The sequence below is a fragment of the Heterodontus francisci genome, chromosome 9, assembly GCF_036365525.1.
Source record: "Heterodontus francisci isolate sHetFra1 chromosome 9, sHetFra1.hap1, whole genome shotgun sequence".
NCBI lineage: Eukaryota > Metazoa > Chordata > Chondrichthyes > Heterodontiformes > Heterodontidae > Heterodontus > Heterodontus francisci.
Window position 1 is genome coordinate 75815992 of NC_090379.1, and position 121896 is coordinate 75937887.

The window sequence follows — 121896 nt, forward strand, 5'->3', positions numbered from 1 at the left end:
CTATATAAATATAAGTTGTTATTATTATTACAGTTTATTGTTTACTGCACCAAGATCCACGGAACGGTCTTTTGTTTGAACAACTGAATTGATCCCGAAGTCTTTTGAAAAAGAACCATTTTTTAAAGGAAGTCTTATTCTGAACTGTATCAAAATGTGTTGAACACTGGTCCTTTCCCAATCCAACAAGGCCAGCAGCAGGAATGCAAGCTGCCATGGAGAGCATTAAAATAAAATAAAATTGAAAAAGTGCACTTAACTTCACTAATGGAAAGATAAAAGCTGATCTCAGAGAACACAGCAGTGAAAGTTCTGTAAATGAAGCAGATGCACAACAAATCAGAGCATGCTCAGAAAGCTAATACAGAAGCTGAGAAAGCCAAATGAAAAACAAAGACTAACTCATAAAACTGGTGTGAAGATCAACATAGCATTTAAAATACCAGTGAGCCATCAGGGATACTTCAGTTGTTCCTAAATGGCCTCTGAATTTCAAGCTTGAATTACATCCAGATACTGGTTATTTTATGCAATGCTATATATTGTACATGATACAGCAAAAAGAGAAATATTATATTTGTGTTAATTTGTTTAGCCTTTAACAAGCATCTGTATGATTAAAGCAGCATGACACAGGAGCTAGCGTATCACTGTTTTAATACAAGTATTCAGTGATACACAAAGAGCAGCTTAAGATCTAAATACTTCTTTTTAACTAAACCTCTCATGGTTAAAACAGGCTTTGATAAAAAAGCTTTTGAGAGTGCTCAAACATCATGATCTGACCACAATCTTTCCTCTGTATTTCATCTTTGCTTTGTCTATACATGTGCAGTTTTAAAATCACTATGACTATTGTGGATTCGATAAAGTGTTTTTTCTTTTGTTTATTGATCTGATTAATTTATACATTTCATTTTCTGCCATACAGTTGATCTCTTTGCTTGCTTTTTATCTCAGATGTCTAGTTGATTCTCTTATATTTTATTCTCTTGCTGTTTTTCTCCGCTTTCAGTTTCGCACTCTGGCTCTCCCCCCTCCAATTTCTCTCTCCTCTTAAAATGTAAGCGTAGCCCAAACCACTAATTTTGTAAGTATAACATTTTTCAGTACAAAAATTCACATTGCATAAGAAATAAATGAAGTACGATGAAGCACAAATTCAAGCATACAATGTAGTAGACCTGTCTATAAGCTGAGCATGATTGGGAGCAGAATATCCCAGGCTACAGGATCTTTAGAAAGGGCAGGGAAATTGAGTGAGATGAGCAAGTAGCAATAAGAGATACCATTACAGCAGCAAAAAGAAGGAATTTCATTAAAGATGAAGTGGAAATTAAGGCAATGGAAACATGGGGCCGGATTTTCAAAGCACTTTGGGGTGAGCATGGGTACAGGTGCGGATGGAAGACTGCATTCCCAAAAGGCGTCTCTGGATCACAACGCCTCCAGGACGTACACCAATTTTCAAAGTGAGAGCGCGGGGGGGAAGGAGTCAACAACGTGGTCATCTCAATTTAATGGCCTGTTAAGCTCCTTGAGGAGCTTGTTCACGGGCCGGGGAGGGTGAGAATGCAATTTATGATCGGCAAATCAGCGAACCCGAACAGTCTGGTGCATATTCATGCATAGCTGTCAGATTCAATGTGGGGAAAAGTTAAAGTCTTTTTTTTAATAAGGTGAAGACTCCCAAAACCTGGAAGATCTTGCAGCAGATCTTGCAGAGAGGTGCATTACCTCTCATTTGGCCACTTTCCTGTGCGGTGAGGCTGTGCAGGCAGCTCCCACCTCCTGGTAATGTTCAGCACCACTCATTGGGTACCAAGCTTGCCTCCAACCCAATTAGAGTATTAATATTTAAAGATAGTGTCGTTGGAGTGACACAGATCCAGCGTTGGGACCAGCACATTTTTCAGGTGTCGGGCTCCCGATCCTGAATTGAAAATCGAGCCCTTGGTGTGTACATAATTGAGGTACAGTAAAGGGTGAAAGACTCTCGCAGGAGTTGACTACAGATTTCTTGATCGTAGTGATGCAGTGGGCAATGTATCAATATGGAGATTAGGAAAATACGTAGCAAAAACAATACGGTTAAATGAGAGATTTTAATTTTCAGATAGACTCAAGAAACAGAGCACCTCAAGTAGTAAAGGCAGTGAATTTCGACAATGCAATCAGGAAGAGTTGTTCTCGAGCAATATGTTTTAGAACAAACAAGAGAACAGGCCATACTAGATTTAGTGATGAGTAACGAATAATTTGGTTAAGACACATTTCAAATAATGGCCATAACATGACTATTTGATATCGGGTTTGAGGAGAAGGGATAGTCACAAACTAAAGCTTTAAGTTTAAGTATGGCAAATCAGAGGGAGAAGAAATGAGTGAAACAGAGAAAATTGGGCTGAGCTGTTTGAGTAAACCTACAGACAAATCAGTGGGAAGTATTCAAAGATGTTTTTGGGATGGTACAAAATTGGTACAGACCTCTAGTTGTGTAGTTATGCAACAGTGGTCAACAAATTATGGAAGAAAGTATCAAGCTAAAGAAAAGACAAGACAAGGCCAGTAATAAAGATGGCGCTGCTCATATATACACAAAAAAGTGAATACATGCAAACCCATTCCCCCCTCAATGCTCGCTTCTCTTCCCCACTCCCTCCCGCAATCACCACCATCCTCACAGGCAGCGGGTTCAAGGTCATTACCACTGACTGCATTAAAAAGTTTGTCCTCACATCCCCCTGCATCTCCTACCCAAAACCTTAAATCTCTGTCCCCTAGTCCTTGTACCATCAGCTAATGGGAACAGCTTTTCTTTGTTTACCTTATCTAAACATTTCAGAATCTGGTACACTTCTATCAAATCTCTCCTCAATCCCCTTTGCTCAACTTTGCAAAGGCAGTGGGAGCAAATAGCCATCGCTGTCAATGTCAACAGTGTAGTCTTGGGTAATAAAAACAAGAAATGCTGGAATCACTCAGCAGGTCTGGCAGCATCTGTGGAAAGAGAAGCAGAGTTAACGTTTCGGGTCAGTGACCCTTCATCGGAACTGACAAATATTAGAAAAGTCACAGGTTATAAGCAAGTGAGGTGGGGGTGGGGCAAGAGATAACAAAGGAGGTCTAGATTGGACCAGGCCACATAGCTGACCAAAAGGACACAGAGCAAAGGCAAACAATATGTTTTTTTAACATTCTTTTTTACAATCTTTTTTTTGCATTTATTTCATTTCATCTTTGTTTGTTCAGTTTGCTTACCCACTGTTGTTTTCAGGTTTGCACTTGCTGCTGTTCAATATTCAGTGTATCCACGCTCAGTGTAGTCTTGGGAACTGGATGCATGCAGTGATGGAAGAGGTTCAATGACCTCACGAGTAGTTAACGTTCGTGAATTCATCTTCAAATGCCAAATCCTTACAACTGAACCATTAGCTTCACACACAGCTCACTTCACCACATCCGCATCACTCACCAACCAACAATCTCAACAAGCCATGACTCATGCCTCACATTCATAGCTTCGCCTCACCCTCATACACTTAGCACTCCTGCAAGCCTTACCTCCATATCTCACCGCTTGTACACACTGCTAGCTATTCAACCAAGACAAGCACATCACCCAAACACATTGCACCACACTTACTGACACACTTCCTCTCTCTTGCAGGACAAGATGGCACACAAGCTCAGGAAACAGGAGCTAACCAGTGGGGGACAGGCACCTCATCCTGATGGAGGAGACAGTGCTCGCCATCATTGGAATGGCCATAACTGGGGCCATGGCCCAGCAGTGCTGAAACAATCGAAGAAGATGGGATGCTCGTACCCAATCTGCCTTCGCAGCTCCCATTTCCCCTCGTCCCACAATCTCTGCTGATTTACAAGCTGCAGATATTTGAAAGATGCACCTCTTGCTTCCCCATTCCCTCCCTCCCTCCCTCCCCTCACAACAAACCTATCCTTGTGCCTTTCTTCTTTCAGATACCCAAGAACTGAAATCTGGCCAGGCAGTGGTGCAGGAGCAAGAAGTGGAAGAGGAAGAAGGCATGACAATGAAGAAACACTGTCACTCAATCTCACACGCTCAGCCATCAGCTCAAATATTGGCGTTGCACATACTTTAGAGGATAGTTTAGAGGTGGGATCTGCATACGGTGAGACACCAGGCACAAGTGGCCTGCTTCCATGCATAAGCAGAAGCCATGCAACCTCTGAGTGCTGCAGTGGAAGCTTAGACCGAAGTCATGCAAGCTCAAATTGCTGGCACGCAAGCTCAGTCTGTTGCCATCATGGCTGTAGATATCAGTACACAAAGGGGTATTCAGGTCTCACAGCACTCCAGCAATCTGTGCTCGAGCAGATTACTAGGATTGCTGAGGTGCTACCTGGGGTAATGGTAGTGGCCCTGTGAAGGACAAACCTGCTGTCTTCTGTCAGGATGGCACCATTCGTCCTCTCACTACTGCCACTCTGCCAATGCCCTTGCTGTTGCCTGTCAGCCAGCCAGCCCAGACTGTGGCCACCCATGCCATGGTCATACAGTCAGAAGCTGGGCCCTCTAGGGCCAGAATCACGCTGGGTTTTCCTGCAAGACCTTCTTCAGTCTCCCCTGTTGAAAGTTAGCAGCATTCCAGCCACTAGGCCAGGCAAAAAGGCACTAAGGGACTGCACAAGGGTGATTAGTTAACATCTGTTTGATTTTTAGATGATTTAGATTTTAGATTTAGAGATACAGCACTGAAACAGGCCCTTCGGCCCACCGAGTCTGTGCCGACCATCAACCACCCATTTATACTAATACTACACTAATCCCATATTCCTACCACATCCTCACCTGTCCCTATATTCCCCTACCACCTACCTATACTAGGGGCAATTTATAATGGCCAATTTACCTATCAACCTGCAAGTCTTTTGGCTGTGGGAGGAAACCGGAGCACCCGAAGAAAACCCACACAGACACAGGGAGAACTTGCAAACTCCACACAGGCAGAAGATTGTGGGTTCAAGTCCCACACCAGGACTTGAGCACAAAATCAAAGCTGATGCTCCAGTGCAGCACTGAGGGAGTGCTGCACTATAGGAGATGCTATTGTTTGGATGAGTTGTTAAACTGAGTCCCCATCTGCCTGCTCGGTTGGATGTAAAAGATCCCATTGCACTATTTTGATGAAGAGCAGGAGAATTATCCCTGGTATCCTGGTCAATATTTATCCCTCAAACAACATCACAAAAACAGGTTATCTGGCCATTATCACATTGCTGTTTGTGAAAATTGGCTTCTGCATTTCCTACATTATAACAGTGACTACACTTCGAAGTACTTCATTAGCTGTAAAGTACTTTGGTACTTCCAGTGGTCGTGAAAGAGGCTATATAAATGCAAGACTTTCTTTTTCTTTTCAAACATGCTAATAAATACTGTATTATCACAGAATTGTTACAGCACAGAAGGAGGCCATTCGGCCAACCGTGTCTGCACTGGCTCTCCGAATGAGCAATCACCGTGTGCCACTCCCCATCCTGGAATGTTTCTTTCTTTTGGGCCTCCTTATCTCGAGAGACAATGGATACGCGCCTGGAGGTGGTCAGTGGTTTGTGAAGCAGCGCCTGGAGTGGCTATAAAGGCCAATTCTAGAGTGACAGGCTTTTCCACAGGTGCTGCAGAGAAATTTGTTTGTCGGGGCTGTTGCAAAGTTGGCTCTCCCCTTGCGCCTCTGTCTTTTTTCCTGCCAACTGCCAAGTCTCTTCGACTCACCACACTTTAGCCCCGTCTTTATGGCTGCCCGCCAGCTCTGGCGAACGCTGGCAACTGATTCCCACGACTTGTGATCAATGTCACAGGATTTCATGTCGCGTTTGCAGACGTCTTTATAGCGGAGACATGGACGGCCGGTGGGTCTGATACCAGTGGCGAGCTCGCTGTACAATGTGTCTTTGGGGATCCTGCCATCTTCCATGCGGCTCACATGGCCAAGCCATCTCAAGCTTCGCTGACACAGTAGTGTGTACAAGCTGGGGATGTTGGCCGCCTCGAGGACTTCTGTGTTGGAGATACGGTCCTGCCACCTGATGCCAAGTATTCTCCGGAGGCAGCGAAGATGGAATGAATTGAGACGTCGCTCTTGGCTGACATACGTTGTCCAGGCCTCGCTGCCGTCGAGCAAGGTACTGAGGACACAGGCCTGATACACTCGGACTTTTGTGTTCCGTGTCAGTGCGCCATTTTCCCACACTCTCTTGGCCAGTCTGGACATAGCAGTGGAAGCCTTTCCCATGCGCTTGTTGATTTCTGCATCGAGAGACAGGTTACTGGTGATAGTTGAGCTTAGGTAGGTGAACTCTTGAACCACTTCCAGAGCGTGGTCGCCAATATTGATGGATGGAGCATTTCTGACATCCTGCCCCATGATGTTTGTTTTCTTGAGGCTGATGTTTAGGCCAAATTCATTGCAGGCAGCCGCAAACCTGTCGATGAGACTCTGCAGGCACTCTTCAGTGTGAGATGTTAAAGCAGCATCGTCAGCAAAGAGGAGTTCCCTGTTTCGAATGCTACGTGCATTCAGATACAAAACCTTTTGTACTCTCTATCCCTTCCTGTCATAGTCTGTTTATCATTTCCCATATTAATACCTTTCTCTCTTGCCTTGTCTCTACTCTTTGATTTAACACTTCTTCCCAAATTTGATCCCTTGCCGCCACTATTTAGTTTAAAACCCTCTCTACTTCTCCAGTTCTGCTGCTTGCTAGAACACCAGCCTCAGCACGGTTCAGATGTAGACCATCCAAATGTTACAGCCCCCACTTCCCCAGTACTGGTGCCAGTGTCCATGAACTGGAACTCACTTCTACCACACCAATCTTTGAGCCAGGCATTCAATTCTCTAATCTTATTTACGCTATGCCAATTTGCACTTGGCTCAGGTAATAATCCAGAGAGGAACCTTTGAGGTTCTGCTTCTTAATTTGGTTCCTAGCTCCTCATACTGACTGTGCAGAACCTCCTTCCTCATCCTGCCTATGTCATTGGTACCTACATGGACCACGACGACTTGATCCTCCCCCTCCCACTGTAATTCCTCTCCAGTCCTGAGCAGATGTCCCAAATCCTGGCACCGGCAGGCAATACAGCCTTCTGGACTCTCGCTCTTTGCTGTAGAGAACAGTGTCAATCTCCCTCACTTTCCTATCCCCTACTACCACTACATTCCTTTTTGCTCCCCCCACTTGAATGGCTTCCTGTACCACAGTACCATGGTCAATTATCTCATCCACTCTGCAGCCTCCACTTTCATCCAAACAAGCTGAAAGAACCTCAAACCTTTTGGACAATCACAAAGGCTGAGGCTCCTGCACTCCTGCCCTCTGGGTCCCCTTACTTGCCTTAGCTGCAGCCACTCTCTCCTGTCCCTTACTGCTGATGAAATCAGAAGACCCTATCCTAAGGGGTGTGACTGCCTCCTGGTACAAAGTGTCCCAGTAACTTTCCCCTTCCCTGATGTGTCGCAGTGTCTGCAGCTCGGCCTCCAACTCAATGACTCTGAGCCGAAGCTCCTCGAGCCACAAATACTTACTGCAGATGTGTTTGCCCTGGATCACACTGGCATCCAGGAGCTCCCACATGCTGCAGCCGTGACAAATCACCTGTCCTGTCATCCTTAATGTGTTTAATTAACTATATAATTATTTTATTCAATTATTTATTTTCCTTTTCTATATATTTTATTAACCTCACCACCACTTCCTGTACTATTTTAAACCTTAGGAATAGAATAGACAATAACCACTTATCAGATACCAAACAGCTAGCTTCTTCCCTGAACTCCCAGCGCTCTGTTCAAGTTGCACTCTAAATCCTGTCCTCTCCTGCTGCTTCTCTCTGAATCTCCGAGCTTTGGCGCACTTTTTGAATCCTCTCATTTTCCCGCTGATTCTCTCTGAGTCGCCAGGTTTTGGTGCACTTTTTAAATCCTCTCCACTCCTGTGCTGGCTCTCCTTCATTGGCCCATGCTTGCCCAAGCAGCTGTAAATTTTCTCCCAGACTATTTATTCTAAAAGTTTCCCCACCACTCACACTAAACTGATTGGGCTTGTAATTACCAGATTTATTTCAATAAGGGTGTAACATTTGCAAACCACCAGTCCTTTGGTACCACGCCTGCATTTAAGGAGGACTGGAAGATCATGGGCCGCACCTCTGCAATTTCTACCCTTACTACCCTCAGCAAACTAGGATGCAGCCCACCAAGACCAGGTGACTTATCCATTTTAAGTCCTGCCAGCCTTTCCACTGCTTCCTTTCTATTTACTTTTATCTCATCCAGTATCGCAACAACCTCCTTGTTTACCATAGCTTTGGCAAAGTCCTGTCCTGTCCTTGGCAAACACCACTGCAAAGTACTCACTTAGTACCTCCCATGCTGTCTGCCTCCACCAATAGATCTCCATTTTGGTTCCCACTTGGCCCCACTGCTCCCCTATCAACCGTTTTACTTTCAACATGCCTGTAGAAGACCTTTGGATTCACTTTTTTGTTGGCCGACAATCTATTCTCGTACTATCTCTTTGCCCCTCTTATTTGCGTTTTTACTTGTCCTCTGTACTTTTTATGTTCAGCCTGATTCTCCCTCATATTATCAAGCTTTTTTCACTTCATCCTACTCTCGAACTCCTTTGTCTTCCAGGTAGCTCTGGCTTTGATTACTCTCCCTTTCTCTCTTGTGGGAATACACCTAGACTGTACCTGAACCACCTCCTCTTTAAAGACAGCTCATTGTTCCAATAAGAACAGCAACTTGCATTTATATAGTGTCTTTAATGTAGTAAAACATCCCAAGGTGCTTCACAGGAGCGTTATAAAGCAAAATTTGACACCGAGCCGCGTAAGGAAATATTAAGGCAGATGATCAAAAGCTTGATCAGAGGTAGGTTTGAAGAAGACTTAAAAGGAGAAAGAGGTAGAGCGGTGAAGAGGGTTAGGGAGATAATTCCAGAGCTTAGGGCCTTGGCAGCTGAAAGCACAGCCACCAATGGTGGAGTGATTGAAATCAGGGCCCCAAGGCAGGAGGGAACAGTGTATTGCAACGGGTGGCAGGGGGCCGGCGGGGCGGAGGGCCCATGGCCCAGTGATTTTTCCGTGGGACAGAATAGGCCGATGATGGCCTTCCTGCCCAGAGGCCAATTGAGGCCCTTAAGTGGCCAATTAAGGGCTTTCTTCCCGCCATTGCTGGGATCTTACCAGCAGCCGGTGGTGGTGGGGGGGTGGGGGGACGGGGGGGCCTCTGCCGTGCGGGGCGGATGCCTTGTAAAACGAGGCACTCTCCCTGCGGCTTGTGGGGTGGTCCCTCCTCCGTGGGCAATTTGTGGCCCATGGAGGACCCCCACCGAGAACAATACCCCTCCAGGACCACCCTCCCCTGTACTGAACGACCACCACCCCCACTTCCCTGGCCGAGGCCTTCCTGACTGACCCCGGTGGTCCCTGCCTCACCTCTTCTCTGGGGTTCCACTGCTGGGCCTGGGTCCAAGGCCTCTGCAGTACCAGCAATGGCAACTACTGCTGATGGCGCTGCTGATACTGGTGAGCTGCCAGCCCTCTGATTGGCGAGCAGCTCTTGGAGGCGGGATCCCTATCCCTTTAAAGACTTTACGGGGGCGGGAATCCCGCCTCCTAAAACTTTGAATCAAAAAGACCAGAGGATCGCTCTGAGGGGGCATAAAAAGGCAGAGGCAGGCACCCCCCCACCTTTTCAGCCCAGCACCGAGAGACCCACCTCCAGCACAAAATCCAGCCCCAGGTATGTGCAAGAAGCCAGAATTGGAGGAGTGCAGATATCTTGGAGGCTTCTGTGGCTGGAGCGTCCATGCAGAGATTTGAAAAAAAGGATGAAAAGTTTAAAATTGAGGTTGTGCTTAACCAGGAGCCAATGTAGGTCAGCAAGCACAGGGGTAATGGATGAATAGGACGGTGTGAGTTAGGACACAGGCAGCAGAGTTATGATGAGCTCAAGTGTACAGAAGGTGGAAGGTTGCAGGCCAGCCAGGAGTGCATTGGAATAGTCAAGTCCAGAGGTAACAAAGGGTGAGAGTTGCAGCAGATTAAACGTGGGGGGGGCCCGTGTTGGGAGGGGGAATGACGCGATGTTACAAAAGTGGAAATAGGTCGTTTTAGTGATGCCATGGATATGTGGTCAGAAGTTAATCTCAGAGGTCAAATATGATACCAAGGTTATGAACGGTCTAGTTCAGCCTCTGCCCCAGGGAGAGGTATAGAGTCAGCTAGGGAACAGAGTTTATGGTGGGGACTAAAGACAATAGCTTGGGCCTTCCCAATATTTAATTAGAGGAAATTTCTGCTCATCCAGTACTGACTGTCGTATAAGCAGTTTGATAACTTAGAGACAGTGGAGGGGGTCGAGAGATGTGGTTGTGAGGTAAAGCTGGATGATGCCAGCATACATGTAGAAACTGATGCTGTGTTTTCTGATGATGTCACTGAGGGGCAGCATGTGGATGGAAAATTGGAGGGGGCCAAGGATAGACAAGAATGGAACCAGGTGAGTACAGACCCACTTAGCTGGAGGATGGTGGAGGGGCATTGGAGGAGAACAGTGTACTCAACCATGTCAAAGGCTGCAGACAGGTCGAGAAGGACAAGGAGAGATAGTTTGTCACAGACACCTAGGATGTCATTTGTGACTTTGGTAAGAGCCATTTCGGTACTGGAGCAGTGCCAATCTTGGACTCCAGTTTACCTGGGCCAGATGCCTCCTCAATTCACTGAAATTCCCCTCCTCCAGTTAAATATTTTTATTCTAGATTGCTCCTTGTCCTTCTCCATAGCTAATCTAAGCCTCATACTATGATCATTGTTCCCGAGATGCAGTGACATTCTCCACTGGAGCCATTTCATTCACCATGGCTAGATCCAGCAATACCTCCTTCCTCATTGAACAGGAAACATACCTATCAAGAAAATTCTTCTGAACACAGTTCAGAAATTCCTCCCGTTTCTCTGCCTTGAACACCATCACTGTTCTATTTGATAGCAGGGCAGTTAAAGTCTCTCATTTATTACTACTCTATCATTCTTGCTCCTTCACTAATTTGTTTACAATTCTTCTTCTCTATCTCCTTCCACTATTTGGTGGCCTATGAAATAGACCAAGTAGCATAATAACTCCTTTATTGTTTCTTAACTCCAACCAAATACATTCTGTCTTTGACATCAAGGACATTCTCTGTTTTGAACACTGCAATATTTTCCTTAATCAAAAACTGCTACCCATCCCCGCCTTTCTTTCCCTTCCCTATCTGACCTGAATACCTTGTGCCCAAGAATATTAAGTATCAACCCTCCCCCTTTTTAAGCCAGGTCTCCGTTATCACCACTACATCATATCTCCATGTGACTATTTGTGCCTGCAGCTCACTAACCTTATAAACCATACTTTGTGCACTTACACACGTGCACTCCAAATCTAACTTAGACCTCTTTGTATCTTCTGTGATCCCATTTAATTCTGTATTGTTTCTGTCTCTCCCAGTTCTCTGCACACCTTGTTTCTACCTTTTATTACTATATCTTGTTTCCTAACTCCTGCCTATTTACTTTACACCCTCCCTCACATCACTAGTTAACCTGCCCATAAGGATATTGATCCCAGCTCTTTTCAAATGCAAACTGCCCAACTTGCTCAAGACCTTCTTGCCACAGAACGGTCTCAATGCCCCCGGACTCTGAAGTCTTCCCTCCTGCATCAGGTCTCAACCTCGCTTTAACCTCCCATTGCTTCTATTTCTAATCTCATTAGCACATGGCAGTGGGACTAATCCAGAAATTATTACCTTCGAGGTTCTGCTTTTTAATTTCTTCCCTCGCTCGTTAAACTCTGAATTCAGGACCTGAATCCTTTTCCTTCCTACGTTGCTGGTTCAGGCATGGACCACAGCTTCTGGTGCTTCCCCGTCCCCTCACAGAATGCTCTGCACCTTCTCTGTGATGTCCCTTACCCTGGTACCAGGGAGGCAACATACCATGTGGATCTCACGCCAGTGGTAGCAGAACTACTAGTCTGTGCCTGACTATCAAATCCCCAATTACTGCTGGTCAGATGATTTACGTCATGAAAGCCATGTCCTCCAGACAGTGATGGCTACATTGCTCTTGGGTATCTCTTCCCAAGCTTTTCTGCCCAGAGCTTCATTCATGTTTCTCCAAAAAGGGAAACAGAACTAACTTACTCACTTTCAACTTGTTGAAACAGAAACTCCATGCACACATTATTAAAGGAGGAGATCCAAATAACTGAGTACAATTTTGAGGTGATTCTGGACAGCTTTTTAAAATAAACAGGCACAGAGGAACAGAACTCACCAAAGACATTAAATTGGAACACCTCTTCCAAATTCCCAACAATGCACTGCAGCAAGCTGATTCATAGAAGGCCTAACATTCTCTTCTAGTTTCCTGGGTGTTTCAATCCAGTGCTAAATTGGATAAATCTTAAGCATGCCTCAGACTTTCCTCACACAAATGAGGACAAGAAAATTTGGCAATATCAGATGTTTCCAGGTGGAGAATACTTTTGTTTTGCTTCCCTTATTTAGCCTCCACTCCACTGCTCCCCAGAAAAATTTATCCTCGTGCTATCTGAGAGAGTTTGTGATGGACTACATTTTATTTTGTATCATTTAGTCTGAGTGCTTAAAAAAAAACTATGGCTGGAGTAGCTGTCAGTGCTTCTTTTCAGAGGCACATAGTACTATTTCATTCTGATAAAGTAAATAAACTCCAATTTGCATGTTTTTATGTTGTGCCTTCACACTGGTCCAGACTGGCCAAGAGAGTGTGGGAAAATGGCGCACTGACACGGAACACAAAAGTCCGAGTGTATCAGGCCTGTGTCCTCAGTACCTTGCTCTACGGCAGCGAGGCCTGGACAACGTATGCCAGCCAAGAGCGACGTCTCAATTCATTCCATCTTCGCTGCCTTCGGAGAATACTTGGCATCAGGTGGCAGGACTATATCTCCAACACAGAAGTCCTTGAAGCGGCCAACACCCCCAGCTTATACACACTACTGAGTCAGCGGCGCTTGAGATGGCTTGGCCATGTGAGCCGCATGGAAGATGGCAGGATCCCCAAAGACACATTGTACAGCGAGCTCGCCACTGGTATCAGACCCACCGGCCGTCCATGTCTCCGTTATAAAGACGTCTGCAAACGCGACATGAAATCGTGTGACATTGATCACAAGTCGTGGGAGTCAGTTGCCAGCATTCGCCAGAGCTGGTGGGCAGCCATAAAGACAGGGCTAAATTGTGGCGAGTCGAAGAGACTTAGTAGTTGGCAGGAAAAAAGACAGAGGCGCAAGGGGAGAGCCAACTGTGCAACAGCCCCAACAAACAAATTTCTCTGCAGCACCTGTGGAAGAGCCTGTCACTCCAGAATTGGCCTCTATAGCCACTCCAGGCGCTGCTTCACAAACCACTGACCACCTCCAGGCGCGTATCCATTGTCTCTCGAGATAAGGAGGCCCAAAAGAAGAAGAATCACACTGGTGTGCCCGAGGCTCGTCAAGGAGGAATTGACCGTACAGAGCACAGTTAAATTGCTGAGACAATTTCTTCCAGAATCAAATTGGAGCTAATTATATCCCAAATAAGCACAGTAGTTGCCACAAGCTCACGCAGCATCAACTCTGAATGATGGGAACAACCTCAAGGCTATTGGTACCAACCTCATTGGGAAAACTAAGGATCTTGTGAATCTGCCACAATATTAAAGTTGTCCAATGGATCAACACATTGTGAGTTGTGTTTGATTGATAGCTAACAGCCTTTTTTTAGATGGAAACATTACAATATCTGGGTGGAATTAGTCAGAGAATCACACTTAGAAATGGGAAATTATTGCAATTGGCAAAAGGTATTTTTCATTACTTAAAAAAACTATAGATTGCTTTGTTGAAAGCTTATACTTTCTTGTGTATATTATGTTTATTCTGATCAATGTATGAAGAAATAATTCTGTTCAGGAAAAGAAGTCCAATTAATTTTTCAACTTTAAGTAAAAAGATTACTGTAACCCCTATTTTTTTCAACATCACTTACATGGAAAGGGTCAAAATTCTAGGTATTAAAATTGAATACAAAAGATAACACTGCATCCTCTGTTTAGGTTTCTTGGATGTGTGGCCTTTGTTTTGAGGTTTATAAATTCCCAGTGATTTTTATTATGGATTAAAATAAAGTACAGTGTAGGAAATAGTAACTAGAACAGAAAGAAACTAAGGGAGATGGGAATTGCAGAACGACCAAAATAATTAAACAAATAACCTGCTGAAAAACTTTTAAGTACACATCTTAATGCACAAGATGTGGCTTTTTGAATTTATACTTTTCTTCACCATCACGCGCCATTCTCTGTGCAATAACATATGCAAGCGGTCTATTGCCAAGCCTCTTCAGCAGAGCTTGAGGTATTCCGTTTTGTTCCATTTCCTCTATCTCCAAACAGTTACATATCCTTGCAATGACAACACATGTGCAATTAGGAATCTGTTACAATTGGGGTAAACAAAGGAAAAGGCCTGAACTAGTAATTAACACCATTATTTTTTGGTGACATTTCAAAGGTTACTTAATTCACTGTAAAATGCTTTGGGATATTCTGAGGTCATGAGAAGTGCTCTCTAATTATGTATGCTATACAGTTTTCTAGAACAACATGTCAAGCAACCAACTAGATTTTAGATTTTGTATTATGTAATGCGACGGGCTAATTAGTAATCTTATAGTAACGGATTCTCTGGGGAAGAGTGATCATAATATGATGAATTTCATACTAGATTTGAGAGCAATGTGGTTAAGTCTAAAACTTAAGGGTCTTAATTTTAAACAAAACCATCCACAAAGGTACGAGGGCAGATACAGAATGTCTCCTGACAATGCAGCCAAGCTTCTCTTCCCCGCTTCCTCCCCCCCCCCCCCCCCGATTCTCTCCTGGGCCCACCTGCTTGCTGCTCCGTTTCGCCGCCCCTGACCGGTCGCTGCTTCATTCTGCCTCACTGCTAGCACCCCACTCACTCCCCCTTCCCACCCCTAACCTACCACTTCTCCAGGCAACAAGGCAGGGAGCGAGCAGCGGGAGGGAATGGCAACCAGTCGGGCACTGGAGACAATGGTACGATAGAGCGGCCAGCAGTTGGGAGCAGCAGGATGGAGTGGCGAGAAAGCGGGCGCTGGAAGGAACGGGAAACTGAATGTGGAAATTGAGGTACGATCACAGAAGGGAGTGAGGAACAGAAGCGGCGATCACAAGAGGGTAGTGTTGGGGTGGTGGTGGGTGCAGGTGGTGATCACGGCCATTGAGGGGTGAGGGGATTTGGGTTAAAATTTTCTTTGTGTTAAATTGAGCAGCACCATCTTTATTACTGGCAATTGCCTGAAACGTCGCAGACAGTGACGTTTCAGGCTGCATTTGCGCATGTACCTGTATTGTGCCACCTAGTGGTTGAATTGTCAGAAAACATAGCATTCTTGATATCACAGGAGTGAATCTGTGATGCTGGGGAACTCAGGAGGAGATCGAGATGAATCACCCACTCTGCACTTTTGGCTGAAGATAGTTGCAAATGTAACTTGTCTTTTGTATGCATGTGCCAGGCTCCCTGACCATTGAAGATGGGGACGTTCATGGAGCCTCCTCCTCCCTTTAGTTGTTTAATTGTACACCACCATTCACGACTGAATGTGACAGGACTGCAGAGCTTTGATCCAATCCATTGGCTGTGGGATCGCTTAGCTCTCCGTCAATAGCACGCTACTTCCATTTTTAGCAGGTTTGTCGTCCTGTGTTGTAGCTTCATCAGGTTGGCACCTCATTTTTAGGTATAATCAATGCTATTCCTTGTCCTTTTAGATCAGGGATCAGCAAACTTAATAACAAGAACTATTTTGTAAAATTTAATCAAAAACGCTGTATCTTAGGTACCACAATGCTGCTACTAAAATGTCACGAATAATGAAAAACAAGAGAGATGCATCTCAACAACATTTTAAAGGTTATGCAAAAAAGTTGTTAATTGAATGATACTTTCTCATAACTACAATGTTAATAAATATGTTTTTAACAAGCTAGTTAATTACCATCAAAATAGGTCTGATCGATCAAGGTTGAGAGCTACACGAGTCCTTAATGAGCCGCATGCAGCTCCAGAACTGCAGGTTGCCGATCTCTGTTCTAGATGGTGGAGTCTGCAGGTCTGGGAGTTGCTGGTGAAGCAGCCTTGGCGACTCGCTGCAGATCGTCCAGGAGATAATACATGGGTGGTGGAGGGGGCTAATCCAGTGGACTGCTTTGTCCTGGGTGGAGTTGAGCTTCTTTACATCAATGCATGTTCGATCACCAATTCACTTAGGTACCATGCCACCTGACCATATTAGTAGTGCAGTGTTAAAAACTATTCAGATTTTTTCGAGCTGTAAAGAACAGGTTTCATTTTGTACTAATCCAAAAACAAAATACTGCAGATGCTGGAAATCGGAAATAAAAATAGAAAATGCTGGAAATACTCAACCGATCTGGCAGCATCTGTGGAGGGAGAAATAGAATTAACGTTTCAGGTCAGAACTGAGAAAATTTGAAAATATAATAGGTTTTAAGTAGGTCAAATGCGGGAGGGTGGAAAAAGAACAAAAGAGAATGTCTGTGATAGGATGGAAAAGAGGACACATTAAATAAAAAAAGAGCTGGTGGAGTAGAGTCAAAGGGAGCAATAATGGAACAAATAAAATGGACAAAAGATGTGTCTGAAAGAGGTGTGAGTGACAGAATAATGAACAGCTGCCATTGGAAAGCAAAACAAATGAAAACAAGATTAAGACTGAAATATGCAAAGAAAAGGAAACAAAATGGGGGCAGATATTACGGTCTAAAATTGTTGAACTCAGTGTTAAGTCCAGAAGTCTGTAAAGTGTCTAGTCATAAGATGAGGTGCTGTTACTCGAACTTGCATTGAGCTTCATTGGAATACTGCAGTAGGCTGAGGACAGAAATGGCAGCGGGAGAGCAAGGTGGCGAATTAAAAATGGCAGACCACCAGCAACCTGGGGCTATTCTTGTGGAACAAACAGAGGTGTTCTGCAAAGCGGCCACACAATCTGCATTAGGTCTCCCCAATGAAGAGCAGACTGCATTGTGAGCATCAAATACAGTATATAAATTGAGAAGGACACGAAAATGGCCGTTTCCCTTTGAAGGAGTGTTTGCAGGCCTTGATGCGGAGAGGATGTTTGCCCTCATGGGGAATCCAGAGCTAGGGGGCACAGTAAAAATAAGGAGTCTCCCATTTAAGACGGTGATGAGGAGGAATTGTTTCTCTCAAAGGGTCGCTATTGTTTGGAATTCACTACCCCAGAGAGAAGTGAAGTGGAAGCTGGGTCATTGAATATATTCAAGGCTAAGTTAGACAGATGATTGATCTACAAAGGAGCCAAGGGTTATGGGGACAGGCAGGAAAGTGGAGTTAAGGCCACAATCAGATCAGCCATTATCTTATTGAATGGCAGAGGAGGCTTGAGGGGCCGAATGGCTGACTCCTGCTCTGATTACTTATGATCTTGGATGGTGAGGAGAGAGGAGGTAAAAGGGCAGGAGTTGCATCTTCTGCTCTTGCATGGAATGGTGCCGTGGGAAGGGGACGGGGTGTTGGGGTGATCGAGGAGTGGACCAAGGTGTCATGGAGGAAATGGTCCCTTTAGAATGCTGAAAGGGGAAGGGAGGGGAGGGGGAAGGTGTGTTTGGTGGTAGCAACATACTGGAGGTGGTAGAAATAGTGGAGGATGATCTGTTGAATATATGGAAACTGGTTGGGACCTCCATTCAAGGAAGAAGCAGAGAGCCCTCAGACTGCCCTGGTGAGGGATGGAGGTGTAGAGAGATTGGACGTCCTTGGTCCAGAGGCAACAGTTAGGGCCAGGAAATTGGACACTGTTAAAATGGCGGAGGGCATCAGAAGAATCACAGATACAGATGGGGAGAGACTGGACAAGGGGAGAAAAAAATAGAACCAAGATAGAAAGAAATCAATTCTGTGGGGCAAGAACAGGCTGAAACATGGCCTACCTGGGCAGTACTGTTTGTGGATCTTGGAAAGGAGGTAGAAGCAGGGTGCTCAGGGTTGGGGGACTATGAGGTTGGAAGCCTTGGAGGGAAGATCTCCCGAGGAGTTGATGTCAGTGACAGTCCTGGAAACGATGGCTTGATGTTCTTGTGGGGGGGGGGGGGGGGGGCGTCATGATCCAGGGGGAAGTAGGAGTAAGTATCCAAGAGTTGGCATTTGGCTTCTGCTCAGTAGGGGCCAGTTTGCCACACAACAGCACCACCCTTGTCAGCAGGTTTGATAACAATGTTAGAGTTGGGCTTGAAAGAACAGAGTGCAGCAAGTTCAGAGGGGGACAGGTGAGCATGAGTCAGGGGGCAGAGAAATTGGATTGGTCGACGTCATACTGGCAACTTTCAATGAAATCAAGTCATCTGGTTCACTAATGTCCTTCAGGGAAGGAAATCTGCCATCCTTACATGTAACTCCAGACCCACAGCAATGTGGTTGACTCTTAAATGCCCTCTGAAATGGCCTAGCAAGCCACTCAGTTGTATCAAATAGCTACAAAGTCTAAGAGGATTGAAAACGGACAAACCACCCGGCATCGACCAAAGCACTGGAAACTACAATGGCAAACCCAACCCTGTCGACCCTGCAAAGTCCTCCTTACTAACATCTGGGGGCTTGTGCCAAAATTGGAAGAGCTGTCCCACAGACATGTCAAGCAACAGCCTAACGTAGTCATACTCATGGAATCATATCTTGCAGACAATGTCCCAGACACCACCATCACCATCCCTGAGTATGTCCTGTCCCACTGGCAGGACAGACCCAGCAGTATAATGGTACACAGGCGGGAAAGTGTTGCCCTGGGAGTTCTCAACATTGACTCTGGAACCCATGAAGTCTCATGGCTTCAGGTCAAACATGGGCAAGAAAACCTCCTGCTGATTACCACTTACCGCCCACCCTTGACTGATGAATCAGTACTCCTCCATGTTGAACAGCAATTGGAAGAAGCACTGAGGATAGCAAGAGCACAAAATGTACTCTGGGTGGGGGACTTCAATGTCCATCACCAAGATTGACTCGGTAGCATCACTACTGACCAAGCTGGCTGACTACTAAAGGACATAGCTGCTAGTCTGGTTATGTGGCAGGTGGTGAGGGAACCAACAAGAGGGAAAAACCTACTTGACCTCGTCCTCACCAATCTACCTGTCATAGATGCATCTGTCCATGAAAGTATTGGTAGGAGTGACCACCGCACCGTCCTTGTGGAGATGAAGTCCCGTCTTCCCACTGAGGATACCCACCGTGCTGTGTGGCACTACCACTGTGCTAAATGGGATAGATTTTGAACAGATCTAGCAACTCAAACCTGGGCATCCAAGAGGGCCATCAGCAGCAGAACTGTATTCAACCACAATCTGTAACCTCATGGCTCGGCATATCCCCTACCATTACCATCAAGCTGGGGAATCAACACAGTTTCAATGAAGAGTGCAGGAGGGCATGCCAGGAGCAGCATCAGGCATAACTAAAACTGAAGTGTCAGCCTGGTGAAGCTACAATATAGGACTACATGCATGCCAAACAGCAGAAGCAGCATGTAATAGACAAGGCGAAGCAACCCCACAACCGACAGATCAGATCTAAGCTCTGCAGTCCTGCCATATCCAGTCATGAATGGTGGTGGACAATTAAACAACTGACAGGAGGAGGAGGCTCCACAAATATCCCCATCCTCAATGATGGGGGAGCCCAGCACTTAAGTGCAAAGGGCAAGGCTGAAGCATTTGCATCCATCTTCAGCCAGAAGTGCCGAGTGGATGATCCATCTCGGCCTCTTCCTGAGGTGCCCATCATCACAGATGCCAGTCTTCAGCCAATCCAATTCACTCCATATGATATCAAGAAACGGCTGAAGGCAATGGATACAGCAAAGGCTGTGGATCCTGACAACATTCCGGCAATAGTGCTGAAGACTTATGCTCCAGAACTAGCCGCGCCCCTAGCCAAGCTTTTCCAGTACAGCTACAATACTGGCATCTAACGCAAACGTTACACCCTTGTTCAAAAAGGGTGTAAAGTTAAGCCCAGCAATTATAGGCCAGTCAGTTTAACTTCGGCAATGGGAAAACGTCCAGAAAAAATAATTTGGAACAAAATCAGTCGTCACATGGACAAATGCAAGTTAATTAAGGAAAGCCAGCATGGATTCCTTAAGGGAAAATCATGTTTAGTTAACTTGCTGAGTTTTTTGAGGAGGTAACAGAGAGGGTTGATGAGGGCAATGCTGTTGATGTGGTGGACATGGACTTTCAAAAGGCATTTGATACAATGCCACTCTCTGGTACAACAGACTTGTGAGCAAACTTGTAGCTCATGGAATAAAAGGGACAGTAGCAACATGGATATGAAATCAGCTGAGTGACAGGAAACAAAGAGTAGTGGTTAATGGATATTTTTCGGGCTGGAAGAAGGCTTGTAGTAGAATTCCCCAGGGGTCAGTGTTGGGACCTTGCTTTTCCTGATATATATTAATGACCTAGACCTTGCTGTACAGGGCACAATTTCAAAGTTTGCAGATGATAGGAGACTTGGAAGCATTGTGAACTGTGAGGAAGATAGTGTGAAGCTTCAAAAGGACATTGACAAGTTGATGGAATAGGCAGACAGGTGGCAGATGAAGTCAATGCAGAGAAATGTGAAGTGATTCATTTTAGTCAGAAAAACATGGAGACACAATATAAAATAAAAGGCTACAATTCTAAAGGGGTGCCGGAGCTGGGACCTGGGTGCATATGTGCATAAGTCATTGAAGGTGGCAGGACAGGTTGAGAGAGTGGTCAATAAAACATACAGTATCCTGGGCTTTATTAATAGGGGCATACAGTACAAGAGCAAAGAAGTTATGTTGAACTTATATAAGACACTAGTTCGGCCTCAGCTGGAGTATTGCGTCCAATTCTGGACGCTGCACTTGAGGAAAGACGTGAGGGCATTGGAGAGAGTACAGAAAAGATTCACGAGAATGGTTCCAGGGATGAGGAATTTCAGTTGTGAAGATAGATTGGAGAAATTAGGACTGTTTTCCTTGGAGAAGAGAAGGCTGAGAGGTGATTTGATAGAAGTATTCAAAATCATGAGGGGTCTGGACAGAGTAGATAGAGAGAAACTGTTCCCACTCGTGAAAGGATCGAGAATGAGAGGGCACAGATTTAAAGTATTTGGTAAGGGAAGCAAAAGTGACATGAGGAAAAACTTTTTTATGCAGCGAGTGGTTAAGGTCTGGAATGCACTGCCTGAGAGTGTGGTGGAGACAGGTTCAATTGAAGCATTCAAAAGGGAATTAGACATTTATATGAAAAGGAAGAACGTAGAAAGTTATGGGGAGAAGGCAGGGGAATGGAACTGAGGGAATTGCTCTTTCGGAGAGCCAGTGCGGACATAATGGGCTGAATAGCCTCCTTCTGCATTGTAACGATTCTGTGATCTACCCAGCAATGTGGAAAATTGCCTAGGTATGCCCTGGACTCAAAAAGCAGGACAAATCCAAACCGGCCAATTACCACCCTATCAGTCTACTCTCGATCATCAGTAAAGTGATGGAAGGTGTCATCAACAGTGCTATCAAGCAGCACTTGCTCAGCAATAACCTGCTCACTGACGCTCAGTTTGAGTTCCGCCAGAGCCACTCAGCTCCTGACCTCATTACAGCCTTGGTCCAAACATGGACTAAAGAGGTGCGGTGAGAGTGACTGCCCTTGACAACAAGGCAGCATTTGACCAAGAATGGCATTAAGGAGCCCTAGCAAAACTGGAGTCAATGGGAATCAGGGGGAAAACTCTCCATTGGTTGGAGTCATACCTAGCACAAAGGAAGATAGCTGTGGTTGTTGGAGGTCAATCATCTCAGTCTCAGGACATCACTGCAGGAGTTCCTCTCGGTAGTGTCCTAGGCCCAACCATCTTCAGCTGCTTCATCAATGACCTTCCCTCCATCATAAGGTCAGAAGTGCAGATGTTCACTGATAATTACACAACATTCAGCACCATTCGCGACTCCTCAGATACTGAAGCAGCCCATATGCATATGCAGCAAGACCTGGAAAGCAGCCAGGCTTGGACTGATAAGTGGCAAGTAACATTCGTGCCACACAAGTGCCAGGCAATGACCATCTCAAAGAAGAGAGAATCCCCTAGACGTTCAATGAATGGGATTCAATCACTGAATCCCCCACTATCAACTTCCTGGAGGGGGTTACCATTGACTAGAAACTGAACAGGACCAGCCACATAAATGCTGTGGCTACAAGAGCAGGTCAGATGCTAGGAGTCCTGCGGTGAGTAACTCACCTCCTGACTCCCTAAAGCCTGTCCACCATCTACAAAGCACAAGACAGGAGTGTGATGGAATACTCTTCACTTGTCTGGATGGGTGCAGCTACAACAACACTCAAGAAGCTTGACACCATCCAGCACAAAGCAGCCCACTTGATTGGCAACCCATCCACCACATTCAACATTCACTCCCTCCACCACCACCGCACAGTGGCAGCAATGTGTACCATCTACAAGATGCACTGCAACAACTCACCAAGGCTCCTTCAACAGCACCCTCCAAACACACATCCTCTACCACCTAGAAGGACAAGGGCAGCAGATGCATGGGAACACCACCACCTGCAAGTTCCCCTTCAAGCCACACACCATCCTGACTTGGAACTATATCGCCATTCTTTCACTGTCGCTGGGTCAAAATCATGGAACTCCCTTCCTAACAGCTCTGTGGGTATACCTATCCCCACCCAAGGTCTGCAGCGGTTCAAGAAGGCTGCTCACCACCACCTTCTCAAGGGCAATTAGGGATGGGCAGCAACGCCCACATCCCCCAAATGAATAAAAACAAAAGGTCAGAGGGAGGACTTCAGGTGGGAGGGAGAATACTGGAGACGGGTAAAAGGGTCCACTGTGTGGGGGAGGACTCCTGGCCAAAGAAATGAGCACGGAGGCGAAGGAAGAGCTCAAAGCTGTGCTGAGCTCAAAATTCATTGAGGTGGGGGCATACAGGGACAAAGCTGAGTCCTTTACTAAGAAGATCGTTCAGGGTCAGAGGGGAAGATCGGAGGGTATTGTGAATACATGGCAAATGGTGAGATTAGAAGAAGGGATGGGGTCAGAGGGAAGTCAAGGGAAAGAAAGATCTGGAGGGGCATTGATACCCATGAGTTATTAGAGCTTTTGATCATCAACAAAAAACTTCTTATCTTCCTTTCAGTTGTTGAAGTGTCAGGTTAGATGAATGGTGTAATGAAACTGTGGAGCAGGACAGCTTTGAGATAGGGAGAGTTGATGCTGCTGAAGAGAGAAATCGAATGAGTGTGTGTAGTGACACATGGCACTAAGTGTGAATCTGATTTTGAGGAACATTGAACGTATCAGAGATACCTGTAAACGTGGGTCGATCCGAAACATGAAGGATGGAATTTTAGTTGGAATCCATGTGGAATAAGTTGGAGCTGGAGGCAGCTGCGGAGGAAGGAGATGTGGCTGTGAAAGAGAGTTTTGATAGATATCTGCTCAAACATGAGAAGGGAGGTAGAAAGCAAACCGAAATGATAACTCTGATCATTTTGTCATTTAATATCTCCCGTCTTCTGCCCTATCTCAGACCTTCCCATTTGTTCTTTTTCCACCCTTCCCCATTTGACCTACTTAAAGCCTATTACATTTCTAACTTTTCCCAGCTCTGAAGGGTCATCAACCTAAAATGTTAACTCTGATTCTCTCTCCATTGATGTTGCCAGACATGCTGAGTACTTCCAGCATTTTCTGTTTTTATTTCATTTTCTGCTGTTAAGTATATATTCCGGACCCTCTGACGTTTGTTTTAAATACATGGCTGGCTCGAAAATTTAAGAGGTATAGGCATGGAATTTTATATAGCCATGTAAATGATGTCTAGCATGAATATTTTATAAAAAGTAGTCCATATCCTGTGGTATTACCAATGGCAAGTTGGATAGCTTGTTAGGAAAGTACAGGATGATCATGCAGCATAACAGAATGGATTATTCTAATGGAATATTTCACATATAACAGAAATGAAGTGAATGGTAGATTTAAATAAAAATGAATGGTAGAGAGAAATGTTAGAGATTTAAATTAATTTAGTTATTTGAAAATTAATGAGATGACATTTTTATATAATCAGGCACTTTGGAATAAAGGAAATGTGAGCTACAATAAATTCATGTGTAATATATATCCAGGAAACACTATATTTACTTGCGTGGTTGGGCTCGTATGTTCTTTTTATTAGTTGACTGTCAATCTCTCAACAGTAATCAGGTTGGTGCACAACATTAAGTGGGAGGCTTGCTATTTTGAAAGAGGCAGGGGTTATGCTGGATTCTTCTACCCGTGTTTGACACTGGGGAGCTGTAACACATGAGAAAAGGAGAATAAGGAAAGCATGGGGTCACAGCGAGCTTAGTGAGGGTGAGTGGGAAATTGGTTGTTGGGATCAGCTGTGAGCAGGAAACAGGGAGTCATGATATTGCTGAAGGTTGGAATGATGGTATAGGGGAAGGAAAAAAAATCTATTTTAAAAATATCATAACTGGAGGGATGGCTGCAGATAAAATTAAATGGAAAAGAACATTCAACAAGGTTTATTCTGTAATACAGGAATTGCCAGACAGATTCTTTACCCATCTGGTGCAAGACTTGTACAAATGTAAACGATATTGATGAGAAAAATTTAGTCTGTAAACAAGCACCTAGATCCAGAAAGTAATGGGAATAGGCTGCAATTCCCACACAATGAAGTGTAGAGCAGGGGTCTGGCATTTTCCCAGAGGAAGAAAAATCAGATGTAAATCTCCTTGGCTGATCATACGTACATCTTAACGAAGGAACAAGATAAGCAACATCTGGAAGCAGGTCACACCCAGCTTTTCTGCCAGAGTAATAGGTGAAAAAAAAATGGATTTTCAGGGCTTCTGTGATTAATTTAACTGACTGAACTAATCAGTAGCCAAGCCACATATGTCAGGACGGTCCAGGTTGGGAGAAGAAAATCAGCTAAGGCTTCTGTTTCCAATTGTTATTGAATGACCTCTGCTAAGCAATGTCCCCTTGGTAAGTAAGCTGCCTTTGCTGGCCTTTAGAATCAGCCATGAATATTGGCCACTTGATTGAAGACTGGAGGGCATGAGGCAACTGTGGAAATGTACCCCAAAGAGTGAACAGTTTAGAGGAGGAAAGAAGAAAAACAGCAGGAAAAAAGTAAAAAAATTAGTTTGTTTAAAGCACATCATAGGAAAGGTGATGTAAGATTATACAAGATCAAACTGAATTGGATAACCCAATTGTAACAAAGGAAGAGAGAAGACAACAGGAAACAGGAAGGCTCCCATCTTCACCCTCTCGAGTCCAAGGGTATAAACTTGAGCACACCTGGCAAACAATTCACTGTCACCAGATCTGGTGTCATTACAGTATTATACTTTCCTGGGCATCTCTTTCCTCATCCAAAATCATCCATGACTCTCATACCAATTATGAGCAGAAGTAGGCCATTCGGCCCCTCTAGCCTGCTCGGACATTCATAAGATCAAGGTTGATCTGTTTGTGTCTCAAATTCCACACTCCCATCTACCCCTGATAACCTTTGATTCCCTTGTCTAACAAGAATCTATCTACTTCCGTCTTAAGAATATTCAATGACCCCGCCTCCACCACCTTCTGAGGCAGAGAGTTCCAAAGTTGAACAATCCTGAGAAAAAAATTTCTCCTCATCTCTGTCCTAAAAGGGAGACCCCTAATTTAAAAACAGTGGTGCCGAGTTCTGGACTCACCCACAAGAGGAAACATCCTTTCTACATCCACCTAGTCAAGACCATTCAGGATCTTATATACTTCAATCAAGTCTCCCCTCACTCTTCTAAACTCCAGTGAAAACAAGCCCAGTCTGTCCAACCTTTCCTCACAAAACAACTCGCTCATTCCAGGTATCAATCTAGTAAACCTCCTCTGAACCGCCTCCAACACATTTACATCCTTCCTTAAATAAGGAGACCAAAACTGCACACAGTATTCGAAATGTAGTCTCACCAATGCTCTATATCACTGAAGTATAATATCCTCACTTTTATTTTCAATTCTTCTCGTAATAAAGGTTAGCATTCCATTAGCCTTCTTTATTACTTGCTGTACCTACATACTAACTTTTCGTGACTCATGCACGAGAACACCTAGATCCCTCTGCACCTCGGAATTCTGCAGTCGTTCTCCATTTAAGTAATACTCTGCTTTTTTATTCTTCATGCCAAAGTGAACAACTTCACATTTTCCCACATTATACTCCATCTGCCAGATTTTTGCCCACTCACTCAATCTATCTATATCGGTCTGCAACCTCCTTATGTCCTCTTCAAAACATACTTTCCTACCTATCTTTGTGTCATCTGCAAATTTAGCTACCATGCCATTGCTTCCCTCATACAAGTCATTGATATAGATTGTAAAAATTTGAGGCCCCAGCACAGACCCCTGCGGGACTCCACTCGTCACATCCTGCCAATCGGAAAAGGACCCAGTTATGCACACTCTCTGTTTTCTGCTAGCCAGCCAATCTGCTATCCATGCTAATATGTTACTGCCTACACCATGAGCTCCTACTTTGCACAATAACCTTTTATGTGGCACCTTGTCAAATGCCTTCTGGAAATCCAAGTACAGTACGTCAACAGCCTCCCCTTTATCCACAGCGCATGTTACTCCTTCAAAGAACTACAATAAATTGGTTAAACATAATTTCCCTTTCACAAAACCATGCTGACTATTCCAGATTACCTTGAGATTTTCTAAGTGCCCAGCTATAGCCTCGTTATGATTGATTTAACACCTTCCTCACGACAGACGTCAGGCTAAAAGGCCTGTGGTTAACCGTTTTCTGCCTCCCAGCCCCTCCCACACCTTCCTGAACAGAGGGGTTATATTTGCTGCTTTCCAGTCTGATGGAACCTTTCCAGAATCTAGCTAATTTTGAAAAATTAACACTAGCGCATCTACTACCTCATTATCCACCTCTTTTAAGACCCTAGGATGAAGCCCATCAGGATCCGCGGACTTGTCAGCCAGCAGCTCCAACAGTTTGTTCAGTACCGCTTCATTGGTGATTGTAATTTCACCTAAGAGAGGTTTTGGGTTTTAGACTTTGGACCTCATTAAAAACAAAGGGGATTGAGGGAACCGTGTGGCCATCTGTCCATCTCCGAAAAAACTGGGAGTTTTATTACACTCACAAGAGACAAGCAGTAACTGAGACTGCAGCAGCAGAGAAAGCTGTGGGCCTCCCTTTCTTTCTCTCTCACCAGAAACCATCAAGTTTGAAAACCGTCTATGATTGTAGACCCTCCAAGCCTACAGACTGCTACAGCCAGAGACCAGGAGAAGAGAACCAACTACAATTCTGCCTTCAAGAAAACCCTGAGCAAAGCAGGCCAGCCATGAAGTGCACTTTGACCAACCAAGGTCTTCAAGAGTACAACTCCAGCCAGACAATCACCGAATCATCCAACCTCAAAATGCGTATTTAACTTTTATTTATTCTGGACTATAATCCAACCAAAAACCCTACTTCCCACTTTGTAATCTATTTGAGTGCATGTGATTCTTGTGTGAATTTGTGCGTGAATGTGTAGCGTGATTTTAAAAATTATTTTTAAATTAGGTTTAGACTGTTAAGTATAATAAACTTACCTCTTTCTTGTTTAAACTCAAGAAAACCTGTCCAATTGGTTCTTTCACGATCACAGTAAAGGAAAAAGATAAAACACTCAGAGGTAGTAAGCATAACCAAATAAGAGGAAGGGCAAGAGGAGTGACTGTGACCACCCCTTCTCACTTGGCCGTAACAATAGGGATGTTTCCTGGGAAGTATTTCCCAATCCATTACTATGAATTAGTGGTACAGAATCTTCACTGTTCACAAGATGAGTCCAATTTTACCTTGATTACAAAGGAAAGCAGTGATCCTAGGCTCTGCACTTTTAAGTTCTAAATGCTGTATCATATAACAAACTGAGTCACAAGATAGGGTGAATGGCTATTTTGATTCTTTTCTTACCTCTTCCTTCTTTCTACCGGTTGATAGTTAGCAATCACACTATAACTTTATCACGGACAGGTTAGCTTATCATGTATGCATTTGCTTAACAATATCAAGAGCTTGATGCCTCATTGTAAATACCATTTACTTAAACAACTCCAATTGAGGAGCTGGGGCTATTCCTTGGTGTTATATGGTAATGAAAAAGTTATGTTTAATTTGAATATTCTTATGTTTGGACGACCGAAAGTATCATGGTTTCTTTCTGAAAGTGAAAAGAAACAACAAAAACACAAATCCGCAAGGTGAGAGGAAGGTGGGGGAGTGGGGTTGGGGGGTAGGGAAGAGACAAAAGTAACACCAAGGAATTACAGAGAGGACTTAAAACCTTCATTAAAGCTTTCAGACTAACTTATTCAAGAATCAGATCCTAAGCAGCTATGACAGCTCTAGTATGTTAACTATTGTGTTTGTTATGCAATTACAAGCAAACCTATTTACATCTTACACAGCCTATGGCCAGTTATATTTGCATTTTACATTTCAGCTCATTTCCCTTAAGCATGCGCTACAGGGATTATTATTACAAGGAACTGCATTCTAGAGGCTATTAACAGCAAAAATATTTAATTTCATTTAAAAGTTGGTTTTTATTTAGGAAAATAGTGAAATCTATATATATCAAAAATACTGCGTTCTTTTACACAAGATTCCATTTGTCTAGGCTGAAAAATATATCTTATGTCACACAGAAGGCCTTTGGAAAAATACAACCCATGGAAATACTGATCAGATATGCATTTGGTAGAAATTTTACAGGCAGAGGATTGTCATTAATGATATTGGATCTGAATTTGACTTGGTCATGAGCAGAGTTCCACAGGGCTCCCTGTTGGCATCACAGCTCTTCATTTTCATTAAGATTTAGATGAGGGCATAAGTAACAGTATGAAGTTTGCAGATAACACTAAAAATATGTACAGGGCTGAGTACTTAAGACCAAATCAATACATTTCAGATCTACATGGACAATTTAAGAGAATGGGCCAGTGTGTGGCAGTTCTCCTTTAGTGCAGATAAGTGCAGCATTATGCATTTCGAGTTGTTAACAGGTAAAAATTTAAGAAAAGGACCTGGTGATAATTAACCACTCATTAAAAGTGCACAGGAAAAGCAAACATGGGTTTGGGATATATAGCTATCTCGGATCATTTATATAAAATTAACATTCTACCGAGGGTATACAAGGCTTTGGTTTGATCACACTTAGAGTTTTGTTTCCAGCTTAGGTCCCCTTACATTGTGCAGTATATTGGAGGCAGTGGAAAAGATGTAGAGGAGAGCAACCAAAATGATAACTATTTGCAGGGCTTTTAGAGAAACAAAGTCTCAGTGTACATGTGACAAAGGATTTGAAAAACGATCAAGACTTTAGGCATAGTGGACAGGTTATCTGAGACTACCTGGACATGTGATGGGTATGGATACAATGCAGTCTCTCTACCCTTTCAACATCACTTCTTCCTGCATTCTTCCCTGGAAAGATCTCATCCAAGTTACGTCCAAATGCTGCCCATTTGATCAACCACACTCACCACCACCATTGCAGCCATTTTCCCCTGCAAAACCTCTTCTCACCCCATCCTTGTAAGGCCACCACCTTCACTCCTTCAAATCCGAGAGGTGTACACTTGAGTACATATGCATCTATCACCAGAACTGCTACACTGCATTCAGCACGATTGGTTCCACTCTCCTCTGTCAAAATCACCCATTAATCCAGGATCAGACTAGATAAAACATAATCCCCTGGCTAGCAACTTTCTCTTTAAACCCTTCTCTGCCCCATCCAACAACTGTGACAAGTTCAAGAACTTTTCATTAAGGCTGAGACCATCCATTGAGCTGCCTCTGCTGTTTCCACCCACTTGCCCACCAAGCCAAACCTCTCCTTAGGCTCCACATCTCTAATTCCCATCTCCCCTGTAGCCTTTGAGCCTACTGTATCTGAGACTCACCTCTTGCTCCATTGACCCTATGCCCACTCAAATACCCAATTTCTCTTTTTGGACCCCATGCTAGCATATTGTAAACAATCACCTCTCAGGTACTGTTCCTTTCCTTTCAAAATTGCTGTCATGCACCCTCTCAATAAACCCAACCCCCACCTCCACCATCCTTGAAAACTACTGCCCCATTTCCAACCTCACTTTCCTCACCCTTGAGGGTGTTGCTTCCCAAAGCAGTGTCTATTTTTTGACAGAACTCTCCCGATCAGGTCTCCACCCCTGCCACAAAAAGAGTGATTTGATGATAGCAAGGGCACTTCACAGCTTTGTTGAGAAATGTGTTTTCTGAGACCAGATTAGCCAACATAACTTAATCCAGGTACAAAAGGACCCATAAATAAATATCTGGTTTGGATTAATTTTGGGCAAACAAGATTATAGTCTAGCTATATAGGTTAGGAAAATTCCTCTCCAACCCCTTTAGGCAAGCAAAATCAGTCCAGATCATATGGACCACATGTCTGTTTTTTGTTAATCCACTTAGCTTCTAAATGGTGAATTTTCTTGCCCACTCAAGAATCAGTCCAGTTCCCTCTCGAAGGCAGGTTGAGAGAGTAAAGTAGAGCCAGCAATGCATTCCAGAGGGTCACGACTCTCTGGGGAGGAAAAGAAAATCTGCCAATGTTTGATCTATTCCTACCTCTGCACAGTTTAAATGCATGCCCCTTGGTCATCTCCAATCTGTCAAACTGGAATACTCTTTATCAATAGGCATGCAATCCAGCCTTATTTTAATATACATCAAAGGCTGCCTCGAAGTTAACACTGCTCTCAAGTAAATAGGCATTCTGTGCTTTCATATGCTCCGTGGAGAGCCCGCATGGATCACACTCCAATTGAGCATCAAATAGGGCTTCTATACCTTTCAAAGATTTCCTGCTTGGGTACCAGTGCTAATAGAAAATGGCACAACACAAAATAGATTGAAAAGTGTATTCATTGATTTGAAATGGTGCCATTAAGAATGCTTAGCTGAGCATCAGAATTCAGTCAAGATCTGTAAGGTGCAACTAACAGTGACAATGACCAACTCAACTGTCTGTCTGTCTTTGCTTCGCTCTCAAACCCAAATCTGATTATCCAGGCTAAATCAGCAAAGCTCACTTATCAAGGTTCTTCTGACCATTTCCTAAGCAGTATAAAGCAAGAAGTAGACTATATATATATATATATATATATATATATATATATATATATATATATTGTATGAATATCTTCATAATTTCCCAAAGAACTGTGTGTCTGCGTGGGTTTTCGCCGGGTGCTCCGGTTTTCTCCCACAGCCAAAGACTTGCAAGTTGATCGGTAAATTGGCCATTATAAATTGCCCCTAGTATAGGTAGGTGGTAGGGGAATGTAGGGACAGGTGGAGATGTGGTATGAATATGGGATTAGTGTAGAATTAGTATAAATGGGTGGTTGATGGTCAGCACAGACTCGGTGGGCTGAAGGGCCTGTTTCAGTGCTGTAAAATTCACTTATCTAAATATAGAACCAATTTGGGCTGGGGGTTATTTCAGACCTGCCAGCTTACTGTTTTGCTTAAAGATTAGCTAAACTTTGGTAAACTTTGTTTTTAAAAATATAATTTGGCAACATAATTTCTATCGAATAAAACAGCACATTCTTTGGTCAATACCATAGAGAGATAGGACCGGAAATGGTTCCTGCTGCATTAGCATGTGGACTGTTCCATAAAAATTCACTGAATTAGATGAAACATTAAGGTTCTGCTAGCAGCAGGAGTTGAAGATTAAAAAATGACAGCGATCCCAAATTTGGTACAATGGCTTAAACTACTACTTGGAATAATGAATATGCTTTTCAGATTACAAACCACATTTTTGTTATCTGTCATGCAACAGCTGAAAATATTTCCTGTATGATTTTTATGTTGCCTTTTGTTAAACCAACAATGGATCCATATATATAGATTTTCAAAATAAGTTGGAAATGTAATTGTTTTAATTTGACACAGACATGCTCAAAAGTAGCCTTAAGGGATAATTTAACCTTACTTAAAAAGGTACATTTCAAGAGTATGTTCAAAAGCCCAGCATTGGTACACAACTTGAACATGGTGAGCATGGGTCGTGGAAAAATTAAGCCTCAAATAGTTTCCAATCCTCTCCTCGCCACAGTGCATGCTGACATCACATGTCTGCAATTGTGGTTTTCATAAAGATTTTAAAAAGCAAATAAAAGCCAAGTGGGTCAGGTTTCTAAATTTTGACAACCTTTTCCGAGAGAGAGGAGTTGGGACAATTGTGACTTTTAATGCTGGGTTTTTAATAGGAGTGCATATTCACGAGATTTAATATATAACGGCTGAACTGGTTCTTGACTGGGGCAGAGACTGCATCATCTTGAAGGTAAGTGGCTTAACAGATATATAATCTGGGTATTCAGAAAGAAAACTGATATCTGTGTTGGAAAACCTTATTATCTTGGTCAGTATGCGAAAGGGACAGACACTAACACAGCAAGAGGCTTTTAAGAACAGATCTGATCTTTCAGTCAGTCTGGTTTTTGGGAGATGAGATGCTACAAAGGTGATAAAGTCCTGCCAAAGGGTTTGAAAAAAGGGAGAGGAGAGAGTTCTGTGCTGAGCAGAAGTTATTCTGTTGAAGTGAAATTAAGATGACCCATTTCAAAGTGGGATAGGACTGCACGTTCCCATTTTGTCCTGCATGAATACAACTTGTACCTATTGAATAAAGTAACTTTGATCATACCTGATGCATTGTATGTTGTCTGTGAAAGCAAGCAGTATATCATTCAAATCAAACTTCACCTCATTTAGTATTAACTTGGACCACCACCTAGGATTGAACAAATACATATGCGCAAGATACAAGTATCCAGTCCTGATCACAAGAGCATGCTATATTTTACATCCTGGATTATACCATTGTCATGCCAACTTGCTGCGTTGAATGATAATTTTCTTTAATCCATTGACTGGAGATCTGAACTTATTTTTTATTTTAAAAAGAAATTTAGAAAGAACAGATTTTAAAAAAAGATGACTTTGCTAGCAGCTTAAGAGGGCAACACTGTATCCTACACTGCAAGGCCTGTGAGGAGGGAGATGAAATGTCTGCTCATTCCCCAGCAAGAACCAAGACCCAGGAAGTTTGTTCTTTTTCTTTTGCCAGAAGAAATACGGCTAACTACTACATTTGAATCATTGAGTGACTGTCATGTGACAAGCCCCTCCCCATTGGTGGTTTTAAGCTTCTTTTTCTCTACAGGGATTCGGACAGGTAGAGACCCAATTGGCGTCCCTCTCGCACTCTCTCCATTCCAGCTTGAAAGCTTAAAAACTAGTCTGTTGACTGACCACCTTTGCACACTCCAGCTATACTCAGAAACCCTGGTGGAGGAAATCATCCATATTGCAGTCTGCAGGAGACCCACCAAACCAGTCATCTGCCTCTTCAAACTAAAAGCCTCAGGATCACTGAATTCAGCTAGAATCCAGCTGAATCACCAAATGCCAAAAACTGTACACCCCTTTTTTCCATGGACTCTAACTCAACCAATCTACCTTTTCCCACTCTAACCTATGTGAGTGTGTGTAAACCTCTCGTGTTTGTGTGTGTGTGAGAATTGGTGCGTTATTTTCATTAGTTCGGTTTAGACAGGCAGAGAGATCTGGCGTACAGGTCCACAGGTCAATGAAAGTGGCAACGCAAGTGGATAAGGTAGTCAAGAAGGCATACGGCATACTTGCCTTCATTGGTCGGGGCATAGAGTATAAAAATTGGCAAGTAATGTTGCAGCTGTACAGAACCTTAGTTAGGCCACACTTAGAATATTGCGTGCAATTCTGGTCACCACACTACCAGAAGGACGTGGAGGCTTTGGAGAGGGTACAGAGGAGGTTTACCAGGATGTTGCCTGGTCTGGAGGACATTAGCTATGAGGAGAGGTTGGAAAAACTCTGATTGTTTTCACTGGAACGACGGAGGTGGAGGGGCGACATGATAGAGGTTTACAAAGTTATGAGCGGCATGGACAGAGTGGATAGTCAGAAGCTTTTTCCCAGGGTGGAAGAGTCAGTAACTAGGGGACATAGGTTTAAGGTGCGAGGGGCAAAGTTTAGAGGGGATGTGCGAGGCAAGTTTTTTTTTTTTATATACACAGAGGGTGGGGAGTGCCTGGAACTTGCTGCCAGGGGAGGCGGTGGAAGCAGATACAATAGTGACGTTTAAGACACATCTTGACAAATATATAAATAGGAAGGGAACAGAGGGATATGGGCCCCGGAAGTGCAGAAGGTGTTAGTTTAGGCAGGCATCAAGATTGGCGCAGGCTTGGAGGGCCAAATGGCCTGTTCCTGTGCTGTACTGTTCTTTGTACTTACAATAAAGTTAACCTTCTTTGTTAAACTCAAGAAAACCTGTCTGATTAGTTCTTGTTATGATCATAGCAAGTAAGTAATCAAACACCTACTGAATTGGCCAGTACATCCACTTTAAAAAAGAACTAAACCTCTGGTGGGCAGAGAGAGGGAATAAAGGGAAGCCCTTCGACTCTTCCTCACTTGACCACAACACTATTGTGTAAATTGGTATAGTGCAGTATTAGACAATTCCCTTAGAAGAGGCTCAAGCAGCCTGATGGAGTGCCTGATGCCACTGAACCAGAGAAAGCATTTATATGAGAATCATAATGGCATAATTAAAAAGAGTAAACTAATAAAACATTTTTTTTTATTGACTTGGGCAAAGCGTCTGCAATTTTAAAATGTCAAATCAGAAGCATAATTTTTTTTAACTACACTTTTGATTTCAGCAACTTGTCAAAATGCTCCATTCAATTTTTATATTTTGCATCTCACCTTTTTTTTTTATTGTACACATAGTTCTGTAATACTTGCAAATCTCTACATTATTCATGTAAGCAGGGGTGGGACAAATCTTGGTATAATGATCATTGATCAGCATTTTATATGGCAAAAGTTACCGAGTAAACACATTTTAATGAATTCTCAAACTTTTAAAAATCAAATCCTCAATATGGTTTCTCACCATCCCCCCATTCCCCTACCAAATACAAAGCTACCTATCTGTGCTTACATGGATGCAAGAAATTGGAGTCAGGAAGCAACAAAGAAAGTCACTGCACACAAATGTGGACTATTTTGAAAGGAATTTGACCAGTGTTTCCTTTGCTAAATGTCCATTCTCAGTGAAAAAACTGAATATTAATATGTAAAAAATCTGATCATCCCCCAATTCACCCTCACCCCCTTTATTATTCCTGGCACATACAAGTGCTCACACTGACAGAGGAAGAGGAAATAATATAATTTATGAGCGACATACACAATGACTGGTACAAAGCCAATTGACCTGGCCCGATGGAACACAATCAGCACACACCCCTAAACACAGGGAAAACACAGTCTTAGGTCATTTTTACACTTTCACATTGCTGTATAAATGTTTGTTACTGCAAAGTTTGCTGTCTTGAACTAATTGCATTTGTGCACCAAAGATTCCAGGTGGTAAGCTGGAGGTTTGCTATGTAAAGCATTCCAATCTGTTGCATAGAAAGTAAAAAAATCCTGAACTAACAACTCTTGTTTATTTCTAGTGGGTCAGAGCTGCATTAATCCATTTCCGCCTTCCCTATTATGGAGCTCATCATGCAGCTCTGTTAGGTTTGACATAAGCCTTTGGAACTCATAAATGAAAGTTATCAGGAGTTCCAATACTATTACAAAGAAGATACTCCTATCTAAGTAAGTGAGAATACTAGTAATTACACAAGTATCTGTTTACAGGAAACAATTAGCTCTAGCCACACAAGTGACTGTAGCACAAGTGGTTTCTTCGAGTGTACAGGATAAGTACATAAGTGCTTATAAGTGCAAACTGAAAAAAAAAAACCTTGAAATTAATTAAAAGAAAAAAAAACTCTACAGTTACTGTAACAAGAGGGATACCACTTGGAAGAATTGGGGAACCTCCAAAAAAAATGTAAACATGACAGAAAGGCAATGAGAAAATACAAAATGAGCATTGTTGTAGAAAGCAAATTCAATGTTAAGAAATTGTTTTAGACTTTTAAACAGCAAGAGTGTTAGCAAGAATTGAAATGGAAAGTTCAGCAGGATGGAAACATGACAATTAACTATTTCAAGTATCAATATAGAAGATACCAATCATTGGAGGCTCGATAAGTAACCTTAAATAGATGAGAAAAATATCCTCGACCAGCTTAAAAGGACCCAATTCTAAAACCACAAGGACAGATACTACACATTCAAAGTTGCTAAGCCAATAGGGGACTCTCAGTGCTGCTTACCTGCATTGACTGCTGCCTAAGGCACAGAGTGTGAAGAAGGGAGTTTGGTAAGTGAGGGAGTTCAGCAAGGAGGGGAATGATAAATTAATTATGAAAAAATAAATTTAAATTAACAGAAGATGGCAGGACAGGGGTGATGTGTCACAGTTGCAGTATGTGAGATTTCCTGGATGCCACTGCAATCCATGGCAACCATGTCTGTAGCAAGGGTCTGTGGCTTGAAGAGCTTCGTCTCAGAGTCATTGAGCTAGAGGCCGAGCTATTTAGCTCGGCACCAGTATGGGGGGGGGGGGGGGGGGGTGGGTTAGTGGTGGCTGTACTGTTGGGATGGTCTACACTTGAATTGTGCTGGGACCAGTGTTCTAGCGAGCCGCATAACTAGGGAAGTAGAGAGGGTTTTCGGTTACGTAGTGGGGGCAAGGGATCAAATTTGGGAAGATGTCATAAATCAAAGAGTAGGGACAAGGCAAGAGAGAAAGGCATTAATATGGGAAAAGACAAACAGACCGTGACAGGAAGGGACAGTGATTACAAATCTAAGAGTAAATCAGCAGACAATGCTAGACATTACAAAGATAATAAAAAGGACAAAACTAAAGGCTCTGTACCTGAATGCATGTGCATTCAAAACAAACCATATGAACTGATAGCGCAAATAGAAATAAATATGATCTGATAGCTATTACTGAGACATAGCTGCAGGATGACATAGATTGAGACCTGAATATTGAAGGGTACAAGAGATTAAGGAAGGACAGGAAGCTAGGAAAGGTGGAGGGTGGCTCTGTTAATTAATGATGGTATTAGCACAATAGAGAGGGATGACCTAAGTTCAAAAAACCAGAATGTAGAAGCAGTTTGGGTCGAGATGAGAAATGATAAAGGAAAGAAGTTACTTGTGTGAATGGTGTACAGGCACCCAAACAGTAACCACATGGTAGGACGGGGTATAAAGGATGCTTGTCAGAAAGGTATGGCGATAATCATGGGGGATTTTAATCTACATATAGTTTGGAAAAATCAGATGGGCAAAGGTAGCCTAGATAAGGAGTTCATATAACATTTTCAGAATTGTTTCTTAGAACAGCACATTCTTGAGCCAACCAGAGAGCAGGCCATACTAGACGTGGTATTGTGCAATGAGATAGGATTGATTACTGACCTCATTGTGGTGAAGACACCCCTAGGCATCAGCAATCATATGATTGAATTTTACGTTCAGTTTGAAGGAGAGAAGAGTGGGTCAAAAACTAGTATTCTTAAACTTAAATAAGGGCAATTAGGAGAGCATGAAAGCAGAGCTCGCAAAAACGAACTGGCAAAGTAGGTTAAGGAATAGGTCAATAGAAATGTAGTGGCAGACATTTAAGGGGATATTTCAGAATACACAGAATAGATACATTTCAACGTGGAAGAAAAATTCAAGGGAAGGACCTGCCATCCGTGGTTAACTAAAAAAGTTGAAGATCGTAACAAACTTAAGAAAAAGCATATAATTGCGCAAAGATGGGTGGCAGGCCAGACAATTGGATAGAATATAAAAAGCAGCAAAGAACGACTAAAAGATTAATAAGGAGGGAAAAATTAGAGTATGAGAGAAAGCTGGCTAGAAATATAAAGACTGATAGTAAGAGTTTCTATAGATATTTAAAAAAGTTAAAGTGAGCGTTGGTCCTATAGAAAGTGAGTCTGGGAAATTAATAAGGGAAAATAAGGAGATGACAGATGAATTGTACAGGTATTTGTGTCGGTCTTCACCACAGAGGAGACAAGTAACATTCCAGAAATAGGTGTAAATCAGGAAATGGAAGGGAGGGAGGAACTCAGGAAAAAGGAAAATTACAACCACCAGGGAAGTGGTACTGAGCAAATTATTGGAGCTGCAAGCTGACAAGTCCCCGGGTCCTGATGAACTTCATTCTAGGGTCTTAAAAGAAGTGGCTAGTGAGATAGTTGATGCATTGGTTTTAATTTTCCAAAATTCCCTAGACTCGGGGAAGGTTCCATTAGATTGCAAAATAGCCAATGTAACTCCTTTATTAAAAAGGGAGGGAGAAAGAAAGCAGGAAACTACAGGCCAGTTAGCTTAACATCTGTCTTAGGGAAAATGTTGGAAGCTATTATTAAAGACATTATAGCAGGGCACTGAGAAAAATTCAAGGTAATCAGGCAGAGTCAACATGCTTTTGTGAAAGGGAAATCGTGTCTAACCAATTTATTGGATTTCTTTGGGTAAAGGGGATGTACTGCACTTAGATTTCCAGAAAAAGGTGCCACATCAATATTTATCATGGAAAATAAAAGCTCATGGTGTAGAGAGTAACATATTGGCATGGATAGAAGAGTGGCTAGCTAACAGGAAACAAAGAGTAGGCATAAATGGGTCATTTTCTTGTTGGCAAAATGTAACGAGTGGTGTGCCACAGGAATCAGTGCTGATTTATATAAATGACTTGGATGAAGGGGCCGAAGGTATAGTTGCTAAATTTGCTGATGACACAAAGATAGGTAGGAAACTAATTTGTGAAGAACACATCAGGAGTGATAAGTGAGTGGGCAAAGATCTGGCACATGGAGTATAATGTGGGAAAATGTGAAATTGCCCTGCTCCTAATTTGGATTTATGTTCGTATATAACAAAATCTATGATATGCCATCAATTCTCATGGAGTCAATTGAATATGGGTGAGATCCCATTGGTCAGCAAACTAGTCATAAAATAGTATCTATTTTCAAAGGCCATAAAACAAACCATGGTAACAACATATCCATTCATCTTGTGTTAGTAACTGACAAAATATGGATTCAATTGTTAAAAGTTTAAATGTCTATATGAAAATAATTTAAGTTTCAGAAAGGGACTGATTCTGCCTGACCAGCCTCCTTCACGAGGAAGTGACATCATAAATAGATGTTAAGAAGCCCCATTTCCCTCGATTTTCTGAAAACCTTCAATAAAAGTTTCACATGAAAGGCTGACAAAGCAGCTAAAGAACTACAAAAAGACCTAGACAATATTTGCAAATAAACAGAACTATGGTAGATAAAATTCAGTAAATTGCAAGGTCTTACACGCAAGTAAAAAAAAAACAGGGGATGAATAATGAATGGCATTAAACTAGGCAGGGGAGGGGCAGAAAAATCTGATAGTGAATATAGACTCAACATTGATTACATCCAGTCTTTGTAAAGTTGCAATTAAAGTGAACATAATACCGAATTACAGTTTTAAAATCAGTAAGAGTCTGAGGCCATCTTGCCAAAGCTATCTGATTCTCGAGTTGTACGTTAAATATTGTGCTCAGCTCTGGTCATTGGGGCTGAATGGCAACAACCAAGTCCTGAATGTGCACAAAAGGCCATGAGGCACCATTAGAAAAATAGCCTGGAAAAGAGACAAATGGGAGGGGGTTCTTATGCTTAGTATCTTACTCCCACAACAAAAAAGGTCAATCCAAAGCAGTACAAAAAGGAGCACAGGTATAAACAAGTAAAAGGTACGTTTAGGACAGATGTAGGAAACACTTTTTCTCTCATAAGTGATGAATATCCAGAATGGTCTTCCAGATAGCGAAAACGTCAAATATTTCTACATGCTGCTACATAACATGGGGAGAATAAATGGTTCTACAGAAGGATGAACTAGTTGAGTCAAATAGCATGCTCCTTTTTACTTGCCTTTATTTTGGTAAAGCATAAAAAAAGGGGATGGAAACAAATAGCACAGCTTTAGAAGAGTGGGAGCTGCATACATAGACCTAAGCGTAGAGAGGCTTTGCTGAGATAGGTGAAGCAAGACCGTAGAAGGATCTGAAGAGGAAGATGGGGATTCTGAAGTGGATACATTAAGGGAGGGCAGAAATGACAGATGTGCATGACAAGGTAGCAGACCCCTGAATGAGTTGGAATTTGTGCAGCGAAATATACCAGAAGTATTTTGGAGGACTTATGCCTTGATGGATGAGATAGATCGTGCAATTGGAGGTCTTGGTGATGAACCAGATATGGGGCTTGAAGCTCAGTTCAAGGGAGGTATGTACTTGCAAATTTGGTCAGTTAGCAGCCTGGGACAGTTACGGAATCAGCATTTGAAATCCATTTTCTGGTAGCAGCTGTATAGGATGGCTTCATAGCTTTTCATGTTAATCTGGTTAGTTCTAAATCCTGCAGGATTTTTGTCAGGCAGTACTGTGACCCTTTGAAATCAAGAGTGGAAATGGAGAAATGAGTGTCATCAGCACACACAGACTTGCAATTACAATTATGTTGCTGAGGAGTGGCATATATAGGTAAGGAATAGTAGAGTGCTACTAATGGCAGTATGGGCCACAATGAGGCGATGAACTGCACTGGAACAAGAAAGTGTCCCGTATTACAACAGAATGGTCTACCATATCTAAAGTTGCAAGGAGGCCCAGGAAACAAGGATGGCTAACATATTCAAAGACCTTCCAGACAAAAAGTAGATGGGAAATCACTAACAGTTTGAGGAGTCAAGGGAAGACTTTTAAGGGAGGGTGTCCATGAGAAGTGTTTACAAAGTACAGCATGATGCCTGATGATATTTGAAAGCACTGGACTGAGCAGTAATAATTTAGTGGTGAGTATCTGAATTTGGAGGGGATAGTAGCAAGTGGAGAGCTTCAATGAGGAAATAAACATGGTAAAGTCTGGGGCTATGGAATTGTAGGCAGAAACTGTGGAAAGTGATCCTGAATGGGGACTGGATTGTGAGAGGTAGAGGAGCTGTTGGGGGCTGAGGCAAATACTGAGACTATCAAATCAGGTGTAAGATGAGGCTGGAGCAGCAGGGAGGAAGGAAAGTTGCAAGAGGCAGTTTGTAATAAGGAAGATGTTTGAAATGATTATTCTACTCCAGGGCAAACCTGAAGTACTAGGATGTTTGCTGGATAGTGTTAGAATTAATACCACACTCTACATTCAAATAAAGTGACATGACACTACAGATACAGAGTTGTGTCGAGTATAAAGAATGAACTTGTATTTATTCATTTTTCACATCCACAGGCTGTTCCAAAATATTTTATAACCAAGGAATTACTTTTGAAGTGCCTCTTACAATTTTCCTTCCGCCCTGCTCCTCCATCCTCATCTGACACCCAATTCAATAGTCTTAGCCTTAGAAATTGAGGCTATTTTTTTTTTTTACTGAGCTACCTCAGCCTCCAATATCTCTCCTTTCACAGTCCAGTCCCCATTCAGAAACACTCTCCACAGTTTCAACCTACAATTCTGCAGCCCCAGATTTTACCAGATTTATTTTACCGTTATTTAGGGAAACATGGCAATCAATTTGCACATAGCTTGGTCCTACAAACAGCAAATAAAATGAAAGACCAGTTACCTATTTTTCATGGTATTGGTCGAGGGAGAAATGGTGGCCAGACACTGAAAATTCAGCTGTTCAAATACTACTGTGGGATCTTATCTTGACCTATACAGAGAGACTTCAATTTAACTTCTCATCTGAAAAGTGGGATCTCCAACAATGTAGCACTCTTTCAGAAGTGCACTAAAGTGTGATCTTTGATTATATGCTGAAGTTCTGGAGTGGAACCTGAACCCAGAACATTCCAACTCCGATAGAGAATGCTATCAAGTTACAAACAGAATACAGCACTGCAGAACAAGTAAAATACCTATAGCATCAATTCCTCGCACCAAAACTATCTTAATCCAAATGAATTTACTGAAATAAAGCAGCAATGCAAAAAAAAACACAAGTAAATGGACATGGTATTATTTGATTTCAGTCAATTAAACTGAACAAAAAAAAAACTATGTACCATTATAACTTTGCAGTTGAAATGAAGAAATTACCAACAATTATCTTGAGCTTATTCTCAATTCTGTTGCAACTGATCTGCGATGTTACTTTCTCCTCGCCCTCTCCCAAAGCAAGGCATCCTCAGGATTTAAAAACATTGTAGACTCAACTTAATTTTAATATAAATTATTTTATGCAGTGTATGCAAAAAACTCATTAACACATTTAATAACTTCTACTTAATATTCTAATACAAAGGCATCAATTCCATTGAATTGAATACATATTCAACATAAAATTACTGAGACCATATGATGGTATACACTGACCACTCACATTTGGGAATGTGTACAAATTTATAACAGAGTGTTTCTAAAGTCAAAAAAACTTAAATCCCACGAGACTTGAAATTTAAGATGTTTGATATGACACCACCCTGGCACAAGGTGGGGCTAGAATGGAAAGTTTTATTTTTAAACTTAAATACACCGTTTATTGCTGTGAAGTATCTGTTTTGGGCATTGCCTTGTGCTGACAGTTGCCATCAGTGCAAATGGTTCCCAGGAACACTCTGGGACATACATACATTGAAAAAAGGATGCAGAGAAAAGCAACAGCACTATCCACATTATAAAGGAATAAGTTACGAAGTAAGCCTCAGCACTACAAACAAAAAAAAAACTGGAGAAACTTCAAAAGTATATCAATTATTCGAGGCATAAATAAGATGAACCCAGAAAGTAAGTCAGGATAAAAAAGGACCATAAATTATAAAAGTAAATTTAAAACTTGTATTTCAAAAGTTTTCAGTAGCTCACATCAGTATGGTCAAGGATTTTAAGGGCATTAAAATACAGTTGGATAATAAAAGCAAAGTACTGCGGATGCTGGAAACCTAAAATAAAAACAAAGTGCTGGAAATACTCAGCAGGTCTGGCAGTGTCTGTGGACAGAGGAACAGAGTTAACGTTCATCAGATGAAAAGTCACAGACCTGAAACGTTAACTCTGTTCCTCTCTCCACAGATGTTGCCAGGCCAACTGAATATTTCCAGCACTTTCTGAAAATACATCTGGATGGTTAGCTGAGTGGAGCAATACACCGTTTACGAGGCTGAACAGATTTCTCATAACCCTTCTTTCATCAACTATGGATAACTGAAAGCAAATTATTACAAATTTATAGCAATTACTTCCATTTGATTAATGCAAAATTGCACCCTCAGTATATATGGCTGCCTTTTATTTATCAATATAACAATATACAAGTTCAACTTAAGTCAATAAATACTTCACATCTCAAAGAGCAGTTAATCTTCTTGATGCAGGATATAAATCAGATATTTGTGTACACGATATAATGTCACTATATTTTCTACATTCATATATGTTCCCACTATAAGTGATTTGTTCAAATCTGGTCCAGCAGCTGTCTTCACAGCAGGTCTTGAACCTGCCTACTTGAGACAAAGAAAAATTGCAAATATGTCTGGTTGCCATAGATTGGAACTTCCCACTGCTCACCCAGGAGGTGTTGGCAGTCTTTTCACCACCTCAGCGGTAAGTCTCAGGTAGGCCTTGGCCTGTAACACAAAAACAGAAAAGTTACCAAAATAATTCATCTGATTTAGTAAGGAGATGTTGTGTGCAGATGTTGTTACCTTTTTAAAACAACAAAAATAAAAAGTAATTTTTATATCATATACAGCTGGTTGCACTTACAATTCAGAACGCATCTAAGAGGAAGTGAACTCAATGATAGCAGTTGTTGGACAGGGTAGTTGCTAACTAAATGGTAGTTCTTGGCTGAACAGTTTTAGTGGGGATACAAGCTGCAGGTAAGCACTGCTGCAATAGGGGAAATATTCTTAAAATTAACTCCCTGTGATAATTGTTTGTCAGGTCATCAGTTAGAAAGATAGCATTGCAGGAAGTGCAGAAAAAGACAGGTATGCTGTATTGCTGTAACATGGAATAAAATGATCATTGCGCCTGCAGTTCCCCACAGTAAAATCAGCGTGTACCTTGTTTCTGCAACTGACAAGCTAGAATTTTGAATTCTAGGTATTTCTGCAGAGGAATGAAACTGATAGAGGCAAATCCCTGCGCATCAGTAACCACAAACTCAGGAGCATGCACTCTGCACCCAATGTCTTAAATATTTGTGTGTCAATTACCCTAGAGGATAAACAGGACTATAATTGTATCCTTAAGACATAGCTAACTTAAATATAGTCCCATATTCAGCACCTGAGATATCAACCAAACATGGTCAGGTAAAAATTACATACTTTAAGTTACTTAATAGACTGTGCAATCTTGCCACGTTAGAACACTGAAAATGATATAACTTTAAGATCAAGCAAGACCAAATTGGATGGAATATAAAAAAAGTCACAAAGGCTTTTACCTCACAGGCTTCAAAGTGCTTATTTTGATGTTCCTAACTTTAGATTGTTAAAAAAGGTTTACCATTTCCATTTATATCCTTATGAATAGAAATTTGCCAAGCATCTGCTGGATAAGGATTTTAGTGTGGCCCTTAATACTCAAGACCACTGAACTTGCATTACTTGGGCAATGGATGAATCCTGCATTCAATTTTCTCTATGCTTTAACAGTGCACTATAATATTTATTAATTAGTTTCAAAAATTGCTAATCTCGTAAGAATTAATACATGGTTTCAAATTTACATTCATTTGAGGCACAAAAACCCAGCAGGGAAGGTGATTCAGCCTTCGCTGACAAGAGAAGTTAAAGACTGTATTACATCAAAGGAAGAGGCATATAAAGTTGCCAAAAAACTAGCAGCCTGAGCATTGGGAGCATTTTAGAATTCAGCAAATGGGGACCAAGAAACTGATAGAGAAAATAGAACATGAAAGTAAACTAGCAAGAAACAAAAAAAAACTGTAAAAGCTTCTATAGGTATGTAAAAAGGAAAAGATTAGCAATGACAAATGTGGGTCCATTATAGCCAGAGATAGGGGAATTTATAATGGGGAATAAGGAAATGGCAGAGAAACCAAACCAATACTTTGTGTCCGCCTTCATGGAGGAAGATACAAAAAACCTCCCAGAAATAGTAAAGAACCAAGGGACTAGCAAGAATGAGGAACGGAAAGAAATTAGTATTAGTAAAAAAGTAATACTGGAGAAATTAATGGGACTGAAAGTGGATAAATCCCCTGGACCTGATTTTCAACATCCCAGGATGTTGAAAGAGGTGGCTGTAGAGATAGTGGATGCGTTGGTGGTCATCTTCCAGAATCGAAAGAATTTTGGAACAGAAGGTAGCAAATGTAACCCTACTATTTAAGAAAGGAAGGAGTGAAAACAAAACAGGGAATTACAGACCTGTTAGCCTAACATCAGTAGTAGGGAAAATGCCAGAATCTATTACAAAGGATGTGATAACTGGACACTTAGAAAATGGTAGAATTGGGCAGTGTCAACATGGATTTATGAAAGGGAAATCATGTTTGACAAACCTGTTGGGAGTTTTTTGAGGATGTAACTAGCAGAATAGATAAGGGGGAACCAGTGGATGAGGTGTATTTGGATTTTCAGAAGGCTTTTGATAAGGTCCCACACAGGAGGTTAGTAAACAAAATTACAACACATGGGATTGGGGGGGGCGGGAAAGTATACTTGCATGGACTGAGAATTGCTTAACAGACAGAAAGCAGAGCAGGAATGAATGGGCCATTCTCAGGTTGGCAGGCTGTGACTAGTCGAGTACTGCAAGGATCAGTGCTTTGGCCCCAGATATTTATGATCTATGTCAATCATTTGGATCTGGGGACCAAATGTAATATTTTTAAGTTTTCTGATGATACAAAACTAGGGTGGGAATGAGTTATGAGGAGGATGCAAAGAGGCTTCAAGAGGATTTAGACAGGCTAAGTGAGTGGGCAAGAACATGGCAGATGGAATATAATGCGGAAAAAATGTGAAGTTATCCACTTTGGTAGGAAAAACAGAAATAGAGTATTTCTTAAATGGTGAGAGATTGGAAAGTGTTGCTGTCTAAAGGGACCTGGGTGTCCTTGTTCATAAGTCACTGAAAGCCAACATGCAGGTGCAGCAAGCAATTAGGAAACACATGGTATGTATTTATTGCAAGAGGATTTGAGTACAGGAGTAAAGTAGTCATGATGCAACTGTGCACAGCCTTGGTGAGACCACATCTGGAGTATTGTGTACAGTTTTGGTCTCCTTACCCAAGGAAGAATATAGTTACCAGAGAGGAAGTGCAACATAGGTTCACCAGACTGATCCCTGGGATGGCAGGATTGTCCTATGAGGAGAGACTGAGGAGACTGGGCCTGTATTCTTTAGAGTTAAGAAGAATGAAAAGTGACCTCATTGAAGCATACAAAATTCTTACAGGACTCGACAGGATAGATGCAGGAACGATGTTCCCCCTAGCTGGGGGGGGAGGGGGTCTAGAATCAGGGGACACAGCCTCAGAATAAGAGGTAGGCCATTTAGGGTGGAGATGAGAGGGAATTTCTTCACTCAGAGGATGGTGAGTCTTTGGAATTCTCTACCCCAGAGGGCTGTGGAGGCTCAGTCTGAGTATATTCAAGACAGAAGTTGATAGATTTCTAGATATTAAAGATATCAAGGGATATGGAGAGTGTGTGGGAAAATGGCATTGAGGTAGAAGATCAGCCATGAACTAGTTGAAAGGCGAAGCAGGCTCAAGGGGCCAATGGCCTACTCCTGCTCCTAAGTTCCTAATTTTCATCTCTTCCCTCCACACAGTATTGACTCCTTGATGAAATACTGTTACATAGAGGTCAATTGCTTTTGGAACTTAATGACGTGACACATTCATGAAAAGGCTTGGGCAATCAGTGGCAGAGGACCATTCAACCACAGGGAGCATCACAATCCTGTCCTCACCAGACATGCACACATTTTCCAAATCCAATTTGGTTCCATCACCAAATGGCAACAAAACAAGTTTTTAAATAAACCATTTTAAGAAAAAATGCAATTCAAGAATAAAAAGACAACGCATTTATTCCAAGCGCAGTGCTATTGGGTAGCCATCCAACAAGCAATTCTGGCTGATTTACTCCTTTTGAAGTCAAGGGACAGAGGCTCCAAATTAGGTGCTCCAAATTCTGACCTGGTTGGGATGAACTAACTCAGTACAGAAATTCAATCTGTAATTCCAGCTCTGTACCATTCCTCGCCACTGAAGAGCTTAAAAAAAGATTGGCACTGCTTTCTTTTAATATTCCATATTTTTTGTGTTAAATTTCAGTTTACAAGATATATTGAAGTACACTAAACAATTGGCTATGTTCCCTCTGAAGTTTAGACAGTGTAATATGAGAATACATTAAAAACACAATGCAGACATTACATTAAATATTGTTGTGTGATGGAATCAGTGGTTGCAAAGCTGTTTTTCTTTTAAAGACGCGAACTGAGACAAAAACTGAAAATGGAAATACAAATTCAGTTTTCCAGGGAAACTGATAAGAAACAGATAAAAGGAGACAGAGTCCTCCTCGGACCAGGCAGATCAGCCAGGAGTGGAAGGACAGCAAGCAGAAGAAAGTGAAGACTGAATCCAGGAGCTGTTTCTGTTAATTAAAGTAGTTAATTAATCAAACCTGGCCACACAGTGCATAGGTTGTCACTGAAGGACTCGGATTAAAGGAAGACTGGTAAATCCATGCCATCAAGACTATCGTGAGCACAGCTGAAGAGGTTCTGGAGAAATGCGCCTTGTGGTGAAGACTGCACCTATGGAGTTTGGATTGAGAGTGAACTGCTGTTGGAAAAAAAACCAGTGGCTAAATCCTTGAAGAAAGGAGCTGAAAAGCTACCTGAGGAACATCAGAGTTGTGAAGAACTGTGATTGTAATTGTTGCCATATATACTGGGTGGACTGCCCAGTGAAACCGAGACACCCATCTCTGTTGTACTTGATAGTTAAGGTATAATTTGTAATCTATACATTGATCGTGATCTGTCTGTTGCTTCATATTTAATGTATGTTGCCTTTGGTTTGAATGTTAAAGTAAAATTTGTAAAACTGAAATCTTGTCCGTTTGGTTTGGTTTCCTAAATTGGGATCAATTGATGGATTCGATTCTTTTTGTTTATTGGTGGTCTCTATGGGGATCATAATGGTTGGCATCTATTAGACAGACAATGAGGAACGAAAATCTGGACATGATTTAAAGAAAAAACTGCTGCCATTTGTCAAAAAAAAATCAAAGCACCACATACCTCAGGACTATCTGGATGAGATACAACAATTGGTTGACCTTTATCAGACATTTCCCTTATATTTATATGCAATGGGATATCACCTATAAAAGATAAATCAGAACTGTTTTTCCAGTTTTGGGTTACAGCTCGACTACAAAAACATACCTGCAGACAAAATAAGATTACCCTGTATAGTTGTAATAAAAAATACAAAATTGTCAATTATTTTTCAGCACACATCATACCGTAGTCAACTTAATATTAACAATCTCTAATTTGGATCTGTACCTAGGACATCTAGCCCAAGTTTTGTTGCCAGCGCCTTTGCGCCATCAGCGCCAAAGATGTGAGCCTCATATTTGCACTTGGGACACTGGAAGACACTCATGTTTTGAACAATGCCGAGAACCTGTCACAAGAAAGAACTGATAAGCACAGAAGATAGAAAGAATGTAACTCAAGCACAAAAAAGACAAGGTAACTGTTAAGCAAATGACAATTTCTATAGATTTTAACGCTAGAAATAGACAAACTAATAAAGCGCAAGCCTCGCTGCAGGTGAACAGTTTTAGTCGTGATTATTCAAATTGTGGAGAAATTGTTTCCATCAGCATGTTTACTGTTGATACATAATTGACGGCTCAGATTACAGTAAATCTATTTTTAGAGAATGCAGGCTTTTTAATAAAACTTTTATATGGAATTACTGCAGTTTTCAATTCCACTGGGAATTAATTCAAATGCTTCCTCACAACTTTCCAGTTACATGGCTGCTTTGGATCCTTCTCTGGAGAGGCATTTTCTCTCATTAACAGCAATTGACTATTAGCACGAACAGCAAATGCTGTAAACAAAAACAACATCTAAAAATCCATTGAATACAGTGACCAGATTTAAAAAAAAACAAATTTCTCACAGCCTGACTCTAAAGGCAGATTACTTAATATCCAGTACAACTAGTCTCTATCATAGATGAGAAAACAATTGTTTTAGGATCAAATTCAAGCGTAACTGATGGGATGAAAGCCTCCTCTGTTGGAGGTTAAAGTCCTGTGTTAACTAAATTTGGGTGGTCTCAATCCCAACCCATGCTCAGTGTCACTCCTCTGCCTGCCAACTCCACTGTTCCAACCAATTTCAAGTGGAAAGAACTCAGATATTTTGGTCTCCAAAGCTGGGCGGCACAGTGGTTAGCACCGCAGCCTCACAACTCCAACGACGCAGGTTCGGTTCTAGGTACTGCCTGTGTGGAGTTTTGAAGTTCTCTCTGAGACTGCGTGGTTTTCCGCTGGGTGCTCCGGTTTCCTCCCACAGCCAAAGACTTGCAGGTTGGTAGGTAAATTGGCCATTGTAAATTGCCCCTAGTGTATGTAGGTGGTAGGAGAATGGTGGGGATATGAGAGGGAATATGGGATTAATGTAGGATTAGTATAAATGGATGGTTGTTGGTCGGCACAGACTCAGTGGGCCGAAGGGCCTGTTTCAGTTCTGTATCACTCGATGACTACCTATGCAGCCGCTGCTATCAATTCCTCAGCTGGTCTCTCTGCCAACATCCCTACCACCAAGTGTCTCACCCACTTCAATTTTGATCCTCAGATATCTGCAGCATCTCCTCACATGTCACTCATCTCTGGTGAGACCCACAATTCACTTGTATAGCTGCCGACCCACCCAACTTCCTCTTTCTTCAGGTACCAATCTTCTCCCTTTCAAAACCACGATTGCCCTGACTCCACCACCTACACCACCACCACCACCCCCACCCCCACCAACCTCCACAAAAGGAGAATATAGGGACAGGTGAGGATGTGGTAGCAATATGGGATTAGTGTAGGATTAGTATAAATGGGTGGTTAATGGTCGGCACAGACTCGGTGGGCTGAAGGGCCTGTTTCAGTGCTGTATCTCTTAAAAAAAAAAGCTCAGAGGTAATCCATCCACTCTCTCCACTGTTGCGCAATCTCCCGAGCTTCCCCTCTGGTATAAAAGATCTTGGAAAGCATTGTTGCATCCCAGCTCCATGCCCATTTCTATCAAAGTTCTTAATTCAAATCCCTGTAGTCTTGCTTCTGCCCTGGTTATAGACCTGGAGAGTTTTAGCTAAAATCACAAATTGCATTGTCTGTGATTGTGACTATGGTACATTATCCATCCTTGAGCTCTGCACATCACCATCACAACCCCTACCCCCGCCTTAGCAGCATTAAACAAACAGTCAACATTCCCATCCTCCTCTATCAACCTTGCTCTTCTGAGGTCATGAGAATGCCACTGAAAGATTTTACTCCTTTCTATCCAAAAGGTAGCTAAAGCATCTCCACCAATCTTCATGCTGCAACTCACTACCTCTTCAGTCCCCTCAATGATCTAGTGGCCCCCACCACTTCCTCGACTACACACTGCTTTTCTTGGATTGCTCCACCGTCCTCTCTGATCCCACGACCAGGCGGTCAGATGGTGTCTGTCTCATGAGTCAAATGTGTCAAGTTCCTTCAACTGAACATCAGGAAATCTGAAACCAGCATTAGCAGTCCCCGATAGGAAGTCAACTTCTTTGTCAGCAACTCCATTCCTCCTTGCAAGCCAGTTGCTTCGCTGAACCAGACTGCAAAACCCTGGCCTCCTATTCAACCAAAAACAGATCTTTAAGTCCAACATCCTGCATAAGACTACTTGCTTCCAACTCTGCAAAATCTCTCTGAATACTCTAGACTTCATTATTCCAAGCTCTCCTCACCATCCACCCATTCTACACAAACTTGAACTTGTTTAAAATTCAGCACCTTTTATCTTATCCCTCGTTGAATCCTACTGACCAATTATCCCACTCTCTAACATATTTAGCTCCTAGTCTCCAACACATAAAATTTGAAATTCTCAATTTCAAATCCTTCTATTGCCTAACTCCACTCTCTCTCAGCAGCCTCCTCCAGCTTTGCACCCCTTCCTGACCCTTCCATCCTGACTGACACCCATTCCCTATCTGTATCAAGTGCCTCAAGTTGTCTTGGCCCTAATCTCTGGAACTCCTTAAACCTCTGCATCTCATTTTTCTCTCTCCACCTTTAAAACATATTCAAAACTTACCATTTCAACCCACTTTTGGTTAGACTTTCTAACTTCTCCCTCACAGTTTGATATCCAGCCCCCTATCTATTTCCACTCTAAAAAAAAAAGCATTCCAAGTTGCTTCAAAGAAAAAGTTTAATGTGCTATATAAATGCTAATTGCTGTTGTGGACATGAACACATGGCTCAAGGTGATCTCAAATGTGGAACTATTTGGCCATTTTATTCAGGAATAGATAAGCAAGTTGGTGTGGCAAAGTGAAAATATTATACTGGTGAATATAAAAAGACTTGCAGTTATACTTTCCCCACCACGGGACGTCCCAAATCGCTTCGTAGCGAATGACGCACTTTTGGAGTTATGTAGGAAATGCAGCAGCCAACTTGCGCACAGCACAGCAACGTGATGTTGATTAAGGCAGGACACTGGGGATAACTCCCCTGCTCTTCTTCGAAATAGTGCCATGGGATCTTTTACATCCACCCGAGGGGGCAGACGGGGCCTCTGATTAATGCCTCATCCAAAAGACAACACCTTCAGTGTCAGCCTTGGTTTTTGTGCTCAAGTCCTGGAGTGAGACTTGAACCCAACACCTTCTGACTCAGGTGACAATGCTACCAACTGAGCCACAGCTGACACTTGTGACACTTCACAACTGGTGCGGTAATGGGTGCTGCTCTGATACTGAGGCAGAATAAAAGGGCATTTTATTATTCATTTAAACACGTTATACTTAACTGGTGTGTGTTCCATGCTGGTGCAGGGTGCCTAAAATGGCAATAGTTCCAAAGCACACCAAACATCCCTAATTTGATAACTGTTTTGTTTACTTCTGTGCTTTAGTACAAAAGTTTCAAAATCCAAAGGCACATGTATTCAGTCAATCACCAGCAAAGCCACAAGTCAAACATACTTGAGATGAATTACGGCAATGGCTTGATCACCACATAAGAGAGTTATGTACACCTTTTTTGTGTTCAGCATCAGGACCAAAAGCATGTTTAGCATAGAAATGAAGCAGACCTAGTTTGAGTAATAGACTAGTACTCCTATTCAGTCAAAAACTCGGGTTCTACCATTTTAAAAAATACAATCTTATTCAATTTTTGCATACATTAAGTGCAACAATTTTACTCAAACAGAACAATTTGCAAATAGTTTTGCTGTCCACACACCTGCATCTCAGTATGGCATGGCAAGCATACTTTACCAGCTCACAAAATTTGCAGAACAAACCCGTGGGTAACCCATCCAATTTACTGTTAGCTTAGAAAACGGACCTTCACGACATTTTTCAGTAGCTAGTATCTCAAATCAAGGGCTTATCTTAAAAAATATATTTTTCAAGAAGCCAATTTATTTTTTCTGCTTTGTGCAAGGAACTAGTACAGAAAATGATACATTCATTACAGCAAAATAAGTGCTTGTGTTTTTGCATTCTGTAATAATGACTGAACCAAAATAAAAGTATAAATGCAGTAGTGGATCTCACACACTGAGCAAGTGCAATAACATGCTTTCTACAAGAACATGGTTGTTTTAATACATAGATCATCCTGCTGCTAAGTGGATTTTTAAGTGGACATTTAAGGCCATAAAGTATTAGTGAGCCAAAATTAAATGTTTTAAAATACACGATAACCCAAAGCATGACAGCTATTAAAAGCTTGAATATTCCTCAGTGGTGCTCACTCCACAATACTGCCATATTGGATCATTTTGACAGTCTGTATACACTGAAATAGGAGACCTAAAATATTTTTAAAACTTACTGCACTTGATCTCATCTATGATATAACTACATTAATCTTTGCGCCACTGGGCTGTGATTAATTATAAAAGAAGACTTTTGAACCAGTTTTCAGCCAAAGGACAATATTCCTTCCCACATCAAACTTGGTGGCACAAGACAAGTCATTAAGCACAGTGTTTTAAAATTAGTGCTTTCCTGACACAGTGAGTAGTTCAGCTATAAAGACCAGGAAATTTCCAGGTTTAATCCATGGAGGTAACTGCTCTCACTAGGACCAATAAGAGAGTTGGTGGGGGGTGGGGGGAGAGGATATAAAAGGCCTCAGTGTCCTTCAGACAGGGAGGGTGAATAAAGGAGTCAAAGTTCCAACCGTTACGTCTGTGCATACAGGATTGGGATAGTTTGTAATAACCCCACTGTCTGGGCTCATACATGGGGAATGGTCACTTAGACGGAGCATAGGAAGGTGCTTAACACTCATGAAATTGTACTTCCTGAAGAAATTAGCACCAAGGGGAAAGGGAAGAAAATTGATAGGGAATTCACAGGAAGGACATAATTGCTCTGGAGAGAGGACAGAGGAGATTTACAAGAATGTTGCCAGGGTCTGAAAATTGCGGTTATGAGGACAGATTGGATAGGCTAGGGTTGTTTTCCTTAGAACAGAGGAGGCTGAGGGGTGACTTAATTGAGGTATAAAAAGTTATGAGGGGCCTAGATAGACTGGAAGGACCTGTTTCCCCTAGCGGAGAGGTCAATTACCAGGGGGCACAGATTTAAGGTGATTGGTAGCAGGATTAGAGGGGACATGAAGAAAGACGTTTTTTTACCCAGAGGGTGGTGGGCGTCTGGAATTCACTGCCAGGAATGGTGGTGGAGGCAGAAATCCTCAATTCTTTTAAAAGGTATCTGGACATGCACCTGAAGTGCTGAAACCTGCAAGGCTATGGACCAAGTGCTGGAAGCTGGGATTAGATTGGGCAGATAGTTTCTTCGGCTGGCACGGACATGACGGGCTGAATGGCCTCCTTCTGTGCCGTAATATTTCTATTGGTTCTAAAAATAACTTTTATAAAATGTTACTTTCGACACTTGGACCAAGTCTATAACTGTCCAGACATATCTGATGGCCCAATTTTTTGTTCAATAAAATTGAGTTAATGAAGTCTATGCAGTTTTTCCCCCAAATACTTTCTCCTCATATGTTACTATTCCTCTTTTAAACTACCATCTAATTCCCTTTTAAAAGGAATTTTAGGCTCTGCTTTGACAGTTAGCCATTCTATCTTTTGTGTAACCAAATTATTCCTAACCCACAGAAGGCACAAACTCTTCTGTGAGTTGGCTTTGAATTCTTCAAATTTTTATTGTTGCAGGAAATCAATACCATTATGTAGCAGCAAGAGTATTATATAAATTATTCATATCCAGATTTCATTTTAAATCATTAACAGAGACAAGTCATTACTTCTATAAATTGTACTTACAGGAACACTAACTTTTCGAAACATTTCTGCTGCTCTCTGTGCATCCAACAAAGCAATGTCCTGGGGAGTAGAAACAATAACTGCTCCTAAAGCAAAGTACAGTAAACTCCCATTAGAGCACCATATTTTGGAGTCATGTGAAAAGCATTTTGGAAAATGTACTGAGTGACGAAGTCATAAACATGCATTTTACATCATACTCATGAAGTACTTCCAATTAACCTTTGCTATTAATTACTGCGACTGAAAATTGAGGATTATTTTCATTTACATTACTTTAAAAAGTAATGATATGATAATCCACTTCACCTATTTCCTTGCACTCTCCTCTATCGCCTTCCCCTGTCCTCTATCCTATCCATCAATATGCCCCATCTTCTCCTTTCCTGTCTCTCTTGCTTCTCTATATCTTCGATCTCTTCTACCTCTTTCCTCCCTTATCCTCAACTCCTCCCCACTCTTCAATATGCTCCATCTCCACCTCATTCCCCTCTCTTCTAAATCATGTATTTTTTTCCCCATTCTCTATCTCTGCTCCATTTACTTTCCCATTTCCTCCATATCTATCCCTTCCCCACCATGCCCTTATTAACAATTTCTAAAAAGGATTAAGTTCGCCTATGTATTTAGGAGAGAAGCAACAAGTATATATTTACACAAGGTCCAAACAACACAAAGAAATTTCAAAAAGCAGACTAATGGGATAAACAACCACAACTACCAAGTATTGAAGTCACGGTACAAGGTTCTGATGCCAGCATAGAATCTCACTTGCAGTGAGAGTAGGTTACAGAAAGGGAGCAGAGCAGGGGGATGGGGAATGCAATCACTGTACAACCAATGCTCTGGCTGAGACCAACTAAGGAGGCTAGGAATCAAAGTTCGGTGCTTCATGCCAACAAAGCCATGGACCCCTGGATAGTAGTGGGGGGGGGGGGGGGGGGGAAAAGAGACACACACACACACCACACACACACACACAAACACAGCCTTTAAAGGTATAGATCCATCTTAATTACATAGAATTTAGAGCACAGAAACAACCATTCAGCCCAACAGGTCTCTGTTAGTGTTTATGTTCCACACGGGCTTCCTCCCACCCCTCCTGAAGAGGAGTCAAAGATTATAGAAATTGGGATCACCACAGGAGGAGAGACCAAGAACATCTCCTAAAGGAGAAGATGAAGGCAAAACAATGAGGGGAGAGCAACAGACATCAAGGGGACATAAACAGGCTGGTGGAATGGGTGGATATATGGCAGATGACATTCAACACAGAAAAGTGAGACATGATACATTTTGATAGGAAGAATAAGGAGGGATAATGCATGCTAAATGGTACAATTTAAAGTGGGTACAAAACGAGAAAAACCTGGGGGTGTTTGTGCACTGATCTTTAAAGGTGACAAGACAGGTTAGCAAAGCAATTAACAGAGGGCCCCTGGACTTTATAGACATAAACATAGAGCCATGGAGGCATAGAATACAAAAACCAGAAATTAATATTAAATCCATATAAAACACGAGTTCAGTGCCAGGCTTATTGTGTTCAATTCTGGGCACCACACTTTGGGAAGGATATGAAAGGTTTTGGACAGAATATAGAGAGATTCACTAGAATAGTTCCAGGAGGGCAGCACAGTGACACAGTGGTTAGCACCGCAGCCTCACAGCTCCAGCAATGAAGGTTCGGTTCCAGGTATTGCCTGTGTGGAGTTTGCAAGTTCTCCCTGTGACCACGTGGGTTTCCGCCGGGTGCTCCAGTTTCCTCCCACAGCCAAAGACTTGCAGGTTGATAGAGAAATTGGCCATTGTAAATTTCCCCTAGTGTAGGTAGGAGAATTGTGGGGATGTGGTAGGGAATATGGGATTAATGTAGGATTAGTATAAATGGGTGGTTGATGGTCGGCACAGACTTGGTGGGCCTGTTTCAGTGCTATGACTCTAAATAAGGGATTACAGTTACATGGACAGACTGAAAAAGCTGGGGTTGTTCTTCATAGGAGCAGAGAAGGCGAAGAGGTGATCTGACATAAGCATTTAAAATCATGAAGGGTTTAAGAAAGTTACTCTTTGTTTACCCTGTTTCCAATGGCTGAAGGGTCAAAACTAGAGGGCTCATGTTTAAAAGAACCAGAAGTGGCACGAGGAACTTTTTTTTTTTAACAAACACGAGCCATTAGGATTTGGAAAGCACCGTCCGATAGCATGGATACAGAGTCAATATTAGCCTCCAAAAGAAAATTGGACAAAAAAAAAAAACCCGAAGAAAATATTTCAAGGATATAGGCAAAGAGTGGGGGCCATTTCCGCCACCTCCAGCGTGATGCCACTACCAGTCGCATCTTCCCCTCCCTTCCCCTGTCAGCATTCCAAAGGGATCGTTCCCTCCGCGACACCCTGGTCCACTCCTCCATTACCCCCACCACCTCGTCCCCGTCCCAGGGCACCTTCCTCTGCAATCGCAGGAGGTGTAATACCTGCCCATTTACCTCCTCTCTCCTCACTATCCCAGGTCCCAAACACTCCTTTCAGGTGAAGCAGCGATTTACTTGTACTTCTTTCAATGTAGTATACTGTATTTGCTGCTCACAGTGTGGTCTCCTCTACATTGGGGAGACCAAGCGCAGACTGGGTGACTGCTTTGCGGAACATCTCCGCTCAGTCCGCAAGCAGGACCCTGAGCTTCCGGTTGCTTGCCATTTCAACACTCCCCCCTGCTCTCATGCTCACATCTCTGTCCTGGGATTGCTGCAGTGTTCCAGTGAACATCAACGCAAGCTCGAGGAACAGCATCTCATCTACCGATTAGGCACACTACAGCCTGCCGGACTGAACATTGAGTTCAATAATTTCAGAGCATGACAGCCCCCCAGTTTACTTACATTTTTAGTTATTTTTTTCTTCCTTTTTTTTTACATCCTTTCTTACATTTTTTACAATGCTTTTTTATTTGCATTTAGTTCATTTCATCTTAGTTTGTTCAGTTTGCTTACCCACTGTTCTTTTTCAGGTTTGCACTTGCTGCTGTTCAATATTCAATGTATTAACAGCTAATTTGTACAAATGCTTTGTCTTTCAACACACCATTAACATATTGTTTGCCTTTGCTCCGTGACCTTTTGGTCAGCTATGTGGCCTGGTCCAATCTAGACCTCCTTTGTTATCTATTGCCCCACCCCCACCTCACTTGCTTATAACCTGTGACTTTTCTAATATTTGTCAGTTCCGATGAAGGGTCACTGACCCGAAACGTTAACTCTGCTTCTCTTTCCACAGATGCTGCCAGACCTGCTGAGTGATTCCAGCATTTCTTGTTTTTATTTCAGATTTCCAGCATCCGCAGTATTTTGCTTTTATTAAAGAGTGGGGGTAATTGGATTGCTCTTTAAAAAGAGCCAGTGCAGGCTTGATGGGCCAAATGGCCTCCTCCTGTCTTGTACTATTCTATGACTCTTCCACCTAACCTTATCAGCTTATCCGTCTAGATTTTGTGTCTGTTTTACAGTAGAAGATACAAACAACATAGCAAAAGCTGTGAGGACCCATAGGGTCCAATATGAGTTCGGAAATTAAAGGAATTGATATCAGCAAAGAAAAAGTACTTGACAAATTAATGGGACTAAAAGCCTACAACTCTCCTGGACTTAATGGGCTACATCTTAGGATTTTAAAAGAGGTGACAGCAGAGATAGTGGATGCATTGGTATTGATCTTCCAGAATTCCCTAGATTCCAGAATGGATTGTAAGGTATCCTGCTGTTCAAGAAAAGAGGAGGTTGAGAGAAAACAGGGAACTATAAGCCAAATAGCCTGACATCAGTTGTAGGGAAAATACTAGAATCTGTTACGAAGGATATGGTAACAGATCATTCAGAAAAACCATAATTCGAATAGGCAAAGACAACACGGTTTTATGAAAGGGAAATAGTGTTTGACAATTTATTAGTTTTTTTTGATGGTGTAACTAGCAGGCTAGATAAGGGGGAAACCAGTATATGTAGTATATTTGGATTTTCAGAAGGCATTTGATAAGGACACAAAAGGTTGTTGCATAAAATTAAGGCTCATGGGTTTGGGAGTGACATTTCAGCATGGATTGAGGTTTTTTTTTATTCGTTCATGGGATACAGGCGTTGCTGGCTAGGCCAACACTTATTGCCCATCTCTAATTGCCCTTGAGAAGGTGATGGTGAGCTGCCTTCTTGAACCACTGCAGCTCTTGGGGTGTAGATATACCAATAGTGCTGTTAGAAAGGGAGTTCCAGAATTTTGACCCAGCGACAGTGAAGGAACGGCGACATAGTTATAAGTCAGGATGGTGTGTGGCTTGGAGCGGAACTTGCAGGTGGTGCTGTTTCCATGCATCTGCTGCCCTTGTCCTTCTAGGTGGTAGAGGTCACAGGTTTGGAAGGTGCTGTCTAAGGAGCCTTGAAGCATTGCTGCAGTGCATCTTGTAGATGGTACACACTGCTGCCACTGTGGTGGAGGGAGTTAATGTTTGTGGATGGGGTGCCTGGTTGGCGTCGGGCTTCTTGAGTGTTGTTGGAGCTGCACCCATCCTTGCAAGGGGAGAGTACTCCATCACACTCCTGACTTGTGCCTTGTAGATGGTGCCCAGGCTTTGGGTAGTCAAGAGGTGAGTTACTTGCCACAGGATTCCTAGCTTCTGACCTGCTCTGGTAGCCACAGTATTTAGATGCTACTCCAGTTCAGTATCTGGTCAATGGTAATCCCTAGGATGTTGTTAGTGCAGGATTCAGCGATCATACTGCTATTGAATGTGAAGGGAAGATGGTCAGGTTCTCTGTTGTTGGAGATGGTCATTGCCTGGCACTTGTGTAGTGCGAATGTTACTTGCCACTTATCAGCCAAGCCTGGATATTGTCCAGGTTTTGCTGCATTTCGACATGGACTGCTTCAGTATCTGAAGATTTAGGAATGGTGCTGCATATTGCGCAATCAGCGGACATCCCCACTTCTGACCTTATGATGGAAGGAAGGTCATTGATGAAGCAGCTGAAGATGATTGGGCCTAGGATACTACCCTGAGGAACTCCTGCAGTGAGGACCTGGAGCTGAGATGATTGACCTCCAACAATCACAATCATCTTCCTTTGCGCTAGGTATGACTCCAACCAGGGGAGAGTTTTCCCCCTGATTCCCATTGACTGCAGTTTTGCCAGGGTTCATTATGCCATACTCAGTTAAATGCTGCCTTGATGTCAAGTGCAGTCACTCTTACCGCACCTATTGAGTTCAGCTCTTTTGTCCATGTTTGAACCAAGGTTGTAATGAGGTCAGGAGCTGAGTGGCACTGGCAGAACCCAAACTGAGTGTCAGTGAGCAAGTTATTGTTAAGCAAGTGCCGCTTGATAGCACTGTTGATGACACCTTCCATCACTTTACTGATGATCTTGAGTAGACTGATAGGGCAGTAATTGGCCAGGTTGGATTTGTCCTGCTTTTTGTGTACAGGACATACCTGGGCAGATGCCAGTGTTGCAGCTGTACTGGCTGGGAGCATGGCAAGTTCTGGAGTACAGGTCTTCAGTACTATTGCCGGAATGTTGCCAAGGCCCATAGCCTTCAGTCGTTTCTTGATATCACGTGACGTGAATTGAATTGGCTGAAGACTGGCATCTGTGATGCTGGGGACTTCAGGAGGAGGCCGAGACGGATCATCCACTCGACACTTCTGGCTGAAGATTGTCGCAAATGCTTCAGCCTCATCTTTTGCACTGATGTGCTGGACACCCCCATCATTGAGGATGGGGATATGTGTGGAGCCACCTCCAGTTAGTTTAATTGTCCACCACCATTCATGACTGGATGTGGCAGGACTGCAGAGCTTAGATCTGCTTTGTAGGCCATTTCAGAGGGCATTTAAGAGGCAACCACATTGCTGTGGGTCTGGAGTCACATGCCAGTCTGACCAGGTAAGGACAGCAGATTTCCTTCCCTATAGGACATTAGTGAACCAGATGGGTTTTTACAACAATCGACAACGGTTTCATGGCCATCATTAGATTAGCTTTTAATTCCAGATTTATTAATTGAATTCAAATTCCTTCTGCCGTGGTGGCCCAGAAACCCTGGGTCTCCGGGTTACTCGTACAGTGACAATACCACTACGCCACTGCCTAACAGACAGTAAACAGAAGGAGGAATAAACAGATCATTTTTGCAATGGCAGGGTATAACTAACAGAGTGCTGCACAGATCAGTGTTTGGGCCTCAGTTATTTACAATCTAAATGAATGAGGTGAATGAGCGGACCAAATGCAATGTGTCCATTTTTGTCAACGATATAAAGCTAGGTAGGAAAGCAAGCTGTAAGGGGGGCATGAAGAAATTGCAATGGGATGTAGGCCAGTTAAGTAATTGAGAAAGAATGTGGCAGATGGACTATGATGTGGGGCTGTGTGAAATTATACACTTTGGTAGGTTGAATAGAAAAGCAGAATAATTTTTAAAAGGCGAGGGGGATTTTGGTGTCTGTGTACATGTACTTTATTGAAAGAAACCGATCTGTATACTTTATGTAATGTCAAATTTGAACTGTTATGTAATGTACTTTGACAAATTTTAGGAATAAATTATACTTTTGTGAAAAAAGTACATAGATCACAAATGGTCTATTAGGGAAAGAAATCTGCTGTCCTTACCTAGTCTGGCCTACCTGGTACTCCAGACCCACAGCAATGTGGTTAACTCTTACATGCCCTCTGAAATGGCCTAGAAAGCCACTCAGTTGTACCTAACCGCTACAAAGTCAATAAAAAGAAATGAAACCGGACGGACCACCCGGCATCGACCTAGGCACCGGAAACGACAATGGCAAACCCAGCCTTGTCGACCCTGCAAAGTCCTCCTTACTAACATCTGGGGGCTTGTGCCAAAGTTGGGAGAGCTGTCCCACAGACTCGTCAAGCAACAGCCTGACATAGTCATACTCACAGAATCATACCTTACAGACATGTCCCAGACACTGCCATCACCATCCCCGGGTATGACCTGTCCCACCGGCAGGACAGACCCACCAGAGGTGGCGGCACAGTGGTATACAGTAGGGAGGGAGTTGCCCTGGGAGTCCTCAACATCGACTCCGGATCCCATGAAGTCTCATGGCATCAGGTCAAACATGGGCAAGGTAACCTCCTACTGATTACCTTCTACCGCCCTCCCTCAGCTGATGAATCAGTACTCCTCCATGTTGAACACCACTAGGAGGAAGCACGGAGGGTGGCAAGGGCACAAAATGTACTCTGGGTGGGGGACTTTAATGTCCATCAAGAGTGGCTCGGTAGCACCACTACTGACCGAGCTGGCTGAGTCCTAAAGGACATAGCTGCTAGACTGGGTCTGCGGCAGCGGAACCAACAGGAGGGAAAAACATACTTGACCTCGTCCTCACCAATCTGAGATGCTTCTGTCCATGACTGTATTGGTAGGAGTGACCACTGCACAGTCCTTGTGGAGACGATGTCCCGCCTTCACATTGAGGATACCGTCCATCGTGTTGTGTGGCACTATCACCGTGCTAAATGGGATAGATTTCGAACAGATCTAGCAATGCAAAACTGGGCATCCATGAGGCACTGTGGGCCATCAGCAGCAGCAGAATTGTACTCAACCACAATCTGTAACCTCATGGCCCGGCATATCCCCCACTCTACCATTACCATCAAGCCAGGAGACCAACCCTGGTTCAATGAAGAGTGCGGGAAGGCATGCCAGGAGCAGCACCAGGCATACCTCAAAATGAGGTGTCAACCTGGTGAAGCTACACAGAGGACTATCTGCATGCCAAACTGCGTACGCAGCATGCGATAGACAGAGCTAAGCGATCCCATAACCAACGGATCAGATCGAAGCTCTGCAGTCCTGCCACATCCAGCAGTGAATGGTGGTGGACAATTAAACAACTAACCGAAGGAGGTGGCTCCACAAATATCCCCATCCTCAATGATGGGGGAGCCCAGCACATCAGTACGAAAGATAAGACTGAAGAATTTGCAACAATCTTCAGCCAGAAGTGCCAAGTTGATGATCCATCTTGGCCTCCTCCTGAAGTCCCCAGCATCACAGATGCCAGCCAATTGGATTCACTCCACGTGATATCAAGAAACGACTGAAGGCACTGGATACTGCAAAAGCTATGGGCCCTGACAATATTCCAGCAATAGTACTGAAGACCTGTGCTCCAGAACTTGCCGCGCCCCTAGCCAAGCTGTTCCAGTACAGCTACAACACTGGCATCTACCCGGCAATGTGGAACATTGTCCAGGTATGTCCTGTACACAAAAAGCAGGACAAGTTCAACCCGGCCAATTACCGCCCCATCAGCCTACTCTCAATCATCAGTAAAGTGATGAAAGGTGTCATCAACAGTGCCATCAAGCGGCACTTGCTTAGCAATAACCTGCTCAGTGATGCTCAGTTTGGGTTCCACCATGGGCCACTCAGCTCCTGACCTCATTTCAGCCTTGGTTCAAACATGGACAAAAGAGCTGAACTCAAGACGTGAGGTGACATCATTTGACCGAGTATGGCATCAAGGAGCCCTAGCAAAACGGAGGTCAATGGGAATCAGGGGGAAATCCCTCACTATCAACATCCTAGGGGTTACCATTGACCAGAAACTGAACTGGAGTAGCCATATAAATAACATGGCTACAAGAGCAGGTCAGAGGCTTGGAATCCTGAGGCGAGTAACTCACTTCCTGACTCCCCAAAGCCTGTCCACCATCTACAAGGTACAAGTCAGGAGTGTGATGGAATACTCTCCACTTGCCTGGATGGGTGCAGCTCCAATAACATTCAAGAAGCTCGACACCATCCAGGACAAAGCAGCCCGCTTGACTGGCACCCCATCTACAAACATTCACTCCCTCCACCACTGACGCACAGTGGCAGCAGTATGTACCATCTACAAGATGCACTGTAACAATGCACCAAGGCTCCTTAGACAACACCTTCCAAACCCACGACCTCTATCAACAAGAAGGACAAGGATAGCAAATACATGGGAACACCACCACCTGCAAGTTCCCCTCTAAATCACACACCATCCTGATTTGGAACTATATCGTCGTTCCTTCACTGTCGCTAGGTCAAAATCCTGGAACTCCCTTCCTAACAGCACTGTGGGTATACCTACCCCAAATGGACTGCAGCGGTTCAAGCAAGCAGGTCACCACCACCTTCTCAAAGGCAATTAGGGATGGGCAATAAATGCTGGCCTGGCCAGTGATGCCCACATCCCATGAATGAATAAAAAAAAATTGCATGGGGGTTGCAGTATAAGATTAAGGACATCTTGCTGCAATTATATAGGGCTTTGGTGAGACCACACTTGGAGTACCGTGTACAGTTTTTGTCTCCTTACCCAAGGAAGGAGACACTTGCCTTGGAAGGAGTGCAACAAAGGTTTGCTAGATTGATCACCGAGATGTTTGTGATCGCGTCTTCAGGATCCTTAAAGGGGAGGGGGAGCAGCCAGAGGTCGTGGTGCACATTGGCACCAACGACGTAGGAAGGAAGGGTGGCACAGATGTTAGAAGTGAGTTTAGGGAGTTAGGCTGGAAGCTGAAAGCTCGGACGGACAGAGTTGTTATCTCTGGTTTGTTGCCGGCGCCACGTGATAGTGAGGCTAGGAATAGGGAGAGAGCACAGCTGAACACGTGGCTGCAGGAATGGTGTAGGAGGGAGGGCTTCCAGTTCTTGGATAATTGGACTGCATTCTGGGGAAGATGGGACCTGTTCAAACAGGACGGGCTGCATCTGAACCAGAGGGGCACCAATATCCTGGGAGGGAGGTTTGCTAGTACTGTTCGGGAGGGTTTAAACTAGTTTGGGAGGGGGATGGGAACCGGACTTGTAATCCAGGGACCAGTGGGTCCACTCAGAAAGACAAAGAGTGTAGTGAGGTATTGGGGAAGGTAGCACTGTCACAGAGGACAGATGGGCACGGAGAAGGGTTAAAGTGCGTATACTTCAACGCAAGAAGCATCAGGAATAAGGTGAGTGAATTGAAGGCGTGGATGGGCACTTGGGACTACGATGTTGTGGCCATCACTGAAACGTGGATAGGTGAGGGGGAGGAATGGTTTTTGGAGGTACCTGGTTATAGATGTTTTCATAAGATTAGGAATGGTGGTAAAAGAGGTGGGGGGGTGGCATTGTTAGTTAGAAATAGTGTAACAACTGCTGAAAGAATTTTCGAGGAGGATCTGCCGACTGAGGCACTGTGGGTTGAGGTCAGGAACAGGAAAGGAGCAGTCACCTTGATGGGAGTTTTCTATAGGCCCCCCAATAGCAGCAGGGAGGTGGAAGAGCAGATTGGGAAACAGATTTTGGAAAGGAGCAGAAGTCACAGGGTAGTAATTATGGGGGATTTCAACTTCCCAAATATTGATTGGCAACTCTTTAGATCGAATAGTTTGGATGGGGTAGTGTTTGTGCAGTATGTCCAGGAAGCTTTTCTGACTCAGTATGTAGACTGCCCGACCAGAGGGGAGGCAATATTGGATTTGGTACTAGGTAATGAACCAGGGCAAGTGATAGAGCTGTTGGTGGGCGAGCACTTTGGAGATAGTGATCACAATTCTGTAGCATTCACTGTGGTAATGGAGAGGAATAGGTATGTGCAACAGGGCAAGGTTTACAATTGGGGGAAGGGTAGATATGATGCTGTCAGGCAGGAACTGAGGAGCATAAGTTGGGAGCATATGCTGGCAGGGAAGGGCACGGTCGAAATGTGGAACTTTTTCAAGGAGCAGATAGTAGGGGCCATTGATAAGCATGTCCCTGTCAGACAGGGAAGGGATGGTCATGTGAGGGAACCGTGGTTGACAAGAGAGGTTGAGAGTCTTGTTAGGAAGAAGAAGGATGCGTATATAAAGTTGAGGAAAAAGGGCACAGGCATAGCTCTGGAGGGATACAAGATGGCCAGGAAGGATCTGAAGAAAGGGATTAGGAGAGCTAAGAGAGGGCATGAAAAATGCTTGGCGGGTAGGATAAAAGAAAACCCCAAGGCCTTTTACGCGTATGTCAGAAATATGAGGATGACTAAGGGGACCGTAGGTCCGGTCAAGGACAATAGCGGGAGACTGTGTGTTGAGCCGGAAGAGATAAGTGAGGTTTTGAATGAGTACTTCTCTTCGGTATTTACGAATGAGAAGGGGTGTATTACTGAAGAGGACGGTGGGAAGCAGACTGGTAAGCTCGAGGAAGTGCTCGTTAGGAGGGAAGATGTGTTGGGGTTTTTGAATAACTTGAAGATAGACAAGTCTCCCGGGCCTGACGGGGTATATCCAAGGATGTTATGGGAAGCAAGGGATGAAATTGCAGAGCCGCTGGCAATGATCTTTTCATCTTCTCTGCTGACGGGGGTGGTACCAGGTGATTGGAGGGTGGCAAATGTTGTGCCCCTGTTCAAGAAAGGGAATAGGAACAACCCTGGGAATTACAGGCCAGTTAGTCTTACTTCGGTGGTAGGCAAGTTGATGGAAAAGGTGCTGAGGGATAGGATTTCTGAGCATCTGGAAAGACACTGCTCGATTCGGGACAGTCAGCACGGTTTTGTGAGGGGTAGGTCTTGCCTCACAAGCCTGATTGAATTCTTTGAGCAGGTGACCAAGCAAGTGGATGAGGGTAAACCAGTGGATGTGGTGTACATGGATTTTAGTAAGGCATTTGATAAGGTCCCCCATGGTAGACTTATGGAGAAAGTCAGGAGGCATGGGATAGTGGGGAATGTGGCCAGTTGGATTAAGAATTGGCTAACTGATAGAAGGCAGAGAGTGGTCTTAGATGGTAAATACTCAGCCTGGAGCCCAGTTACCAGTGGCGTGCCGCAGGGATCAGTTCTGGGTCCTCTCCTGTTTGTGATTTTTATTAACGACTTGGATGAGGAAGTCGAAGGGTGGGTCAGTAAATTTGCAGATGATACAAAGGTTGGTGGAGTTGTGGATACCGAGGAGGGCTATTGTCGTCTGCAAAGGGACTTGGATAGGTTGCAGTGCTGGGCTGAAAAGTGGCAGATGGAGTTTAACCCTGAAAAGTGTGAGGTCGTCCATTTTGGAAGGACAAACATGAATGCAAAATACTGGGTTAACGGTAGGGTTCTTGGGCATGTGGAGGAGCAGAGAGACCTTGGGGTCTATGTGCATAGATCATTGAAAGTTGCAACTCAAGTGGATAGGGCTGTGAAGAAGGCATATGGGGTGTTAGCGTTCATTAGCAGAGGGATTGAATTTAAGAGCCGTGAGGTGATGATGCAGCTGTACAGGACCTTGGTAAGGCCTCATTTGGAGTACTGTGTGCAGTTCTGGTCGCCTCATTTTAGGAAGGATGTGGAAGCCTTGGAGAGGGTGCAGAGGAGATTTACCAGGATGTTGCCTGGAATGGAGAATAAGTCTTACGAGGAAAGGCTGAACATTCTAGGCCTCTTCTCATTAGAAAGGAGAAGGATGAGGGGTGACATGATAGAGGTTTATAAGATGATCAGGGGAATAGATAGGGTAGACAGTCAGAAACTTTTTCCCCGGGTGGAGCAAAGCGTTACAAGGGGTCATAAATTTAAGGTGAAGGGTGGGAGATATAAGGGGGATGTCAGGGGAAGGTTCTTTACCCAGAGAGTGGTCGAGGCATGGAATGCCTTGCCCGGGGAAGTTGTTGAGTCAGAAACTTTAGGGACTTTCAAAAGGCTTTTGGATAGGTATATGGATAAAGGAGAATGATGGGGTATAGATTAAATTGTCCTTGACAGAGGACAAAGGATCGGCACAACATTGTGGGCCGAAGGGCCTGTTCTGTGCTGTATGTTCTATGTTCTATGTTCTATGTTCTATGACAGGACTTTCCTATGAGGTGAGATGAGTAGAATGGGCCTATATTTTCTGTTGTTTAAAAGTTGAAAGGTGATCTCATTGAAAGCTATTAATTTTTTTTTTTTTTAAAAACAGGGCTTGACCGGGGTGATGCTGAGAGGCTGTTTCCCCTGGCTAGAGAGTGTCTAGAACTTGGGTTCAGAGTTTCAGTATGAGGGGTCGGCCATGTAGGACTGAGATGATGAGAATTTTCTTCACTCAGAGGGTTGTGAATCTTCGGCATTCTCTAACCAGAGGGCTATGGATACTCAGTTGAGGAGTATATTCAAGACTTGAGAGACTGATAAATTTTTGGGCATTGAGGGGATAGAGGGATTGAGCAATAAAATATTGGTCGTATAGAATGTTAGCCACAATCTTACTGAATGGTGAGCAGGCTCGAGGGGCCATATGGTCTAGTCCTGCTCCTATTTCATATCTAAAAACAAATGAAACCCCAAAGTTTCCGAAGTGATTGCAGCAGAGACCTGGTGGTCCTGCAAGTTCACATTTCCAAAAAGCGACGCCAATAGCAATCCCTCATTTTGGAGTTGCTGAACCTTTCAAAGCTCTGGATAGGCCACAACTGGAGTTTTAGCGACAAGGTTATTTTGGAGAAGCTAAGGTTGTTTTCCTTGGAGATTGAGGGGAGATTTGATAGAGGGGTAAAAGATGATGACAGGCTTAGATCAAGTAGCCAAAGAAAAGCTATTTCCATTAGTTGATGGTACAAAGTTAAGGGGACACAGATTTAAGGTTTTGGGTAAGAGATGCAGGGGAGATGCGAGGAATTTTTTTTTTTTTTAAAAACGCAGTAAGTGGTAATGACCTGGAGCTCGCTGCCTGCAAAGTTGGAAAAATAGATCATGAATGATTTCAACAGGAAATTGGATGGGCACTTAAGGGAAATAAACTTGCAGGGCGACATGGATAGAGCAGGGAATGGGGCTGACAAAATCTTCTACAGAGCACCGGCATGGACTCAATGGGCCGAACAACCGCCTCCTGTGCCGTTATCACTCTAACCCAATGAAGATATGGCACTGAATGGAGCCCGGATGGACAAGTCACTGACTCTTGCTTTTTTCCCCCAATCCCAGTTACAGTGCCTTATTACCATACATATATTATGAGGTTGCATATCTGTGCTCGTGGCCCTGGAATGACAGAATACAGGAGACTGCCACATTTAATATGGGGCATAAAATAGGCTTTAGTCTTAATTTGCAATACAATTTTTTAAAATGACTAATTAAGCAAGAATAATTTTTTTTTTGCCAAAGTAGCTAGATCATATACTCTGTTAATTGTGGATTAATGTATTAAACTATGACTTGGCCAAGGAGAAGAATGCTTTCAATCTTTCGCTCCTATATAGGACACAATAAGTGAGCAATCATACATGCAAATTTATACTAGTACAGCAGTGCGCTGAGTTACCCTCTAGCCCCCACATAAGTACCGAAAATCTGCAGTGGTTCAAGAAAGTGGCTCACCACCACCTTCTCCAGGGAAATCAGGATGGGTAACAAATGCTGGCCGAGCTAGTGACACCCATATCCCAAGCATGAATGTAAAATAGCGTTCAAATAGGTTTCAGCTTACCATCTTCTGGTGCCTGAAACCAAACATATTTATTTACACCTTCAAACTACTGTACAGGTGTGTTTACAACATTAATGTTAATAGTATTGTCAGAGCTAAACCTGGAAATACATGTCAAATTACTGGATGGCTTTCCATTGTATTTCATCTGTTTTATCTATTCTGTACTTTTTAGTATTCAACTCACTGATCTGAAGAAAAAGGCCTGTCAAATGGAGGTTCATGGAGTACTGCAACATCAGATTGCCAATGACGGCTGCACTTAGCTATAAATTGATAATCGTCTTGACTGGAAGCTCAACTACATATTGTTCCTCTGCCCAAAGTACAGAGCTGCACATAGCTGATGAGGAGTGATCTCTTCCATAAATTGTTAGCATCGCATATTTCTCTGCCACCTACTGGATCAAGCTAAACCCAACTGCACCAATGCAATGTTTATATTTTTTGTTTCTTTTGAGAAGGGGAAAAAAAAAAATACCAATACCAATTAACAGACATATGCTGACAACATTCAGCGAACAAAGTGGCATTTTAGAAGTTTCAAACAGAGACAAATATCAAGACTTCAGTGCTGCGAGTATCCATTCCAACAGTAAAAGCGCCAAACAAGCATTTACACAGTTTTCTCAAAATAGCTTTCAGACTGAAGCAGCCACCCGGCTACTGAGCAGAAAACAAACTCCTTAGCACCACCACAAGAACCAAAATGAAAAGTGCCCACAACTTGCAATTGTTCAAGCAAGTGGCTCACCAACAACATCTTCCAAAAGGGAAAGTAGGACTTTGTTAAATTTGGTTTCTAAATTGTATTAGTTGTGCATATTAGCTAAACCCAACAGACAGAAAAACAGATCACACCCAGATGACAGCTGACAAGCAAGATTCATTGGATGCAACATTGAAAGGTTTACACAAGAATGTTAATCTCAAATCTACCTGAAATAGGAATGTTTTGAGAGATGGAAAGCTGCACATCCCCTGTGCCAGGAGGCATGTCTATCACAAGGTAATCGAGTTGACCCCAGTCAACCTACAGAATAGAAAACATTCACAGAAAGGTGGATAGAGAATATTTACACTTGTATGTATATCCTTAGTAAATATACTATACCTGAAGTGCTAGCAAAATCAATAGCACAGCTGCAAAAAGTATGTTACGTTAAGCAAGGAAATCCATGTTGAAGGCAGAGCTCAAATTATAACTAAAAACCTAAACAATATTTACCAAAGCTAGTTCTGATGGTTGGTAGTAGAGATCCAAACGCAATCAGAATTAGAAATAACATCTATGCTAACAGTTTCTGAGCATATTTAAACACAGGACAAAGGTATTAGCCATTCTGTGAACGGTCCTGGTTGTTTAGCACACCTCCATGCCAACTAGCAAGAACTATATTATCCACTGAGCTTCTTCATATTGCAAACTCCTGACCTCAGAACATCGAGTAAGGTGTTCAGAACAAGATAAACCTCTCACATTTGGAAAATGAAGACTAGCTGATGACATTCCAACATGTTTTAATCAGTCAGAAAAAGAGCAGCTTTGATGGAACACAGTATAGATGTCTTGGAACTTTACATAGGGAATATGTTGACCCAATTATATGGAAACATTTCGAAAATGCGAATTATAGCTTAAATATAATTTCTGTACTGATTTGGTTCTTCGAGAAAGGTCCATCAGAAGAGTTTTCCTCACCTGTCTCAATAGCTTTTCTATTGCTGACATCACCATGAGACCTCTCCAAACAATTGGTGCTGCTTCCTCTACCAGAAAGCCCATCGACATGCTGCAAAAAGAATGGGCAAAGTCAAAGCTCATTTTTTTTTTAATTGACATATATAATTGAATAACTTCACAAAGCTAGGATGCCACTGAACAGAAAATCCTTACCAGACAATCCCGAAATTTACCAAGGGTCTCATCAAGTTGCCTTTGAGAGAAAAAATAATTACAATATCATATATATTATTACAGAAAGGTAAACAACAGTCATAATCCCTTATTCCTGGCTTCCCTCAATGTCATTCCACCAAATATAAGCATGTTGGCAGCATGTTAATATCCCAACACGTCATAAGCGGATGACATTTTATTACATAAGCAGCTTCCGTTATAAATGAAGAGAAATTAACAGAAAAGTTGTCACGAACCGATGCGAACCCCCTGTAAATTGTGTTTTGCGCATTTGAGTAGGAATGTCAACCACCATTTTATACAGCATGTTTTAAGTCTTACATTTATGTTCCAATTGTCAAAATGGAGGAGAGGGGTCAGGTCGCACAGCAACTTGAAAAGGGTCTAGCTTTAAGACGCAGGAAACCCCTATCCAACCTGCCTGGACTTGATATTGTAACAGTTTGAGGGTACAGCCTGTCTTCATTTTACACAGCTGCTGTGAGTTGCATAGACTTCTCTCCCAGGCCTTTTGAACAAGAAAAATTAAAAAGGAGTCACACTTTGAAAAATCCAGAAAGAAAACTCAACAAGACAAGCTGCAAAAACAGCAGGAATGTCTGGTTTCTACCAGTTTCCTCTCCGTCCAAAAGAAGGTGACTTCAGCAATTAAGCTGTCTCCATTTATATCTGAGAGTTCCATAAGAAGTTTTCAAGAGAAGAGATATTTTCAGCAGCTTCTCCCCTATTTGGCATTTCAAATCAATGATCTCCAATTTTTGGAGAATTAGGCTTTGAGGCTCTTAAGTATGCTAAGTTCATACCAAAATTTGAAGAGGGCGAGATGGGATTCTTTTTTGTTACTTTTGAGAAGGTAGCAGGACAGCTACGATGGCCACAAGAAATGTGGACCCTCATGATTCAGGGCCAGTTAACAGTTAATAGGCTCAAGAGGTCTATTCTATGCTGACTCCTGACATGTCTGCTAATTACAAGCAAACTAAAGCTGCCATCCTTCGTGCTTATGAGTTGGTCCCACAGGCATATTGCCAGCAATTCAGAAACGCTTGAAAGAAACCCATGCAGATTTATTTGGAATTCGAAAGGCGAAAGCAAATCGCTTTCAACCAGTGGGTCCGATCTGTACAAATACAGTACACCTATGAGAAATTTCACAAGCTAATATTGCTGGAGGAATTTAAAAATAGCCTACCACCACCACCCCCCCAACCTAAGAGTGCACTTGGAGGAGCAGAGAGTCCGCAGTTGCTGCCAATAGCTATGACCTCACATATAGGCCTGGCAACTTAGGCAGATCCTTACAAAGCCACCCCCAAAAACTGTGGGAGAATGAGAAGGGAGTGGGATAGAAAGGGAGGTACACCTGAAAAGGGGAGCACAAAGGAGGGTGGAAAGAGTCCACCCCAAGCCGACAAAGAAAAACCCCCAGAGACCAGTGTGCTCCCACTGCAACAAAGTTGGTCACAGCAGGCCAGATTGCTGGAGGCTAAATGGAAAGCCTGTGGGTCGAATAGGTCTCCGCAACAGCCGGCCTAAGGAGGATATCCCGGTAAAGAGCATAGCAGGACCAGCAGAGGCTCACACTGCAGAGCCTAGACCCTCTGAGGATATTTCCCTATGCGTTGCTGGACCGGACAAATCCCCCAAGAGCTACCAGAGTTATTTCCAACAGCTCCTCTCCTATTCGGCATTTCAAATCTGTGATTTCCAATTTTTGGACTTTTTCTGCTAATTTAACGGACACTAGTGTTAACTGAAATTCATGGTAGTTCAAGTTTCTATTTAGTAAATGTCCTTGCCTTTTTTATGCCTTTAACCTTTCCTTGAATGCTTGTAAGCGTGCTTGGTGAAGTTAAACTCCTTCCCGAGTTTAAGTGTGTTTAATAACCCTACTTCTTTGTTTTGACTTTAAAAAGCATGTTGTTGATGCAGTATTTATTATTAGGGTTTAAGGGAGGGAAAGAAATTTAATCACTAATCTATTTACGGACAGGTGGTTGAAAAAACAAGGAAATTGGAAAAAAAAGAGAAACTTGTTCAGAGAAAAAGAAATTAACTACCTGTTTGTAACAAAGTTAACAGGAAATGGATCCACAACCTGATTTATTATATTAATTATTATTTGGAGGCTTACGGTAGAGCAAAACCTGAGGAATAAGATGTAATTTTCTTATTTTGATGAATAGAACCGAGGCATCGTGGCTGCACAGACACAAAAGAATTTGGAGCCAAACACTCTGCAACACATCTGATTTGAAGTGGCAGCTGTGAATGCTAAACTATCTAAAGCATTAGGCGAGAGATGTGGCATACTAGATCCGCAAACTAACAGGAGGTGCCCAGTTGCACAAGTGCCAACTCATGCAGTGTTTCTCAAACTGGGGCCTGTGGACACCGGTTGCGGGGGGGGCGGGGGTCTGTAGAGACTTTTCAGGTGGTCCACAAAATAGTCAAGCAGTATACGAGCGGCAGACAGCTGGGACAGACATGGTGTGAGCTGAACGCAGAGTACAGCGCCCTGTGCAGCGCAGTGGGCTGGCCATCTCATCTTGATGGGGAGTGTACATCGAGGAGCGCTGAGAGCCGCAATAAGATCGCCAGGTAGACCTGCAGCTACCAAGGCTGGTAGTGGTGCCCTTGAGTTCAGCCTTGTTCAAGACAGGGGAACTTGGGTGCTAAAATACAGGTTTGTTTGGCATTGAGCATTATATTTTAGAACTTAGATGAGGGGGCATGCAGGGTTCATGATTACCAATCCATTTGAAAATGTATCTTCTAAATAAAAAGATTTGCGAACTACTGTACTAATTAATGGAATATCTCAAGATTCAGGCTGCCTGTCTCAAAGTCCATCTAACTATGCTGTGTGTTGAAAGCAAGGAGAAAAATTATCCACAACAGGTTGTTACCATTGAAATAGGCAGCAAAATGTAACACGGGGTGGCAACTCCGCTGGTGTATAAAAAGAATGATGAGAGTTAACCACAAAATTTTCAGAATCCATGGGAGGGTGGGCAAGGATGACAACCACAAGCATGTCACTAGCACATTAATGGCATTCTCAATGTCAGAATATAGAAACACGTACAATTAAATGGAACGATAATTGTAGTCCTAAAAAGAGACTTAATTAAAAGAGAGTTTATATTAAGAATGGTTTACTACTGATATAACACTGAGAAATTCTCATTATCTCAACTTGTCATTCTCCTTACTCCCAATGAAAGGTACTAGAATCTAACACCTGCACATAGTTTGTGGACTCAATTCTGAGATACATTAGGAGAGACACTATTATTCACTTAAATACCAGGGTTCCTTCTGAATGCCTTTGCATCTTGCTCTTTTGAGCAACTGTGCATCTATACTATTATGCCAGACTGTATCTTCAGTTACTATTTTCCCCAAAGTCACTAGGCCAGAAACATGAACACAAACATTTCTGGCTAAAGGGATAGCTCAGCTTCATCCGACTACCAAGCTAGGGGCCTAGATAGAGTAGACAGGAAGAACCGGTTTCCCCTAGCAGAGAGGTCAATTACCGGGGCCACAGATTTAAGGTGATTGGTAGAAGGATTAGACGGAACATGAGGAAAAACATTTTCACCCAGAGGGTGGTGGGTGTCTGGAATTCACTGCCAGGCATGGTGGTGGCGGCAGAAACCCTCAATTCTTTTAAAAAGGTACCTTGACATGCACCTGAAGTGCTGTAACCTGCAAGGCCATGGACCAGGTGCTGGAAGGTGGGATTAGATTGGGTGGCTACTTTTTTCGGCCGCGCAGACACGATGGGCTGAATGGCTTCTTTCTATGCTGTAATCTTTCTATGGTTTCTATGGCTCACTACTACATCTGGAAGTATTAGTGAAATAGAGAAAAAGAACCCTCCGCCCCCCCCAAACCTTGACATCTCGAGGCTCCATTTCAAATATCAAAGTCCAGCACACAAATCATGCAAGTTAAGCTATATACAGATCATTATTTGCACTACCTTTGGAATGTGAGGAAAATAGCCACTATCCTGAAAAGCTGTTTAAGTTACCAGCACTATGTACAGCTGTACACAGCTCAAGTAAGAGACTTGGCAAGAGGGTGCAAGAGTGTAAGACTCAGAGTGACATCGGGCTATTGTGGAACTTCTATGACCAACATTACACAGCAGAGGCTAAATGGATAGCAAAACTGCCAGAGATATAGCTTGGGCCGAATGCTTTCCTGGCACCTTATACTTAGTGAACAACAAAAGGAGAGGTTTTATTTCTTAATTCATTGGAGGTGGGCGTCGCTGGCATTGCCATCATTTATTGCCCATCCCTAGTTGCCCTTGAAGGTGGCTGAGTCGCCTCTGCAGTCCATGTAGTGAAGATACTCCCACTTTGCTGTTACAGATAAATTAGCCTCAAAACTAAAGCTGTTTTTAATGTTACAAAATAGAAAAAACAAACACAATAAGCATCTCCTTACAGGATTGCCGTGTAGAAAAACAAGTGTTGCTAGCAAAACCTTTGCGACCTCAGTGCATTACTTATCAACAGTCATTCCAAATCCAAAGTACGACAGTGAAATTTACATGTGGTAAATTGCGAATAACATTTACAAAATTCAGAAAGATATCATAATAACGTGTTTAGGATTTGTCTGAAATATGCTGCTTTTTAAATTGTTCTTTGATCTATCTTTCTTCCATGAAGTACTGTATTTACTGCAAATTCAATTTATAATACCTCCGGTTAAGAAACTTACTGTCTGTTAACTCTGGGTTTCCTCTCAAGTTCATCATGCGTGGGATAGACGGACCATACACATCTGCATCCAGCAGCCCCACGACCTTAAAAACAGAAAAAAAACTGACCCACTATACAATTCAGGTCAACATTGCTGGATATATACAGCCTTACATAGTCACACAACTGAGGACAGCTTTGCAACAAAGTAAACATCTAATTCTTCAAAACAACAATTTTTTCCCAAAATATAATCCTCAAATCTGGATTACAAATAGAACAAAGTACTGGAAATACTCTTGGTTTGGATAATGTCATGCCAAAATGGTTAATTCTTTTCCTTCTTTCAGGTGTTTCCTGTTCCCCCATTTCCAGAGTTTTCTATCTTTATTTGAGGTTTCTAGACTCTATTAATTAGCATTGCTATGAAAATAGATATAAAAAACCTACACAGATCAATTATGCTACTTTCTCTTAAAACCCATGAGGTTAGAGAAAGAAAAAAAAGTATTACATGCTCACTGTATTCAATTCAATTGAGCATCATGACTTCTGTTCAGAAACTATATTGTCTATATTTAACACACACCACTTCTGCAGAAGAGGGAAAAAAGTAGCCTCTAAGGAGAGGAAAAGGTCTATCAAACATCTAGATTATACAATGCCGAGCATTAACATGAGCACAACATCTTTCATACTACAGTATAATTTTTACACGCTACAAATAAAAAGGAATCTCAGTTCATGTAGATAGAGTGCACCACTGCCTCACACTTGAAGCAAAGTTTGTGCACAGCAATTATTATTTCACATCACTGCAAAAGGCCTGAATAAACTTGTAGAATGTTAAAATATGAAATTGTGACAATTTACAATGGTCTGATTTTTAAAATGGAGGGCAAGTAGCAACGGGAAAGACTCCTTTGCTGAGCAACCAAAAAACAACTTGCATGCTACCAACTACAACCAACATTGGCTTTCAAACCGATTGGAACAGGCCATAACAAAATATTGGCACGTGTGTGACCCAGCTACACTGTCAATCACAGGATGTGATCAAATATACTACGGAACAATTAATGCTCTGTAGAACTGTTGAAAAAACATAACTGTATGCATCAGCTTAAGCATAAATCTAATAAATGTTTCAAGTGACATGTTATTTCTCATATATTCAGGTGGAAAAGTTTTGCTTTTCCAATTAGATAATGCTTTGGCGTGGGGGAAGAGAAAAGTCGGATTGAGAGAGATAAAACAGAAAGAAGTTTAAAAAGATTTTTTTTACATCTCCAATAATTAAAATCTGAAGGAATGAGACTTCATATGTGTAAAATAAATTCAGTGCCAGTGAGGCTGTTTGAAGTAATTAAGAATTATCATGCCACTAAAGATTCAATTACACTGGAATGGATGAAGCCCAACATTCTACCCTGATTAGTGGGTGAGCATTGATAGTTATTCTTGCCACAAAATCCAGGCCATTCTGTCTTGCGCTCCAACAACATTATAAATGGTTCTGGTCAGAAATGCCAGATTTCTTCTGGCTTCATATAGTGCATTCAGTAGATTTAAAAAAAATTGATCTTCATGCCTTATTTTGATTTGGTGACAGAATTTATAATACTACAGCTGTTAGTATCAAACAACATGACAAATAAAAACATACGAGTTATTTTCTGGAGAACCAATGCAGGCAAAGTTTCTATTATATAGCAGTGATCTTACAAACTGTTCAGTTACATCATGAACAATAAATGCATATTGCACTAAAAATAATGTTACCAGTGCTTCCATTTTTTGTTTTTTTTGAGGACTTGGGTTTTAAAACTTAAAAGGATTCCATAGATGCTGGAACTTTGCCTTTTTTTAAAAAAAAGAGGTTATCAGAAGGTCTTTTGGACTAAGCTTGTAAACAGCAGTTACTGGAAGAATCAAGGAGTGCTAAAAACAAGCCCTTACTGGAAGTCACCTATCTTCAGATAATTATCCAGCAGGGGTTTTCTTTTGACTTGGGGGAAGATGTTTACAAAGAGGTGACAGGTCAAGATTTATTGGGGTCAGGGGACTTGACTCATCTGACATTGTTTTTGGTTTCGCTTTGGACAGGCAGTCGGGATACGGACAATGGTTTGAAAAAGAATTAAAGAATCAACCTGCTAAAGACAAGCTCCAACTCAGCTTGTTCCAGCTCTTTGAAAAGCCTGCCAGTTTTCCATCTCTGAGATGCAAGTGTAAGAAACTGTCTGAAACCCCTGTTGCTGCATTTTTCGTGGAAAGCCTGCCCAAACTGATCTACAACATCGCCTGACAAGAACTGTTCTAGGAAGATACCAGTGACAGCAATATACGCATACTTGAGACCCCAAACCAAAAAACAGCTGACATCTTTCCATATCTCCTCTTTTACCTTCAAGAATTAGCAAGTATTTGGCCAAAGTATTCATTTTGTCTGTTTTTTTCATTGTAAAATTGATCTATGAATAAAAAGTTGTGATCCAATACATTTGGAGAATGGAAAAGCGGGCACAACCTCAGATTTACCAACACTGTTTGTAGCCCTCCTAGTGCTTCAGCCTGAACATGGGATCTTGCTACACATAAACTGTGTTGAATCAAGTTGTCAACAGAGCATGTTGAATGGCAAAATAACGTTTACAATCATATCTGTAGAAATTATGGCATAAATATATTTGCCTTGTAAATTATAGTGTTGTCAACTTTCATTAAAGTTACATTGTCTGCATTGAGAGCAGAGTGTGAAGTTGGGAATTTGATGAGTGAGGGAGTTTTGTGAAGAGGGGAACTTTAAATTAATTAAGAAAAATAAATTTAATGAGCACAATAAAGATGGCAGGACAAGTGATGAGTTGTGGCTGCAGCATGTGGGAGCTCCTGGATTCCACTGCAATCCATGGCAACCACATCTGTAGTGAGTATCTGTGGCTTGAGGAGTTTTGGCAGAGAGTTAATCAGCTGGAGGCCGAGCTGCAGACATTGTGATACACCGGGGAGGTGGGAGGGGGGTGGTGGAAGTTACCTGGACACTTTATGCCAGAAGGCAGTCACACCCCTTAGGATAGGGTCATCTAATTTGTTCAGTGGTCAGGGATAAGAGGGCATGACTGTAAGTCAGGCATGTAAGGGGATTGAGAAGGTAGGAGTGGAGGAGCCTCAGCCCTCGCAATTGAGCAACAAGTTCGAGGGCCTTGCAGCTTGCATGGACATGAGTGAGGGCTGGAGCGTGGATGAGCAGACTGACTATGGCAACATGGTACAGGAAGCCATTTAAGTGGGATGAGGAGGGGGAGTCAAAAGGAATGTGGTGGTAGTAGGGGACAGTTATAGTCAGGGGGATAGACACTGGTCTCTGCAGCCGAGAGCAAGAATCCAGAAGGCTGTGTTGCCTGCCAGATGCCAGGGCTCGGGTCATCAGCCCAGGACTGGAGCGGAACTTGCAGTGGGAAGGGGAAGATTCAGTTTTCGTGGTCCATGTAGGTACCAACAAAATAGATTGGACTAGGAAGGAGGTTCGGCATATGAAGTATGAGGAGCTAGGCACTAAATTAAAAAGCAGAACCTCAAAAGATAATCATCTCTGGATTATTACCTGAGCCACGTGCAAATTGGCACAGGATAAATAAGATTAGAGAGATGAATGTGTGGCTCAAAGACGGGTGTGGGAGAAGTGGGTTCCAGAACTGGGGAAAGCAGGGTCTGTAACACTGGGACGGACGTCACCTGCACCATGCTGGGACCAGTGTTCTAGCGAGTTGTATACCGAGGGAAGTAGGGAGGGCTTTCAACTAATTAGAGGAGGGAAGGGAATCATATAGGGGAAAACTGAGGTGAATTAAAGGGTAATGACAAGGCAATAGATCAATACAATAAATGTAATGATAATCAGAGTATGGCAGGAAGGGACAGTGACTTCAAACTTAAAGAGTGCGCTGGCAGATAGGGCCAGAATTTACAAAAATAATAAAAAGGGAATTAAGGGCTCTGTATCTGAATGCCTGCAGCATTCGCAGTAAAACAGATGAATTATCAGCTCTAACAGAAATTCATATGTATGACCTGATATTACAGAGACGTGGCTAAAAGGAAACCAAAGCTGGGACCTGAATATCCAAGGGTATGAGACATTCAGGAAGGACAGGAAGCTGGGAAAAGGTGGTGGGGGTAGCTCTGTTAATTACAGAGGGCATTAGTACTGTAGCGAGAGATGGCCTTTGTTCTAAAAATCAAGAGGTAGAATCAGTTTGGGTGGAACTAAAGAACAGAAAGGGGCAGAAAACATTGGTGGGAGTTGTTAACAGGTCAAACAACCGTGGTAATGTAAATGATAGCATAAATCAGGAAATTAGAGGTGCATGTAACAAGGGTAATACAGTAATCAGGGGCGATTTCAATCTTCATGAAGACTGGGTAAACCCAACTGGTACTAAAGTGATGGAGGATGAATTCTTGGGATGTATGCAAGATGGTTTTCTACAGCAGTATGTTTTTTTTACATTTAGATTTAGAGATACAGCACTGAAACAGGCCCTTCGGCCCACCGAGTCTGTGCCGACCATTAACCACCCATTTATACTAATCCTACACTAATCCCATATTCCTACCACATCCTCACCTGTCCCTATATTCCCCTACCACCTACCTATACTAGGTGCAATTTATAATGGCCAATTTACCTATCAACCTGCAAGTCTTTTGGCTGTGGGAGGAAACCAGAGCACCCGGAGGAAACCCACGCAGACACAGGGAGAACTTGCAAACTCCACACAGGCAGTACCCAGAATTGAACCTGGGTCGCTGGAGCTGTGAGGCTGCGGTGCTAACCACTGCGCCGCCCCACCTCGGGAATGGGGTATTTTCGATCTAGTATTGTGCAATTAAAAAGGGCTAATTAATAATCTTGTTGTAAAGGAGCCTTTAGGATGCAATGACCGTAATATGAATTTTGCTTTAAGTTTGCACTGCATCACTTTCAATCAGAAACTAGGGTCTTAAATCGAAGCAAAGGAAACTATGAAGGTATGAGTGGCAAATTGGCTATGGTAGATTGGGAAACTACATTCAAAGGTATGAGAATAGACAGGCAATGACTAACATTTAGAAAACTAATACATAGTTTACAACAGAAATACATTCCTTTAATGCACAAAAACCAAGTGAGGAAAGTGTTCCAACTGTGGCAAACTAAAGAAATCAAGGTTTGTATTAGATCAAAAGGAAGAAGCATATAAAGTTGCCAAAAAAAAAAGGTAAGCCTGCAGATTGGGAGCATTTAAGAATTTAAGGAGGATCAAGAAAAAGATTAAGAAAGGGAAAACAGAATGAGAGTAAACTAGCGAGAAACATAAAAACGGACTGTAAAAGCTTCTATAGGCATGTAAAAAGAAAAAGGTCATCCACTTTGTAGGAAAAAACAGAAATACAGAGCATTTATTAAATGGTGAGAGGCTGGGAAGTGTTGAACTTCAAAGGGACTTGGGTGTCCTCATTCATGAGTCACTGAAAGCTAACACGCAGGTACAGCAAGCAATTACGAAGGTATGTTGGCCTTTATCAGTATGAGTATAGGAGTAAAAATGTCTTCCTGCAATTATATGGAGCCTTGGTGAGACTGTACCTGGAGTATCATGTGCAGTTTTGATCTCCTTACCTAAGGAAAGATATACTTGCCATAGAGGGAGTACCACAAAGGTTGACCAAACTATTTCTTGGGATGGAGGAATTGTCCTATGAGGACAGATTAAATAGACTGGGCCTTTATTCTCTGGAGTTTAGAAGAATGAGAGGTGATCTCATTCAAACATACAAATTCTTACATGGCTCGACAGGGTAGATGCAGTAAGGATGTTTCCCCTAGCTGGTGAGTTAAGAACCAGGGGACACAGTCTCAGAATAAGGGGCAGGCCATTTAGGAATGTGATTAGGAGGAATTTCTTCACTCAGAGGGTGGCAATTGTTTGGAATTCTCTGTCCCAGAGAGCTGTAGAGGCTTAGTTGTTGAGTATGTTGAAGACTGAGATCGGTAGATTTCTACATATTAAAAACATCAAGGGATACAGGAATAGTGCAGGAAAATGCTGTTGAAGTAGAAAATGAGTCATGATCTCACTGAATGGTGGAGCAGCCTTGAAGGGCTGAATGGTCTACTCCTGCTCCTATTTCTTACATTCTTATCTTATACAATGTGATAACAGATTTCTGCTGCAAAAGCATGTCCACCTACCAAATCATTAGCTGCTAATCCCAGGGCCAAATTCACTGAAATTAAAATAAATTTAGATTAGTACAATATACTACACTCACATATCAGAACTTGAAATTAACACTGGTCTAGCAGCTTGAGAATTTTCAATGATAGAGCACACACAAACCATCTTCCCCTCCTCACAACATGGAAAAGAAAATCCACAGGGAGATTCATAGATTGGACAGAAGGAGACCATTCAGCCGGTCATGTCTGTGTAGGTGCTCTGCAACAGCAACTCATCTAGTCCCACTCCCCTGCCTTTTCTGCATAGCCCTACAAATTTCCCTTCAGATAGATAGTTATCCAATTCTCTTTTGAAGGCCTCAATTGAATCTATCTTCACCACACTCTCAGGCAGTGCATTCCAGATCTCAACAGCTCGCTGCATAAAAGTGCCTACTGTTTTACAGCTGGTTACTGAGCAGCAGAGCCTTTGTGGGGAAATGTAAAAAATAGAAAGAGAAGAAACTTAAAAAGTACTAAGTCGCAATCCAATTTATTTCCATTAATACAATACAGCACAATGCCCTATACCTGGAATAAATCAACCCCTCGCCACATTTCACCTCATTTTGCTGACCTTTAGAATGATAGTGTGGCAAAAATTCAGGCAACAAATATTAAAAGGTCTGTTGAACAAATCAACAGTGTCACTGGCTTCATTTATACATACCAGCTTTAAAATGCTATCTGACATTTCAGAAACTGCTTCAGGTACTTTTGTAAAAGCTGCAAAATTTATCACAAAATTGGTTGCTTTATTTGTAGTACTGCAAGACACCTTATTAAATTAGACTGTATTTTAATTTAGGTTTGAGGGCATGATTCATTTTTTATTTAAAAGATTCAAATACCGAAACACAAATATATCTATGTTTATTGTTATTCTGAAATCTGTGCCAGAAAAGAGCAATAGCAGCAAGAATACCAGTCATGTATCAGATTTTGGAATTCTTAAATACCAGTTTGCAAATGGAACAGTTCACATTCAGTCAGTTTTGTACCTGCAGTAGTTGATTTTCCAACACCTCCTTTTCCTGACGCTACAACAATAGTCTGTTTCACTCCTGGAATCACTTTTTGCTTTGGAAGCCCCCCAGCCATCAATCGTTTTTGCCTCTCCTGTACTGATTCAGCAGTGGACTGTGAAGACTTAAATGATAATTTACACAATATGAGAATGTATTTCTTAATTAAAACACATAAGCTAATAAAACTTTTCATTAGCAAGTTAGAATACAGCAAAATTACATATAAAAGTGCTTTCTAAACTATTACTTATTTTGGAAAGAGCAATGGCAACTGCATATGTAAGTGGTGTTGACTGTCCATTAGACTTTAGAAAACAAAGCTTTCTGCATTTGCGAGTAAACATAGCCTGGAATTTCTGCATGATTTGCACCCAGATAACAGCTTAATCTGGGTGGAATGAAATCAAATTGTGCAAAAGAAGTGGAATTTTAGGTGCAAGTGAGTTGTACCCATAACTACTTTACACTTGCATATCCACTATCTTTTATAGTTCAAGAGTCCCCGCCCACAAATATGGCCACAACCCCCGGGTTGGAAATGTGAATTTCCACTAATTGCACACACTTGGGGAGGAAGTCATCACGTTGCACCCAGATTATCAAGTACACCTGCACCCGTGGACACATGAATCCAGTGTTAACCACCTGACCAGCAGTAAACTGAAGTCAATTAAAAAGACAGTGCTAAATCAGTCAATTAGTCTGCCCGTTGCTGCAGAAATCAATTAGTTTAAAAAGCTGAATGGGTCATTCCCTGGAAACCCATTCCTCTTTGAGATTCTGGAGGATGCTGTTTCAGTCACGATTCGATTACAACACTTGATTGTGCCAATTCATGGGAGATGTTATCATCTGGTTTATGCTAAAAAGTTTGCACAGCAACTTGTGCATAACCCTCACCTCCACCAAACTAGTGCAGTATTGGGTGCAATTTAAACAATGACACATCTCGTGGAAACTCTAGGCACATTTAGATCCTGGTCATGCTCTGACTCCAATTTTGACAATGCTGCTGGAAATTTAACAATTTTATTTAAGGAACACAGGTTGGAGTTGATAGTCTATGACACCACCCACCACCCCCGCTTACAATTTTCATCCCTCACTTTTTGATTGCATTGATTTCGCAGTCTATGAAATTGTGCGTCACTGTATGATACTTCCTCGAACTAGTCAATCATCAAATGGTGCACCTCAACAATAGCCAGAAGCTATTCAACCACAAGGAACATTACAACCCAAGCATAGTGTTATCCCCCCAACACCCACACATTTCCAGAGTCTCTAGATATTAAATCAAGAATCCTGGTCAATCTCTCCTTCACTAGCTTATGGAAGCAGAAGTTTATTAAAGCATTCAACTACTGTCCAGGCCTTGGCAACATCACCCAATTCTACCCCTGCCTCAGCTCCTCTGCTGCTGAAACCCTTATTCATGCTTTTGTTTCCTCTAGACTTGACTATTGCAACATACTCCTGGCCAGTCTCCCAAATTCTACCCTCCATAATCTTGAGATCATCCAAACCTCTGCTGCCTGTGTCTTAACTCACTCCACCCCCCACACCCCAAGTCCAGTTCACACATCACTCCTGTATTCACCTGAGCTACTTTGGCTCCTGGTTAAACACTGCCTCAATTTTAAAATTCTCATCTATGTTTCCAAATCGCTCTTGACCTCGTTCCTCCCTATCATCTGTGGCTCAGTTGGTAGTACTCTCACTTGAGTCAGAAGGTTCTGGGTTCAAGTCCCACTCCAGGTCTTGAGCACAAAAATCAAGGCTGATGCTCCAGTACAGCACTGAGAGAGTGCTGCACTATCAGGGGCTTTCTTTCAGAAAGGACGTTAAACTGAGCCCCCATCTGCCCTCTCAAACGGGCATAACAGGTCTCATGGCAATATTTCAAAGAGCAGAGGAGTTCTCTCCGGAGTCCTGGCCAATATTTATCCCTCAACCAACATGACATAAAACAGATTATCTGGTCATTATTACATTGCTGTTTATGCGAGGTTGCTGTTTGCAAATTGGCTGTTGCGTTTCCTACATTACAACAGTGATTACAGTGCAAAAGTACTTAAATAAAAGCAAAATACTGTGGATGCTGGAAATCTGAACTAAAAACACAAAATGCTGGAAATACTGGATTCCCCACAGAAACTGCCAGACCTGAGTATTTCCAATACTGTTTTTACTTCAAGTACTTCATTGGCCGTAAAGAACTTTGAAACATCTTTTGCTCATGAAAGTTGTTTTATAAACACAAGTCTTTCTTTCTATCTCTGTAATCTCCTCCAGCCCCACAGCTCTCCAAGATATCAATGTTCCTCTAACTCTAATTCTAGCTTCTTGGGCTTCCCTGATTGTAATTACTCCACTATTGGTGACCATGTCCTCAGCTGCCAAGCCTTAAGCTCTGGAATTCCCTCCTTAAATCTCTCAGTCTCTCTATCTCTCGTTCCTCCCTTAAAACCTAGCTCTTTGGTCATCTGCCCTAATATTTCCTTGTGTGGCTCAATGTCAATTTTTGTTTTATAATGCTCCTTTGAAGCACCTTAGGATGTGTTATTACTTTAAAGGTGCTATATAAATACACGTTGTTTTTGGCTAACCCCATACCGATTTTCTTTTTATAGTTCAGCTCCTCATATTTCTTTAATACAATAAGAGAGAATGCAGGAAATACTCAGCAGATCTTCATTAAAACCAATTTAGATTATTGATTTCAGATATATTTTCATTACACAGATAAGGTATTCAGACCAGATTCTTACCAATGGAAAAATGTAAATTTTTACTACTCACTCAATGAAAGATCATTTGTGGTCCTAACAGCTTGTAATTTTAATTATTCCGAATACAACATGTATTCTCACAACTAACATGCACAGTAAACTGATCCAAAGCCGACTAGACCCGACTACAAGTGTCGGGGTTGGGTTGAAATTCCGAGTCCAGCATTCGGGCTTGGGTTGGATTGGGCTCGACACTGCTTCCGGGAAGTCACGGGATCAGGCTTCCCATGATTCCCCACTACTCCAGCTGCAGGAATATCCTGCTGCCGGAACAGATGAAGGACATTCGTGTTGAGTTGGGTGTGAAAAAAAAATTAAAGGGCTCAGGTCGGGTTCGGGTTGGCTGTGGTCAGGTGTGGCCCGAGTTGGGTTTTAACTTTATACCCGAGCCAGGCTTTACAGTAAACCACATTGACCATGACCATCACTATGAACTTAGTCTATTTTAAAAAGCGCAGTGCTCAACTTGCTCTGTGGTAATTCTGACTTAAGAAACTTGAACGTGAATTCATTTGTGCATAATTTCACATTTTTGAATCGCTAAGTTAATACATTCCAGGACCAACACTGCAAAACAACTTTGCCAAGGACACACCAGTAGATCTAACCCAAAAGTAGATATTTACCAATATTTTAAACTGCAAGTGGATCATACGGTCATTTACGGCACAGGAGGTGGCCATTCGGCCCATCATGCCCATGACAGCTCTCCATGAAACTGTGCTGTCAGTCTTACTCCCCAGCTCAATCCCTGTAGTCCTGCAAGTCTATTTCTCTCAGGTGGTCATCCAACCTCCTCTTGAAGTCATTGATCGTCTTCACTTCCACCACCTTTGTCAGCAGCGAGTTCCAGATCATTACCATCCGCTGTGTAAAAATGTGCTTCCAAATAGTCCCCCTGCATCTTATGCCCAAAACTTTCAATTTGCGTCCCCTAGTCCTTGTACCATTTGTTAATGAGAACAGTTGTTCCTTGTCTAACTTATCTAAGCCTGTCATAATCTTGTACACTTCTAGTAAATCTCCCCTCAATCTCCTTTGTTCCAAGGAGAACAAATCCAGCTTTTCCAACCCAACCTTGTAACTGAAATTCTCCATGCCTGGAACCATTCCGGTAAATCTCCTTTGCACTTTCACAAGGGCCCTCTCATCCTTCCTGAAGTGTGGTGACCAGAACTGGATACAATATTCTAGTTGCGGCCTAACCAGAGCTTTATAAAGGTTCAGCATAACTTCCCTGCTTTTGTACTCAGTGCTTGTATTTATGAAGCCCAAAATCCCAAATGCTTTACTAACCACTCTCTCAATATGTCCTGCCACCTTCAAACAGCTATGCACATGCACCCCCAGGTCCCTCTGTTCCTGCACACTCTTTAGAACTGTGCCATTAAGTATATATTGCCTCTCCCTATTCCTTCTGCCAAAATGCATCACCTCACACTTATCAGTATTAAATTCCATCTGCCACCTCTCTGCCCATTCTGCAAACCTACAAATTTCACATATCATCCTCACTGTTTGTCGCACTGCCAAGTTTGGTGTGGTCAGCAAATTTTGAGATTGCATTCTGTATTCCAAGATCCAAGTCATTTATATACATCAAAAAAGCAGTGGTCTCAGCACTAACCCTTGGGGAACACCACTGTCCACCATCCTCCAGTCTGAAAAGCAACCATTTACTCCAACTAGCTGTTTTCTGTCCATAAGCTAATTTTTTTTTTATCCAAATGGACACGGACCCTCCTATTCCATGAGCTGGAATTTTCTTAACCAAGCTCTAATGTGGTACCTTATCAAATGCTTTCTTAAAATCCAGATAAACAACATCCACCACATTCCCTTCATCAACCTTCTCTGTTACTTCATCAAAAAATTCAATTAGATTAGTCAAGCATGATCTGCCTTTTACAAATCCATGCTGGCTATCTTTAATTAAGTGCCCTTGATATTTTCCCTGACTATAGTTTCTAAAACATTATCCACCACTGATGTTAAACTAACTGGCCTGTAGTTTCTAGGACTGCCCTTTCTTGAGTAAGGGTGTCACATTTGCCACTCTCCAATCCTCTGGCACCTCACCCATATCCAGGGAAGGTTAGAAGATTATGGCAAGTCCTTCTGCTATCTCCACTCCCACTTCTTTTAGCAATCTGGGATGCAAGCCATCTGGACCAGGTGACTTATGGACCCGAAGTACAGCCAACCTTTTTAGTGCCTCCCCCTTCTCCACTTTTATCCTATCCATTGCCTCTACTCTCAGCTTCTACTGATATTTTGTCAGCCTCCATTTCCTTAGTGAACACTGATACAATAGACTCATTGTATATTAGCCTTGCCCTGCACTTCTAAGCATATGTTACCCTCTCTGTCCCTAATAGGCCCTACTCCTCCTCTTACTAGCCGCTTAATATTTACATGTCAGATCTTTGGGTTCCTTATTATGTTGACTGTCATTCTATTCTCATATTCTCTCTTTGCCAGTCTTATTTTCCTCTTCACCTCCTCTCTTAACCTATTGTATATGGCCTAGTTCTCATGATGAGTTCATCTGACTTGCATCATATACCGTCTTTGTTTCATCATCATTTCTATCTCCCTCGTCAACTAAGGAGCCCTGTTCTTGGTTTCCCTACTTTTCACCCTTGTTGGAATGTTCCTAGCCTATACCTGAAGCATCTCTTCCTTAAAAATAACATATTGTTCTGATACAGCTCTTCCTGCCAGTCTTTGTTGACCCCGAGCTTCTGGTTGCTGGCTATTTCAACACAACCCCCTGCTCTCATGCTCACATCTCTGTCCTGGGATTGCTGCAGTGTTCCAGTGAACATCAACGCAAGCTCGAGGAACAGCACCTCTTTTACTGATTAGGCACACTACAGCCTGCCGGACTTAACATTGAATTCAATAATTTCAGAGCATGACGGGCCCCCCATTTTAATTGCATTTTTAGTTATTTTTTCTTTTTTTTTGTGTTTATTTTATTTTAGTTTGTTCAGTTTGTTTCTACTGTGCCTGCCCAGTTTTTTTTCATGTTTGTGCTTGTGGTTGTTCAGTTTAAGTCCATTAACACCCTATCTGTCTTTCAGCACACCATTAACATATTGTTTGCCTTTGCTCCATGACCTTCTGGTCAACTATGCTGTGACCTTGTCCTGTCAACACCTCTTTTGTTATCTCTTGCCCCACCCCCACTTTACTAGCTTAAGATCTTTTACATTTCTTATATCTGCCAGTTCTGAAGAAGGGTCACTGACCTGAAACGTTAACTCTGCTTCTCTCTCCACAGATGCTACCAGACCTGCTGAGTATTTCCAGAGTTTCTTGTTTTTATTTCAGATTTCCAGCATCTGCAGTATTTTGCTTTTATTTTGGCAGCATTCTACCCTGGCTAGATCCCTTCTCACTGCATTGAAATTAGCCCTCTTCCAATCTAGACATTTCACCTTATTTCGTTCCTTGCTTTTCTGCATTACTAGTCTAAACCTTATGATACGAAGATCACTCTTACCAAAGTGCTCCCCCACAGATACTTGATTCAGTTGGCCTATCTCATTTCCCAGCACCAGATCCAGCAATGTCTCTTTTCTAGTTGGGCTGAGAATATACTGATAAAGGAAGTTCTCCTGAACACATTTTAGAAATTTCTCTCCCTCCTTACTCTTTACTCTAAAATTATCCCCATCGATATTTGGGTAATTAAAGTCCCCCAATATCACCACTCTATAGTCTTGCATATCTCTGATTTCCTTGCAGATTTCCTCCTCTATCTCTCTCTCACTATTTTGAGGTCTATAGAATACCCCTAGTAGCATGATCATACCCTTTTTACTCAACTCTAACCAAATGGAATCTTTCCTTGTCCCTTCAAGGACATCCTCCCTTGCCAGCACTGCAATGCCTTCTCTAACCAAGACGGCAACCCAACCTTATTTTTATCCTTCACTATCTTTTCTGCACTTTATATCCTTGTATACCCAGTCCTCGCCATTTTTAAGCCATGTTTCTGTTATTGCCACTACATCATATTCCCATACTACTATTTGTGCTTGTAGCTCACCAAGCTTATTCACCACACTTTGTGTATTTACACACATGCATTGAAATCCTGCCTTTGCATTCTTCATAGCCCTTCTCAGTCCTTCATGCTGTTTAACATTCTCACTCACACCCCACCTAATACTTGGTTATTTCCTACTCTAATGCTATCACTTCTAACTCTCTGTGTACCTTGGTGTTGCTCTCTTGTATTATCTCCTGGCTCGCACACCCTCCCCAATAGCCCAGCAAATCGCCCCGCAAAGAAATTTGTGAATTAATTGTGATCGTAGGGGTGATTTAAACATTGCCCTTTTAAACACATGACGATTCATGACAGCGCGCCTAAGCGAGCTGAAGGCCAACAGGACTAACCCATGATGATACCCCATTATAGAAATAGTGTGCACTGGAAATACTCAGCAGCATCTGCGGAGAGAGAAACAGAGTATGACCTTCAACGTTAACTCTCTCTCCACAGATGCTGCTGAGTATTTCCAGCGCACACTATTTTCATAATCGGGTATCTTCATGGGTTAGTCCTGTTGGCCTTCAGCAGCATCTGTGGAGAGAGAGTTAACGTTGAAGGTCATACTCTGTTTCTCTCTCCACAGATGCTGCTGAGTATTCCCAGCATCCACAATATTTCATTTTTGATACCTGGTTCGTTTGCCGGGGGTGGGGAGGAACCTTTACGTCATACTCACCCGGACCCTAAACAGAGACCCTACCAAGGCCGGACCTTGTAGCATGTGACACGTTGACGGCCCTCGCCAGCAAACTGCGCGCAACATCGTCCTTCGGGCACGCCACTGGTCCCCGACCACCGGAGCCGCGCTTCTTTACACCGTAATTAACACACGACCACCCAAAGCAACAAAACCATTTATACTAATATTTCTTTAACCTTCCCGCACAGTTACGGATAGATAAACAAGAATCATTCACATGACTCGCCCACCCCGTTGAAAAGTGGCAAGTTTCTCACGCTCGGCCGTCAACGTGCCCCGCGACGTCATGACGTCCGGAAGTCGTCACTACGTTGGCGTCTACCCATGGTTCTCAGAGGGGGCAAATTTGAAGGGGCCTTACATGTGATCCGTTTGTTTAAATCTTGGGGCTTTTTTTGGTTTTGTTTTCATTTCTTTTGCTGTTTAATTGGGGCTTGCCGCATCGGTCCCGCCCTGGAGCTGCTGGTGAAAGGAGCAGGGTGTTTTGGGTGTAGTTTTGTGGTGTGAAGGTGGCTGGGCGCCGGGAGCTTGGTTTCCAATGATGTCAGAGGTGAGGTCTGAGCGCGGTGCCCTGTGGTCTGATGCTGAGACCCTGGCGCTGATCGCCGTCTGGAGCGAGGAGAATGTGCAGACAGCGCTGGATGAACAACTCAGGAACAGCCACGTTTTTAAGTTCATCTCCTCGCAGCTGCTGGACCAGGGTTACATCCGCACTCCGGAGCAGTGCCGCATCCGTATCAAGGGGTTGAAGAGGAAATACACACTTGCCAAGGATAGCATCAAGAGGGGTTGCAGCGCCAGCGGGAGGAAAATCTGCCGCTTCTACGAGCAGCTCGATGTGGTGCTCGGTTCCCGGGTCGCCAACGAGCGGCCCCTAGTTATGGACGCAATCGCGACGGCCGGTGAGTCGCAGGATATCAAAGAGGAACAGAGCAGTCCGCACTCCGATATTAGTCAAAGGGTTGAATGTCGGAATGGTCATTGTTCTTCAGAGGAGCCCGATCATTCAATGGGGGAGACCAGCATCCGGCAGTTCGAACCTCAACCCTCTACCAGTGCTTTCTGTAGTAAGTATTTTTCATTTTACCTTTCAATTATAGTTAACGTTGCTTCAAAACGTACAGAATGGTCTTTCCTAAAGCAAATGAGAAATCCTGGAATGTCCTGAGAATGTTAGGTAACAATTAAATGGTCAAGTCGCGGGCTGCATCCCATATGTGACAAGAAAATTCAACCCGACAAATGTAAACAAGGCTCCGACTGTAACGGAAGTTTTGATAAATTTGTATACCTCCCAACACGTACTACTTTATCCTGTTTTCATAGTTGTACAGGCTTTCGGTTTGCTATTTCTCCGTTATCTCTACATTTCCGAACTTAACAGCTCTTGCGTCCTTAACGACATGACGAGTAGTTTACACACTCCCCCTTGCAACAGTAAAACTTGCAAATCTAGCATTCTCACATGTTTAGTGAGTAGCCGTGATCCCTCGCCTAGAAGTTTTTTTGGGGGGAGTCAGTGGTCTATTTTGCAGATCTTTTAATTAATAAATGTAACACATTGTTTATTTACATCCATGGTAGACTTTCTTGTTTGACTGCTGTAAGCATAGCATTAAAAACACGGTAGAGGGTGAATAGTTACATACGTCAGCAAAACGTTACGTTGCAACTTAACCTTCCTGTTTTGTCTCTTTTACATCCCGAGATTTCATGGGAAATTTCGATGTGCAATCTTCAGGATTCAGTAGCATTTATTTCCAGTAATATTTTAGCATAGAACCATAGAAAATTTACAGCACAGAAAGGGACCATTCAGCCCATCGTGTCTGCACGTGCTGAAAAAACTAGCAACCCAATCTAATCCTATGCGTTGAGGGTTTCTGCCTCCACCACCGATCCAGGCAGTGAATTCCAGACACCCACCATCCTCTGGGTGAATATGTTTTTCCTCATGTCCCCTCTTATCTTTCTACCTTCAGTCTGTGCCCCCTAGTAATTGACCTCTCCACTCGGGGAAACCGGTCCTTCCTGTCTACCCTATCTAGGCCCGTAGTTTGGTAGTTGGATGAAGCTGAGCGATCCCTTTAGCCGGAAATGATTTTGTACACCTCAATTAAGTCACCCCTCAGCTGCCTCTGTTCTAAAGAAAACAGCCCTAGCCTATCCAATCTTTCCTCATCGCTGCAATTTTTAAACCCTGGCAACATTCTTGTAAATCTCCTCTGTACTCTCGTCTAAGCAGTTATGACCTTCCTGTAATGTGGTGACCATAACTGTACACAAATATTCACTTATGCAGAATCTACAAATTGGAGGGAAAGAGTCCAACCAAGACGATAGTATTTTGGAAATGTATTTAGCACTGTTACTATCAACTGAAATGTTCTTTAAAAGGCGATGTTCCATAGAACACTGGAGCTTTTGTTTTAGCAAACCAAGTAGGAATTGCTTTATGGGCTTTCGGTATATTATCCATATTTAACACTGTCTTTGCAGACTTGGAAAGTAGGAATACTTGTTTCTCTGGGTGAAGCAGTCTTTTTTTCATCCTTCACCTTTCTACAAATGGGAAAGCATAAATGAGCTGACAAAAGTCAGAAGAGGCAAGTTTCACAAGTCTGCATAGTTTGACACTAATATCTCATTTATACTGGACCTGATTGTGCAATCCGGTCTCTGATTTATAATTTTGTGTGTGCATGCACACTTTTTTTTTATCTTGCACTGCCTTCACTATCATGCCATTTGATTGTTGTAAGAGAAGAGTGAAGATAGAAATGTACATGCATACAAAGACAATAGATTCAATGCTAAATATGTACAATCAACAGAGTCAGTACAATGTTGAGCTATATAGCCAAAATAGTGGAATACAAGTCAGGGGAGGTCATTATCAAATTTTACGGTGCTCTCATCAGCCCACACCTTGACTACTGTGTCTGGCTCTGGTTACTAAGAGACCCTGCTTACATTTAAGCATTTGAGACAGTGTGGGGAAATGCCATGAGGCTTATCCCTAGTGACACGGATCTGAGGTTTGTGAAATGATCATTGAAACTTAGGCTTTTCAGTGTGTTAAGGGGGCAGCTGAAAGGTGATCTGATAGAGGTAAATAAGATAGTTAAGGAAATGGAAGGGGTAAATGTGAAATATTACAGATAGAGCAGCGAAGGTAAAAAAACTGTAATCATTGAAGAAACAAGAGGAAATTGCTGAATGGATAAATTAAGTTAGCCTGAATGGACTTTCTTATATGTAAATAACTTGTGAAGGGAAATTGTATATTTTGTTAATGGTATCTTTTTTTTTTAAAGAGATGTGTAACTACAGGATTCTCATGTTTTCACTCTGCAACAAACATTGTGCCCCAGATTGTTAATTACAAGCTGCTACATTATCTCTGAACTAATAGTTTAAAAGGCGGGTTGGAAGCATTCCATTTAAAACCTGTGCTATATTTGAGAGAGAAATAACATTGACCTAGTGCTGGGTACGGATGCTGGAGCAGTGCCCTATATGTTAAGCACAAATTGCTTGTAGCCTATAGTTTGTGTACAATTACTCTTATTGTTTGACAGGTACCATTCTATCAATGGGTATAAAAGCCACAGACATGCTGTCTGTTCAAGTGGGCCAGGCCAGGAATTGCTTGTGGACCGAACAGAGGTTTTCTGCAAAGCAGTCACTGAATCTGTGTTTGGTCTCCCCAATGTAGAGGAGACTGCGCTGTGAGCAGCGAATACAGTATATTAATTGAAAGAAGTACAAGTAAATCGCTGCTTCACCTGGAAGAAATGTTTGGGGCCTTGGATGATGAAAGAGGAGGTAAAAGGGCAGGTATTACACCATCTGCAATTGCGTGGTAAGGTGCTGTGGGAAAGGGATGAGGTAGCTGGGGTGCTGGAGTGGACCAGAGTGTCACGGAGGGAATGGTCCCTTCGGAATACTGACTGGAGGGGAAGATGTGTTTGGTGGCATCACACTGGAGTTGGTGCAAGATGATCATTTGGTTGCGGAGGCTGGTGGTGTGGAAAGTGAGGTCAAGGGGAACCCTGTCGCGGTTCTGGGAGGGAGGGAAAGGGGTGAGGGCAGAGGTGCAGGAAATGGGTTGGATACGGTCGAAGGCCTTGTCAACCACAGTGCGGGGGAATCCTCAGTTGAGGAAAAAGGAAGACATATCAGAGGTGCTGTTCTGGAATGTTGCATCATCAGAGCAGATGTGTCGTAGATGGAGAAACTGGGAGATCTCTCTGGACTCGCGCTTTGTCTTTCGCTACAACTGTTTAGTGCTCTATTTGCGTTATATTCCATGACATCTCTGTCATTTAATCTCTTCCTTCCCCTGCCAACATCCTATCACAGTCCTTCCATCCTTGTTCCTCTTTCCCCTCCCCACTTTCACCTGCTCAAAGACTGTTATATTTCTACCCTTTGCCAGTTCTGATGAAGGGTCACAAACCTGAAACATTATCTCTGTTTCTGTCTACACAGATGCTGCCAGACCTGCTGAGTATTTCTGGCACTTTCTTTTCTCATTTCAGAGTTCCAGCATCTGCAATATTTTGCTCCTATTTTAGTGTCAAACAGAGAACCTTTGTCCCTGCTTTCCTGTTTGCTAGCAATGAATGTGGACTCCATACAAAGGCTCAACCAAGAGACAATTTTTTTTTCACATTACCCAGTAGATGGGCAACGTTCAGTACAAATAGTATATTTGCAATAATTACAAACTTGACTTCTCCGTGTCAAAGCAACTGAGACACATCTCTTGCACTAATGGTCAAAAAAAAACTACTGTTTGAAACACATTTGCTTTTAATGTGGTGAAATGTATCTGTAGAACCCTTGATTTAACTATTGTCTCTACTGGTTTCAGACTTACTGCTAGCTGGCATAAAGTTAGCATTAAATATATTACACAAAATTCATAAGAAATAGCAGCAATAGACCATTATAGCCCATCGACCCTGCTCTGCCATTCAGTACGATCATGTAGGGCGTGAATCCCTTGCGGAATCTTACTTGGGTTTGGAGCTGTATTCTGGACATAACGGGAATAAGTCACTCCACACCAAATAATGTGTTCAAAGAGCAATTTTTATTAAGTAATGATTAAATAATTATCATGATAAAAATGGGAAGGAAAGATAACTTTATTAATAAAGAGGGGGAAGGAAAAGAGTATAGAAAGACGACAATCTTATTGCACAACTGCTATAACCCCAAATTAGTCTGTTCAAGACAGCTTCCTAAAATGGTACCATTCCCCCTTGGTACATACATCACCAAGACTCCGGAAACTTTGCACAGGGGCGGACTGTCCGGTCAGTCACTCCGCCGACGTCCCATCCTCCCCATAGTCTTCAGTGGTTGACTAGTCCATTCTAGTTGCAGTCCTGAACATTGGATGCTGTGCCCTTTCAAGTCCAATTTTGGCTCCATTCCAGCTTTCTGAGGCCTCCATCGGACTTTCTCAAAACAAGAGTCAGACTCCATGGGTCCTTAGCAAATTCTTCTCACTGGCACTGCGAAGCTGCTCAGGCTGTATATGCATCTTTTGATGGTGTCTCACCTGCCATCAATTAGGTTATACTGTCCATCAATTGAACTCCATCTTCTGACTCCACACCATAGTTGACCACCCCATATGCAAGGCTATCCATTGTCCTGGCTTGTAGTTCAAGGGTCATGGAATACTGTAAGAACTGACTCCTGTTTAGACAAAACAACAGATGCAAACATGGCCTGCTATGACTAACATGAAAGCAAAATGAAGGAGTTCTTGGGGGAAAAACAAGTTCACAGTTAATATTATTATTGATTACATAATTAATTACTTGACTTAATCCGAGCGCAATCACACTTGGTTTTAAATCAATGTCTAAAAAGTAACCTTTAAAAATTCAATACAGGTTTTTCTAAAGAAAATTGACAGCAAAGCAGAAGTAAAATGCAAGAATATAAAGATGCAAAAAGGGAAAGCTGCAGGCCTCAGGCCTACCCTTGCAGCCTCTTTGTGTCCTCTTCACAGCTTGCATTCCCATCTAGCTTTGATACTTAGATACATTACTCTCTGTCTTTTCGTCTGTCATTAATATAAATTGTAAATACCTGAGGCCCCAGCACCAATCTGTGCAGCACTCCACTAGTCACAGCCTGCCAACATGAAAGTGCCCCATTTATCCCTACTCTTTGCTTCCTGTCCATGAACCAATCCTCTCACCATGCTAATAAAATACCCCAACACCATGAACCCTTATCTTGCATAATTAACATTTTGCGTGACACCTTATCGAATGCCTTTTGGAAACCTAAATGTATCTGGTTTTTATCTACCCTACTAGTTACATCCTCAAAAACTCTAATAAATTTGTCTAACACAATTTCCCTTTCATAAAACCATGTTGACATTGTCTGAAACTGATTTTTTTAAAGTGCATTGTTAAGACTTCCTTAATAATAGATTCCAGCACTTTCTCAAAGACTGCTCTCAGGTTAACTGGCCTGTAGTTCTGTTTTCTGTCTCCCTCCTTTCTTGAATAGCGGTGTTACAATTGCTAATTGCCAATCTGCTGGGGCCGTTCTAGAATCTAGGGAATTTTGGAACATCATAACCAATGCATCCATTATCTGTGCAGCCACCTCTTTTAGAACTTCGTCGAAGTTATACTGAAATGAATGACATGAAGCAAAAGTATCTCTAGTGAACAGGTTGTCAGTGCAAAGGATGTGTGTCTACACAAAGCCTGTGCATTTGTGCAAGACTGAAATGTCAGTGACTAAAATCAATACAATGATATCTCAGCAGGAAAAGTGTCAACAAATACGTCTCAGGAATAATGCATCTGAAGTGATTCATTTTATCTCAGATTGTACAGTATATTCACGTAGCTTGCAGGTAGCAGTAACCAGTATTGCCCCTGTGCACTACAGCTAGCTCCATCAATGAATAATCCAACATATAATTATTGAATTTTTTGTTTTTGTCACAGTAGCATTCAGTTGAAGAAAGTTGGTAAAATCTGGATTGTTGGGACTGGGAAGGAAGAGAGGAGGTTTCAGCTTCTTTGAATTCAATCAAAGTGAGCTTTTATTTTTCTTCATATATAATAATCATTGTGTGTTCCGAATGATTACTTCTTCCAAGTGTTTGCAATGCAGGATATAAGTAACATGCCCTTCCCAAGTGGAACCTGAGTACGATTCATGACTTCAATATAATGTAATGGACATCCTAGATAGGCTGTAAGAGATCTAAACAAACAAATTCCAAGGGATAGATTATACTTCTCCCAAAAGTTGTAAGAGAGACAAGGGAGGCAATATGAGGCATTGGCAGAGTCAATGAATACTGGTGGGTTACCAGTAGACATAAGAAAACATAGGAACATTCAGCTCTTTGAGCCTGTTGCTAAAGACGGGAAGCAAACTATAATGGTTCCCATCTTCATAAAGGAAGGAAAACTAGACACCAGCAAATACAGAGCCGTTAGTCTTGGTTTAATATTTTGGCAAAAGATGATCTGGAGTAAATTTGAGTATTGTGTGCGCAATAATTGATTCAGAATGGGAAGATTTTACATGACCAACTTCCTTGACCTTATGAGGTGGCCCCAGGGTTGGTATTGGATCGCTACTGTTTCTAATTTAGGTCAGCTACTTGGATTCAGAAACCCAAAGCAAAGTGGTCAAAATTCAGATAATACCTAACTATGTGAATAACAGTTGATTCTGGGCGGGCAGTTTGGGAGATGCGAAATGAGGTGAAAAAATTTGTAAGTCAACAGAATAATAGCAAATGAAATTTTACGCAAAGTACTGAACGGGAAGAGGGAATAAAAATAGGCAACATAGGTGTTCCGTGATTGTTTTCAACATCTTCAATATATTTGATAGCAATCTAGATGCTTAACATTTCTAACTACTGCAGAGCAGCACTCAAGAAATCAAATAGATTTCTGAACTATAGAGCCCAAACAGTATTGATCAGAAAAAATAATGCTCAAACTCTATAAAGGATATTAGTTAGACACAGCTTGAGTATTGTGTCCACTTCTGGTCATCAAGACCTAAGGGAGACATGAAATCACTGGAAGCCATATGAACAATAACAACAAGGCCTAAAGTGTTGAGCCAAAGGGCTGAGTTAGGAGGAAAAACTGTAGATCCTGTGGGAGGCGAGGGTGGAGATTGCAGGGGCTCTGACCCAAATTTTTAATTCCTCTCTGACCATGGAAGAGGTGCCAGAAGACTGGAGAACAGCTGATGTGGTCCCACTACTTAAGAAAGGTTGTAGAGATAAACCAGGGAACTACAGACCAGTGAGTCTCACGTCAGTGGTAGGGAAACTATTGGAGAAAATTCTGAAGTAGAGAATCTATCTCCACTTGGAGAGGCAAAATTTGATTAGGAATAGTCAGCATGGCTGTGTCAGAGGGAGGTCATGCCTAACAAATTTGATTGAATTTTTTGAGCTTGTGACCAGGTGTGTAGATGAGGGTAGTGCAGTTGATGTAGTTTACATGGATTTCAGCAAAGCCTTTGACAAGGTCCCACAGGGGAGACATATCAAGAAAGCAAATGCACATGGGATACAGGGTAACTTGATAAGGTGGATTCAAAATTGGCTTATCTGTAGGAGACAGAGAGTGATGACAGACAGCTGTTTTAGCGACTGGAAGCCAGTGTCCAATGGCGTACCACAGGGATCTGTGCTGGGTCCCCTATTGTTTGTCATTTATATAAATGACATAGATGACTATGTGGGGGATAGGATCAGTAAGTTCACGGATGACACAAAGATTGACCGAGTGGTTAACAGTGAGGTTGAGTGTCTTAGGTTACAGGAAGATACAGACGGGATGGTCAAATGGGCAGAAAAGTGGCAGATGGAATTTAATGCTGAAAAGTGTGAGGTGATACACTTTGGAAGGAGTAATGTGGCACGGAAGTATTCAATGAATGGCCTGACACTGGGAAGTTCCGAGGAACAAAGGGACCTTTTGTCCATAGATCTCTGAAGGTAGAAGGGCAGGTTAATGGGGTGATGAAAAAGGCAAATGGGACACTTGCCTTTATCAATCGAGGCATAGATTACAAAAGCAGGAGGTCATGTTGGAGTTGTATAGAACTTTGGTAAGGCCACAGCTGGAGTACTGTGTGCAATTCTGGTTGCCACATTATAGGAAGGATGTGATTGCACTGGAGGGGGTGCAGAGGCGATTCACCAGAATGTTGCCTGGGATGGAACATTTAAGCTATGAAGAAAGGTTGGATAGGCTTGGGTTGTTTTCGCTGGAGCAGAGAAGACTGAGGGGTGACCTGATCGAGGTGTACAAGATTATGAGGGGCATGGACAGGGTGGATAGGGAGCAGCTGTACCCCTAAGTTGAAGGGTCAGTTACGAGGGGACACAAGTTTAAGGTGAGGGGCAGGAGGTTTAAGGGGGATTTGAGGAAGAACTTTTTTTACCCAGAGGGTGGTGATGGTCTGGAATGCCCTGCCTGGGAGGGTGGTAGAGGCGGCCTGGATGAGCCCTTGGCACGTCATAACATTCAAGGCTATGGGCCAAGTGCTGGCAAATGGGATTAGGTAGACCGGTCAGGTGTCTTTAATGCATCGGTGCAAACTCGATGGGCCAAAGGGCCTCTTCTGCACTGTATTATTCTGTGAATCTTGGAATTTTCAAGTTTGAAAGGAGGGAATTGAACGGTGTGTAAAGTAGTAAATGAAATGGACAAGAAAAATCCTGAAGTTTACTGTAAGCTAAATTGCAAAAGTAGGACAAGAGGACACGGGTTCAGACTAGTTAAAGCAAATTTAGGATAGTTATCAGCAAGTTTTTCTGCAAAGAATGTTCAACACATGGAATGAACTTCCAGATAGAACAGTGGAGGCATAAACCCTAAAATAATTTAGGAAAATTTAAACGCTGCAATGCCAGGTGTGGGGGTGGTGGGTAATAAGCGGAGAAGTGTACATTTATTTCTAGGCAGATGTAATATGATGGGCCAAATGGTTCTTATTTTTAATTATCTTGCTGAACAAGGCTGCAGATGTGGTTACATATCAAAGGGTGGTTGGGGACCAAGTATTATAATTCTTAAAATCAAAGAGTAATGTGACTTGTAAATGGGTAATTGTTAGGTGATAGAACAAAGACAATAAATCAGCCTGGTGAATTTTTTTTTTAATGAAGTTTCAGTTGAAGAAAAGGAATACATAATTACAAAGTTACTTTTATTAAACAAGAGACTGGATTCTCGACAGTGCGATGGAGGGTAAAGCAATTGAGGGTTCTTTAGACCCTGAATTGACTGAATTCTGTTTCTCCACAAATACTGCCTGACTTGCTGAGTATTTCTAACATTTTCTGTTTTCGTTTTTAGAGTTGCTCAGGATTTCTAGACATAAAAATTGTAGGTAAATTTCTACCGCACCAATATTTTTAAAATACCGCTAAATTCAGTGGTTTTTGCTGCCGAATATAGGCACATCACAGAATGGTTCAGTTGGTTTACTGTTGTGATTCTGATGGGTCTGTAATTGCTATTTATTGAGCCCACCTTTTACAAATTATTTTATTTCAAGAGAAACTGAATTTATGAGGGTGACTTGGACGCATGCCAGGCTTATTTTTGTGTTGGACAAGGAATACAATTATCCATGTATTAATTTATTTGTTTGGATTTGGATCTGTTGCTCCAGTGGTAAAAATTTTCAAACTTTTGTTTTTATCTAGGCAAATGGATGCTTGCAAACATATGAGCAAGGACGGACAGTAAAATACTCTCTGGCCTATCTACTCTGTCCCACACAATTGTGAGATCTTTTGTTTCACCATATATACACTCCCCACCCTACCCGAAGCTAGGTGAAACCCCAGACCAATTTGGTGGGGGGAAATTCTAGGAAATTCCTCCCCACCCCCTCAGGTGATTGAAACAAGCCCAGGAGGATACTTTGGCCCTGAGAATTCAATGCTTTACCTATCTTTTTGTAAGAAGTGATCTCCACCCCAGCCAGAAACAGGTACAGCTCTGGCTTGAACTAATTCAATGAATCATGTCTACTGCACAAGCCAGCAGTCAGTTCCAGTGGTTCTGTTTTCTCTGGGAAAAGACTTCTTCACGTCGAACCTAGATGTGTTATACAACTTAAAATTGTGACCCTGGTCACATGATCCATTCCCATCATCAACTTTTAAACCTCAATCAGATCACCTTTTATGTTTGAAAGTGTAGAGTCCCAGCCCATTTCGCTTATCTGAATAACTTTCCAAGGCCTCCATATCACCCACCATGTGAGGAGATCAAAACTCTACACAGTATTCCAACTGAGGCCTGATTGAGGTCTTAATGTCAGTTGTCCTGTAGATGGATCCTTTTCATCAAGATCTGCCTGAAGCAGTCCAGCATTTCCTACAGTCCTAATACTCATGGAAATTTTGTGTCATCTGCAAATTTGCAGGTCATGCCCTCAACAGCTACATCTAGATCAACAGTAAAAATAGTCATTTGGTCGTACAGAACTTGAGTATTGCTGAAAACAGAGACATTTTGTTGAAGCTTTTCGACTTGCACTCATCAGGACAATGTGCAATAATACCAATGTAAGGGAAAGCAACAATAATATACTGTATGAGAAGAGTGTGCCGATTGGTTGGCAAGTGGACTCTGGTAGAGGCATTGCCATGGAGAATGCACCAGTTTATGGTGACTGACAGTTAACTGCCAAGCTTTGTTTGAAATTTAAACCAGGCAGCTTGATTCTGGTTGCCCTGAGGAATGAACCAGCGAATGGCTGTCACTTATTTTGTTTAGCTGAAACAGGCGCAACGTGTGCACATGTTCTTTCTGTTTGCAAAGTACAGGGCCCTGTGTATTGATATATGTAGCTTCCAGTAGGCACAAATGCACCACACTGCAAGCCCGACTAACAGTCTTAAATTGGTTGTCAATGTAATTCTTAGCACACTGAAGATTATTGAGCAGATGTTGTTCAATTGTGGAATCACATCTAATGTTGGACACTGCGTTTTGCAAGCACGGGCTGGGTGGGTACGGTCTGTGCCTTGTCCGTTGCGAACAGTGGAAGAGACATTCTGTTTGATATGATCCCCCAGTCTTTGGGACGTATGGCCTATATACCTAACATCACTAATGTACCACATTACTCATTTGTGTGATCGGCTGAACGTCTTTTTGGTTTGACGGCAGCATTTTGTGACTGGTGAACACCACACGTGTTGGTACTGCGTAGTAGCAGCATGAAACAGCTAGCTTCACCTGTTGCTCAAATTTTTGGAAAATATTACCCTTCCAGGATAATTTGAGGTCAACTGGGCACTTTTCAGGGCCAAAAATGACGGCTTCAGACCCATTCATAAGTTTGCGCGATTATACAGTAAGAAATGATCTGATCAGGGCAGCCATTGTCACGCAGGATGTCTTTGATTCACCTTATGTCAGCATCCAGCTTGCATAGTGAGCAAATGGCTCGGACCCTATTTGCGAGGTTGCTGATCAGGCCAATCTTATAGCGTGTGGAACTATAAGAATCCTAACGCATGTATTGACCAGTGAAGGTAGGCTTGCAGTAGACCGTGGTCGAGAACTCATTTGACTGCTCCATTTCAAAGGTGAATTTGAGCACAGGATGGAACCCGTTAAGACGTATAAGAAAATTATTATAGGCAGCTGCGATTCAAATATTGCAAATGTATCATCTACGTATCGGAAATGTGCAAGAGGTAGGAGGTTAGGTGTCATTCCCTTAGACGCATGTTTCTCATGGAACCCAACAAAGATGTCTGAGAACTGGGTCTAGAGGGGATCCATGGCTACAGCGTCTATTTGGGCAGACATGGTGTCGTTAAAACTGAGCTCAACTGCACGAGTTGCCGAGTTCGTAAGTTCAATGAATACTGATTCTCGCAATGGTGACTGGTCTGGATCACCATGATATAGTGCTGCAGTGCAAATATCTATGGCATCCTTAAGTGGTACATTGGTGAATAGGCTAGCAATGTCAAATGAGCACATGGACATGGCATTGCTACTGGTATGCAAGTCCTGAATGGTCTTCGCAAATGTGAAGGAATCCTTCACCATGTATGTGGAGAACTTGCTCAAAACTGGTTGTAACAATTCACCCAACCATTTGGCCATTTCATGGTGTGCAGAACCGGTCGTAGATATGATGGGGCATAAAAGGATATCACTTTTGTGTGTCTTGGGCAGCCCATACGTACGCAGACGCAGCAAGCCATGAGGGTGAACCCTGTTATGTATATCACCCGACAGCTTTTATACAAGTCCTCCAAGGGTTTTTTTTAGCTTGCTTTCGAGCAAGGCTGTCTGGTCATGTTGAGTGGCAGGTCCAATAGATACGAATTGGACCTGTCATTAAGAATGGCGTGCATTTTGTTGATCTAGTCATGCTTGTTAAGGATGACAGTTTGTCAGGTTTACTGATGTGCATGTCCGGGTTGGCCTAAGGCCTCGCAGCGCTGTCAAACATTCATGTTGCATGTGGAAATCAGACATGTCATTCGGAATCCCGCAATATGCGTGTGCTAGATTATCTAAGCACACTTTCAAGGATTCGTCATCTTCAATGGGCGCTGGTTTGTGGCGGGATATTTGGGAGTAGAGGAGTTCAGACTCAGCAAATATTTCTTCCCGTTTGATTTGGGATGAAGGCACACCAAAATTGAAACCATGCACAAGAGCAAGCTCCTCGCTTTGAGAGTACGTGGTCAGAGAGATTTGTTACATGCTTAGTGACGTCGTTAATTGCGTTGCCAAATCGCTTTCGCTTAAGTGAGTTTACTGCTGCAATATAGCAGCATAAACGGATCAAATCGAAAAATGGAAGAAAATTGCTTACATCAATCGCAGCATAAATTAGTGTAAATTAGTAACCCTATTACCCATCTGTTCAATATCATCTCGCATAAATACTCGCTCAGTCGTAGGACTGTGTCTCACTTTAGCATTATCGATAGGTTTGGAAATGAAAACTGGTACAACCTTGGGTTTAATACGCACTTGGAGAAATTTGATCACTTACCTGTAATTTGAACTATGTTGTTATTATCTCAAATTTGGTCTTTGTTGTACCTCTGTCTCAGGAATACAAATAGTCGTTTGGTAGTACAGAACTTGAGTATTGCTGAAAACAGACATTTTGTTGAAGCTCTTCATCTTGCATTTATCAAGACCATTCGCAAGAATACCCATGTAAGGGAAAGCAACAAATTTATACAGTATGAGAAGAGAGTGCTGATTAGTTGGCAAGTGGACTCTGGTAGAGGCATTGCCATGGAGAATGCACTAGTTTATGGTGACTGACAGCCCTGAAAAGTGCCCAGTGTACCTCAGATTACCCTGGAAGGCTAATGTATGCCAAAAATTTGAGCAGCAGGTGAAGCTAGCTGTTTAACACCACTACTATGCAGTAGCAACACGTGTTCGCCAGTAACAGGATGCTGCCGTCAAGCCAAAAAGATGTTCTGTCTATCACACAAATGAGTAATGTGGTATATGAATTTCAATATCCATGTGATGGGCATATAGGCCGTACATCCCAAAGACTGGGGGATCGTATCAAACAGCATGTCCCTTCCTCTGTTTGCAATGGGCAAGGTACAGACTGTACCCAACCAGCCTGTGTTTGCAAAAGTCAAAACACAGTGACCAACATTAGATGTGATTCCGCAATTGGACAACATTTGCTAAATAATCCTGTGTGCCAAGAATTACGGTGACAACCAATTTAAGATTGTCAACTGAGCTCGCAGTGTGGTGCATTTGCGCATACTGGAAGCTACATATATTAATACACAGGGCCCTGTTCTTTGCAGACAGAACACATTGCACCTATTTCAGCTAAACAAAATAAGTGACAGCCATTCGCTGGTTCATTCCTCAGAGCAGTGCCTTGACAAATCAGAATCAAGCTGCCTGGTTTAAATTTCAAAAAAAGCTTGACAGTTAACTGTCAGTCACCATAAACTGGTGCATTCTCAATGGCAACACTTCTACCAAACAGACTCTACTTGCCAACCAATCAGCACTCCCTTCTTATACAGTATAAAGTTGTTTTCAGTTACAGTGGTATTCTTGTGATTTGTCCTGATGATGAATACAAGACGAAAAGCTTCGACAAAACGTCTCACTTTTCAGTAATACTCAATAATAGTAAACAACAATGGCTCCAACACTCATCTGTGCGGGACACCACTGGTGACTGGTCTCTACACAGATCCAAATCCATCCATAAATATTTTCTGCCTACAGCCTTCCAGCCAGTTCTCAATCCAGCTCCATATGTTACCGCTGATATCATCAGAGGCTTTGATCTTGTTGGGAAGCCTCTTGTGCGGCACCTTGTCAGAAGCTTTTTGGAAGTCCAAGTAGACACTGTCTACTGGGCTTCCCTCATCTATCACCTTGACTTCAAAAAATGCAACTAAATTTGTAAGACATGGCCCTTTTTTTTTTTTTGGAGCGACCTTGGACATCCCTAATGTGAGAGTACTTTAAAAGAGTCTGCAGGTGAAAGGTCACTGGAGGAAGTGATGTCATGTCACATGACCAGGGAGTTGTGGGCATAACCTGACATTAAGACATGTGTTGGTGTGCTGTTGTAGTAGCTGTGTGCATATATATCTGTTCTAGTTTAAGTTATAATAAAAACCCAATTATTCTTTGGATAGTACCTACAGTCCTGTGAATCTTAAAATAGTTCACATACCAAAGGCACAAGTAGTAATATACGGTGGCAGCAGTGGGATGTTTTTGAAGAGCACCAAATATTTCATTATTTTCAACGGTTGATTTCTGTTTTTCTGAAACACACCAAGAGCAAACCAAGAATAACTAATTGCTTACCTGGGATGGCTGAAAATTCAGGAGGAGAGCAGTTGTCAGGAGACCCTACAACAGTGGTAGACAATGAAAGAATGAACTGCAGGAGATGGCTCCACAAATATCCCCATCCTCAATGATGGGGGAGCCCAGCACATCAGTGCAAAAGATGAGGCTGAAGCATTTGTAACAATCTTCAGCCAAAAGTGCCAAGTGGATGATCCGTCTCGGCCTTTACTTGAAGTCCCCAGCATCACAGATGCCAGTCTTCAGCCAGTTCGATTCAGTTCACGTGATATCAAGTAACGACTGAAGGCACTGGATACTGCAAAGGCTATGGGCCCTGACAACATTCCGGCAATAATACTGAAGACCTGTGCTCCAGAACTTGCCACGCCCCGAGCCAATCTGTTCCAGTACAGCTACAAGACTGGCATCTACCCTGCAATGTGGAAAATTGCCCAGGTATGTCCTGTACACAAAGTAGGATAAGTCAATTACCGCCCCATCATTCTACTCTCGATCATCCGTAAAGTGATGGAAGGTGTCGTTGACAGTGCTATCAGATGGCACTTACTTAGCAAAATAACCTGCTCAGTAATGCTCAGTTTGGGTTCTGTCAGGGCCACTCAGCTCCTGCCTCATTACAGCCTTGGTCCAAACATGGACAGGTCAGGTGAGAGTGACTGCCCTTGACATCAAGGCAGCATTTGACCAAGTATGGCATCAAGGAGCCCTAGCAAAACTGGAGTCAATGGTAATCAGGAAAACTCTCCGCTGGTTGGAATCGTACCTAGCATAAAGGAAGATGGTTGTGGTTGTTGGAGGTCAATTATCTCATCTCCAGGACATCACTGCAGGAAGTTCCTCAGGGTAGTGTCCTAGGCTCAACTATCTTCAACTGCTTCATCAATGACTTTCCTTCAATAATGTCAGAAGTGTGGATGTTTGTTGATAGCACGATGTTCAGCATCATTCGCGACTCCTCAGTTACTGCAGCAGTCCATATAGAAATGCAGCACAATCTGGACAATATCCAGGCTTGGGCTGATGAGTGCTGCACAAGTGCCAGGCAATGACCATCTCCAACAAGAGAGAATCTAACCATCTCCCCATGACATTCAATGGCATTACCATTGCTGAATCCCCCACTATCAACATCCTGGGGGGGTTATCATTGACCAGAAACTGAACTGTCGTAGCCATATAAATACCGTGGCTACAAGAGCAGGTCAGAGGCTAGGAATCCTGCGGCAGGTAACTTGCCTTCAACTCCCCAAAGCCTGTCCAGCATCTGCAAGGCACAAGTCAGGAGTGTGATGGAATACTCTCCACTTGCCTGGATGGGTGTAGCTCCAACAACACTCAAGAAGCTCGACACCATCCAGAACAAAGCAGCCCGCTTGATTGGCACTCCATCTACCAACATTCACTCCCTCAATCACCGATGCACAGTGGCAGCAGTGTGTACCATCTACAGGATGCACTGCAGCAATGCACCAAGGTTCCTCCTTCCAAACCCGCGACCTCTACCACCTGGAAGGGCAAGAAATGCATGGGAACACCACCACCTGCAAGTTTCCCTAGAAAACCACACACCATCCTGATTTGAACCTATATTGCCGCTCCTTCGCTGTCGCTGGGTCAAAAGCCTGGAACTCCCTTTCTCACAGCACCTACCCGACATGGACTGCAGCGGTTCAAGAAGGCAGCTCACCACCACCTTCTTGAGGGGAATTCGGGATGGGTAATAAATGCTGGTCTAGCCAGTGACACCCACATCCTATAAATGAATTGTAAAAAAAAAAAAGTGCAGCGAGCTAGGACTGTAGACAAGACCCCAGGAGGCGCTCAGACTCTGAGTAAAGGTTGAAAATTTCCAGGAGACCGAAGCTTTCAATTAATTTGGCAGTGGGTAGAAAAATTTGAAAGGTGTAGCTTCAGCTTTTCTGGTTTTGGGGGTGGGGGGGTGTGGGAGGTGAAAAGAGTGGGAAGAGCTCAACAGCACCACTGGAGATCCAGCGCAAAGTAAAAGGCTGGTTGTGGCAGCTGGTGGTATTGCATATTTCAGCTCTGCAGTGAAAGAAAACTGCTCTCTGTTTAAAGAAAAACAGCCTGTGTAAACAAAGCTCTTTTCATAGTTTAAAAAAAGAGCAGCTGTGTAAACAAAAAAACAACTGGTGTCTCACTCTTAAAGGGGCAGTCCTGCAGAAAACAAATCTATCTAAACAAACCAAAGCTGTGCTTATAAAACAGAAGACCTGTAAAGCAGTGAGCCTGTAAAAGAAATGTTCCTGGGAAAAGTCCTTTGTTTATAGAGAAGCAGGATAATTAAGAAAATGACATTTAAGTATCCAACTGTGGATCGGAAGGCATTGGACATAGCATCTAAATTTAAACTGTTGCGACAACTGATGGAACTGTGTTTTCTGGATCAAGAAGTAAGCGAACCAGAGAAACAAGCTGTAAAAATCAAGATTGCACTGGGCAACGAGGGTCTGCAACAGATTAACAAATCATGATTGTCAGCTGAGGATCAGAAAGGATCCGAGCAAGGTATGGGTCATTCCTGGAGGAGCAACCCAAGGGAAAAAGTCAATTTCCAATGACATAGGCTTGAACTTCTGACCTACCGACCAAGGCAAGGTAGGTCAGTTGGACCAGTTTGTTGCAAGGTGCGAAGACAAAGCTCCAGAATGCGACTTCGCAGATACTGAATTGTCGAAATGGATTATAGAAGTAGCATTCGCGTCTCCCTCACCTAGAGGTATTTCAAAAAGACCTGCTAGAAAAGAAGAAAGGGCACACCATAGATTCATTACTGAATGATGGAAGGAGATTTTAAGTCATCATGGCTGGGCGCCAACAGTTACAAGCGTTGGGGCTGGCTATGACAATTAGTATGGTAACCAAGGCTCTGAAGTCTGCTAAGCCTTGTAGCAAATATGGCCGGACTCTCCCAATTCGGCAGTTGTCCGGGGTACCAGGACCAGTGCAAAGCTTGTGGCATGTGAGGACTTTGGGCAAGGCAGTGTTGAAGACCAAGCTCAGATACTGCACACAGGAATGGTAGCTGATCATATGCAGAGAGAACGTCTGAAAGACAGGATGGCAAACGCAACAAAAAGTATGCCAACACAGCAAAAGCCTAAGCAGATACACCAGGTCAGCAGAGAGACAGGTTGCCAGGAGGACACTGATGAAGAATGCACTCTGACGACCAGCGAGCAAGCATTTCACATAGCATTGAAATATTGGTTGAAGTTAACTATCATGTAGTCTGAGGCATTCACCATGATCAGGATTATATGTCCGCAGAAGAGTTGCAAGCATAAGCTCAGAGTAAAAATCGACGTCTGAGTGAGGGCAAATATTCTACTTCTCCGTATACTGAAGAACATGTATTTAAAGCAATGGGAATTGCTGGTATGACCACGGCTAGGCTGACTGCCTGCAATGCTTCTCCAATCTAGTGCATTGGAATGATAACCATGCAGTGAAGCAATGAGAGCTCCAAATGGCTACCACAAATGTTTTATATTGTAGACCCAGCTGGGCCAGCTGTCGCAGGAGTTCCAGTATGCCAAGATTTACGAATCATCACATTACATGAGGTCGTCACCATGCCGAAAGGTACTAACATGGGGTGCATTGAGTCAGTTAGAGACCTGAAACTACTTTAACCCAGACAGGTTTGATGCAATTGGCAATTTCAAGGGTGATGTCATATTGCACGTGAGGGAGGATGTAGTCCTCCCATCGATGCGCCAAGGAAGTGCAGCATGCATATTCAAGAGGAGCTTCAAGTGCTGCTGGATGAGATGGAGCGCAATGGAGTCATCCGCCAAGTGTACCAGCATTCTGATTGGTGCAGCTCCATTACCTGTGTGTTGAAGAAAAATGGCAATCTCAGGAGTTGCTCAGACCTGCAACGACTGAATTTAGCCCTTGAGATGTCTGCATAAAATTTCGACCCTGGAGGAGTTGAATCCTAAGTTTCAAAGCTCGACACTAAGCATGGCTACTGGTCTGTCTGCTTAGCCAAGAAGTCCCTGCTACTCTCAACGCTTAGAACGGCATTTAGGAGATACTGTTTCAGACCATTACTGTTTGATCTGTGCGTTAGCCAGGACATTTTTCCAACAACAAATGGATAGGATAATGAAAATGTCCCGGGCTTTATCTGTATAGCTGACAATATTGCGGTGATGGGGTAGACCAAGGCAGACCATGATTGAAACTTGCATTTCTTAATGCTGGCTGCTCGTCATGAGGGCCTTGTGTTTATCAGCAATAAGTGCCAGGTCAACATTGGACACATCAACTTCTTTGGGTTGATTATATTCCGCCACAGAAATATGCTGAGACTCATAAGATTGAAGATGTCAGAGCTGTACCAACTCCTCAGGTCCAGGAAGACCTACAACGGTGTTTCGGGCTGTTCAACCTTTTGGCCCTAAACATCCCCCAGTTTTGTTGAGCGAGCAGCATCGACTACTTGTGGCTAGAAGATCAGCAGCAGGTGTTTGAGTTTTTGAAGTTAGCTGTTAAGTCAAGACAGCGTGCTACCATATTACGATCTGACCAAAGGTTGACTTATCCCAGAAGGGATTAGGTGCCTGCATCATGCAGGATTTATCATTAAAATGTGTTGCTTTTATTCCTGTCCTGTTGGGAGCAGACAGTGCATGTCTGAGTATGGAAATGTTAGTATGAATATGCAAATTAAATTGCATTAATTTTACCTTTTGAGATGAAGGCTGTATTGCCCCTGCTTTTGTTTTGTAATTAATGCAAATCAAGATGGCAAGCTCCTACAAAAATGCATTGAGACTTTATTTAGTTTAAAAAAGATTGTGTTCAGGTGAATCACTCATTTACAATGATGCTAAAATCTGAGCTATTTTCAGTTCAACTTATTAATTATACAAAATATATAGCTCAATAAATATTCTGACAGAGCTTAAATGAAGAAGCCTCGGGAGTCAGAAAATCATCCATGTATGGTTCCAATTTTGTGATAGATTGACACTGAGAAGGCAAAAAAAAATTTTATTTTTTTATTTTCCCTTTCCAAAAAAACAGGTAATATAAAACAATATCCTTGTCCATATAGAAATTGCTATATATTCTAGTCAAATGAAAATATCTGTTTTCTTGCTAGTTAGTGGTGCAGGTGTTGGATATGCCAGACCTGTCTCAGAAAATTTCAGGAAATTTGTGAGAACCCTAAAGCTTTATTGTAGAAGCACTGACCAAACATGTACTTTGATTTGAGTCTGAGGGTACTGTTCTCGGAATATGGAATATAACGCGCAATGAAGCAGACCTGTATATTTTAGGAGTATTCTTTGTTGTTTTAATCTTATGTCCAAATATTGTACAAAAACAGTTGTTGGCAGCATTGGAAACAGAACCAGCACAATGAGCCATGTGACCTCCTGTTCTGTATCATTCTGATTCTAGAACTACAAGAACAAAGAACGACATAGGATGTTGAATCTGCTATTGTGGGATCAAACTTGGAGAATAGATTGGATTTGATATTTAATTAGTTTTCATAACAGCTTGTTGGGAATTGATGGTGATGCATTTTTACGTTTGAACTCTAGCCAAATTATTTGGATTTCTTTTGTTTAAATCTCTTAACCTGATTTCAGAACTTGGTCAGTAAAGATGCCCCTCCTGCCATTCTAAAACTTAATTAAAATTACCCATTGCAGGATGAGCTTTTCAAGTATTACTTTTCGTAATCCACAGTTGGGTTATTGGTTAATGGCATGAGTTTGCAGATTGAGTCAGTGATAGTTCCGTTGACGGTCTCTTACTGTCGGACACTTATGCAGTTGGAAACCTGGGCCTGTGAAGACTTGCGTGATGGATATCTTATTTGCATCAGAAGAATCTGTGCAAATACACATTCCAACATATAAACAGGAGGAGTTGGGGACAGGGGTGGAAGGCAATCATGTTTATGCAGTCACACTTTAGCTGGTATGTTTGAGTTTTGAGAAGCAGTAAAAATGGTCATGAGAGTTAATCTTCAAGCAAAAGTGTTTCTCAGTACAAATAAGTGCTGGAAGACCTTTGTATTTTAGGTTCAATTGTTGATGCACCTCCCGAGCAGACACTGCTTCTCTTGAAATAACTATAAGTACTGTGGTTAGTTATTTATTGGTGGGAACAGCTAAACATTTAAATGGGTACATGAATCTAAAGAGTACCATTTTTATAATTTTTTCATGAAACATACCTTATTTCCTATCCATTTTAAGGGATATGAAAAAGAGAACATAATTCTTCTATCAAAATGTTGACAGGAATTTTTAAAACAAATTCTTGTGACTCTTGGATGAAATCCACTGAACATTGAGGCTGTTGAATGTTTACTGCAGTCAATTGGATGCGCAGAGCATGTAGTACATTGTCACAAATTTTCCTATGAAAGGTCTGTAATAGATGTTTTCTTGCTTTGAAATCCCTCCACAGCTTCACCCCTCCCTATCTCTGTAGTCTCCTGCCCTACAACCTGCAGAGACTCTGATCTCTTAAGCGTCCCCAGTTCTAATCACTCCATCATTGGCGGCTGTGCTTTCAAGCTGCCAAGGCCCTAAACTCTGGAATTCCCTCCCTAAATCTCTTCACCTTTCTACCTCTCTTTCATCTTTTAAGATATTTCGTGAAACCTACCTCTTTGACCAAGCTTTTGATCATCTGCCCCATTATCTTCTGAAATAGCTTCTTGTTAAATTTTGCTTGAGAATGCTCCTGTGCGACATTTAACTACATTTAAAGTGCTATATAAGTATAAGTTATTATTGTTGAAACACTGATCGTTGAAGGTTTTCTGACTATTTGGGAATAAGGCTGAAGTCCTATTTGAAGGTAGCTCTACGTCCTTGAAAGCACTTTGTTCACAAAGTAGCTGTCATGCAATCAAAAGCTTTCTCTTTAAATTTGTAGTAACGTATTTAAATAGCAGGTAATTAATTTATAAACTGACAAAGGACACTGCTTCCTTTTTATTTGACATGCAACATCAAATTATTGTCTCAATAGTCCATTTCAATAGAACTGCAAAGAAGGTAGGTGAGTATTGGGGGATGTGTCTCCCACCTACCATGGTGTTTTGGAATTTGGTTGTCTGCCTTTAGAAATTAAAGAGGAATTTCCAAGAGTGTTTTCCTAAATTGGCCTATTTTCTTTAATCTCTCCTAGGAAATTGTGGAGGTCTGCGGAATGGGGTCATGGTGTGTAGAAGTAACATCATGACAATATATGATGGTTTTTAGAACAGCTGGTCTTTTCCTGATCTTTATGTTTCATGGACAAAATAAGACTTGCTTGTCAGGTTTGCATAGCCCTTTTGGTTCAGTGGGATATATTTCAAAATTGTTTGTTTTTTTTTTCCTCCCAGCTCCCCGTGTGCGACGTGCACATTCATCTGTGCCACTTACACCTCAGCCGAAGAAGGCCAAAAAACACTCTCTGGAGGACATAATGGATGGTATGATGGAGAAGTTCATCCGCTATAGTGAAGCTGCTGATGAAAAATTTCTTCGTTACATGGAGGCATCAGAAGAAAGGTTTGCTCGTCTCGAGCAACTCCGTATGGAAATGGAGGAAAGGATGAGACAAAGTGATAGAGAACATGAAGCCCGTGTTCTATTCATGTTGGGACAGATGATGGGCCATAATATGGGTGACTTTCCTTCCACATCTTCAACTGCTGAGGGCGAAATAACTGAAAGGAAAGTATTTTAGGTCACAGTTAAATTTACTGTTCAACTTATTCACTTAAAAACAAAGTTGTATCTTTGTAGCGCATTTTTATTTTATATACAGTGTGTTTTCTGATTTGACTGCATACAGGTTCATAACCAAAATATTTTTTAATTGTTGGTAAATCTGTTAACGTTGAGTGGAAAACAATTATATTTGGAAAAACTATTGAGAGCAATAGCTCAACAGTAAACCAGCCATCTCTTTGCAGACTAATTTCTGGGGGGGGGGATCGGTTTAGTGCAAAAATTGAGTTCACTTTTAAATTAATGTGACATCAGGAGGAAAATAATTTGTAGCAGTGCCACGATAGTATAAGAGTTTAGGACTTAAAAATAGGATAACTGTAAAATCAATCACGAATGTTCTTTCATATAACCCTAGGAAAGAAATAATACACTGGCAATCAAATGATCCAATGTGATCTTTCCAACCTATTTGAAGGAAAATCTTACATCAAGTCCACTGCCCTGCCTTCATTTTTTTTTCCCTTTTATTTCGCAGCACTATTGGAAGTGGTTTGCTGCAATATAACCAGACTTTCATTCTATTGTTTCCTTTGTAGCAGTTATTATTAGTATGCAATGCACTTAGCAGTTCTTCAAAATTTGGAAATCTTACAACACTATATAGTAGGGCAGTGTTCCATATTGAATAATATGGCATATGGTTATTTTATATTACTGAATCTTAACAATGATTGTCAGTGGGTGAGTGTTTTTAAAAAAAATTAAATGTGTATTAAAGATATTGTTTGATCTGTTGGCATTCCAGTTTTAGCAAATGGACTCAACATGGCCTTGACGGGACCTTTTCCCTTGCTGTGTTGAATGGCATCTGCTCAGACCAGAATGTTCACAAAGCATCATTACCTTAATGGAGGACTCTGCCTTCTGTTACCTATAAGGCAATAGCTATTAGTTTCTATTCTTAAGAAATGGAATCCTTAACAGTTTTTAAAATCAACCTTACAAAGTCATCTTACTTTGGTTTTTAATTATTAGATGATGTATGAGGTTCTGAATAATTAGTTTGAATTGATGCTGTAGTAGCCACAGATAATGATGTGCATTTGATTTGAGATGCAGATGTTTCTACATTGGCCATTATGAAATTAACTGGAGCTAATGTTGCTTTAAAAAGGAGTTAATAATTCCCAGGGACTTGTAATAAGCAAGATTTAATTCTTTTACTACCCAACAAAAACAAATACAACAGTGTGTAAATGTGTTTCTTGACAGGATAGGAGAGTTGTCTTGCCAACTGTTGTTTAAAAAGTGTTACAACTGAGCTGTTCTATCCAAATCGAGACACTCTTAACAAGAAACCTAAAAGCCTTAAACTTGATTGGTAGATGGTGATTTCTCATCCAGACATCATTTGTAAATGATTCTGTTAACATTGGGTTGTTAATGAGAGGTGCTAGTTAATGAACTGTATCTTTTAATTCACTCAATTGATATTGCTAGATTAAGGTGCTGAGTAATAATAAACTGAGAAATGTTACGTTAACTGGTTATTGGAGTAGGGTGGGAATGACCGTGTTAGTGTTTGATTACCAGCCCCTAGTGGCCAAAGTAGATTTCATATCTTGGAAGTCACAAATGTTAAAAGATGCTTAATATTAGTAGTTACTAATAACTTATGTGCAAATATAAGTGCATATTTTAATACTAAGGTTCTGTTTATAAATTGTGTGGCTTGTTTACTACTTAATGTAATTTCATGCCAATAATCTTTATTCCGTACACTTAATTTATATCCTTCCCTTTATAGATATTTTCTCCCCACAGGCACTCTTTTAAATCACAGAAAATATTAACAGAAGAAAAGACTTTTTGTGTAATATCTTTAACCATACAAATGGAAGATTATCTTTTTCCCATTGAAGAACTTCTATTTTTCATGGAACATTGCAGCTACTATTTTGCCCACATAACTTGAAAAGGGTTAAAATAGAACTGATCTAGATTTCTGAATTATAAACATAATCCAGTTGTCATTTGAGGCGGCGGGGTGGGTCAAGTCCTTGAGGAGGTTGAGTGCACAATTCACTTGAGCTATGAACAACTGAATTGAATGACATATTCCACAAACTGTGAATAGACCTACTCTTCCCACAGTGGGAGAGGAATTGTTTCTCTTTCACTTTGAAGTATTTTTACAATTTTATACTGTAGAATAGATTGTTACTGAAGTAAAATAAAAAATTAGTGTTGAAATTTGATTTCACTGTGTGATCCATTTTCAGAATGTAGAGATCATGGAAAGGGTCAAGGTCTAACCAAGAGGGAGGAATAACGGGAAAGGAAAACATGTTTTTCCCAGTATGTGAGCTTATCATGGTAAAGTAAAGGAGATGCAGTGCATAGTGTTTTCTGAAGGTATTCCGGGAGTATAGAAACAGAAATTTGGGAGATCCTCAGCTCCAATTACAATCGTATAAGGGACAGGAGGTTTGAGATATTAGCGAAATGTTTCCTTGTTTCTCTGTAACTTGCATTACTTGTATAATCCTTGGACCTGATTGTCTGTCTGTCTGTCTGTCTGTCTGTCTTTCGCACCCTCCGCCAACCCTCTTCATTTGGTTCTCCTTGAAGCACAGAAATTATTACGACGGGAAAGTGGCCTGATTCCAAGAGTTTCTTGGTACCGTTGAGCGGTTCCCAGGAAATTGGTGTGGGTTGAATCTACCTTCTAAGCAACTCGCCTGAGATGGTAATCTGGTTGTCAGACAATTTTAGAAGATGATCTCTGTTTAATTACTCTGTGTGTTCATGACCTGGGTTACGGAGAAGATGCCCCCAACAGGCTGTGCACTTGTTTCATTTTCTTTAATTATATTCACATCTTTTACCTGTTTTCCTCCACTTGAGTTCCCCTTGTTTTATTGTTCCTTTCCTATTGTTTATCTTCAATACTTAAATGTTTTGATCAGGAGCCCCTGACGACAGAAATTCAGAATTTAACAGACGTGATCAGAAAAAAAGTAGCATGACCCACAGAGATGCAGTTGGACTGGAGAATATGCTGAGCTGGAGCTGCAGCCTGCACACACTATTGGTTTCTATTCAAGTTTGAGTCCTGAAGTTGATCCAAATGATTGGAAATGTGAGAAAAAGGAAACTCTTTTGACATTTTCGGTCAATGTGTGCACTGATTGCAATGGAGATATAACAATTTATAATGGACTGTAGCACCTGGCGTTCTATATAATTGATCGTAAAGCGACTTGACAGTGTTCATCTAATGAAGTTTCTTTTCTAAATTATGCTTTTTCATTCTGATGCCTTTCTTCAATTCACAGGCCCCAGTTAATTCTTAAATAATTTTATCTTTCCTATTGTTTTTCAGTTTTAAATTAATCACCTTTAAACCTGTACATTTCCACTTATTGTACCTTGCACATTTTTTCTTAGTACTCATGGCTTTTCTTTTTCTTTGGGGTAAGGTATTTTATGGTGGTTAGTTCTAGTTCTGGTGTGTGCACCTATAATGCAAAAATATGTTGAATGGGATATTCTGGGTCTAATGCCTTACAGTTACTGAATCAGTATACTAAACTACACTAGTAGTTACAGATGGTTCTGCCAAACATTTTATGCCAAGTATTGTTTAATTCCTCTTTTATTTTTAGCTCTTTCCCTCCTCCCCCCCCGCACCCCCCCCCCAAAAAAAAAATCAAAATTTCAGCACCTTACTAATAGATCTATATTTACCAATTCATGAATTTAGGCAGTCTGTAAAATGTCTGGAGAACGAAAACAACTACCATTAGACACAGTACTAAGTAATCATGGCTTTTGCCTCTTGTTTACTGCGGGTTTGAAGATGGTAGGTTCCACATCTAAAAGACTTGCAGGTGATAGGTAAATTGGCTGTTGTAAATTGCCCCTAGTGTAGGTAGGTGGTAGGGAATATGGGATTACTGTAGGGTTAGTATAAATGGGTGGTTGTTGGTCGGCACAGACACGGTGGGCCGAAGGGCCTGTTTCAGTGCTGTATCTCTAAATAAAAAAAATAAATAAATAAAGGAGCTTTCTGCAGAATTGAGCAGATGTAGTCTTTATTATTGTTTCAGCTATTGTTTGAGTTAATTCCTCATATTTCTGAGTCACTCCCCCTTTTTTAACAAATTGTGGCTTAAACATGTGTTTAGTTCATTCTTCAGCTGTTGCCGAGAAACTTTGCATTGTTGATGTGTTGAAGGAGGTGATTGATGTACTGTCATGCACTCATACTTTCATGAGACTTATTAACTGTTATTAATGGGTGAATGCTGCACATCAAGTCATTTAAGTCATGCTAAAACATGGTTTAAAATGTCAACAATTTTAAAATAAGTCAAAGGTTAATGTATGAACATTTGTGTAAAGGCACAGTTTTCTTTGACCTTGTGAATCTTGCATCCCAAGCTGTGCTTTGGTTCAAGCTCTGAAACGGATGAGTGATAAATGTCTCAGTGGCCTCAGATAATGCTGCTCTCTAAGAATTGATACTGAAACATGCCCCAGGTTAGAGCCCCCGTCCTTCCTGGCCACTATTCTGACCTCATTATTTAGTATTGTATAGGACAACCCGACCAAGATCAGGAACTTGCCATCGAAAAGAAGCCCAGAGCTAAGTGGCAAATTGAATCTTTAATTGTTAGAAAGGGATTATTTATTATATTTTACACAACAAATCTGTGTAAAGCGTGTTACATATTTCATGTTTGCTGTAATTGATATTTTGATGAACCAAATAGGAAGTGTCTCCATTCCACTTCCTTCAGTTTCACCATTTTGTGTGAAAATTCACCACAGATTTAAAAAGTGTTTCATTCCAACCAAAACAGGTGTCTTTATTCCGTTCCCATCTCTAAATCAAAGGAGAGATCCTTAGTATATTTCCAAGCAGTAAAATTTCCTCATAAGTTTGTATTATCGTCTCTGAGCTGTTGACTTTCATGTATTGTTGATATGCTGGGGGGGAATCCAGTATTCCTTGTCTTAAGAATGTTACCTTTAGTATTGGTACATAGAAAAGAATAAGTTGCCTAGATACACTAGTACTGATCTTTACCATGTAAGCCTTATATAAATCATTGTTTACTGTAAGTCAGTAATTCTCTGCTGCTTCAATGTCCTCACATAGTTCTTAGAACAGGTTACAATTATAACAAAATAATGTGTTTGCACCTGTGTGTGGCTGTTAAATCAGCTATTCAGTCTGAAATGTGTGCACTCATGCTGCTAACCCTATGATCTGATTGGCTGGAACTCGTTGATTTTAAAATGCAGGTGCAAACAATCCAGTTGAAAAAATATTGCAAAATGAGTTTCAGTATTTATGGTAACTATATTGAAAAACTGCAGCTTTTAAAAAGATTGTAAATATTTTTTTTGTTTCTGTTATGCCGATTTTTAAAGAAGGAAATGTGAACAATTTTGACGCTTCTGTTTGTGTAAACACTGAAATGTTATCAGTCCTCCATATAATGAAAAATATTACACAAGTAATGTCAGGAGCCTTCCACTTGGATGAAGATGCAGTGGTACTTATTAGTTATAAATCTTTCAACTTAGTGAAAGAATAATAGTACCTACCTGTCATTGGTATGATATTCTAGGTTTCTCCAGTGTGTTATAAACTGGCATGTGTTCAAAGATTATTCTCATGGTGTTCTTTATTATCAGTATTGTTTCCCCAAAATATTGTAAAAGTGTGACATAAGCATTTGTTTCTCAAATAAAAAAAATCCTTCAGTCTTGAAAAAAAGCTTTTCCTTTATTCAGACAATTTTTCAGTGTACACCAAACATAGCCCTTCCTCATACCTTTTGTACTGACCATCTCTGAAACGCTAACCGTCTTCATTTCTTTTTAGGTACTGCCTGACATTCTGAATGTTTCCAGCGTTCTCTAGTTATGCTTAAGATCTCCAGTATTTTATTTATGTCTTAAGTTGATAAAATAGTTTAAAAAAGACTATGTAAAGTGCTGCAATAACTTTAGACAATTCTGCTCAGGAATGTAGATGTTGGCTGTTGATGAAACATGACTGTTAACTAATTACAACTTTTGGATGGACGAAGACATTTTTATTCCTGCTCAGATTAAAAAATAATTCAAGGTGAGGTAAATTTACCCTGAAAGTCAATGTTGATCATCTCTGTATCACGTGATTGACAGAGCCCCAGCGACTGCCTGTTTGATGCTTAATGAATGTAATTACAATGGGCATTAGCATTTTCTTCAGCAGTGTGGTTTGAAACTGTACATGTATATTTGAATTTGTATTCCAAGTCAAACCAGTTGGGTTTTGTTCTTAAGTTGAGAGTTGTGTTCTTATCAGCACTCCTTGATTGAATTCCAGTCCTGTATTGCTATGTTCTATGTGTACCATTCAGGCACAAGTTCTTTCATGCAACTTTCTTTTTCTATTTATGATGTTTCACTAACTCATGAGCTTTCGTTTGTTTACCTCTTTTGTAGAGTTTTTAAAGTGTCACACTGATACAGTAGGAGGTGCTCTTCTGAAGTTTGAATGCCATTACGTTGCTAGGGAAGGAACAACTTACCACATATTGAACCGGTAATTTAGCAGGTATGGAAATGCTTGATGGTGAAACTGGGGGGGGTGGGGGGGAGAAAAGTATTCCATCCCTCAAAATGTCTGTCCAGGATGACTGCAAATAAAGTGCCCAAGTCATTTCAAAGATCCAACAATGACAAATTAATAATCCAGTGTAGCCATACTTTTGGATGGAAAATAATAGAAGCCTGTCATACGTCCTCAGGTTATGTGCTATAATTTCATACAAAATAAAATATCAAAGGATTTACATAATTGAATATAATGAAGTTACAGCAATCAAAACAAAATTATAGACACAAAACTACATAAAATAAACCCCAAAAATACAAACTCCTTGATAACAGTGAAGAAATTACACTAAGATATTCAAAATTTCCAACAGAGCTGAAAAAACACATCTGTTTCCAAATATCCTTCCAAGTGTATCATCCTGATGGAAAAATATGGACCAATTTTATTCTAAAAGAAATCAATCTAGTTTCAAGAGGGCAAAACTATGGAGGAAAACTTCAAAATTGCTGCACGTTTACAACTCCGTTTCCACAGGCTACTATCACAGAATTTCAGAAAATTGGTCCTATAGTTTCGCAAAAGAAAAATTGAAGAAATAGCAAAGCAAAGTAATATCAAAGAGTTTAAATATAAGAAAGAATATGATGAAATGTGAGGGTTTTCAAGAAATATAAAATCTAATATAACTGGCTTAACACAGACTTGGTTAAA

The 121896-nt window shown here is 42.0% G+C and overlaps 2 protein-coding genes across 5 annotated transcripts; one reads left to right on the plus strand and one right to left on the minus strand.

Moving 5' to 3' along the window:
* Positions 1–42581: 42581 nt before the first annotated feature.
* Positions 42582–91250, minus strand: nubpl (nucleotide binding protein-like). 4 transcript variants are annotated; one of them, XM_068039342.1, is made up of 11 exons: positions 91168–91250; positions 83353–83500; positions 82325–82359; positions 76106–76190; positions 71339–71378; positions 71144–71234; positions 70381–70474; positions 54962–55047; positions 48938–49058; positions 48668–48750; positions 42582–43993 (listed from the first exon to the last, which is right to left on the minus strand). In XM_068039342.1, exons 2-11 carry the CDS (start codon positions 83450–83452, stop codon positions 43931–43933), a joined length of 798 nt encoding a protein of 265 aa, XP_067895443.1. In that variant the 5' UTR covers positions 83453–83500; positions 91168–91250; the 3' UTR covers positions 42582–43930. The 4 variants fall into 4 exon arrangements, with proteins under 4 accessions (XP_067895443.1, XP_067895441.1, XP_067895442.1 ...); XM_068039340.1 differs by having other exon boundaries at positions 90914–91219; XM_068039341.1 differs by lacking the exon at positions 48668–48750 and having other exon boundaries at positions 90914–91219.
* LOC137373860 (uncharacterized) lies at positions 91216–120339 on the plus strand. Its single transcript, XM_068039344.1, has 2 exons — positions 91216–92004; positions 114230–120339. Exons 1-2 carry the CDS (start codon positions 91476–91478, stop codon positions 114574–114576), a joined length of 876 nt encoding a protein of 291 aa, XP_067895445.1. The 5' UTR covers positions 91216–91475; the 3' UTR covers positions 114577–120339.
* Positions 120340–121896: the final 1557 nt, after the last annotated feature.

What these genes read in the sequence shown, in the direction of transcription:
- nubpl (XM_068039340.1), bottom strand. Translation starts at nt 91,000, where the DNA reads ATGTTGCGCGCAGTTTGCTGGCGAGGGCCGTCAACGTGTCACATGCTA. An exon ending in GGTCTCTGTTTAGGGTCCGG is followed by an intron (nt 83,501 to 90,913) that starts GTGAGTATGACG and finishes TTATCATTTAAG; the next exon opens with TCTTCACAGTCCACTGCTGA. An exon ending in GTAAATTTCGGGATTGTCTG is followed by an intron (nt 71,235 to 71,338) that starts GTAAGGATTTTC and finishes TTCTTTTTGCAG; the next exon opens with CATGTCGATGGGCTTTCTGG.
- LOC137373860 (XM_068039344.1), top strand. Translation starts at nt 91,476, where the DNA reads ATGATGTCAGAGGTGAGGTCTGAGCGCGGTGCCCTGTGGTCTGATGCT. An exon ending in CTCTACCAGTGCTTTCTGTA is followed by an intron (nt 92,005 to 114,229) that starts GTAAGTATTTTT and finishes TTTTCCTCCCAG; the next exon opens with CTCCCCGTGTGCGACGTGCA.